The 136017-nt window shown below is 47.1% G+C and overlaps 7 protein-coding genes, 1 long non-coding RNA gene, 2 other non-coding genes and 2 pseudogenes across 13 annotated transcripts; 4 read left to right on the top strand and 8 right to left on the bottom strand.

Moving 5' to 3' along the window:
* Positions 1–30424: 30424 nt before the first annotated feature.
* On the bottom strand, positions 30425–34196 carry LOC136519657 (putative leucine-rich repeat receptor-like serine/threonine-protein kinase At2g24130). The gene is made up of 4 exons (XM_066513038.1): positions 33845–34196; positions 32200–33635; positions 31052–31839; positions 30425–30945 (listed from the first exon to the last, which is right to left on the bottom strand). Exons 1-4 carry the CDS (start codon positions 34169–34171, stop codon positions 30557–30559), a joined length of 2940 nt encoding a protein of 979 aa, XP_066369135.1. The 5' UTR covers positions 34172–34196; the 3' UTR covers positions 30425–30556.
* Positions 34197–42611: 8415 nt separating this feature from the next.
* On the top strand, positions 42612–42720 carry LOC136524933 (small nucleolar RNA R71). Its single transcript, XR_010776279.1, has one exon. It is a non-coding gene; the product is annotated as a small nucleolar RNA R71 (small nucleolar RNA).
* A 3122-nt stretch (positions 42721–45842) lies between these two features.
* Positions 45843–46532, bottom strand: LOC136519667 (uncharacterized). The gene is made up of 4 exons (XR_010775007.1): positions 46473–46532; positions 46284–46368; positions 46109–46201; positions 45843–46027 (listed from the first exon to the last, which is right to left on the bottom strand). It is a non-coding gene; the product is annotated as an uncharacterized lncRNA (long non-coding RNA).
* A 14009-nt stretch (positions 46533–60541) lies between these two features.
* On the bottom strand, positions 60542–82728 carry LOC136523270 (UDP-glycosyltransferase CGT-like; annotated as a pseudogene).
* Positions 82729–86617: 3889 nt separating this feature from the next.
* On the top strand, positions 86618–89485 carry LOC136519662 (protein MODIFYING WALL LIGNIN-1-like). The gene is made up of 3 exons (XM_066513040.1): positions 86618–87008; positions 88109–88314; positions 88849–89485. The coding sequence occupies exons 1-3, from the start codon at positions 86913–86915 to the stop codon at positions 89171–89173; spliced, it is 627 nt and encodes a 208-aa protein (XP_066369137.1). The 5' UTR covers positions 86618–86912; the 3' UTR covers positions 89174–89485.
* A 19-nt stretch (positions 89486–89504) lies between these two features.
* On the bottom strand, positions 89505–89936 carry LOC136523269 (gluconokinase-like). The gene has a single exon (XM_066517006.1). It carries the CDS (start codon positions 89934–89936, stop codon positions 89505–89507), a length of 432 nt encoding a protein of 143 aa, XP_066373103.1.
* A 1363-nt stretch (positions 89937–91299) lies between these two features.
* Positions 91300–94922, bottom strand: LOC136519666 (uncharacterized; annotated as a pseudogene).
* A 776-nt stretch (positions 94923–95698) lies between these two features.
* On the bottom strand, positions 95699–95770 carry TRNAH-GUG (transfer RNA histidin (anticodon GUG)). The gene has a single exon. It is a non-coding gene; the product is annotated as a tRNA-His (tRNA).
* Positions 95771–96322: 552 nt separating this feature from the next.
* Positions 96323–97043, top strand: LOC136519665 (uncharacterized). Of its 4 annotated transcripts, none has more exons than XM_066513043.1 (3): positions 96323–96479; positions 96582–96731; positions 96874–97043. In XM_066513043.1, exons 1-2 carry the CDS (start codon positions 96356–96358, stop codon positions 96725–96727), a joined length of 270 nt encoding a protein of 89 aa, XP_066369140.1. In that variant the 5' UTR covers positions 96323–96355; the 3' UTR covers positions 96728–96731; positions 96874–97043. The 4 variants fall into 4 exon arrangements, with proteins under 4 accessions (XP_066369140.1, XP_066369139.1, XP_066369141.1 ...); XM_066513044.1 differs by having other exon boundaries at positions 96327–96479; positions 96833–97043; XM_066513046.1 differs by having other exon boundaries at positions 96327–96479; positions 96582–96743.
* A 9017-nt stretch (positions 97044–106060) lies between these two features.
* Positions 106061–107995, bottom strand: LOC136523268 (uncharacterized). The gene is made up of 4 exons (XM_066517005.1): positions 107510–107995; positions 107007–107171; positions 106477–106592; positions 106061–106433 (listed from the first exon to the last, which is right to left on the bottom strand). Exons 1-4 carry the CDS (start codon positions 107993–107995, stop codon positions 106061–106063), a joined length of 1140 nt encoding a protein of 379 aa, XP_066373102.1.
* Positions 107996–118931: 10936 nt separating this feature from the next.
* On the top strand, positions 118932–120384 carry LOC136522622 (uncharacterized). The gene is made up of 2 exons (XM_066516435.1): positions 118932–119465; positions 119674–120384. The coding sequence occupies exons 1-2, from the start codon at positions 119374–119376 to the stop codon at positions 120110–120112; spliced, it is 531 nt and encodes a 176-aa protein (XP_066372532.1). The 5' UTR covers positions 118932–119373; the 3' UTR covers positions 120113–120384.
* Positions 120385–126211: 5827 nt separating this feature from the next.
* LOC136523267 (uncharacterized) lies at positions 126212–126667 on the bottom strand. The gene has a single exon (XM_066517004.1). The coding sequence runs from the start codon at positions 126665–126667 to the stop codon at positions 126212–126214; it is 456 nt and encodes a 151-aa protein (XP_066373101.1).
* Between the last annotated feature and the right edge of the window lie 9350 nt (positions 126668–136017).

The raw sequence follows: 136017 nt of genomic DNA, 5'->3' as shown, positions 1-136017 counted from the left end.
TCAGGGGTCCATGGCATGAGTGTAAGTGTGCCGGTAGAAACATGGACAAAACCTTTTGTAAGCATACGGATAGTTGCAGCTGATGAGTGTACTTGTATAAAGTAGTCTGCACCATATTGCGATATATTTTGTATGGGGATGTCCATCTGGAACTGTTGTTGGATTGCATCTCTTAGGTTTTGATGGCTGACTGCATCTGTGGCTGCAAATGGAACTTCTGCAACTATTGCATTGTCAAACACATTGGGACTCATGCTGTGGAGATCTGATTCGTTGATTATTGTCAGGTTTGGGTAACGGTAGTAGGCCATTTTGTTGAGTTGGTAGGTAGCTGTGGTTGTAAATGTCCTGCATTTTTTTCATTGGCAACGACGGATTAGTGTAAGTCGCTAGTTAGCCGACAAATAAATTTAATCGCTGTTAAGTGATGTCAATGAAGGCATGGACTGCAATTTGTCAACTGTTAAGTGAAAAAGAGGCGGTACTGGAAATATAAAAAAGCTGGCGAGAATAGTTTTTTGAACCTAACATTGATACTGAATATTTATCTATATTATGAACGTGTATAGGTGGCTTGCAACACTTAGTAGAGCTAGAGCAAAAAGCATTTATGCCATTTAGTCATCTAACCTTTTGCTCTAGTATTTTGTAGAGATTTTTTAGAGGCTATTCACCACCCTCTAGCCATTTAGGACCTTTTAACGACTGCTGTTTCCGACCGGCGCCGCCCCCTAGAAGAGCTGTGCTCTCCACCGGCGACGCGAGCTCGATCTCCTCCGTGCGAGGCTCTCCTCGGCAAATCTCCCCAGCGCACGGCTCTCCCCGTCGCCGGACCATCCCCAGCGGCGTGGCCTCCCCAGGTGACCGGCGCGCCATCTGCGGCGCGCGGCCTCCTCCCCGACGCGTGTCCTGCTGTGGCGAGAAGAGCCACGAAGATAATGACACGTGCACCAGTAGAGAAACGACTTTTGATCTACTTTGAAATTTGGCTTTAGTCCCGGCATTTTTTACGCCTAGGACTAGAGAAACCTTTAGTCTCGGTTGGTGTCTCCAACCGGGATTAAAGGTCCCTGCCCAACGGCTACTGCGCTCGGCACAGTGGCAGGGGACCTTTAGTCCCGGTTGGAGACACCAACTGGGACTAAAGGTGGACCTTTACTCCCGGTTGGAGCCACCAACCGGGACTAAAAGTCCTCTAAGTTTTAGTGCATTTATTGCCGTGCTTTATGAGCTGATGACCAGCACTGAACTTTTAGTCCCGGTGCTTTACTTGTACCTACTTGCATTTACGAGCTGATGACCAGCACTGAACTTTTAGTCCCGGTGCTTTACTTGTACCTGCTTGCATTTACGAGCTTTAGTTCTGGCTTGTATTTACCTGCTTGCATTTACGAGCTTTAGTCCCGGCTTGCATTTACCTGCTTGCATTTATTGCTGACACTGAAAACGAAGACATTTAGTCCCGGCTGGTATTACGAGCTGGGACTAAAGGTATAACTTTAGTCCCGGCTGGTATTATCAGCCGGGACTAAAGGTCTTTTAGTCCCGGGCGTTTATAGGAGCCTCGATGGGCCGGCCCAGTACGCAATATGCTGGAATTGCTGGCCAGTCCCACCTATTAGCACCACCTCGCTTGCTCAGAAGAGTGAAAGCTAACTTAAAAGCTCAGCTCTCGAACCAAGCAGCACAAACTTGAATAGGATTGTACCGCTGATCCTTGACTAAAGGTCCTTCGTACTATAGTTTATATAACATTATAAATGTACGTATATTCTAGCAGCGTAGAATGCGTATTCAAAAACCAAAATGAATCATCAATTAAAAATAGGAAAAAAAAGGAAAATAGAAATAAAAACAAAAAAACCTGGTAGCAGCATGAAAATAGAAAAAAAAGGAAAATAGAAATAGAAACAAAAAAAAGAAAAAAAAACCTACCAACCGGGACTAAAGGGTGCCGGCCTCGTGGCATGTCAGGAGGCACCTTTAGTCCCGGTTGGTGTTACCCACCGGGACTAAAGGTCCCCCTTTAGTCCCGGTTCCTGACCCGGGACTAAAGGACCCCTTTAGTCCCGGATGCTTGCTCCCGGGTGGGGAACCGGGACTAGAGGGGGTTCCCCACCGGGAGTAAAACCTGTCTCTGTACCAGTGGTGGGACCCGCATGTCATTCTGTGCTAGGATTAGTTTAGGTAGCCTGTTTTAGGTAGTACTGCTGGAGTTGGGAGCAAGATATATAGGTAGTATGAAAATGAGTGGCTACCCAAATAGAGAAATAGGTAGTGTATTTTAGGTAGTACCGCCGGGGATGTTCTTAGAAAACAAAAGCTTGCATGCATGCGCTTTGAGAATTGAGATGGGCTAGCCATCTCTGTAGAGGTAATTCCAGCTGTCTCTATAGAGTTTTTCTGTAGTAGTGTAATAAAGCAGCTACATTATAAAATATCTACAAGGACGGAGCGCGATAATAACCACAAGAAAAAGGAACAAGGGAAAAAGAGAAGCCACAAGGAGAGCTAAAGATATCCACCGTGCTAGAAGAGCGGCGTAAGCCATAAGGTTTTTCAAGGTAGGTCAAGTCCATGTAGACGCGTCCTCTATAATGACGTGGACTTAATTGAGACGTGAAAAGTAGAGGTGCCTGACGGCCCTGACCAGGTCCCTTGACAGGATCATTCCTTAACTGCTACAAAAGCAATTGAGTGCGATTCCATTGAGCACAACTGCACAAGCGTAGCCTCCACGGTGCGAAGGTCGTTACAGGCAGGCCCAACACTTCGATGTTGGCTGGTTGTATCATCAAACTATGTACTCCCTCCCTCTCCTTTTAACGGTCGTTTTCACTTTCAAAGAAATAACTTTGACTAAATATATATAAAAAATATTAATATTTATGGTACATAATTAATATCATTAGATAGATTGTTGAATTTATTTTCATAATAATTTTATGTAAAGATATAAATGTTGCTAATATTTTGTATAAATCTAGTCAAACTTATTAGTACGTAAATCGTAGCAACAAATATTTAGGGTCGTAGAGAGTAGGTTTGGATCACTACTGGATTCAGGTTCTTTGCCGAGTGCCCACTCGGCAAAGGCCAAATTGTACTCGGCAAAGCCTTTGCCGAGTTTGGCACTCGGCAAAAACACACGGCAAAAAATAGATCGGCAAGCCTTCTTTGCCGAGTGTCTTTTATCGGGCACACGGCAAAGGCTTTGCCGAGAGCCCCAGGGGCACTCGGCAAAGAAAAGCGACCATCACGGCGCCGGCCCCGTTGACGGTCGCTTTGCCGAGTGCCAACCCTGCAGGCACTCGGCAAAGATTTTTTATTTTTTTAAAAAAATTTTCTTTACCGAGTGTCCTTTATCCGGCCCTTGACAAAGATGTTTTTATTTTTTTTTTCTAAAAATTCTTTGCCGAGTACCCCCTGGTCGGCGCTCGGCAAAGGTTTGAATTTTTTTTTAAAAAAAATTCTTTGCCGAGTGCCCTCTGGCCGGCACTCGGTAAAGTTTGAATTTTTAAAATTTTTTTTTTTGCCGAGTACCATGGTCATGGCACTCGGCAAAACTGGAAAAAATGATTTTCTGAGCGCCTATTTTTCCAGCTTTGTCGAGTGCTGTGACCATGGCACTCGACAAAGGGGTCCTTTGCCAAGTGCAACACTCGGCAAAGTGACCCAAAACGGCAATTTTTAATTTATTTTTACATTTCATCATGACAAATAAATTCATACAATCATATATCTTATCCATCACATATATATCTCATCCATCCACACATCCATCCGCACATATCACATCCATCACAATATATATCACATATATAATAATAAGTGTTCAAGTACATCCAAATAAATCCACAAGTCCATCACAAGTATATCACAAGTTCATTACCAAGTGAATAACAAATGAAAAAAATACAACGTGCACTCATCTCGGCCACTGTGACTATGGTGAAGGCCCAGCTCCATCATTCGGAGGTGCATGAGGTGGATTATTCGAACAACAGTCAGATGAAGATTGCACAAAGGAGAAAAGATTGCATTGAGACAAGATTATTTGGATAGCTAATTTAGGAAGGTAGAGGCCATACAAGCAAAGCACAAGCGAAAGTAAAAAACGTTCATACTCATAGGAGTAGCTGCAGCTGCAGAACGCGGAGGATTATTTGGATAGCACAAGATTATTTGGATAGCTAATCACATGTGGAGATGTCCTGGTTTATAAGCATCGTACATGATAACGTGCACTAAACCTTCTCAAATTTTTATCACATCCTCCACTTACGATATCATGACATCTCGACAAGTTTCATAATTTTTAGACTTCGTTTGTATTTTATAGAATTTAAAAACAATTCGTCCGCATGTTCGTGGTCATGTTTCGTGAATAAGATGTTCGAAATTTTGGGTCTGTTCCTGGATACGGCCTCACACTACACTCAATACCATGAATATCATTTTTGAATCATTAAATTCCATTATTTGATGCACGTGCAGTTTAAATTTGCATTTTCCAAAAAAAATCAATTAAATGAAATAAATTAACTAAATATAGCAAACAGTTCGGGAAATATACCAAATTTCGATATGGAGTACCAAGTACTGTAAGAGGACTATAGAAAAAGTTTCGAGGTCAAAATACAAAAAAAAATTGGTTTGACGAGTGTTATCTTTTGACACTTGACAAACATGCTCTTTGCCGAGTGCCAGCTGCCAGGCACTCGGCAAAGTGTTCCCTTTGCCGAGTGTCCGTGGGGACACTCGGCAAAGAGCGTGCCAAATTTTTTTAAAAATATTTGTCGAGTGCCTCTCCGCCCAGCACTCGGCAAAGTGGTATTTCTTTTAAAAAAATACGATACAGTGCGGTTTAGGGTTTAGATTTTAAAAAAAGGAAAACACGTTTGCCGAGTGCCCCGATCCGGCACTCGGCAAACCGGCAGCCCTAGTCCTTTGCCGTTATTCTTTGCTGAGTGTTAGGGTCTAGCACTCGGCAAAGAAGTGGTTTGCCGAGTGCCTACCCGCTGTCACTCTGACGCCGCTTTTTGCCGAGCGCCAGGGTTTGCCGAGTGTCTGACACTCGGCAAAAAGGGCCTTTGCCAAGTGTCTGGCTTTACCGAGTGCCTGACACTCGGCAAAGCCTTCTTTGCCGAGTGCGGCACTCGGCAAAATAGCTCTTTATCGAGTGCCCGACTTTTAGCCCTTGGCAAAGAAAGTTGCACTCGGCAAAGGCGCTGAGTCTCGTAGTTGATGTTAGGTGGAGTAATCCAGAGGGACGACGACGCCAGCACCGCCTCCGGAGAAGCACGCGAGGTCAAGTTCTGGATGCCCACGCGGTGCCCCAATCGATCGGATTCGCACAGATCTAGCCACCCGATTCTGTGGCGACCTCGGCCGGTGGGAGAGGGATTGCCGGCGTACGCGCTCGACGATGAGCACGGCGGAGCCACCTTGGGCAGGAATGAGCTCGTGAGGAAGAGGAGAAAAGGAATTTGGTCTGTTATTTTCGCTGACCACCCATCCACCCTCACAGCGAGTACTTAGTTCACAATTCGTGGGCCAAACCCAATTACAACCAGGCAGCCCATAGCCGAATCACTGTCCCAAATGATAAAGAAAGGTTCAAATAGAAATGACCTAGTGGCTTATATTACATAGTATGTGACATCCCCGCCTCCTTAAGCGGCAGCACGACCTCGTGATGCAGGACCTGTCGAAGCAAACATAGCCGAAGGAAGAGAGGTAGCAGACTCCTAGGTCGCCCAATGCGGAGGGCAAGATTGACGGAGCACCAGCGCCGAAGACACAGCATGCACTACTGGATTTAGGTTCTTTGCCGAGTGCCTGAGGCACTCGACAAAGGCCAAATTGCACTCGACAAAGCCTTTGCCGAGTGCGGCACTCGTCAAAGAACACACGTCAAAAAATTAACCGGCAAAGACCTCTTTGCCGAGTGTCTTTTATCGGGCACTTGGCAAAGGCTTTGTCGAGAGCCCCGGGGGCACTTGGCAAAGAAAAGCGACCGTCACGGCGCCGGCCCCGTTGACGGTGGCTTTGCCAAGTGCCAACCCTGTAAGCACTCGGCAAAGATTTTTTTTAAAAAATCCTTTGCCGAGTGTCCCCTGGCCGGCGCTCGGCAAAGTTTGAAATTTTTTTAAAAAAATTATTTGCCGAGTGCTCTCTTGCGGCACTCGGCAAAGTTTGTATATTTTTTTAAAAAAAATCTTTGTCGAGTGCCCTCTGTCCGGCACTCGGCACAGTTTGAATTTTTTTAAATTCTTTGCCGAGTGCCATCTTGCCGGCACTCGGCAAAGTTTGAATTTTTTTTAAAAAAATTCTTTGCCGAGTGCCCTCTGGCCGGCACTCGGCAAAGTTTGATTTTTTTTAAAAAAAATTCTTTGCCGAGTGCCATGGTCATGGCACTCGGCAAAGGTGGAAAAAATGGTTTTCCGAGCGCCCATTTTTCCAGCTTTGCCGAGTGCTGTGACCATGGCACTCGGCAAAGGGGTCCTTTGCCGAGTGCAACACTCGGCAAAGTGACCCAAAATGGCAATTTTTATTTTATTTTTATATTCCATCATGACAAATAAATTCATACAATCATATATCTCATCCATCACATATATATCTCATTCATCACATATATATCTCATCCATCCACACATCCATCCGCACATATCACATCCATCACAATATATATCACATATATAATAATAAGTGCTCAAGTCCATCCAAATAAATCCACAAGTCCATCAAAGTCCACAAGTGCATCACAAGTATATCACAAGTCCATCACCAAGTGAACAACAAATGAAAAAAATACAACGTGCACTCATCTCGGCCACTGCGACTGTGGTGAAGGCCCAGCTCCATCATTCGGAGGTGCATGAGGTGGATTATTCGAACCACCGTCAGATGGAGACTGCACAAAGGAGAAAAGATTGCATGTGAGACAAGATTATTTGGATAGCTAATCTAGGAAGATAGAGGCCATACAAGCAAAGCACAAGCGAAAGTAAAAAACTTTCATACTCACAGGAGTAGCTGCAGCTGTAGGACGCGGAGGCGGAGGTGGAACCAACAGCCCAGGTGGCAGAGAGAAGCCCACACGTTGCACAAGCCCTTGTAGGAACTCTGTAATGTCCATCAGCCTCTGCGCCTGGGCCTACCGCTCGGCCCGCTCGGCCTCCAGCTGGGCCGCCATCCTCTGGTGCACGGCCTCCAACTCCTGACGTTGCCTCATTTCTTGCTCCAGCCGGGCCTGCAATATTTCACTCCAATGTTTCAGTAACGCAAAGCTAATTAAGGTGTGTAAAGATCAATGTATGACGAGTAAAACAGGAATAACCTCGAGTGCGTCGACCCGGTGCTGTGCAGTGGTCGGCCATATGCGAATGGCCGGGCTCTCGCTCGTGCTCCGTGCTCAGATCTAGGAGAGAGAGGGAGTAGAGGCCGTGTCGATGACGCCGTCGCCAAGCCAGAACCTCCCATACTTCTTGCCTTTCCCCACCCTCATGACGGCCTTTCCATCAAAGTCCTGGGTGCTCGGATCGTGGTCTGACCCATGGAGCGACCTCGCCACCTCAGTGTACTCACTGATGCGGGAGTGGACGCTCGGGTTCATGTATGCCTCCGGTGGGTCCTCCAGGTTGAAGGAGACATCGGACATCGCCTTGCCTTTGTGGGCCATACACCATGCCTGTAAGTCTGAGCAAGCCTGGCCACTATGTGACGCCGACTACGAGAAAGACAACACGATGATTAAAAATCAGGCAGAACTAAGCGTCACAATAGATAAATGAATTCGCGTACCCATGCTTGTTTGTATCCGGCGAGGCTGCGGCTACCTTGATGGTGTGCTGGACCTTGCATCTGCAAACGACGGTCCCAAGCATCCCTATGCATCTTGAGGTACTCCTCCGTGAACCACCTCTCCACCATCATCGCCCAGCACTCGGGATACGCTTGGCACCACCAGGGAATCATCTACACGTCATCAAGTATTGGACATATAAGAAGATCAAATTAAACCAACTTAATCTCAAGATGAATCAATATTGATGTTCTTCATTTACCTCAAGGTACTGCTCCCGGGTCAGCTGCATCTCTCTTGCGTCTTTCTTGGTTTTCCTCTCTCCAAGCTTCGACCCATAGTAGGTTATGATGGCCTGGATGCACACCTCGTGATGCATGTCGGTGACGAGTTTTTTACAGGCTTTGGTAGTCACCTGCTCCACCCTGGCCTCAAATCCCTCCTCGCATCTGTAATAAGTCTGCATACAAAAGCGATGTATCCATTCATTATTTTAAGAAAAGTCCAATGAATGTGACGTATTGAGCAATGTTGTGCGAGGGAGACTTACCCAAAACTCTACCTTCACCCGCGCCGCCTTGTTGGGGTACTCCGCATCGATGGCGACGGCGTAGTGGTCAAACGAGTAGGCTGGCTCCATCTTCGATGTGTACATGACAATGTCAGGGAAGTGTTGCCTGCATAGAAGACCCAGGATGCCGTTGACTAGCCGTGCGCTACCACCCGACACAACCACCCAGTTCCTGCACAAGTGATTATGAAAAATTATTAGTTTTTTTCATCATATCATATGAAGTAGTGGTGATAACATATAAAGTTACTTACTTTTGCCCTTCGGGGCGAATCACTAGGATTTGGAGAGGAAGCGTAACCTGTGGGAGGCTCGTGGGACCTCGCAAGTAGACACTCGAAGAAGAGTCGAAGGAAGCAGAACCCATGCCTACCGCCTCCAACTCGTTGTCCTCGTGTGACCCCTCCTCCTTGTCCATCTGCTAAACCAGCTCATCGTCCGACTCATCCACGGGTGCCACCTCCTCCTCCGACTCCTCCTCACGCAGCGTGGGAGGAGACGGCCCCCTCCTACGTGTGGCGGTCCTCCTCCTCCTGTCCGATCCCTCTGCCCCCCGCCTCCTCCTACAGTCGGCGTGATCTTTGGTAAATCGAGTTCACGGACCTATGATGGTCGCTCGCTATCTTTGTTCAATCACGTGCAATAAAAAAGAAAAACAAGACGCAATTAGAAATAGGTGCAAAAATGAACAAAACATAATTATAAAAAACATAGTAATACATGTATTAGAAATATTTGCAAAAATGAACAAAACATAATTACAAAAAACATAGTATTACATGTATTAGAAATAATCTTCATGATTGAGATTAGCTGGATCATAGGTCTCGTCATCACTATCAACATTGTCCAACTCATCAACACTATCCGAAGGAGGAATGTTGTCTTCATTGTCATTGCCTAAACGTAATCGCTCATGCATTTGTATGTCCTTCAGATTTCGCACCTCATCTCCAGCGTCCTCGTCATGATCCCTTTCATTGTCTACTTCCATTCCTATCTCTTTGGTTAAGTCTATGTCAAACCTCCCTTGTAGCCCCTCTTCTTGATAGAACTCTCCATCATATGTGTTTGGGTTGAAGTTGTAATCTTCATCATTTGGGACAGGTAGTTTATCGTGTGGCGATACCTTGTGCACAATAGGCCAACCCTTAAGATGCTTGGCGTCTTTGCACGCGTATGACGTATAATAATCCTGGATGGCCTGTTGAGACACAATGTAGACATCTTTTCCTGGATAGACGGAATCCTGTCAAATCTCGACTAGCCCAAGCTTAGGGGTCCGTCTCGTTACTCTAGGATGAAACCAGTGGCATTTCAATATGATAGGAGTAAGAGGTTTGGAACCATAGAATGATAGTTCATAGATTTCTTCAATTCTTCCATAATAGTTGAGTCCATCAGTGCCGGGCGTAACAACTCTGCTGTTTGTGGTTTTTCGATTGGGCCGACTCTGCTTATAGCTTGCTGTGTAAAAACGATATCCATTCACGTCAAAACCGGTAAATGACTTGACCCTAACGGCACAGCCGTTTGCAAGCTGTCTCAGCTCGTCACTTATAGGCTCATCAGTTTGGGCTTTCAATTTGAACCAACAAATGAAATCGAGACTCTCTGGTCCCGCACCCTATGAAAGAAGGGTATCATTTTCTTGCGGGGTAGGTTGTCGTGATCCATGCCAGGATTGACGAAGAAATTCCCTATACCAACGAGAAACAAGGGGGTTGGACGAAGAAACAAGGACATACGGCAAAATGAAACTAGTTCGTTCAGAACTTACCCAATGAATGGCTGCACCTCGACAAGGTTGGTCAACACATATAGCATGATACTACGCCACTCTTCATTTTTCAATTGCTTAGTGGTCGATGCACTTACGCTTCCAAGTTGCCCTTGGAAAAGGCTGAGATTCGATTCATTTTCACCAGCATTGTAACGAGGGGGTGGATTATAAACGCTAGGAAGTTTCTTAGTGTAGTATTTCTCTGTGAAGTTCGACACCTCCTCTAGAATGTATGCCTCTGCAATGGAAGCCTCAATTTTGATTTTATTTCTACATTTTTTGTGAAGAGTCTTCAGACATCTCTCGATTGGATAGCACCAACGGTTCTGTATGGGCCCCCCCCCCCATCCGTGCCTCATACGGGAGGTGCACAATCAAATGCTGCATCGGCAAGAAGATGCCGGGTGGAAAGATCTTTTCCAACTTACAGAGCAACATGGGTGCTGCTTTTTCCAAGTCATCAATGATGGTCTGAGAGAGCTCCTTGGCACAAAGCTAGCAGAATAAGTAGCTCAACTCTGCCAGCACTTTCCAGACATGCTCCGGGACATAGCCTCGAGCCATCGCCGGAAGAAGCCGCTCAATCCATATGTGGTAGTCATGACTCTTCATCCTGTTGACTCGCAGAGTGCCTAAGTTCACTCCCCTCTTTAGATTCGTTGCATACACATCAGGGAACATTAGCGTCTTGATCCATTCAAGTACTTCCCTCCTTTGGTCCTTTTTCAAGACAAAATCGGCCTTAGGCCTTCTCCAGGTCTTGCCACGACTAGGAGGCTGTATCTCTTGATTTGGTCTATCGCACAACATTGCCAGGTCCACTCTAGCCTTAGGGTTGTCCTTAGACTTTTTAGTGTCCATGAGTGTTGCCCAAAGTGCCTCGGCGACATTCTTTTCAGTGTGCATTACATCAATGTTATGTGGCAGAAGAAGGTCATCGAAATAGGGGAGACTCATCATGCCCGAGATATGAGTCCACATATGTTGCTCACCATATCCCATAAAACCACCTTCTTCATTGGGCACGAGAGCATCTATCTGAGCATGAACCTTGACACCGGTCATCATCCACAGTGCAGGGTTTGTCACTTTGACACCTTTCGTAAAGTTCTTGATGTCTTGTCTGAATGGATGGTCAAGAGGTAGGAATTGACGATGTCTGTCGAACGACGAATACTTGCCACCCTTCTGCAACCAAATGAACCTCACACCTTCCTTGCATATTGGGCATGGGAACTTCCTGTGAACACACCAGGCACAGAATATCCCATACGCCAGGAAGTCATGTAGGGAGTAGTGGTACCAAACGTGCATTTTGAAGGTTGTCTTTGTAGCTCGATTGTATGTCCATACCCCTTCGTCCCAAGCACGGACCAATTCATCAAACACGGGCTCCATGAACACACCCATATTAGTCCCTGGGTGTCCAGGAATTATCAATGACAAGAATACGTTATGTCATTGAAAGGAGACATCGAGGGGGGGGGATTAAGGGGATAACGAAGATGGGCCAACATGTGTATGGGGCAGCCATCATTCCATAAGGATTGAACCCATCTGTTCCAGCACGACACGTACATTACGAGCCTCATCTGCTTTGTCATGATGTTTGTCATTAAAGTGGATCCAAGCTTCACCATCGGATGGATGTACCATCTTGTCAGGATTGTACCGTTTGCCATTTTTGTGCCATGTCATCTGTTTCGTGGATTCCTCGGTCATGTATAGCCATTGGATCCTCGGTAGGAACGGAAGGTACCGTAGGATTTTCACGGGGATCGTAAGTTGCCTCTTCTGGCCATCATCAGAGTCTACCTCCAGGTACCTAGAGGATTTACACTTTGGATAGAACTTTGCATGCTCGTGTTCTTTCCTAAATAGGACGCACCCCTTCGGACAAGCATGTATCTGCTCATACGGCATCTTAAGTGCATGAAGGAGTTTCTGTGACTCGTACATGCTCTTTGGCAGAATGTGGCCCTCCGGAAGCAAGGTGCCAATCACGGCCAACATCGTATCGAAGCCAGGTCAACTCAAGTTTAACTCGGACTTCAACCCCATTAAGCATCCAATGGCATCCAGTTGAGACACCGTTGACCGATCGTGAAGGGGTTTCTATGCCGAGTCCATCATGTCGTAGAACGCCTGTGCGACTGCCTCCATCTCCTCCTTCTCACATCCCTCATCGAACTGTCCTTGGTGAAAGTCATCTAACATGTCGACTACCCTAGCATCAGCATCAAAAGCCTCCACCCATGGTCTCACCACCTCCTATCTCATACGATGGGCTTCACCATGGTGGACCCACCGGGTGTAGTTCGGCGTAAATCCATTCTTCACGAGATGTTTACCCATTTCCACCTTGTTTACCCTTCTCCTGTTTCCACATTTGCTGCAGGGATACAAAACTAGGCAATGTCCTTTAGCAGCCTTGCCAAATGCACTATTCAAGAAAGCATCGGTCTTGTTCATCCATTCCGTGGTGTAATCACTCTAACTTCTCCAGCCCGTGTACATCCACTGACGGTCATCCATCCTCTAACATATGTATCAGCGAGTAATGTAACCATCAATTGCATCTACATGGTGTTCCTACTGTCTAATAGGTGAGGATAGGTCCTAATCCCACCCACGGATGCGTAGATGAGGTTAGTTTCCATGCTCTACTCCTATCCGAGATAGAATTTTGGCAGCACCTTCCCGCTGTTCTCCAGATACATGTCCTGCCAAAGAAGAGTGCGTATCCAGAGAACAACAGGGAGGTGATGCCGAAACTCTGTCTCAGACCGGAGCAGACCATGGAAACTAACCCATCTACGCATCCGTGGGCTATCCAAAAAACGTGGACAATCCGAAACAGATACGGTCATAAATATGCAAAGATCTGCATACCTCCAATCGTATCTCTTTCGAACGGGAGATGCCTAACTGGGTTACGCGATCTACGACCATGATACAGAAAGAGGGGTTATACCTAGGGTGGCAACGGAGTTAGGCTAGCGGGGCCGTCGCGGGTCGATGCAGTGGCGAGGCGACGCGGTGCAGGCAGACCGGCACGATGATGGGAACTCCGACTCGGCTCCGGCGGGCTCTTCTCTACAAAAAATGGAACAAAATACTGTCATTTAAAAAAATCGGCAGAACCTCCCCTGCACGGTGAGGTTTCCAAAACCTGTAAAAAACAACGGCACGATGGCCGACAAGCACATATGTCTCAAGAGAAGCCATGTAGTTTGGATATCAATCCATGCAGAAGAATATATCCAAGTAGTACCACTACTTCTACTACTACTTCCACTATTGCTGCTACTACTACCACTAGTTCTACTACTACTACTACCACTATTGCTACAACTACTACCACTAGTTCTACTACTACTACTACCACTACTTCTACTACTACTACTACCACTACTTGTACTACTACTACCACTAATTCTATTACTACTACTACCACTAGTTGTACTACTACTACCACTACTTCTAATACTACTACTACCACTAGCACTACTAGTACAACTAGTACTACTACAACTATCACTACCACGACAACAACAAGAGAGAAGGCATACCTGACGGGCACCGGGGGTAGGGGCGGGCGGCGTCGGGGTCGGGGTCAGGGTCGGGGTCGGAGTCGTCGGAGTCGGGAACGGGGTCGGGCACGGGCGGCGTCGGGGCAGGCGGTCCATGGGGCGCGGCCGGGGGCAGGGCCCGGCGTGGCCGGGGGCAGGGCCGACCGGGCGCGGCCGGGGGTAGGGCGCGGGCGGCGCGGCCGGGGGCAGCGCAGGCCGAGCGGTGATGTCAATGAAGGCATGGACTGCAATTTGTCAACTGTTAAGTGAAAAAGAGGCGGTACTGGAAATATAAAAAAGTTGGCGAGAATAGTTTTTTGAACCTAACATTGATACTGAATATTTATCTATATTAGGAACGTGTATAGGTGGCTTGCAACACTTAGTAGAGCTAGAGCAAAAAGCATTTATGCCATTTAGTCATCTAACCTTTTGCTCTAGTATTTTGTAGAGATTTTTAGAGGCTATTCACCACCCTCTAGCTATTTAGGACCTTTTAACGACCCCTGTTCCCGACCGGCGCCGCCCCCTAGATGGCTGTGCTCTCCACCAGTGACGCGAGCTCGATCTCCTCCGTGCGAGGCTCTCCTCGGCAAATCTCCCCGACGCACGGCTCTCCCTGTCGCCGGACCATCCCCGGCGGCGTGGCCTCCCCAGGTGACCGGCGCGCCATCTGCGGCGCGCGGCCTCCTCCCCGACGCGTGTCCTGCTGTGGCGAGAAGAGCCACGAAGATAATGACACGTGGGACCCGCATGTCATTCTGTGCTAGGATTAGTTTAGGTAGCCTGTTTTAGGTAGTACTGCTGGAGTTGGGAGCAAGATATATAGGTAGTATGAAAATGAGTGGCTACCCAAATAGAGAAATAGGTAGTGTATTTTAGGTAGTACTACCGGAGATGTTCTTAGAAAACAAAAGCTTGCATGCATGCGCTTTGAGAATTGAGATGGGCTAGCCATCTCTGTAGAGGTAATTCCAGCTGTCTCTATAGAGTTTTTCTGTAGTAGTGTAATAAAGCAGCTACATTATAAAATATCTACAAGGACGGAGCGCGATAATAACCACAAGAAAAAGGAACAAGGGAAAAAGAGAAGCCACAAGGAGAGCTAAAGATATCCACCGTGCTAGAAGAGCGGCGTAAGCCATAAGGTTTTTCAAGGTAGGTCAAGTCCATGTAGACGCGTCCTCTATAATGACGTGGACTTAATTGAGACGTGAAAAGTAGAGGTGCCTGACGGCCCTGACCAGGTCCCTTGACAGGATCATTCCTTAACTGCTACAAAAGCAATTGAGTGCGATTCCACTGAGCACAACTGCACAAGCGTAGCCTCCACGGCGCGAAGGTCGTTACAGGCAGGCCCAACACTTCCATGTTGGCTGGTTGTATCATCAAACTATGTACTCCCTCCCTCTCCTTTTAACTGTCGTTTTCACTTTCAAAGAAATAACTTTGACTAAATATATATAAAAAATATTAATATTTATGGTACATAATTAATATCATTAGATAGATTGTTGAATCTATTTTCATAATAATTTTATGTAAAGATATAAATGTTGCTAATATTTTGTATAAATCTAGTCAAACTTATTAGTACGTAAATCGTAGCAACAAATATTTAGGTTCGTCGAGAGTAGGTTTGGATGTCAGGTGGAGTAATCCAGAGGGACGACGATGCCAGCGCCGCCTCCGGAGAAGCACGCGAGGTCAAGTTCCGGATGCCCACGCGGCGCCCCAATCGATCGGATTCGCACAGATCTAGCCACCCGATTCTGTGGCGACCTCGGCCGGTGGGAGAGGGATTGCCGGCGTACGCGTGCAGCGATGAGCACGGCGGAGCCGCCTCGAGCAGGAATGAGCTCGTGAGGAAGAGGAGAAAAGGAATTTGGTTTGTTATTTTCGCTGACCACCCATCCACCCTCACAACGAGTACTTAGTTCGCAATTCGTGGGCCAAGCCCAATTACAACCAGGCGGCCCATAGCCGAATCACTGACCCAAATGATAAAGAAAGGTTCAAATAGAAATGACCTAGTGGCCTATTACATAGTATGTGACATCCCCGCCTCCTTAAGCGGCAGCACGACCTCGTGATGCAGGACCTGTCGAAGCAAACATAGCCGAAGGCAGAGAGGTAGCAGACTCCGAGGTCGCCCAGTGCGGAGGGCAAGATTGACGGAGCACCAGCGCCGAAGACACAGCATGCTGCCCAACCAATTGCAGCCTGGTATTCAAAACCTGCGCTGGTGATAAACTATGAAAAAGGGTTAGTAGATTAAGCTCATTGTCATCAGATAAGGACACCTTGGGAGGCAATGCCTTCTTCAACTGGGAAACATGTATGACCGGATGAATCTGACTGGATGCTGGCAGCTGCAATTTATAGGCAACCTGACCAATCTTCTGCAGTATCAGATAGGGGCCAAAGAACTTGAAACTGAGTTTGTGATTTGCCCGCCGTTGAACGGACTGTTGCACATAGGGCTGAAGTTTGACATGCACCCAGTCGCCAACCTGAAAGGTTCTTTCTTGCCTGTGTTTGTTTGCTTGATGCTTCATACGATCTTGGGCACGTTGTAAGTTGTGTTGAATGTGATCAAGCATCATCTGACGCTCCTTCAACCACTCATCCAGGTCAGATATTGTGCAAGCATCATCCAAAGTGATTCCGAAATGTCTAGGTTTATGACCATATAAGGCTTGAAAGGGTGTAAGGCCTAAGGCTGAATGGAAGGTGGAGTTATACCAAAACTTGGTTAATGGGATCCAATGAGCCCATTTGGTGGGACAAGCTTGTACCATGCATTGAAGATAAGTTTCAAGACACTGATTGAGTCTCTCTGTTTGGCCGTCAGTTTGGGGGTGGTAGGAGGAACTCATGTTCAGCGTTGTGTCTGTGAGTTTAAATAGCTCTTGCCAAAAGGCACTGGTAAAGACCCTGTCTCTGTTAGAGATAATCACAGAGGGCATGCCATGTAACTTATAAACATTGGCTAGGAAAGTTTGGGCCACTGTGATAGCAGTGTAAGGGTGGGACAAACATAGGAAATGAGCATATTTGGTGAGTTTGTCAATGACGACCAGAATTGTATCAAAGTTTTTGGATTTAGGAAGGCCTTCTATGAAATTTAAGCTGATGGTATGCCAAGCAAACTGAGGTATGGGTAAGGGCTGTAATAAATTAGGTAATTTGCTGTGTTCGGGTTTTGCTTGAGCACATACCTCACAAGCTGCAATATAATCCTTGATATCTTGCTTCATATTCGGCCAAGCAAATAGAGATTTGATTTTCTGATAAGTTGCCGTGACTCCACTATGCCCGCCAAGACCGCTGGAATGTAAGGCCAAGAGAATAGCCTGATGAGCTTCTTTGTGGTTGCCCAACCAGATGCGGCCCTTATACCTGATGACACCATCAACCAGAGAGTAGCCCTTTTCATTAGATCCTGTGAGAGCCAATTCAGACAGTAGCTGTTTGCTATGATCATCCTGTTCGTAGCCCTCTATCACAATCTCGAGCCATTTGGGTGTTGTTGTAGATACTGCCATGAGTGTAACTTGGGATGGTTGATGAGATAGGGCATCGGCTGCCTGGTTCTCAAGGCCTTTCTTATGAATGATTTTATATTGAAGACTGAGCAACTTAATGAACGATTTTTGCTGCATACCTTCAAGTAACTTCTGATCGCCCAAGTGAACCAGACTGTGATGGTCCATTGCAACTCCGCGTATGTTGTCTCAACAGAGCAGGTCCCAAGCCCTGGTAAAGGAGGAGGGTTGTGATAGGCGTGGCGAGCCAACGTTAAATCTAGCTATTCTAATGGAGATGAAACCCGAAAGAAAACCGTTGGGACGTAACCCTCTTAGCGACGCGCCATATTGGAACCCGGGTATGGTGTTAAATGAGCAAGGGCCGGGTCGTCACCCCCGTGACGCGCCGTGTCGCGATCTAGGCACGGTGTCAAGTGAGCAAGGATCGGGCCGTCGCATCCTTAGTGGTGCGCTACATCGGCGCCCGGGTGTAGTGAAAAATGAGCAAGGGTCTTCACATCTGAGTCGACGGGTGCGAAGGGTAAGGAAGCTAGTCGAACCAACTAGGATCCGTTTAGGTAGTTGGAATGTAGGGTCGCTTACAGATAAGTTAAGAGAATTGGTTGATACCGCGACTAGGAGGCGTGTAAATATATTATGCGTTTAAGAGACTAAATGGAAGGGTCAGAAGGCGAAGGAGGTGGACAATACATGTTTCAAGCTTTGGTACACAGGGACAGTCGTGAATAGAAATGGAGTAGGAGTTTTGATTGATAAGAGCCTCAAGAATAGTGTGGTGGGAGTGAGAAGGCAAGGAGATAGGATTATCTTAGTCAAGCTTGTCATTGGTGATATGGTCTTGAGCGTAATTAGTGCGTATGCCCCCCCAAGTAGGCCTCGACGAGAGTGCTAAGAGACAGTTCTGGGAAGACTTAGATGGCCTGATTAGAGTTGTACCTAGTAGTGAGAAGCTTTTTATAGGAGGAGATCTTAATGGACATGTAGGTACTACAAGTGCAGGTTTCGAGGTAGTTCATGGAGGTTTTGGGTATGGTAGTAGGAATCAAGAGGGGGAGGAAGTTTTGGACTTCACGGTAGCTTTTGACCTGATGATAGCCATCACTTTCTTTAGAAAGAGAGAATCTCATCTAGTGACCTTCAGTAGCGGACAACACTCTAGCCAGATTGACTTTGTCCTCGCAAGAAGAAAGGACAAACGAGCATGCTTGGGTTGCAAGGTGATACTAGGGGAGTGTGTTGTTTCTTAACATAAGCTTTTGGTGGCAGACTTTTATTTTTAGGTGCGTGCCCGTAGGGATAAACAAGCTAAGATTGAAAGAACAAAGTGGTGGAAACTGAAAGAGGAGACGTTAGAGGTATTCAGGGAAAGGGTTATCAAAGAGGGCTCTTGGAAGAAAGAAGAGGACATAAACAACATGTGGGAGAAGATGGCAACCAAGATCCGGAAGGTGGCCTCAGAGGTGTGTGGAGTAACCAAAGGAAGTGGAGGCGAGGCTAAAGATACTTGGTGGTGGAACAAGAAAGTCCAAAGGGCTATTAAGGAGAAGAAAGAATGCTATAGACGCATGTGCCATGACAGGAGTGTGGACAACATAGAGAAGTACAAGGTGACAAAGAAGACTGCAAAGCGAGCTGTAAGTGTGGCAAAGGGTAAAGCGTACTAGGATCTTTACCAACATTTGGATACAAAGGAAGGAGAGAAAGACATTTATAGGATGGCTAGGGTTCGTGAGAGAAAGACAAGGGATTTCAACCAAGTTAAGTGCATTAAGGATGAAAGGGAGCATCTCTTGGTGAAGGAGGATGAGATCCGACATCGATGGGAAGAGTATTTTGACAAATTGTTCAATGGTGAGAATATGGACACAACCTTTCAGTTGGATGACTCTTTTGATGACACCAATAGGCGCTTTATGTGGAGAATCCAAGAATCTGAGGTTAGAGAGGCGTTGAAAAGGATGAAAGGAGGTAAGACGATGGGACCAGATGGTATCCCAATCGAGGTGTGGAGATGCCTCAGGGACATAGCTATAGTATGGCTAACCAAGCTGTTCAACCATATTTTTCTATCGAACAAGATGTCTGACGAGTGGAGAAGTATATTGGTACTGATCTACAAGAATAAAGGGGATATTCAAAATTGCACTAATTACCGGGGAATTAAGTTGATGAGCCATACTATGAAGCTATGGGAGAGAGTTATCGAGCATCGCTTGAGAGCAATAACGTGGGTCTCTATGAACCAATTTGGTTTCATGCCCGGTAGATCAACCATGGAAGCAATTTTCTTAATAAGACAAGTTATGGAGCGGTATAGGGAGAAGAAGAACGACCTACACATGGTTTTTATTGACTTGGAGAAGGCTTATGACAAAATACCAAGGAATGTTATGTGGTGGGCTTTGGACAAACATAAAGTCCCAACGAAGTATGTCGGGCTCATTAAGGACATGTACAACAATGTTGTGACTAGTGTTCGAACAGGTGATGGAGACACAGATGACTTCCCGATTAGGATAGGACTACATCAAGGGTCAGCTTTGAGTCCTTATATGTTTGCCTTAGTGATGGATGAGGTCACAAGGGACATACAAGGGGACATCCCTTGGTGTATGCTTTTCACGAACGATGTAGTGCTAGTTGATGAAAGTCGGACAGGAGTGAATCAGAAACTAGAGTTATGGCAAGAGACTTTGGAGTCCAAAGGTTTTAGACTCAGTAGAACTAAAACTGAGTATATGAGATGTGACTTCGGCACTACTACTCAGGAGGAGGAAGATATTAGTTTGGAAGGTCAAGTAGTGCCTAGGAAGGATACCTTTCAATATTTAGGATCAATGCTATAGAGAGACAGGGATATTGATGAAGATGTTAGCCATAGAATCAAAGCAGGGTGGATGAAGTGGCGCCAAGCATCTAGTGTCCTATGTGACAAAAGAGTACCACAGAAGCTAAAAGATAAGTTTTATAGGACAGCGATTAGACCTGCTATGTTGTATGGTGCAGAATATTGGCCTACAAAAAGATGACATGTTCAACAGATAAGTGTCGAGGAAATGTGTATGTTGCGTTGGATTTGCGGTCATACAAGAAGGGATTGAGTTCGGAACGATGATATACGTGATAGATTAGGGGTAGCACCAATTGAAGAAAAGCTTGTCCAATACCGGTTGAGATGGTTTGGACATGTCCAATGGAGACCTCCAGAGGCACCGGTGCGTAGTGGAATCCTAAGCCAGGATAGTAACGTGAAGAGAGACAGAGGAAGACCGAAGTTGACTTGGGTAGAGGCAATAAAAGGAGACTCGAAAGGATGGAATATACCCAAAGACTTAGCCTTAGATAGGAGTGCTTGAAAAATAGCTATTCACGTGCATGAACCTTGATTGCTTCTGTTGGGTTTCAACTCTAGCCTACCCCAACTTGTTTGGGACTTAAAGGCTTTGTTGTTGTTGTTGTGCTGCAAATAAGATTTCCATTTGGTAAAAGCCATAATTAGTGCCATGCACTCTTTTTCATATGTTGACATTGCCTGAGCCTTGGTCCTAGTGCTTTGCTAATGTAAGCAATAGGATGGTTGTTCTGAGATAACACAACTCCAATTCCGGTTCCCGAAGCATCTGTTTCAAGATGAAAGCCTTTTGTGAAATCTGGTAGTGCCAATACCGGGGCTGAGACTAGCACTTGTTTGAGAGTGTCAAAACTGAGTTCTAACTGAGGAGTCCACTAAAATATAGCATTCTTCTTTAAGAGATCTGTTAGAGGATGACTGATACTGCCATACCCTTGTATGAATTTCCTATAGTACCCTAAGAGCCCCTGAAAACTCTGTAATTGCTTGGCATCGGTAGGAGTTGGCCAATTGGCAATGGCTTCTATTTTCTTTGGGTCTGTGGCCACCCCGTGCTCACTGATAATATGGCCTATATATTCAAGTGATCGTTGAGCAAATGAGCACTTGGATTTCTTTAGGAATAGTTGATGCTGCTACAAAATACTGAATACTTGACTCAGATGATCTAGGTGCTCAGGTAAGGACTTGCTGTAGATCAGTATGTCATCAACAAATACAAGCACACACTTTTTGAGGAGTGGTTGGAAGATAGTGTTCATTAAAGCTTGGAAGGTAGCAGGAGCGTTGGTCAATCCAAAGGGCATCACTCAAAATTCCCAGTGCCCGTGGTGTGTTTTGAAGGCCGTCTTGGCCTCATCGTCTGGCATGACCCGAATTTGATGGTAACCAAAGCACATGTCCAGCTTGGTAAACCAAGATGCTCCATGAAGCTCATCCAACAACTCATCTACAATCGGCAACGGGTACTTGTCCTTCACAGTAATGTTGTTGAGCTGCCTGTAATCTACATAGAAACACCACAACCCATCCTTCTTCTTCACCAAAATGACTAGGGATGAGAAGGGGTTGTGGCTTGCTCGGATAATTCCATTGGCGAGCATTTCCTTTACTTGACGCTCAATCTCGTCTTTTTGTGTTGGAGAGTAACGATAGGGCTTGACATTCACCAGTTTGACTCCCGACAGCAAGGTGATCTTATGATCGAACGCTCTTGAAGGTGGCAAGGCTTCAGGTGTCTTGAATAGACCATCATTAATCTCCAGGAGTTGCTGAACCTCAGCTAGAATGACCTCTGTGTTGCTTGACTCGGTCTGAATAGGACATAGATGAACAACCTGAGCAATACCTCCACGGTGCACTAGCCCTTTTAGTTTCCTGGCTTTGAGTTTTGGGCAGCTAGATAGACAGTCTTTGATTCCCTTCAAACTAATTCTGGCACCGTTATGTGTGAAACGCAGGAGCTTCCTCTTCCAATGGATCCACATGGGACTATGGTTTTCAAGCCAATCCATGCCAAGCACTAGATCAAAACATGATATGGGTAACACCCTTGCAGCATGAGTGAATGTGTGCCCCTAAGTCCACCAAGTGAGGTTATGAACTTGTTTGTCACTTGTGATTTTCTGACTGTTTGCCATAGTCATGGACACCGGTTGAACCGCTTCCACCTGACAATTGAGAGATTTGGCTGCCTTGTCACTCAAGAAAGTGCATGAACTATCAGAGTCGACAAGTATTAGGATTCCTTATTTTTGAATCATGCCCGATAGTTTGATTGTCTTGCGGCCTTGTACACCTTCTGCAGCAAATTTTGACAGAGTGAAGATATCACCATCTTCATCATCACTAGAATCATCAGATGAATTTTCTTTGGAATGGTGAGAATAAAGTGCTTCAAGGACCTCATTGAGCACATGCAGAGCCACTTTCTCTGGACACTTATGCTGCTTGTTCAACTTCTCTCCACATCGCATGCATAAACCCTGAGCTCAGCGTTGTGCCCAAAGTGTTGCCAGCTTGTCATCCCACTTGGGTTTTGTGTCTTCAGTAAGTGGGTTGCCCAAAATGCCTGGTGTCATGGGGTCGAAACCACGGCAAGCATGTTGTTCGAGTCGGTGTTAGAGTACGGGGTCTCCGGTGGCTCGGGTGGACTCAGGAACACAAGAATCATGCAAAGAAGATGCAACAGTTTATCCTGGTTCAGGCCAATTCGATCCCTACGTCTAGCAACTGATGATTCTTATACTCAAGAGCACCCAAAATCTGGGGGGTTACAATAGAGTGTAAAGGAAGAAAGAGTTGGTAGGGGGTTAGCTCGGTGCTAATCCTAAGGTTGCCTCGCCACTGGTGGAGTCTCCCTCTCGTCGGAGAGGAAGGAGACTATGGGATGCGGTGGAGGAGAGGCTCTCGGTGCCCCTCTTCGGGTTGCCTTGCTCTCGGTGCAGAGCGGAGGTAGATCGAATGGAATGGAGTGTTTGATGATTGAACTGGGATACTCCCCCCTCTAGGTCTAACCTTATCCCTTATATAATGAGATTGGCTAGGTACAAGGTGGTTTGAGAGTTCTAGTCTATGGTTTATGTGTGCCATAGTCCAGGAGGGCCTTGCAGCGGTGCGCCATGGACCGTCGAGGTGCCTTGGAGCCAAAAAAGCCTAGTCATCGTTCGGCTACTCTGTTCTAACACTCTGCATGTCAGACAGTGTCAGCTTGGACTGGCCTCCCCTGGGTGAGACCTTCTGGAGTCTTCTTGGTGGTGAAGGAGGTTGGCTCTAGGGGCTAACGCATGGGCCTGGAAGCCCCCAAGCCCCTGAAGGCCGTGGAAAGCTTTGTCTTCTTGTGTCATGCCCCGGACGTGACCATGTCGGAGGAGCAGTCGGTAGTGGCACGCCTTGGGGGTGACGCCAGGGAGCCCCCGGGCATCAGTATCCTAGGGTTTGTCTTCTTGTGCCCAGGCCTTGGCTGGCATCGTTAGCCGGGTAGGAGCTAAGGACCGGGCTTGGTCGTGCCGTAGCTCGAGAGCCCAAGGCTCGTGGAAGCCCTCAAACCCCAGGTGAAAGCTATGATCGAGTCAGGCTTGGTCGGGTCTCTTTGCTAGAGGGTGCACGTGAGTGTGCCCGAAGGGCATAGCCCCTGAGCCCCCGGGCGACCCTGAAGGGGTCGATCAGGGGGTCTTCTTCGTTCGGGAATCATTGGACCTGAGGGTTAACATACCTATATGTTAGGATCTCGTCAGGAGCCCCTGAGCCCTTTGTGGCCTCACCTGGTGTGATGGCGACGAAGGGCTAAATTAGATCTTTTGGTGACCAAACCTTCCTTGGTGGGGATGGTTTCCGCTGGCGAGAGTGTTGTGCCCTGCTAGGGGCCTTCTTCTCTAGTGTGATGGATGGTGCTCGGCTGTCGAGGCTGAGCGAAGATGATGCTGATCCCTTCGTGAGTCTATGTCGCAGGGGTCTTTGACTTGAGCGAGAGCTCGGTGGACTCATCAGGGAGTCACTGACCGCAGCCCCGAGGGTGCCCTCCTTTCTGATCAGAGCCTACCGTGGGCTGGGTGATCAAGAGCGCTGGGCTCTAGCTCGGGGCCATCTGATCATCCAGAGCTCCACGCCCTTCTGAGGGTTGCGATAACAGGTCCCGATCCTCTCAAGCTGGCCTTCTAGGGCTAACCCTCCGTAGCCATAGATAGAGGAAGTGGGAGCGCACTAAGGCTTGGACGGAGGCCCTCGCTAGGCCCGCTACTTAGCGACTCCTGACCTAACTCCAGGGAGTTGGTTGGTTTTTTGGGGATGTGCCACCTGAGCGCCCGTTGATTAGGGGTCGAGTTGCTCTGTCTGGGGAGCTGGCGTAGCCCCCGAGGCCATTGTGACCTCGAAGTCTTCATGGGCTCTGTCGAGCCTTCAGCTCAGGGCTGATGTTCCCTCGGTGGGCTGGGCTACCACGATACTAGCCTCATTGGCCAAGATTGTTGTGCCCATGCTACTAGCGGGTAAGTCCGTGAGAACCCCAAGTTTACGGTCGTTCCATGCCTTGGTCATGTCCCCAGGGGGGAGATTCTCGGCTTCTTGACCGAGCCACTCCTATAGTTCCCGAACCTGTCTATCGGTGCTCGGGGGCTCGCTGCCTCTCTCGTTGGGTCACCATGAGCGGCACGATGCCAATACTCGGACATCACTCGTCTGACGGTCGGGATGCTTCTGAGCATCCCGGATACAACCACATGGGCTCGTCTCATGAGCATCCCTCGTACTTCAAAATCCTTCCCGGGGTGACCTTGAAGCTTGGGGGAGCCGGCCTTAAACCTCGGGTGGCGCCTGATGAGTACAGGCCCGATCTTCCGAGAGGTAGCCGGTAAGTTCGATTTTGTGGAGATCTCGACGTTGGCGATCCGGCTTCAAATCAGACACGATTCGAACCCTGCAACCGTTACACCACTGCTCCGTTGGTTATCAACCAAGCACAACTTGATTGACCTCGCCAAGAAGGCTTTTCCTGCAAGCGAATCGAAGAGCACAAGCAAGAAGGTAAAACATGCAATCTGAAATTGCAAATATGAATGACGCGAATATCAATAGAGGATTCAAGAACTCGGTTCCAAAGGACTAATCGACACAGTGGAGGAGATCAAGAACGGGGGCCCTGGATCACTGTAAAAGGATTTGTCACCACAGTTACAATGAACGATTCAGTTTCTCGATGGAAAACTAAACTCTAAACAAAACCCCATTGTGTAGCAGCGGCGGCGGCTGTGTTTATAGTCTAAGACTCGACCTAGGGTTGGGGACGGCCAGGGGTTGGGCGCCCACAACTTGGGCTTAAGGCCCGACACGATACATGGCCAAGTTGGCCCAAATAGGTGACGCAGCACCTTGCCGTGGTCACACAGAATGATCCATGGACCTTCTGGAGCTGGGACCAGATCCAAAACGACGGCGTCGTCGTCCCCTTTCCAACGCATCCAAGAACGGCCCGTTTCGATGTCATATGAGAAAGTTATGACCGAAACAGTGACGACGTGTCCGCTGAATCCGAGGGTGACGTGGCAGCTGAGTTGGGAACGAATTGCAACTTGGGGAAGACCATGGCGTCGGTGTGTCTAGCGTGGCGATGTCCTCATCAGCGCCCCCTTTTGGGGGGACGTTGCTTATGCCCCACTGAGGGGCAGGCTGCTGCCGGGGGGTTAGAGGTATGACAACTAAAAGACAAGAGGGAACGAGCTATGGATAGAATCGATGAAGGTGTTTGATGTTCCAGGCGTTGTCGTACTCGTGCCCTGACATGGTACTGATCTTATAGGCGCCCGGCCAGATCACCCATGAGACGCGGAAGGGTCCTTCCTAGGGCTGAGACAGCTTGTGGCCCTTCTTAGATGGGGTGGCTCTCCGGAGGACAAGATCACCTACAATAAAGGAACACTCGCATACCCGTCTAGTGTGATAGCGACGAAGTTCCTGTTGGTAGCCGGCAGACCGCACCACACTGGTGTTCCTCTCTTCTTTGAGCATGTCGACGTCCGCCTGGCATTGTTCCTCAACTCGCTACTCGTCGTAGAAGTGGACGCATGGAGCATCGAAATCAAGGTCAGAGGGGATGACTGCCTCAGCCCCGTAGACGAGGAAGAAGGGGGTGTACCCCATCGAGCGGTTCACGCTCGTCCATAGGCTCCAAAGCAGGGAGGGGAGTTCGTCCACCCATCATCCAGCGTGGATCTTGAGCTCGTTGTAGATGTTGGTTTTGATCCCCTGGAGGATTAGCCCATTGGCGCGCTCAACTTGCCGTTGGACTCGGGGTGATAGACCAAAGCCCAAACCACCTGGATTCGCCAGGAGTCGCAGAAGTCTAGAAACTTGCGACATGTGAACTGAGTGCCATTGTCAGTAATAATGCGATTGGGAACTCCAAACCTGTGGATGATGTCTTGGATGAATTTGGCTGCCCGCTCCAACTTGAGGTTGGCGATAGGCCAGACATCGATCCACTTGGTGAATTTGTCGATGGCAACCAGGAGGTGATCGAAGCCCCCAGGCGCCTTCTTGAACTCCCCGACCATGTCGAGGCACCAGACCACGAACGGCCAGGTGATAGGAATAGTCTGGAGCACCTGGACCGGCAAGTGACTCTGCTTGGCATAGTACTAGCACCCCTTGCACGTCTTGACAAGGTCTCGAGCGTCGACAAGGGTAGTCAGCCAGTAGAAGCCCTGTCTGAAAGCCTTCCCCACGAGGGCGCGTGGCCCAGCGTGGTGGGCATAGATGCTGTCGTGGATGTCGAGGAGTAATTCGCTCCCCTCCTCTGGTGTCGAGGAGTAATTCCCTCCCCTCCTCCGGTGTGACACACCACACGAGCACCTCAGAGGCGCTCTGGCGATAGAGCTGTCCGTAGAGGACCCAGTAGCTCTTGGCTCGCTGGACCATCCTATAGGCATTTGCGACATCATTAGGGAGGACCCCCCGCTCGAGGAAGTCGAGGAAGGGTGCCCTCCACTCTTCTGGTGTCTCAGGGGGCCGGTTGGAAGCTTCGCTCGATGCCTCCCTGAGGTCTTGGTGGACTGACTCTGTGTCCGTAGGAGGGGCATCGGTGTCCTGCCCCAGGATTGCCTCGTGGGCCTCAATAGGCGGACTATCGTCTGCCCTGAGGGGGGCAGCTGGCCCTTGTCTTCTACGCTTCATGGGGAGTGCTGGTGGGTCAGGAATGGCATCAGCCTGCGGCTCGACACCACGTCGGCTACACGTGGTGACCGTGAGCATGCACTCCTCGGGAGACGGTGCTCCTCCGATGGCGTAGGTCGAGGTTGAGGTGGCACCTGCCAGGGCTGGCACCTTGCCCTCCCTGAGGCGGATCGAGGGGGCATCGAGGACGTTGAGGAAGACTCCGGATGGTGGGGGCTTCTGGGAGGCTGCCAGCCTTGCTAAGGAGTTAGCCTCCTCATTGTCCCGTCGAAGGATGTGATGGAGCTCGATGCCGTCGAACTTGTCCTCTAGCTTCCGGACCTCTGCGCAGTAGGCCTCCATCTTCATGTCGCGGCAAGTCGACTCCTTCATGACTTGGTTGATAACCAGTTCGGAGTCTCCTTGTACGAAGAGGCACCGAGCACCGAGCTCGACGGCCGCCCGGATACCGTGGAGGAGCACCTCATACTCTACAACATTGTTAGTGGCCCAGAAGTGGAGTTGAAGGGCGTACCTTAGTTTGTCGCCGTTGGGGGATATGAGGAGAACCCCCGCGCCTGCCCCCTCAAGGGTGAGGGATCCGTCGAAGTACATAGTCCAGTACTCTGCCTTGACGGGGGCGGTTGAGGCCTGTTCCTCGGTCCATTCCGCGACGAAGTCGGCGAGGACTTGGGACTTGATCACGGTGCGGGGGGCGTAGGTGATGTCGAGGCCCATGAGCTCGAGTCCCCACTTGGTGATGCGGCCGGTGGACTCCCGGTTGCTGATGACATCCCCCAAGCCACTGGAAGACACGACCACCACAGGGTGGGTGTCAAAGTAGTGCCGGAGCTTGCGTTTGGCGATGAGCACGGCGTAGAGGACTTTTGGATCCTTGGGTACTGGGCCTTTGAGTCAGAGAGGACCTCGCTGACGAATATTTGCTAGTCACCTAAACAATTCCTGAGCCAAATATTTATCTCACTTTTTAAGACAAGTACGTAGTATGTAACTGATAAGTGGATGTTGCAGATGTTAAACACGTATGTTGCAAGTGTTTCATCTAGAGGTTGCATATGTTTTGCAATGGCTTTTCAGGTGTTTTTGCAAGTGTTTCAGACGCATGTTTCAAGTGTTTCATCTGTCTTCATATGTATGTTGCAAATGTTTCATCTGGATGTTTCAAAAGTAGATCAGGTGTTGCACAAGTTGCAATAGCGATGGTGGCTAGCGGACAATGGCCTACCATAGGGCTTCAGCTCCTACCTCACACGGTGCGCTTCGTCCTCTCCTCTCCTCTCCCTTTCCTCCCTTCCTTTCCCACCATCTTGCCACGGCAATTGGAGCTCAACCTGGACGCGGAGTTCGACAACATGCTAGAGCGGGATGGGACGCGGGGTGGGGGCATGGTGCGATACGGGCAGAAGTGCTATGTCCGGGACGTGGGACGCTGGCGCGGGATGGACGTGGGCGGGACTCATTTCCGTATTTCAGTCGAGGCGTGGGAGGTGCGTCCGGACACGCCGTCCATCCAGATGTCCAAGCGCTAGCCCTTCAGTTAGTTGAAACGACACACTGATTCCGGTGAATATTCCCCACAAGTAACTAACAACTCGATTTGTCCCTCTCTTATAAACATATATATTCTCACTCTTTTTCTATCTATCGCTCGCCTGTTCAGGTGATGAATCAAACGGAGTTTTATCCATTGAAGCCCAGATCCAGTAACATCAAACGACACTGCATGCTCATCTCTTTGTCCTCTTGAGATTTGTTAAAATTGACGTTGTTGCAAATACACGTCAATTTTTTATTTTTTGTCCTTGTCAGAATATATAAACCACCGTAATTTGTTAATTGTCTTTGTGCCAACTCAAATCATATTTTTATTCTTGTCTGATGTTTGACTATAGAAACAATTATAATTTGTTAATTGTTTTCGTACAAACTGGCCCAAGACCCAAGAAAGATGAAGGGGCAATGCTACGGTACAAATTTTACCTACAGGGAGGTAAGATCTCAAATCAATCTGAGCCATTGATTTTTCAAATTTTATGAATTACTTAATAAATTAAGAAATCCAGGAAAACAAGCTAGAAAAAGAGAAGAAAATTCTCTGGATCTCGTAATCTTGGGATAACATGGAAGCGGGCTGGCCTTCCTTCGTATACATGCATGATGATTCAAAAAATATGTTACGCACATGAGAAAGATTAGCAACCAACGGGAGTTCAAAATAAACACGCATGTGAAATAAAAAAAAGTTGTCATCTAAGTCTAACACGCTAGCTAACACAGGTAACACATGAGGTATACGTACATGCATTCAAAAATCGATCAATTACGTTTAAAGTTTGTAAACTAACACAGGAGGTAACCTAGTACATGCATAAAAAAATCAATTACATTCAAAGTTTGTAAACCAACAGGTGGAACACGTACATGCATCAAAAAAAATTTGCTAACACGACACTAGCTAACATAAAGGCGTTACATGCAAAAAAAAAAACTAACATGCTAGTTAAATATACATCACGTCCAAAGTTTTGCGAACTAAAAAGATTCACTATATCCTATAAATCATGCATGCATCAATCAATTAGATCTAAAAAGAAAAATTATATCTAGAACTTTCTTAATTTATCATACTTTACAAAACAAAAAATAAATCGTAGCCATCCGATCTATTTAAATGAATGATTCATAGTTATTTGAGGGTACCACACCAAAGTCCAAGATGAAGACATTTACTAGTAATCCGATGGCTATCCTGTGTCGTCCCAGAAGAGAGATTTCAGAGGCCTGTTAAATAGCAATTCCCATATTCTTTTGCTTTTCATAATGTGTCCTTGCGCAATCATTAATGTCATCTCTGCACATCCAAAGTACTTTCGTATGCAGCCAACGATAAGCATCAGAAGTGGACCATCATCACGACTCTCGCGTCACATGTAGACTCTGTGCATCCCCAATGTCCAATTTCCATCCCCACTATGATATTGCTAGGCTGTTCCAAATTAGGTATTACTCCAACACATAGGCAACTTTCTTTCATGCATAAAAAAAACATAATCACTTTGGTGTACATTTACGGTTTGAAAATAAAATCATACCTTCCGTGCCTCCTGGAGGAACGAGAGTGCTATAGTATTTGATGTACATGTAGGCATCACAAATCGTACTGGTGAATAATATAATCGATGTTTACTAGATCGTGCATGGGATAGTGGTGGACGATCCTTAATTTCTTTTTGGAGAGGGTGGAGGATAAATTAGCGACGATGCGGAAGTACGTGGCCGTGTGGTGTGTTGCCACCTAGGTACTGCTTGAGCCGGTTCAGGTCGTTGGCGGCATCCATCATGGTCGGCCGTGCGGACGGTTGCTCCTGGGTGCAGACGATGCCGAGCTCCAGCAGCTCGGCGATGGCCACATTCGACGCCCTCCTCTCCTCAGGCGTCTGATCCCAAACCATACGCTCCAGCTCTGGGTCAACCACTGTGTCAGCGTGGCTGTGGTAGTGGATCTTAACCCACTTGCTCAGGCTCAGCCCAGGCTCGAACATGTCATCGGTCGTCTTCTTTCTCGTCACCATTTCCAGCACCAGCACACCAAAGCTGTACACGTCGCCCTTCGTTGTCGGGTTCGAGCTGTAGCCATACTCTTGGGGTCCATGCATCAAGAACCACTCAGGATTCAGGAGGTATATAGAATAGAAGGAAGGAAGGAAGGTGCAATTGGATGCCGCATTTTATACTAGTATAGGTACCTGGAGGGATGTATCCAATGGAACCGCGCAACATGTTCGTGGTGGAGGCGCCGGAGTCGTCGTCGGTGCTCGTGATGAGCCGGGAGATGCCGAAGTCGGAGACGAGCGCAGTCATGTCGTCGTTGAGGAGAACGTTGCTCGGCTTGAGGTCGCAGTGGATGATCTTGACCGGTGAGTGCTCGTGCAGGTACGCCATCCCCTCGGCGATGTCGCTGCAGATGCTGAGCCGCTGCACAAGGCTTAGCTCCATCGGCGGCACCGCGTAGAGGCACCGCTCAAGGCTGCCGTTCGCCATGAACGGCTTCACCAGCGCCTTGAAGTCTGGCTGGCTGCACACCGTGATGATCCGCATGAGGTTTCGGTGCCGGATGCGACTCAGGACCTGGCACTCGCGGTTGAAGGTCTTGATCGAGTTGCCCGTCTGGAGATGCTGCAGCACCTTCACGGCGACCACGGTACTGTTGCGCAATGTGCCGCGGTACACCCTCCCGTAGCTTCCTGTCCCTATGAGCCGGTCCACGCTGAACTCCTCGGTGGCCTCAACTAGCTCCCGATACGTGATGCGAGGGTACTTGTGTTCAATCCATGCCGATGAGTCACCAACGCTGCGGCGGCCCCTTAATCTATCCTGGCAGATCTTGCGGATGCCGGCCGCACAGAGCATCATCAGAGCCGCTGCGCAGATGCACACAACAACTAAGAACTTGCAGGATTGGTACCACGAGTGGTGGCGCCTTCTGCAGTGCTTGAACAATGGACCAGAGAGCCGAGGGTTGCCAAGGTAGGAGCAAGGTTTTCATTATCGGAAATAAAAATTTATCGGAGGTCATGGATAAACAGGATAAGCAAGATATATCGGAAATATCGGACCAAATTCAAAAAAAAATTCAAATTGTTTTAAAAAAATTTCATAGAATTTGACTTGAAACTATTCCTAAGCTATTAAACATCACTTGTTCACCGATAAAAACAAGAATAAAACATTATAGTGTGGGACCGTCACACGGCTGAATTTGAGTTGTCTGTGTGAGAGCAGGAAAGAAGGGAAAAATTTGGCCGATGTCAAATTTTATCGGACCCTGTGGATAGAAAGGAAATTTCGAAAATTTCGGTGAATATCGGCCGATAAAAAAAACCTTGGGTAGGAGAGGCAGCTGAAATTCTCAAAAGGGCCGGTGCTGGGCACGATGCCGGTGAAGTCGTTGTATGACAGGTTCAGATATTTCAGCCTGTCGCAACTGGTCAGGCTAATGGGGATCTCGCCGCTCAGGTAGTTGTTGGAGACATCGAGGCTCTCTAGGTTCTTCAGGCGTCTAAGGGATGAAGGGAGAACACCGACAAGCGAGTTGTGTGAGAGGTCGAGCACTGTCACAGCAACACAGTCCCCTAGGCCGACCAAGATCTCACCAGTGAAGTTGTTCCAGGAAAGGTCGATCTTCTGTGCTTGCTCCAAGCTACTAAGGCCAGTCGGCAAGTTGCCTCCGAGCTGATTGTGCGACAGGTTAAGTGTTATCTTAGCAGTGCTAGCGATCTCATTAGGCACCACGCCGCTCAAGCTATTGCTTGAGAGGTCGATGACCAACAGGTTGCCATATCGGCCGATGCTCGGAGGTATCGACCCATACAACCTGTTTCTCTGCAGAAAGAGATAGGAGAGCTCGGTGAGGCTCCCGATGTTACTCGGGATGGTCCCTGACAGTGCGTTGCCCGACAGATCTAGCTCCCCGAGGCGTGTGGCATTATCGATGCACGCCGGGATTTCGCCCGTCAAGACGTTGTTGGATAGCACAAGCTGTTCTAGTCTTGGCATCCTGCAGAGAGATGTTGGGATCGTCCCGTTCAGCATGTTGCTTGACAGATTCAGTAACGTCAAGCTAATCATGTCCCCAAGAGATGCCGGGATCGGGCCCGATATGGAGTTCATCTCCAGGTTGAGGTATGACATGTTGCGTGTAAGCATCGAGCCAAGCCGGCTGGGTAGCCGCCCGTGCATTCCCATGGCTTCTGCGTCGACCTCCTCTAGAGATGAGCAATTTGACATCGCGGCGAAGAACGACTCTAGGTTGCTGTTGCCATTGTGGCTCCAAAACTGGTTGTAGGACAAATGCAAGTACTTGAGGTTCTTTTTCCCTGAGATGATGCTCGTAGGCAGCTCGTCTGCGAGCAAGTTGTTTTCCACATCTAGCTGCACAAGTGAACTGCAGTTAGCCAGCCAATGTGGTAGTGTCCCAATTAGATTGTTGGAGTAGAGGTTGAGTGAGGCAAGCGAGTTGAAGAGGGTGCTCGAGGCTATGCGGGGAATCTTGCCAGAAAGATTGTTTCCCCCGACCTCGACATAGACTAAAGTGCAGTTGATGAATATAGCTGTTGGGATGACGCCGGACAAGTTGTTATGCGCAAGGCCCAACAACGTCATTTGTCTCAGCATGGCAAGAGACGACGGTATAACGCCATGCAACTGGTTACAGGAGAGGTCAATGGCGAAAATGATGTTGTTAAGGTTGGAGAGCTCGACTGGAACCTGTCCCGTGATGAGGTTACTGGACATGTCAAGGGTGTCGAGGCTCGTCAGGTTTGCAATGGCCTGAGGGATGGCACCAGAGATGAGGTTGTTATCCATGAAGAGGTGCCGAAGGCTCGTGAGGTTGCCGATTGCTGGAGGGATGGCACCAGAGATAAGGTTTTGAGGTACTCAAGGCGGGTGAGGTTGCCATACAACGATGATGGTAGGGCACCAGAAATGCTATTTCCGGACATGTCGAGGCTCTGGAGGTGTGTGAGCTCACCAATGACCGGTGGAAGAGCGCCAGAGATACCCAAGTTGGCGAGAGCAAGCCCCACGACATGCTCCCGCCGTTTGTTGCACGTGACGCCGGTGAAGCTGCAGACATGGGCATTGGACTCGTTCCAATCGGCCAGGGCTGGATGCGACGACAGGTTGAGCCCGCGCTTCAGGGCCAACAGGGTGGCCTTCTCCCGCAACAGGACATGCTGCCGGCGCCGCCGGATGGCCGTGCTTGGCTCGGCTGATGTGGACGTGGTGAGTAAGGTGGCAATTTGGAGGAGGACGAAGAGGAGCATATCTGTGCGCTTCAAGTCCATGCTGGGTAGTACCCTCATCGTTCCCTGGACTTAGTGGCTATGGCTGGACCACCACCACTTAGCGTAGGAGCAGGCGAGCAGCAGAAAACAGAAGTGGAGATGGGTGTGGTACGTGGAATAGCTTATGGTCATATATAGCTGGGAAATGCCTTGGTGGACGGGTTGGAGAGCACAGCGGACGACGAGACTGACCGAAAAAGGGCGGTGGACTTGACATGTGCCAACGCACGCACTCGCTCGCTCGTCGTCTCCTAGCTCACTTGGTCAAGTTTGGTTGGAGGCGCGTGCAGGCTGCTCTATGCGCTGGTTCGTTCAGGTTTTATGGTGGGCTAGTCATAGTAGTAGACTAAAGACCTGCCAAAGAGTGTCGAGACTTTAGACCTACCAATCATCAAATTAAAGCATTTCCATTTGTAAAGGCCCGTCGGTGTTTGGACAGGCTTTGATGAGAGCAAATGCCTTTGCATTGCTGCTTTGGCCGATATAAGACCAGTCTTGGCGAGAGTATTATGGGAGTCACACAATTTCAGTAGCAATGCATGAACTGCCTTTCACATAACTTCTTTGCATGCTACTGACGTTGGATTTCACCAAGACAACGTATATTCTTTACCAAAACGTTCATAGAAAAACTTTGCCAAGCAAGATTTATTCAGGACTTAGATGAATCATGCGAAGCAAGATAAGAAAGCATGAGGTTGAGAAAACAGATATCGATATGCAAGAGAAACAGAGACGAGGGACGACCTTCTTCTGGAAAAAAATAGACATCGTCTTTGTCCCGTCTGTCTCCTCAAGTGTGATTGCAGCCTGCTTGCATGTTTCAGTAGATTGGACCTAGGAAAATCGTGGTGTGGGTTTGTTCAGGTTTACTGTGGTCCAGTCGTAGGAAACGACTACATAGAAAGTATGTCAATTTAGGCTTTATTAATTACTAGCAAATATGCTCTTGCGTTGCAAGTTATTGTGTAGTCACCTAAACAATTCCTGAGCCAAATAGTATACAGGCCGTTGGACCTTAAGGACGTGGCCCTCCACCTCGCGTTCCACCACCAGAGCTGCACTGACAGTGTGCGGCATGGCGACGGCGTAGAGGAGCAGAGTCTCCCCCACTAAAGGGGAGGTCAGGACCGGTGGTGCAGTGAGGAAGTCCTTCAGCCTTGTGAGCGCTTCCTGAGCCTCCTACGTCCACTCGAAATGATCAGATTCCCCAAGGCGGGATATGAAGCTGCTGAGCATGGACAGACATCCGGTGAGCCTCTGGCCCCGTTCAGGTTCTTGACCGGCTCCATGTCCATGATCGTAGAGATCTTCTCGGGGTTGGCCTCGATGCCTCTCTCGGAGACAATGAAGCCGAGGAGTTTCCCAGCGGGGACCTCAAACACGCACTTCTCTGGGTTGAGCTTGATGTGGTTGGCGCGAAGGTTGGAGAAAGTTTCCTCCAGGTCGCCAATCAGCTGTGCAGCTGCTCGAGACTTGATGACGATGTCATCGACGTAGACCTCCAGGATGCGGCCGATCTGCTCCCTGAAACATTTCTGCATGTACCGCTGGAAGGTGGCTCCGGCGTTCCAAAGGCCGAACGGCATGGAAGTGTAGCAGAAAGCGCCAAAAGGGGGTGATGAAGGACGTGGCTGGCTGATCGGAGGGGTCCATTGCGATTTGGTGGTACCTAGAGTACGCGTCCAGAAACCAAAGGGCCTCACAGCCAGCGGTAGAGTCGACGACCTGGTCAATCCAAGGAAGGGGGAACGGGTCTTTGGGGCAGGCCTTGTTGAGGCCGGTGTAGTCGACGCATATTTTCCATTTCCCATTCTTCTTCTTGACCAGGATGGGGTTGACCAGCCAGTCGGGGTGCTAGACCTCTCTGATGAAGCCGGCGTCCAGGAGCCTGGCGAGCTCCTCACCAATTGCCTTGTGCTTCTCCTCGTCGAAGCGGTGGAGGCGCTGCTACACTGGCTTGGCATCGGCCTTGATGTTGAGGCGGTGCTCGGCAATCTCGCGGGGGATGCCAGGCATGTCGGAGGGCTTCCACACAAAGACGTCGGCGTTGTCGCGCAGGAACTCTGTGAGGGCCGCTTCCATGTCCGGGGACATTCTAGCGCCGATACAGAGTCGCTTCTCGGGATCTTGGGGGCAAATCCGGATCTTGTTGGTGTCGTCGGCCAGGCGGAAGGCCACTGCCGCATTCCCCTTCGAGCCATTCGAGGGCTCATCACTTGGCTGGCGCCGGATCCAGGCGAAGTCGGCGACGGCGACGTCGGCCACGGCGAGGGCCATGCCTTCCTGCTCGCAACGATATGCCTCGGCCACGGAGGTGGCCACAACGATGACCCCGCGGGCCAGAAATCCTGATCTTCAAGCACCCGTAGTGCGGGACGGCCATGAAGTTCGCGTAGCATGTGTTGGTATTTATTAACTTGTCACTTGTTTTAGTAGCCACCTATTAGTTATCTACATCTCCTAACATTACTTTACTAGGTTGTCATCCCTAGTGATGGTGCAGAGATGCTTGTTGGTACTGCCTAGCATCACTACTAGAATAATAATAAGTAGTTCTTTATCATCTTATATGACTAGAAAGAATATAAAGATATATGAATGAAAAGGAATCTACAAGCGCACAGATAATTATACCATTGTAGCACTTCACCCGAGAGTATTCCAGGTATCTTTATTTATATTTTTATCACAGGGGAGGTCTAGCATGGACATGTATTGATAACTTATACTATTGATGGAGAAGTAAACCGTAGCCAATATTTTACTCATAACAGAGGTAAGTCATAGGATAAGAGATATGAAAAGTATTGATCAATGATGATGATAAATCACTCAGAGTAGTCCTTTCTATGGTATTAGCATGGTCAGGTAGAATATTAGGAATAATTCCTAAGTCATTCTTAATTACAAGTCAAAACATACATTGATTAGTGCAATTACACCTAGTAATCATGGCTAAGATCATCTTTATATCTGCACATAAAGGATATTACTAAGGAAGATTAAGAACAGAGCTTGTCTTCCTTCGTAACTAGATCCTACTTGTATATCTATATTCGGGGAGTGGACTACAAAGGACTCAACGGGAGTGTCACATCCACGATCTACCACATGGCCTAGAATATACGGTGTATCCGCAGGTAAATTACATATAAGCACCATGCTTACACAATGTCGACCACCCACCCCGTGTACTTTGGAGCGAGCGCTTTGCGAACTTATACATAAATATAATGATAAACTAGTTATACTAAGTATATAATCAAAGTAAACGATGAACATTATAAGGAAGAACATGAATAAGATGAATACTAATATTATCGTAACAATTGTAGCAAGCATATAAAAATAATAGAGATACAAAAGAGAGGGGGTATAAGGATTATATCAAACCATGCTCTTGACACGATCAGGAATCCAAGCAAAGCCTGCTTGCCTCCCTCTAGACCTAACCTAACTAGCTATGCCCTAGAATTGATGGAGCTCTAAGGATGATTAGGGTTTCTATCTTCTCAAATGACTTGATGTCTCAGGAGGGTGGTAGGGGCTGGTATATATAGCCCAGAGCATCAAACGTGAGCCCTTAGATCAAACTGACTTATGGAACGGCATAGATGCAACCTAGGAGGAGGTGGAGAACCGACATTGGAACGCGGAGACCGATAGGTGGGCCTAGGGGCCGAGTGGTGCCTCTCTGCCTCGGCGTGGTTTCCTCCGGTGTCCTCTAGAACATTCTAGTGTCCGTTTCACGGCAGATAAGCGTAATTAAATCTAACACGTAGGTCCACCTTGACGGTTTTCTGGTAAAAACCTACAAAAAATACAGATTCACCAAAACTCATGGAATTTATTAGTTTAAACCCCTAGACCTTTGTTGGTGATCATATTTATGCCCTTATGCATGTTATATTGACGGTTTATAATGGTTGTTAACTACCGTCAACAAGCTCCCCAAGCTTAACCTTTGCTAGTCCCTTAGCAAAATTAAACTTAGCAAAAATTGGATCATGAGTTTTGAAAACATCGAAGCAACTCTTTAAAAGTACACATGCGTTCAAGCAAGAATTCTCCTCCGGATTAGTGAACTGATCTGACTTTCAAACTTACCCATATTACCTTCAACCATGGGGCTTCTTAGCCTTCACTTTGGTCTTGAGCAATTAAAAGACAAAACGATCAAGTCAAGCACTATGTCTCAAGTTCTTTGTTCAACCAGTATTCTAGAGTTTTTTATAAGTTTTCAAAATAAAACTTAAAGCTTCCATTGTAAAATACTCTCAAGTTTCTCAATATATGTGGTATTTGTGGATCCTTACCAAAGGCAATTATGATGTTATGCCTTTCTCTTCCTACAACTAAAGCTTATATGGAGCTCATAGGAGTGGAAAAGCATGAAAGAGCATACTTGCAATACATATATTATAAAGTCAAACCCCGGATCCAAAGAGAGTTCAGTCATACAATCAAATCAAGATGTGCATATGTGTGAATATATGGTATATATATGGTGGCTAACCTAATTCTACTATGCTCCTTGAAAATATATCTCTCTTTTAGAAATTGGAAATAACTTTGTAAGAAAACATGAGCTATCTTATTCATCTCTTTCTTTTTTCTTCTTTTAGGCGGGCATTTGAGTACCCATTGTTTTACATATCTCGGACACTTGTCCATTTTTTTAATACTCTTTCTTTTTTTTATGAATAACTTTTACATAGCCCAATGCTTCTTTTTCTGTAACAAAACTTTTGAGAGATAGCAACAAGAACTTTGGAGCATTTATTTGGGGATATCCTATAGGGTATATTTTTTGTGTTCACTCTCAGTGTAGGAGTAAAACATTTTTAAGTGAATCTAAATGGAATGGCATATTTTTGCGCCTACCCCCAGAGTAGGAGTAGTGCATATGTGGGTGGTCTGTACGTGATCTTGATTTTAAGAGCATGACAACCCTCTCATAAGATCAACAAAGCTTGACTAAACTCAATGCAAAAGCAAGCAGCATATATGAGTAGAAATTTTCCTAGTCTAAATGTCATTTATGGCTTTGGTAGGAATTCAAGCTTCGTCATACAAGAAACTTATCATGAAGCATTTTTATATTTTTCAAAAGATAAATCTCTAAAACTCTAGTATCACTTGGAATAAGATAAACAGCAGCTTAGACCTTCTTATATCATATCCGTCAATTACCTAGACTTAGATTAAGCATGTATTACCCACGAGTTTCAAGTTCAGAGTAAATTCTGATATCAAAACAATCTTATCCAAAACTCGGGAGAATTCAAAGTTGAAAACTAGGTACTTGAAAGAAATTACGATAAAGCAACTATTCATCATTTCCATTGTAAGAGATTATCTTCAGAGTCCTTTTATTTATTTAGCTCTTTTCTCTTTTTTTCTAAGAAACATCAAACTAGAAAAAAAATTAAACACACTTTTTATTTTGTTTTCAAGTTTTAAGATCACACCTTAATATATATATATATATATATATATATATATATATATATATATATATAATTGGCTAAGATAAATTTTTATTTTGTTATGCATCTTTTTATTTCTTTAGCTAATATAAAGCAAACTTACTAATAGTAAAACTAAAGGAAGGAAATGCTCAGCTAGATACAAGGGGGATGCTGCTCCCCCAAGCTGGATGTTGTCGTGGTTGATTGTTGGATGTTGATTGATTTTTCTCAGAGCGGGATAGTCGGCGTATGTCCTTCTTATCCACGAGTGGAGTGAGATGAAGACAACCGAGTGAACTTGCTCTTGATCGTGTGAATCATCCTACAAAATACTCCAACAAGAACAAACTCGTGGCTCGATTAAGATAAGGGGTTAGCGGCCAGCCATTCAGAGATTTATTCTTGTGGGTTTAGATAGATTTTCTAATGGCAAAATTTTAACAGGATTTCTGCCTAATATTTTTGGATTTTTCATTTTTTTATATGCAAGAAAGAAAATATGTAGGTATATATATATATATATATATATATATATATATATATATATATATATATATATATATATATATATATATATATTATTTTTATGCCACCACGGTGAATATTCCTTGAGCTTGTTACACCATGAAAATTATTCACATAGGGCTTAAGGATGCAGTAATATTTTTATTTTCTTTCCTTATGCGATGATGATCTGCAATAATAAAACTTTTTATTTTTCTTTATATGCAGAAAATGAAATATAACTAGATGTATGCATATATTTTTAACCAATGCAATGTTAATGTAGAAAAGTACATATGCTAAAGTAAGAACAATTCATGCAATACTGAAAATAAATATGAATAACTACCAATATTACCTCACGGCGAGGGTTCGGAGTTTTAAGTCCTCCGGAAAGGACTTTGGTCCAGTCTTATTCATTCTTTGGGTGCATCATCTGGTCTCAGTGATGGAGACCCTGATAGTTGCACCTCTTGTGATTCTGATGATGTCACCTTCTCCTTCCACACCTGCTTGGTCGGTGAGCTTGGCTTAAGCGGTGTAGGTTCCTTTTTCACAAATTCTTTAGGTTGTTCATCTTCCTCCCATTCATTCCGCAAGGGTTGGTTCCCGTGACGTCGAGATGATCGACGTCTCCTCCTGGAGCGGTTCTTCTTCAGCTGCTCATAAGTAGTATAACTATTGAAATAACAACATACCTTTTCTCTAGGGAATTAGAAGTGGATTTGTCCAGATCCGACATAGATGATCGTGTTGGTGGTGTTGAGGAACAGTCTCCCCAGGATGATGGGTGTATAGTCTTCTTCTTCTCCCATGTCCAAAACCATGAAGTCAGCAAGGGCAAAGTGGTCATGTATTCTTACCATAACATCCTTTGCTATTCCTTCTGGGAATTGGATTGATTGGTCCACCGTTTATAACTGCATATATGTAGGGTACAAGGGTTTGTTACCAAATAGATATTTATATGTTACCTTGGGCATTATGTTGACACCCGATCCAATGTCACATAAAGTTTTGTGGAAAATTCTTTGTCCAATGGTACACTCGATCGTCGGTACACCAGTATCATCCTTCTTGGCAAGGAATGGTGAAGCAAGGAGGTGGTCGTACTCTGATCTGAGTGTGTTAATCATGTTAACTGATTCTTCTTGTGGCTACCTAACCTTGTTCTTCCTTCTTCTGTTGTTCTTCTTCTTAGTCACTGTTGTCTCTTTGGCCGGGTACTACGTCTATGGATGTCCAGGAGATTGTAGGATATGATTCTTGAAAGAAAACTTCTCTTTCTTATCCTTGATTGTGAAGCAAATTTTTGCACTGTCCGCGTAGATGATGGCCTTTGCGGTGCTTAGGAAAGGTCGGTCCAAGATGATGGGTGCCCTTTCATCTCCACCTGTTTCCAAAACCACAAAGTCTATGGGAACATATGATTGTCCCACTCGAATAATGGCATCTTCAAGAACTCCCTTGGGGTAGCAGAGTGACTGATCTACAAGCTGCAAATGCATATTTGTGTACAACAAAGGATCTCCTAAGATTTTCTCATAGATTGCCTTTGGCATGATGTTGACCCTTGCTCTGAAGTCATAGACAGTTTCTTGGAAGATGTGAGGTCCAATGGCGATGTGGATGATAGGTCTCCCTAGATCACCCTTCTTTTCCAGCAAGGTATAATCTATCCACCTTCCCATCGATGGCTCCGTGTAGTAGTAAGCTGCATTGTGAATATCAACAAGATTTGCAGTTTCTAGATCTTCCGGTTGCCCCGGAATCTTACCTTTGTCGGACGAAGGAACAGCAGCCGCCAGCTGAGTTATTTGTGATTCTATCATTTTGTTAAAGCTATGCTGGTTCTTAATGGCAGAAGTAAAGCTATCCATTCTATTACTTATATTTTCTAGAATTTTATCATTGGTAGCTACCTTCTTAGATAATCCTTCCATGAGTCTAGATTGGCTAGCAATTAATTCTCTCAAGGGTGGTTGATTGAAGTTATTATAATTGTTACCTTGAGGGTTACCTTGGTAGTTACTTTGGTAGTTCGGCCTCTGTTGCTGGTTCCATCCTTGATTTTGTTGAGGACGATAGTAATTGTTGTTGATGAAGTTCACATCCTCATGAATTTTAGGGCAGTTGTTCCCTGAATGCCCAGTGTTTCACACTCTTCACATGTCATGCGGGAATCATGAATGTGCATGACTTCTTTCTTCTAATTAGCTCGGTCTTTGAGCTTCTTCATCAGCAGGTCCATCTTGGCAGACAACATGTCTACCTCCTTGAGTTGATGCATACCTCCACCCATCTTGTGGGTCTGAACTCGTTCTTTATTTCAACCTTGGTTGGAGGCCATCTTCTCTACAAGAGCTGTTGCAGTTGGAAGCGTGAGTGACAGAAATGCACCTCCGGCAGCATCATCCATAGTCTCATGGGTACTGTTGGTTAACCCATGGTAGAAGGTCTGCATGAGTAGCCAATTTTCCATCCCATGATGAGGACATTCTGCAATGTAGTCTTAAAAGCGTTCCTATGCCTCAGGGATAGATCCGTCATGTTGTTGCTGAAAACTTGAAATTCTCCCATGCAGAGCATTGGTCTTGCCTGTGGGAAAGAACTTGGCTAGGAAGGCTGTGGAGCAGTTATCCCATGTAGTATTTCTATCTTTGTTGGCGTAGAACCACTGCTTCGCCTTCCCCAAGAGTGAGAATAGGAAGAGGCGAAGTAGTATGGCATCCTTGGTTACTCCTTTTATGGTGAAAGTGCTACAGATCTGCAGGAAGTGTTGGAGATGTGCACTCGCATCTTCATGTGCCTTTCCACAAAACTGGCTAGCTTGCACCATGTTGATGAGAGCTGGCTTGAGCTTGAATCCATTGTCTCCAACATTGACATTAGGTCCAGTACGGATGTTGGCAGTGGTTGAAGTAGAGAATTCACGAAGAGTCTTGTTAGCCATGGCTTCAAATTTAGGTGTTAAACTTTGCCATATCCGGTTGTCTTCCAATTCTGAAGCTGGGACTTTCTTGAGTTTGACTCTAGTTCTCTTGATTAATGCTTCGGGGTCTTCAACGTAGTTTGTCAGAAGGTTAAAACCGATCATACATTACCCTGCATAAGATACACAAGTAGACAGGACAAGGGTAATCCTGCTTGAGCAGGGGTCAGTGGTTTATCTCTATCACATCAATAAGCATAAGTTTATCAATACTTCCTTTGTCTAACTACCTTCCCTGACAGCGACGCCAGAAACGCTTGTTGGTATTTATTAACTTGTCAATTATTTTAGTAGCCATCTATTAATTACCTACATCTTCTAACGTTACTTTACTAGGTTGTCATCCCTAGTGATGGTGCCAGAGATGCTTGTTGGTACTGCTTAGCATCACTACTAGAATAATACTAAGTAGTTCTTTATCATCTTATGTGACTAGAAAGAATATAAAGATATATGAATGAAAAAGAATCTGCAAGCGCACAGATAATTATACCATTACAGCACTTCACCCGAGAGTATTTCAGGTATCGTTATTTATATTTTTACCATAGGGAAGGTCTAGCATGGACATGTGTTGATAACTTATACTATTGATAGAGAAGTAAACCATAGCCAATATTCTACTCATAACAGGGGTAAGTCATAGGATAAGAGATATGAAAAGTATTGATCAATGATGATGATAAATCACTCTGAGTACTCCTTTCTATGGCATTAGCATGGTCGGGTAGAATATTAGAGGAATAATTCATAAGTCATTCATAATTATAAGTCAAAGCATACATTGATTATTGTAATTACACCTAGTAATCATGGCTAAGATCATCTTTATATCTACACATAAGGGATATTACTAAGAAAAATTAAGAATAGAGCATGTCTTTCTTCGTAACTAGATCCTACTTATATACCTATATTCGGGGAGTCGACTACCCTCATCGTTCCCTGGACTTAGTGGCTACGGCTGGACCACCACCACTTAGCGTAGGAGCAGGCGAGCAGCAGAAAACAGAAGTGGAGATGGGTGTGGTACGTGGAATAGCTTATGGTCATATATAGCTGGGAAATGCCTTGGTGGATGGGTTGGAGAGCACAGCGGACGACGAGACTGACCGAAAAAGGGCGGTGGACTTGACATGTGCCAACGCACGCACTCGCTCGCTCGTCGTCTCCTAGCTCACTTGGTCAAGTTTGGTTGGAGGCGCGTGCAGGCTGCTCTATGCGCTGGTTCGTTCAGATTTTATGGTGGGCTAGTCGTAGTAGTAGACTAAAGACCTGCCAAAGAATGTCGAGACTTTAGACCTACCAATCATCAAATTAAAGCATTTCCATTTGTAAAGGCCCGTCGGTGTTTGGACATGCTTTGATGAGAGCAAATGCCTTTGCATTGCTGCTTTGGCCGATATAAGACCAGTCTTGGCGAGAGTATTATGGGAGTCACACAATTTCAGTAGCAATGCATGAACTGCCTTTCACATAACTTCTTTGCATGCTACTGACGTTGGATTTCACCAAGACAACGTATATTCTTTACCAAAACGTTCATAGAAAAACTTTGCCAAGCAAGATTTATTCAGGACTTAGATGAATCATGCGAAGCAAGATAAGAAAGCATGAGGTTGAGAAAACAGATATCGATATGCAAGAGAAACAGAGACGAGGGACGACCTTCTTCTGGAAAAAAATAGACATCGTCTTTGTCCCGTCTGTCTCCTCAAGTGTGATTGCAGCCTGCTTGCATGTTTCAGAAGATTGGACCTAGGAAAATCGTGGTGTGGGTTTGTTCAGGTTTACTGTGGTCCAGTCGTAGGAAACGACTACATAGAAAGTATGTCAATTTAGGCTTTATTAATTACTAGCAAATATGCTCTTGCGTTGCAAGTTATTATGTAGTCACCTAAACAATTCCTGAGCCAAATAGTATACAGGCCGTTGGACCTTAAGGACATGGCCCTCCACCTCGCGTTCCACCACCAGAGCTGCACTGACAGTGTGCGGCATGGCGACGGCGTAGAGGAGCAGAGTCTCCCCCACTAAAGGGGAGGTCAGGACCGGTGGTGCAGTGAGGAAGTCCTTCAGCCTTGTGAGCGCTTCCTGACACTACTACAAAAAGCATTTTTAGGGGCGGCTGGTAACCCTTTGTAGGGGCGGTTTGGCCAGCCGCCCCTACCGAACCGTCTCTACAAATCATGCATTTGTAGGGGCGGTTCCCAGGCCGCCCCTACAAATCGATTTATAGGGGCGGTTGGTGATTGAGCCGCCCCTACAAATCGATTTATAGGGGCGGCTGGTATTACGAACCGCCCCTACAAATCTATTTGTAGGGGCGGCTCAAGAACCAACCGCCCCTACAAATCTATTTGTAGGGACGACTGTAGTGCCAGCCGCCTCTATAATACCTGTTTGTAGGGGCGGTTCAATCTAGAACCGCCCCTACAGTACGTTTTCCCGCCAAAAAAAATTCAAATTTACAATTCAAATTCGACCAAAACTGTTTGTTTCTGCGTATTCCATCCAGCATCCGCGTTGCCGAACGCCCCGCGACCAACGTTCCGAACCGCGTTCGCGTTGCCGAACGCCACGCGACCAACGTTCCGAACGCGACTACAAGCACAATAGTATTATATAAAGTACAATTACAAGTCCAATTCGTAATGATATATATACAATCCATTATTAAATATACAAATTTCATACACATTGTTATCAACGTCCTAGAGCTAGCCTTTCAGTCTCACGAAGGTGTTGGTACTGAGGATTTGTACCTAAGTCAGACTCTCGATCATGGTAGGCGCCTCTGACGTGTACAATCTGGTCCAATATGAAGTTGCAAAGGTCGCCGACGAGCTCTAAGAGTTGGTCATCCTTGTATGGGTCTCTTTTCATTCCTTTCTCTTCTCTCCACTACAAGAAAACAAGTTTCAGTTTAGTATTTCATACCATTTATGAAGTTTTTATACTACGGGTGAAGAGGTTCAAACTTACCCTTAAGGGGTGTCTCCTGTAGGCACCGGTGTTACTCATCATAGAACATATATAGTATCCACAATGTACACTCCCAGGCCTCTGCTTGGGGCACTGTGTGTTTTGCATATGAAAATATTAGGTAATGCTTTTGACAGCCATGTAACGGAGTACTGAAGAAGTAAGTTACACTTACCGCACATAGTGTTTTTATAGCCAGCTTTTCCTTCCTCGCTGGATCATGCCTTCCGTGATGATGAGAGACATAGAACCTAAATGCCCTGTTCGAATTATTTTAGCAAATACAACTTGTTAGTATGCATAAGTGAACGTTACAAGTATGTATACAGACATATAAGCTAATGAGAATTCTCAATATGTATACGTCTTGAGAATCGATATGAAGTCTTTGTATGTCGCCGGGTCCTTATCTATTGAATCAAAGTCTTTGTAAGAGGAGGAGTAGGAGTAGTAAGAGGATTAGTAGTAGGAGTAGTGGTAGGAGTAGTAGTAGCAGTAGCAGCAGCAGCAGCCACTACACACCAGCAGTATATAAGCAAAAAAATAGAGGAGTGGTAGTAGTAGAGTAAGAGCAACAGCCACTTAGGAGTAGCAAGTAGTAGTAGTAAGTAGAAAGTAGTAGAGTAGAGTAAGTGTAGCAGTAGAGTGGTAGTAGTAGAGTAAGAGAAGCAGCCACTTAGGAGTAGTAGTAGGAGCATCAATGAAAGAAGAGCAGCAGTAGGAGTAGTAAGAGGAGGAGGAGTAGGAGCAGGAGGAGTACTAGTAGGAGTAGTGGTAGGAGTAGTAGTAGTTAAGTAGTAGTAGTAGCAACAGCCACTACACACTAGCATAAGCAAAAAAAATAGAGAAGGAGTGGTAGTAGTAAGAGGAGGAGGAGTAGGAGGAGTAAGAGGAGTAGGAGGAGGAGGAGGAGTAGTAGTAGTAGTAGTAGTAGTAGTAGTAGTAGTAGTAGTAGTAGTAGTAGTAGTAGTAGTAGCAGCAGCAGCAGCAGCAGCCACTACACACCAGCAATATATAAGTAAAAAAAACAGAGGAGTGGTAGTAGTAGAGTAAGAGCAGCAGCCACTTAGGAGTAGCAAGTAGTAGTAGTAAGTAGAAAGTAGTAGAGTAGAGTAAGTGTAGCAGTAGAGTGGTAGTAGTAGAGTAAGAGCAGCAGCCACTTAGGAGTAGCGAGTAGTAAGAGGAGTAGTAGGAGTAGTAAGAGGAGGAGTAGTAAGAGGAGTAGTAGTAGGAGTAGTAAGAGGAGTAGTAGGAGGAGGACGAGGAGGAGTAGTAGTAGTGGTAGGAGTAGTAGTAGTAGTAGTAGTAATAGTAGTAACAGCAGCAGCCACTACACACCAGCAGTATATAAGCAAAAAAATAGAGAAGGAGTGGTAGTAGTAGAGTAAGAGCAGCAGCCACTTAGGAGTAGCGAGTAGTAAGAGGAGTAGTAGGAGTAGTAAGAGGAGGAGTAGTAGGAGTAATAAGAGGAGTAGGAGGAGGAGTAGTAGTAGTAGTAGTGGTAGGAGTAGTAGTAGTAGTAGTAGTAGCAGCAGCAGCAGCCACTACACACCAGCAGTATATAAGCAAAAAAATAGAGAAGGAGTGGTAGTAGTAGAGTAAGAGCAGCAGCCACTTAGGGGTAGCAAGTAGCAGCAGCCACATGGTCGAATTATACAAAATCTCAGAACTGTACAACACACCAGCAAAGATAGGATAAAATCATGAAATTTTTAGGACAACAAAGATACTTAAATTATCTACAACTTTTATATTATCTAGGTTCACATAAAAGGTCATTTAAAGCATGAAAACATTTTTCTAACCAAAACTATACCAGCAGGAATTTTTTAAGCACACAAATCAAATGTTCTTTTATGCATTTCAGTACTCTTAAAGACAGGTCATTTAAACTGATGAAGCAATAGTTTAAAGGGTGGGGGCTCAATCTTCAGGGGGAACTTAGAAAGCTTAGGAAAGAACTTCAAGAAGAATTGATTACTCTTGAAAATTTAGAGGAAACAAACTCTCTTTCTACAGACCAGTGGCAAAGGAAAACCTGGATTATCAGTGAAAATCTTAGACTTCTTAAACAAGAAGAGCTATATTGGTATAACAGATCCCATGAAACATGGTTGTTGAATGGTGACCTAAACACCAAATATTTTCATAGAGTTGCTAGTGGAAGAAAAAGGAAAAACATGGTTGTTGAATGGTGACCTAAACACCAAATGATCATTCAGACCATCAACTACTAGGTACCACCAGCAGAAATGAGCCAATAGCAGCAGCTAGCTCATAGTTACAAGGACAGATTCAACTTTCATTGAACAACAGACATTTTAAGATAGTGGATAGCTGCAGTTTAGGTAACTAAAAATGTTGGCATGCAACATCCCAAGCAATAAAACAATCAATGTTGCCATAACAGCGACAAGTAGTTCTTTGAAAAAAAAACAGTTCCTAGCTAGATGTCAGTAGCAAATGTCCTAATAATATCATGGTTTAGTTTTGTGTATTGAGGAAGAGAAACCTTTAATAGATACATATCTAGCATACACAGCGGCAGAAATTTCTAGCACAACAATAACCCCTTGGAACCTTAACCCTTTTACCAGAACAGAAAGAGTGCAGGTTAAATCATGATGTACAGCATAAAGAGTTAACAACTGGCACAAAATGGAGGAAATGCTCAACAGATGTATGGCAACCTCAAGAACAAGCCAGCCTACTTCAGAATGACATCTAGCAGGTAAAATTACTAAGAACAGATCATGCAAGATCAAATAGCTTCATGGTTTTCATGAATCATTTTCACCATAGCCTTGAGTGAAGTTGCATCAAACCAGATCTAACAGCTTGATGACCGAGCAGTTCTACTAGATTAACACACAAGCTATTGAGCAGACTCGCAAGGCAAAGCTAGCAAGAATCACCAGGCGGAGGCAGGGGCGGAGATCACCTGCGCGGCTTGTGGTAGGCGGGGTTGAGCTCGCCCGTGCGGCGCGTGGGGCCCAAGGGCGGTGCGGGAGGCGGGCGCCGGAGCCGGCGTCGTCGGCGTGCGGGGGCCGGGCGCGGGGCGCCGAGAGCCTACGTCGTCGGTGTGCGGGGGCAGGACGTCGGGGGCCGGGCGCGGGGCGCCGAGAGCCTGCGTCGTCGGCGCGCGGGGGCGGGACGCCAAGCGCCGAGGGCTGGTGTGGGCGGGCGTGGGACCGGCGGCGGGGCCGGCAGCGTGGGCAGCGGTGGAAACCCTAGGCAGCCTGACGGCGTCGGAGGAAGAAGACAGCGCCCAGACGATGACTCCCGTGCGCTACCCTCCAATTTATACTAGGTATCATTTGTAGGGGCGGTTCCTGATCCAGCCGCCCCTACAAATACATTTTTAGGGGCGGTTCCTGATCCAACCGCCCCTACAAATATTTTTTTTAAATTATAAATTCTATATTTTTTATATCATAAAAACACAATTATAAATTCTACATTTTGTTCAAACTTTCTCAAATGAAAAAATGGACTATATAAGTATTGTAGATCTTGATGAGATAACCTTGTTATTCAAAGTTTTTTCATCTGAGGTCATTTAGTGTCTCATTTGAGCAAGTTTGACCAAGTCAAATTTGGTCAAATGAAAAAACAATACTTTGACTCTAGTATTATGAACTCTAAATAACTTCAAATTGAAAAGTTTTGAATACCAAGTTTGATCATCTCAGCAAGATCTACAATTGTTATTTTGGTCAACTTTCCATTTGAGAAAGTTTGGACGGTTCAAATTTGTGATTTTTAAATTTTGACGCCTACAAACTAGTTTTCGGAACCCTAGGTTATCTCAAATTGAAAAGTTTTGAATACCAAGTTTGTTCATCTCATCAAGATCTACAATCCTTATATAGTCCATTTTTTCATTTGAGAAAGTTTAAACAAAATGTAGATCAAATTTCACAAGTGTGTGACATAGTTTCAGAAAGTCTATATGAGATTCAAGAATTTGTGACTAGTGTTTGATAAAACTTTCTTAAATTAGAAAATAAGCTATGTAAGGATTGTAGATCTTGATGAGATGAACAACCTTGTTATTCAGAGTTTTTTCATCTGAGGTCATTTAGTGTCTCATTTGAGCAAGTTTGACCAAGTCAAATTTGGTCAAATGAAAAAACAACACTTTGACTCTAGTATTATGAACTCTAAATAACTTCAAATTGAAAAGTTTTGAATACCAAGTTTGATCATCTCAGCAATATCTACAATTGTTGTTTTGGTCAACTTTCCATTTGAGAAAGTTTGGATGGTTCAAATTTGTGATTTTTAAATTTCGACACCTACAAACTAGTTTTCGAAACCCTAGGTTATCTCAAATTGAAAAGTTTTGAATACCAAGTTTGTTCATCTCATCAAGATCTACAATCCTTATATAGTCCATTTTTTCATTTGAGAAAGTTTGAACAAAATTTAGATCAAATTTCACAAGTGTGTGACATAGTTTCAGAAAGTCTATATGAAATTCAAGAATTTGTGACTAGTGTTTGATAAAACTTTCTCAAATGGGAAAATAAGCTATGTAAGGATTGTAGATCTTGATGAGATGAACAACCTTGTTATTCAGAGTTTTTTCATCTGAGGTCATTTAGTGTCTCATTTGAGCAAGTTTGACCAAGTCAAATTTGGTCAAATGAAAAAACAACACTTTAACTCTAGTATTATGAACTCTAAATAACTTCAAATTGAAAAGTTTTGAATACTAAGTTTGATCATCTCAGCAAGATCTACAATTGTTGTTTTGGTCAACTTTCCATTTGAGAAAGTTTGGACGGTTCAAATTTGTGATTTTTAAATTTCGACGCCTACAAACTAGTTTTCGGAACCCTAGGTTATCTCAAATTGAAAAGTTTTGAATACCAAGTTTGTTCATCTCATCAAGATCTACAATCCTTATATAGTCCATTTTTTCATTTAAGAAAGTTTGAACAAAATGTAGATCAAATTTTACAAGTGTGTGACATAGTTTCAGAAAGTCTATATGAGATTCAAGAATTTGTGACTAGTGTTTGATAAAACTTTCTCAAATGGAAAAATAAGCTATGTAAGGATTGTAGATATTGATGAGATGAATAACCTTGTTATTCAGAGTTTTTTCATCTGAGGTCATTTAGTGTCTCATTTGAGCAAGTTTGACCAAGTCAAATTTGGTCAAATTAGTGTCTCATTATGAAACCTGCCTTGAACCTTAACGAACCATACATCCAAGAGTTCCTGTACTCCATCTTTTATAACAACAACAAAATAAACATTAAAGGACTACTTATTCAAATATATATAAAAATTAATCAAAGTAATAATTATTTGAGAATAATTGTATATACCTCAGATATATATGAATATAAATCTAATATAATTACATGAAGCATACAAACACACCATGGTAGAGGAAAATTAATTAATGGCCCATTTATCCATAAATAATTAAAATACATATTTATTGATTACAATAAACAATTTCAAAGACAACAATTAGCAATAATTATACTTTACACAATATCTTTCGTACAAACCCTAGTCCAATTTTATCAAACATAAATTTACAAAAACGAAATTAATAAAAAAACCAAACCCTAGATCTAGATCACATGCACATGAAACATCCATAAAACTAACTAATGGTTCACTAAAATCAAGAAACATGGACCAAATAAGGGTATGATCTTGTTCCCCTCCCTAATTTACCCTAGTACATTTAAAAGTTGGGTCTAATTTGCTCATAAATAGCTCAAGCACCATAGAAGAGAGAGAAAAACAAAACTCTAATTATTCACTAATCAACCATTAAAACTTCAAAAAAAAGTGTGGAATAGCATTTTCTTACCTTCTACAACCTCTCCACCAAAGGATTTGAGACCAAAACCTTCCCCCTTAGTAGAGCAATTTTTGGGAGGTGCCCAAGCCCTCCCCAACTTTCTTTCACGGGTTGGAGTGAATGACCCGAGGAGGAAGAAGGTGCTGCTTCAGTTTTATATGGGGGTCATTTGTAGGGGCGGTTGGTGATTGAGCCGCCCCTACAAATAGAAGCTATAAATACGGGCCATTTTTAGGGGCGGCTCAATCACCAGCCGCCTCTACAAATACCATTTCTAGAGGCGGCTGGTGATTGAGCCGCCCCTAAAAATCATACTCCATTTGTAGGGGCGGCTCGTATCACCAGCCATCCCTGCTGTTCCATTTGTAGGGGCGGCTGGTGTCTGGGCACCCGAGCACGCCACTATAGGGGCGGCTCCATCACCAGCCGCCCCTACAAAAAAATTGAACCGTTGCTACAAATCGTTTTCTACGTAGTGTGAGCTTCCTACGTCCACTTGAAATGATCAGATTCCCCAATGCGGGATATGAAGCGGCTAAGCGTGGCCAGACATCCGGTGAGCCTCTGGGCCCCCTTCAGGTTCTTGATTGGCTCCACGTCCATGATCGCGGAGATCTTCTCAGGGTTGGCCTCGATGCCACTCTCAGAGACAATGAAGTCGAGGAGTTTCCCGGCGGGGACCTCGAACACACACTTCTCTGGGTTGAGCTTGATGTGGTTGGCATGAAGGTTGGAGAAAGTTTCCTCCAGGTCTCCAATCAGCTGTGCAGCTGCTCGAGACTTGATGATGATGTCATCGATGTAGACCTCCAGGTTGCGGCCGATCTGCTCCCTGAAACATTTCTGCATGCACCGCTGGAAGGTGGCTTCGACATTCCAAAGGCCAAACGGCATGGAAGTGTAGCAGAAAGCGCCAAAGGGGGTGCTGAAGGACATGGCCGGCTGATCGGAGGGGTCCATAGCGATCTGGTGGTACCTGGAGTACGCGTCCAGAAACCAAAGAGCCTCACAGCCGGTGGTGGAGTCGACGACCTGGTCAATCCGAGGAAGGGGGAACGGGTCTTTGGGGCAGGCCTTGTTGAGGCCGATGTAGTCGACGCACATTCTCCATTTCCCATTCTTCTTCTTGACTAGGATGGGGTTGACCAGCTAGTCGGGGTGCTAGATCTTTCTGATGAAACCAGCGTTAGGAGCCTGGCGAGCTCCTCACCAATTGCCTTGCGCTTCTCCTCGTTGAAGCGGCGGATGCACTGCTACACTAGCTTGGCATCGGCCTTGATGTTGAGGCGGTGCTCGGCAATCTCGCGGGGGATGACGGGCATGTCGGAGGGCTTCAACACAAAGACATCGGCGTTGTCACGCAGAAACTCTGTGAGGGCCACTTCCATGTCCGGGGACATTTCAGCGTCGATATAAAGTCGCTTCTCGGGATCTTGGGGGCAGATTCGAATCTTCTTGGTGTCATCGGCCGGGCGAAAGGCCGCTGCCGCATTCCCATTCGAGCCATTCGGGGGCCCATCACCCGGCTGGTGCCGGATCCGGCTGAAGTCGGCGGCGGTGACGTCGGCCACGGCGAGGGCCATACCTTCCTGCTCGCAATGATACGCCTCGGCCACGGAGGTGGCCACAACGATGACCCCCTGCGGGCCAGGAATCCTGAGCTTTAGGCACCCATAGTGCGGGACGGCCATGAACTTCCTGTAGCATGTGTTGGTATTTATTAACTCGTCACTTGTTTTAGTAGCCACCTATTAATTATCTACATCTCCTAATATTACTTTACTAGGTTGTCATCCCTAGTGATGGTGCCAGAGATGCTTGTTGGTACTGCCTAGCATCACTACTAGAATAATAATAAGTAGTTCTTTATCATCTTATGTGACTAGAAAGAATATAAAGATATATGAATGAAAAGGAATCTGCAAGTGCACAGATAATTATACCATTGTAGCACTTCACCCAAGAGTATTCCAGGTATCGTTATTTATATTTTTACCACAGGGAAGGTCTAGCATGGACATGTATTGATAACTTATACTATTGATGGAGAAGTAAACCGTAGCCAATATTTTACTCATAACAGAGGTAAGTCATAGGATAAGAGATATGAAAAGTATTGATCAATGATGATGATAAATTACTCAGAGTAGTCCTTTCTATGGTATTAGCATGGTCAGGTAGAATATTAGGAATAATTCCTAAGTCATTCTTAATTACAAGTCAAAACATACATTGATTAGTGCAATTACACCTAGTAATCATGGCTAAGATCATCTTTATATCTGCACATAAGAGATATTACTAAGGAAGATTAAGAATAGAGCTTGTCTTCCTTCGTAACTAGATCCTACTTGTATACCTATATTCAGGGAGTGGACTACAAAGGACTCAATGGGAGTGTCACATCCGTGATCTACCACATAGCCTGGAATATAGGGTGTATCCGCAGGTAAATAACGTATAAGCACCATGCTTACACAATGTCGACCACTCACCCCGTGTACTTTGGAGCGAGCGCTTTGCGAACTTATACATAAACATAATGATAAACTAGTTATACTAAGTATATAATCAAAGTAGACGATGAACATTATAACGAAGAACATGAATGAGATGAATACTAATATTGTCATAACAATTGTAGCAATCATATAAAAATAATAGAGATACAAAAGAGAGGGGGTACAAGGATTATACCAATCTATGCTCTTGACACGATCAGGAATCCAAGCGAAGCCTGCTTGCCTCCCTCTAGACCTAACCTAACTAGCTATGCCCTAGAATTGATGGAGCTCTGAGGATGATTAGGGTTTCTATCTTCTCAAATGACTTGATGCCTCAGGGGGGTGGCAGGGGCTGGTATATATAGCCTAGAGCATCAAACGTGAGCCCTTGGATCAAACTGACTTAAGGAACGGCATAGATGCAACCTAGGAGGCGGTGGATAACCAACATTGGAACGCGGTGACCGATAGGTGGGCCCATGGGCCGAGCAGCCTATAGGTGGGGCTAATTGACCCCACCTGGCAGCCTCTGCATATCTGCCTTGGCGTGGTGTCCTCTAGAACCTTCTAGTGTCCATTTTATGGTGGATAAGCACAATTAAATCTAACATGTAGGTCCACCTTGATGGTTTTCTAGTTAAACCCTATAGAAAATACAGATTCACGAAAACTCATGGAATTTATTAGTTTAAACCCCTAGACCTTTGTTGGTGATCATATTTATGCCCTTATACATGTTATATTGATGGTTTATAATGGTTGTTAACTACTATCAATAGCATAGCCGCCCCCACAGAGTGTGGTAAGGACTGGTGAAATCCACCACCTCGAAGTCGAGGTACTCCTTCTAGAAGTTAGCAGGATCCCCAAATGTGATAGGGGGCCAGATGCTTCCGAGAGGAGTGGCTTGGGCTCTAGGGATGATCCCGAAGAAGGGCGCCCTGCCAGGGCAGAGGTCCTTCCTCTAGATCCCCATACGGTCGAGTGTGTCGGCGTAGAGAACGTTGATACCACTCCCTCCATCCATCAGCACCTTCATGAGCCACGCCCATCAGATGATGGGGTAGACAACGAGTGGGAAATGGCCCAGACTGGGGACATGTCATGGGTAGTCCAAGCAGCTGAAGGTGATGGGGACCAACAACCAGCGAAGGCATCATAGCTATGCCCTGCTCGCCATGTTGACCCCCCACAGCGGGTCCCTAGGGAGTCATGGGGGACACAGAGTTGGTCCTCCCCCGCAAACCATGGAGCCAAGCTATGTCGTGTTGAGGGCGAGCTCTCCTCTGGCCTGCCTTCCTACAGGTGAGGGGAGCACCCAATGGCGGGGCCTTGATGACGTCGTAGATCTCCCCGGCTGACAAGCGATGGATGCCTGGCAGACTAGGTACCGCCTGCCTCGGTGAGCCGGTGGAGGGAGAAAAGGCATTCCTTGTGCCGCGGAAAAGCCATGCCCGAGGGCGAGGGCTGCCCCCACCGCTCCTAGGTTACAGTGAGTCCACAGCGGATTTGGCGGGCCAGAACCTTGAGATCTGCCCTTGAGGGCCTTGGTGGAGGAGGCGGTGACGGGGGCGCGTTGCCCGTCGGTGTAGGCCCATAGAGTGGACGAAGCTTGCCATAGTAGTCGGCGATGTAGGCCAGGGTCCCAAAGTTGAGGGCCTGGCCTGGAGCAAAGGCGCCGGCTGCGATGAAGAGCTCGCCAGGGAAGCGAACACCGCCGTCTATGGTGGTGCCGCTAGCTCCAATGACAAGGCGGGTGGCTCCGGCCACCGTAGAGCCAGAATCGCACTTGACGCTGCCCCTACCTAGCATGCTAGCTACGCAGGGCCGAAACTATGGCAAGTATGTTGTTCAAGTCGGTGTCAGAGTACGGGGTCTCCGGTGGCTCGGGTGGGCTCAGGAACACAAGAATCATGCAGAGAAGACGCAACAGTTTATCCTGGTTCAGGCCAATTCGGTCCCTAGGTCTAGTAGCTGATGATCCTTATACTCAAGAGCACCCAAAATCTAGGGGGTTACAATAGAGTGTAAAGGAAGAAAGAGTTGGTAGGGGGTTAGCTCGGTGCTAATCCTAAGGTTGCCTCACCGCTGGTGGAGTCACCCGCTCGTCGGAGAGGAAGGAGATGGCGGGATGCGATGGAGGAGAGGCTCTTGGTGCCCCTCTCCGAGTTGCCTTGCTGTCAGTGTAGAGCAGAGGCCGATGGAATGGAATGGAGTATTTGGTGATCGAACAGGGATCATCCCCCCCTCTAGGTTCGACCTTATCCCTTATATAACGAGATAAGCCAGGTACAAGGTAGCTTGATGGTTCTAGTCTGTGGTCTATGTGTGTCGGAGTCCAAGAGGGCCTTGCAGTGGTGCGCCGTAGACCGTCGAGGTGTCTTGGAGCCAAAGAAGCCTAGATGTCGTTCGGCTGCTCTGTTCGGACACTCTGTGTGTCAGACGGTGTCGGCTTGGACTAGCCTCCCCCGGGTGAGACCTTCTGGAGTCTTCTTGGTGGTAAAGGAGGTCGGCTCCAAGGGCTGACGCGTGGGCCTGGAAGCCCCCGAGCCCTCAGAGGCTATGTGAAGCTTTGTCTTCTTGTGTCATGCCCCGAACGTGAACCTATCAGAGGAGCAGTTGGCAGGGGCACACCTTGGGGCGCGACGCCAGGGAGGCCCCAGGCATCGGTAGCTTGGGGCTTATCGTCTTGTGCTCGGGCCTTGGCTGGCATCGTTAACCGGGCAGGAGCCAAGGACCGGGCTTGGTCGTGCCGTAGATCAGGAGCCCAAGGCTCGTGGAAGCCCTCGAGCCCTAGGCAGAAGCTGCAGTCGAGTCAGGCTCGGCCGAGTCTCTTTGCCAGAGGGTGCGCGCGAGCATGCTCGATGGACATAGCCCCTGGGCCCCCAAGCGACCCTGAAGGGGTCGATCGTGGGGTCTTCTTCGTTCGGGAATCATTGAATCCGAGGCTTAACATACCTGTATGTTAGGATCTCATCACCTGGCTGCTACAGAACATTGGGTCTCCCTTGGTTTCTATTGAAGTCTCGGCCCGGCTTCTTATAGAATTGCTTGGGCTGACTCTCAAGGACAGTGACCTACATGAGAGCAAGTGATAACGCAGCATCAACTGTTCTTGGTTTATGCAGGATGATAGCCGAGCAAATGTTAGGATTGAGTCCTTGTAGAAATTTGCTAACAAAGAAAACATCATCGAGAGATTTGTTGTGAACTAACACCTTATGCATAGCATTTTGAAATCTATCATAATACTCTTGCACATCAATTGTTTGTTTAATTTGCAAAAGGTCATGCATGGCATTGTGGTATAAATCCTTGCCAAACTTGGACTCAACCACAATGCACAATTCAGCCCAACTAATATCTGAATCAGAATGTTGTGCTTCATATGTCTGTAACCAAAGTTCAGCACTACCCTTGTGTAGGGTAGCAAACTGAGACCAGAGATGCATAGGGATGTGATACATGTTAAAGTACTTTTCAGACTTCTCACGCCAGACCTTAGGATTGGATCCATCAAACTTAGGGAACACAACTTTGGGCAACCTAATCTCCTTCTGATAATGGTAAGGCGTGTGTGTGTGATGGAACAATGTAGAATCACCCATGTCAATAGGTTGAGAGGGGGATCCAGTATACTGACCATTGGCCAGGGGTGGCTGGAGAACAAGTGTCCCTTTATCCAACCCCTGTGTAGTCGATTTGACGCTGAAGGCCTTGGCCCGCCCCTTTTCCTCGCGCTGCGGGGTCAGAGGTGGAGCGGAAGGAGATTGCGCTTCCAATGCCTCGATGGGTGATGTGAGATGCTTCATGCCCTTGGAGAACTTGGTGGAGAAGTGGTCGACCTCTAGGCGCCACTGGTTGAAGGTCTCCATGAGCAGCAACATCGAAATCATTTGCGCCGTGAGTGCGTCCAATTTCTCCTCTACCGTCGACATGCGGGCTGTTAGGGTTGGGGGTTTGGGTTTGCATGCCAGCGAGCGATGGGGTTGAGGCAGCGGCGGTGATGGCGGTGATAGCGGTGGTGGTGGTGGTGGATTTGGTGATGGAGTAGGTGGTGGTGGAGGTGGAGGTGGAGGTGGGCTATCTGAAGCGATGGCGAAACAGATCGGTAGGATGGGTACTCGAGTTGCAACAGGGAGAAGGTAACTGGCTTTGGTACCAAATGTGGCAACCTTGGCTGGTGGGAGAGGGATTGCCGGCATACGCGCACGGCGATGAGCACGGCAGAGCCACCTCGAGCAGGAATGAGCTCGTGAGGAAGAGGAGAAAAGGAATTTGGTTTGTTATTTTCGCTGACCACCCATCCACCCCCACAATGAGTACTTAGTTCACAATTCGTGGGCCAAGCCCAATTACAACCAGACGGCCCATAGCCGAATCGCTGGCCCGAGTGATAAAGAAAGGTTCAAATAGAAATGACCTAGTGGCCTATTACATAGTATGTGACAGCTTTCCACGGCCCGAAGCCCCCAAGAGGCCAATACCCGACCCAGGAGTCGCCCGCAGCTACCGGCGACTAGAGCAGATCACTAGATCAGAGACCCAGATGCCTTGGAAGGGGACGAACCAGCGGAAACCAACAAGAGCAGGGGTCTGGAGCAGTCCCTACCTATAGGGGGGCGGGGCGCGGGTGGGGACGAGGGGCTTCGGCGAGCGGCGGCGCATGGAGGGAGGTGCCGAAGGAATGGGGGAAGAAGCGAGGAGATGCAGGGGCGTCAAATGGGCTTTGTGGCGATGACCTGGTGGGGGCGCCGGTCTATGGGAGCGCACACTGACACGTGGGGTTGCCTTGCGCCGTGGCTTCCGGACGGGCCACGTGGGCCCTTGGTAAGGGATTGCTTCTAGCCCATGAGGCCCAAAATGATCGGTTGTTTTAGGCCCAAATGAATAGGTTGTTTTTTAAAAAAAAAAACTCAAATGAATAGGTTGTTTATTATTGAAAAAAAGTCCATCTAACCTCACTCAACTATTCTGAAAACCCATCAACTATTTTGAAAATCCAATTTGCCTGTCACAATGGGAAAACTAGTTTTTTAGACTTCTTCAACTTTTGAAACTGTCACATTTACCTCGCCGAGCGAATCACGTAGCACCACGTTAGCCACGAGGGACATACATTAAACTTTCACCATAGCTCAATTTGAGGGCCTCCCTACTTAAATGGCATGAATACGAATCCTTATAGAACAAGGATTTTTAGTTAGACCTATAAATATTAGTTTAGGAGCTTGTTTAGAGGTCTTATTACTGGAGTTGCTCTTAATTAAGAAGTTGGTACCACAGTGGCTGTTGAAATGATGCCATCGAGGAGTATGCGTGATTATTGAAAAAGGAAGAGGTATGGTAAGGGCATCTCCAAGAGTTTTCAAACCCCACTGCCAATCTTGAATTCTTTGGCAAGATTAAAAGAAAACGCTCTCCAATAACTCTCAATCTTTCCGCATTTGGGATAATGGACCAATCGCACGGAAATAAACGCTCATATCAATCAGCCAATCTTGAGATGGAAGGGGTGGGGAAGAATATAAGGAGTAAGGACAGAGTTTCGAATACAAATATGCAAGAAACAAAGAAAGTATAAAATTGGTTGGGGGTGGTTTGAAAATAACATGGAATTCCTGATGCAAAATGTCTTTTATATCTAGGAATGAGATTTTGGAAACGGTTGGAGGAACCTGACAAATATACTCCCAATTTTTTTAAGCCACTTCAAAAATCCATTGATTTATCAATTATTTTTTAGAACTATTGGAGATGCTCGAAGGCAGAGCGTAAATGGTTGGTAAAAAAAGAATGATACAATATTATATTACTACATCACACACTTTTGAAAACATACAACATCACGCACTTATTCTTGATGCTAGAGGTGTGCCATTGCACAGGCTATCCAACGTACGGCATACGAGTAAGCACAAAACTGTTTTGGTTGCCTCCAAACCCAACGCCACTGGACAACGACGACATCACAAGAGAAGAGCCCCGTCAGCGGTAGGACGCACAAAGGAAATAAACGGACATCACACACGAGCGAGCCCCACCAAGGCAAGGACAGACAGAAGAATCAATGCAAGGGCTGGATCGGATCGGAGTGTCCTAGGTTACTTTGAGGTTGGAAATAAACTGCTGCATGCTCCGGTAGCTGCTGCCACCCTCGGCGACGGCCATAGCCGCTTCCTCGCCGGTCGTCGTCGCCCTTGCCCCGACCACCGCATCGGACATGACCTCCTTTACTTTCTTCCCGATCTCCTCCGCGGTCACCAGCCAGTCCTCCCCGTCCCAGCTCCAGTGCTCCATCCACACCCTGACCCCGCCGCTCACCACTACCATGGCTTTGACGCGGTGGTCACTGCCGCGGGGCCACGTCAGCAGCGGCACGCGGGCGGCGGCCGCCTCCATCACCGAGTTCCACCCGCTCTGGCTTAGGAAGAGCTCCACGGACGGGTGCTTCAGCAGGGCCTCCGGGCTCCTGCTCCACCCACGCCTTGGTCACCAGGCCGTGCTGCCCCTGCTGCAGTCACTCCAGGAACCCCTCGCCAGTGCCGGCCCTAGGGGTACGGTACTAGGTGCGACGGCCGAGGGCCAGAGGAAGGGTCCAAGCCCAGGTATATAAACCCCTAGGTCCTATAATCCATTAGATATTGACAAACTAATGAGAAAAGAGACATAAAACTGGCCAAAAGGTCCAAAAAGACAACATCAGCATTTCTTTCCTAGTTTTCTTTCTCCACGGCCCTCGGGTAGAGAGGAGGCGAGGAGTCACGCTGCACACAGCACACTCTAATCGTGAGTTCGCGATGTACGCCTTACACACGCGGAGCTGGCGAGCCGCGCCGCCGCGAAGAGCTAGACTACCGGAGACATGGACACGACGCACGAGGACGGCGACTAGGTAGGGCTCCACGACGACGACATCTTGATTCTTGGCTTCTTATGAATTGCGATCACCGATCAGTTGTTTAGACCCATGGTATTTTTTTCTTTTTATTTTTAATTCAAATTAATTATTTGTATATTATTTCAAACTTCTAGTACTTTGTACCTATATAGTCATATTTTTCTTCTAATTTAGGTGTTAGAATTTTAGAATATTACCTAAGAAACATATGTCATGGGTGAGAAAAGAAAACGAATATATTGCTTTTTTAATCTACATTGTTCCTCGATAATTATCATACATCTACAAATATATTGCTTAATCTACATTATTCCTCGATAATTATCAGACATGTTAAATTAAAAATATGTTATTAAATTTGCTTTCGTTTTGTAAGTAAAATTAGTGCCTATATATTATAAGATTTTATATATGGTCAAGAGGAGCCGTTGCGACGAGATCGCCAGAGGGCCCTTAAAATCCTAGGACCGGCACTGCCCCTCGCTGAGCACGTCTGTCAGCTCTGCACTGTCGTCCCTGTCCACCTTTGTGGTCTTGAGCACCCAAAGGAACCGGCAGCCGCTCGCCTCCAGCCCGGCGGCGATCTCCCTGATCTGTGCATGGCTCACGGCGTTGCGGTTGCCGAACGCGACGCACACCACTGACCGCGCTGGCTGCTCGTCGAGCCATGCGACGGGGGAGGAGTCGTCTTCCTTCTCAACCTCATCAGCAGCTGAGTTGCTGTGCTGCGACTGCGATCTGAGCGGGCCGATGGCGTACAACGGTGGGAACCCGACGACGACCTTGCCGTCTCTCCGGGCAGCGAGCGCCGCTGGCTCCAAGGCGTCGAACGTGTTGACCAGAAAGCCGTCGGCGTTGATGATCTCGCAGCCGTTGTCGATGAACTGCTTGGTCAAGAGCTTGTTGAGGTCGAGCAGCTGCTGTGGGAGACAAGACTGCGGGATGCGACGCACGCCGGGGATATTGACGTCGCCGACGCCGCCAGCGCCAGGCCGCTGCTCGTGCTGCTCGGCCTTCTTCTTCTTGTCGAGGTGTAGTCATGGTTTCCAATATCGGCCGAAATCTCCTGATATTTCCGATATATCATCTTTATCCGTAGGTGCCGATAAGGAAATATCTATCTTTTTCGTAAAAAAATTGTTTAAATTTATTTAAATTCAAATTAAATTTTATTTGAATTTGGTCCGATATTTCCGATATATCCTGTTTATTCTCTTTATCTGTGATCCCCGATAAATTTTAATTTCCGAAAATGAAAACCTTAGTGTAGAGGGGTGTAGGCAATGAGCGAGAGCATGGTGGTGCAGGAGATGAAGAGGACGTGGCACTGGATGCCGAGCTCCTTGGCGATAGGGATGACGTGGGAGGTCAGGGTCATGTCTGTAATGACAGCCGACACACGCGGGGCGGCGCTGCCGATGAGCGGGCCGAGGAGGTGCGTCGAGCGGTGCAGGGCCTCCCATCGGACAAAGAACCGTTAAAATTACAGGATCATTAGATGTAGATCTAGGGGTGCTGACTTAACTAGAATAGTATAAACATTCCCTAGAACATGGACTACGAGATCCAAGAGGGAGGGGGGACCAGAGGTACCGACCATCGGAGGGCTTTGGTAGAGAGGACGGTGAAGAGGTGGCGCTCCAGTGGTAGTGTAGCAGTGAAGTGGTCCAACGGTGACGGTGTCCCGGTATGGTGCTTCCCGTCGCTGACTGCGGCCCTCACTAGATCGGGTTAGGTTTTGTCAGTGGGTGTGGCGGCTCATGGTGAACCTCATACTGAGAGCCGTCGGCCCCAACCTCTCTTTATAGCGCAGTGCGACAGGGGCCCACCAACCATGTATGGTTAGGTGCCCCCGAACAGGGAGCGAGGTCAAGGCCCAACTCGACCGTTGGGCTGAGCTAGAGAGATCAACACTAACAATCTCCTCTTTGATCTCATCTTATTACTTAAACCTAACTTACTTTATCTTTTTCCCATTCCATCACAGATCAGTGCATAGAGTGTGCCTCATCGTCACGGTCACTGCTATTAGATTAACAGCTACAATGCACCTCTCTATTTTGAAATAGATTCTCAACTAGGCCCTTATTGTCCAGGAATCATAAGCTTTCCCTTAAACCCATGCCAGCTAAGTGTTCTCTGAACACGTTGGGTGGTAAGCCTTTTGTAAGCGGATCCGCGAGCATCTTTTCTGTACTTATATGCTCAAGACTAATTATATGATCCCGCACTTTGTCTTTCACAACATAATACTTTATGTCAATGTGTTTGGCAGCACCACTTAACTTATTATTGTGAGCATAACATACTGCTTGATTATTATTGCAGTATAACTTGAGTGACTTTTGTATGTCGTCTACCACTTTCAACCTGGGCATGAACTTCTTCAGACAATTTACCTACCCTGTGGCCTCATAACACGCTACAAACTTGGCATACATCATAGACAATGTAGTGACGGTTTGCTTGGAGCTTTTCCATAATATAGCTCCTCTTGCGAGAGTAAATATATATCCTAATATGGACTTTCTATCATCTCCTATATAATCTGAATCTAAATACCCCTCTATGTGTAGGGAATCAGATCTTCTGTATGTTAGCATAAGGCCTTTTGTGTCTTACAAGTAACGCAAAACTTTTTTTACTAGTCTCCAGTGTTCTATTCCTAGATTACTCTGATATCTGCCAAGTAACCCGGTAACAAACGCTAAGTCAGGGCGTGTACACACTTGAGCATACTGTAAACTTTCAACAGCTAAAGCATATGGAACCGCTTTCATTTGATTGATTCATATTGGTTCCTGGGACATTGGAATTCCCCAAATCTAGCGCCCTTGACTATGGAAGCAGGTGAATGCTTACAATTTTGCATAATGTATTTCTTTAGAACCTTTTCTAAGTATGCCTTTTGTGATAATCCTAAAACCCCCTTTCTTCTATCTCGGTGAATCTCTATTCCTAGAACCAACGAAGCTTCACCGAGATCCTTCATATCAAAACTCGAGGACAAGAACTTCTTTGTTTCTAGTAGTAGATTAACATCACTACTAGCGAGTAAGATGTCATCCACATACAAGATTAAGAAAATGTATTTTCCATTCTTGAACTTTGCATAAACACAATTGTCCTCTATATTTTCTTAAAACCCAAACTTCCTTATCGTACTATCAAATTTTAAATACCACTGTCTTGATGCTTGTTTTAATCCATAAATGGATTTCTTCAGGCGGCATCCCATACGTTCTTTTTCTTCCATAATAAAACCTTTTGGTTGTGCCATGTAAATATTTTCCTCCAAATCCCCATTTAGGAACGCCGTCTTTACATCCATCTGATGTAATTCTAAATTATAATATGCTACAAGCGCCATTATAATTCTAAAAGAATCCTTACATGAGACTAGAGAAAATGTCTCATTGTAATATATGCCTTCTCTTTATGTGAAGCCTTTCATCACAAGTCGCGCTTTAAATCTTTCTACATTCCCCTTGGAGTCATATTTAGTTTTGTAGACCCATTTACAGCCTACTGTCTTTGCTCTTTTAAGAATTGTTTCTAAGTCCCAAACACCATTGGTATTCATTGATCTCATTTCATTTTGTATGGCTTCAAGCCACTTTGATGAGTGAGCGCTTTTCATGGCTTCTTCAAATGAGATGGGATCATCCTCCATTTGAAATTCTTCACATTCATAGACTTTGTAGTCATCAGGAATGGCTAGTTTCCTAACTCTTTGAGACCTTCTAGGGGCCTCGTTAGTTGACGCTTGTTCTACATGAGGCTATTGTTGCTCTTCCCCATGTGTGACAATGGGTTCTATAGGATCCTGAAGGATAGGTTCCTCATGTTCATTCATTGTCGCCACGAGAGAACAAACAACAAGTGTTTTTACTACAGTGTCTTGCACTGTTGGTGCATCAACAACAGGTAGTGTGAAGAATGGCTCCTGAACCATCGGAGCGGGCACATGTACCCGCTTCTCCTCTAGGTTAATTTCTTGTGCTACCATGCTCCCCCTGATCAGCTCTTCCTCCAAGAACACAGCATGTCTTGTTTCTACAAACTTTGTATGTCTGTCGGGACAATAGAAGCGATAACCTTTTGACTTTTCTAGATAGCCAATAAAATGGCAACTGACTGTCTTAGAATCTAGCTCCCTATGTTTGGGTTAAAGACTTTAGCCTTAGCTGGACAACCCCACACATGTAAATAGGTAAGTGAGGATTCCTTTCCTGTCCCCAACTCATATGGTGTTTTGAGCACCGACTTGCTTGGCACTCGATTAAGAATATGAATGGCTGTTTTTAATGCCTCTATCCATAAACTTATCGGTAGAGTAGAGTAACTTATTATACTTCTCACCATATCATTAAGGTACGGTTGCGTCTTTCAGCTACTCTATTCTGCTGAGGCTCATTCGGTGTAGAGTACTGGCAACTATGCCATTTTCCTGTAAGAATCTTGCAAAAGGTCTAGGAACTTGGCCATATGGGGTGTGTCGACCGTAGTACTCCTCCCCACGGTCGGATCTTACTATCTTAATCTTTAAATTGTGCTGATTTTCTACTTCAGCCTTAAATATCTTAAATTTATCCAATGCTTCTGATCTTTCCTTAATTAGATAAATATAGCCATAACGAGAATAATCATCTGTGAATGTTATAAATGAATCATAACCATCCACACTCTTCATAGGAAAAGGACCACAAATGTCTGTGTGAATTATTTTTAAAATTCATGCGCTTCGTTTGGCATCTTTCTTTATTTTCTTAACATACTTTCCTTTTATACAATCAATGCATTGTTCTAAATCTGAAAATTCTAATGGCGGAAGAATTGATTTCTTAATCAATCGCTCTATTCTCCCCCTAGAAATATGGCCTAAACGACAGTGCCACAATTTTGATGATATATCATGAACTCTCTTCCGCTTATTTCTTGCATTCATAGATGAGGAGGCATTCTCATTCTCAGTGCTCACAACATTCACATTCTCAGAAAAGTAATAACAAATAAAGCTTGTCTTGTCGAAAGGCAAGACCAACACACTTATTATTAAATATAATCTGACATTTGCCATTACCAAAATGGCAATCATATCCATCATCGTCTAGATGTGAAATACTTATCAAATTTCTACGCAAAGAGGGTACACAAAGAACATCTAAAAGCTAAAGTACAAAACCATCATCTAATTCTAGAGAGAGATCTCCAATGGCTTCAACTTCATCTTCAACTCCATTTGCTACTTTAATTCTTCTTTCTCCTCTTTGCAGGGTCCTTCTCGTATGGAATCCCAGTAATGAATTTGCAACATAAATAGTGTACCTAAGTTAATCCACCAAGTAGATTTTGAATAACTTAAATACAAGGACTTATCTATGAATGTAATAATGTCCTCACCTCTCTTCAAAAGGCTCTTCAGGAAATCTGGACAGTCCTTTTGGTAATGTCCATGCTTCTTGCACTATTTGCATTGATCCTTGTCAACTTGGATATTGTTGTTCTTCTGATGGTGATCATTCTGAGGGGCTTCCCCTTGAGGTTTGGTATTTTTGTTAAAGTTCTTTTTATAGTCCTTCACATGGTTAGCAGAGTCACCATGTGAGCTTTTAAGCCTCTCCTCTTCTTGCACACACATGGCAATGAGCTTCCCAATGTCCCATTTATCGGGCTGTATGTTGTAATTAACAAAAAAAGTTTCATACTCTTTAAGCAAAGAAGCAAAAACCAAATGAATTAGGAACTCATCTTTGAGCCCCAAATCCATTGTCTTGAGCTTGGATGCTATGTTACTCATCTTCAATATGTGCTCTCTTATCCCTCCACCAGAGTATTTCTCATTGAATAACTTCTTGATCAGGGTGCTTGCATAAACCTTTGAAGAGCCAATAAACTGACTCTCCACTTTCTTGAGATACTCGGTGGCGGTGTCACAATCTGGGATTGATCCCCTTATTGCATCTGAAATAGTAGACTTAGCCACCATCAAGCACTTGTGGTTCGAAATGTCCAACTTCTTACGATCAAGATTGTATTTCATTCTCACTTCTGCATGATCTCGCTACCGAGCAGTGAAATCAGCATCAGTTTCATTCTCTGCCCTCACTGGGTCCACTGGCTCAGTAGGACACGGAGAGGTAAGTGCTAGGTCATTCTCGGACAGCGCAAGTGACAACTCATACTTCTCTCGCCATACGCGATAGTTGCCCCTTCAAGAAGCGGAATGTGCGAGATGAATGCCATAGGGTTGAGTCCTGAAAACATCATCAGAGAAAGTGAGAAAACAGGACATAATAATTGCATGGCTTAATTTAACGTTAGTCAAAATTAAAACATACAATGTGATTCTACGTTAACTCTACATCACCGTTGGGCAGAAATAGAACTAATGCATAGAACTCATAAATAAACTTATAATATTGTTATCATCAACGTTAATTAGAAAATAACAATACCATAATTTGACTTAAACAAATATGACTACTCCTCTAATTATTTTTTTTCTGTTGGTTCTAATTTAATTAGAGGATAAAACATTAACATAGCAGCAAAAACATGAAAATACTCTATTTTTCTAGAAGCATTTTTGAGTACTTATCTACTCTCTAAAATTGAACACGTTGGTGCAAATTTATAGAGATAAAAACTAGATTAAAACATATTATCAAAATGCTACTAAAAATAGAAAAAACTTAAAACTGTCATCAACTATTCATTTGGGCCAGCTTGGAAAGTGAGGCTCGCGGCCCATTAGGCGCTCGCACGCGCCTTTACTCTCCATCCCCAGGGCGCAACCTGGGAATGGGCTGGGAAAGCTATTCCCCGCCTGGGCCAAAAGCCGACTCGACCGCTCGGAGCTGTCCATCTAGATCGGACAGCTCCCCGGAGTCCTCGCCCGATCAAAACCACGGCTGGCTTCCTCCCCCAAAACCCTAGGTCTTATTTCTTCTCCTCCCCTTTTCTCTCAGCGCAACGACGCAGCAGTGGCGATGACCCGAGGCTGCCGGAGAAGAGAAGACAGGTGCCACCATAGGCCCCCTCATCGGCGCGCATGTTCGTCTGAGGGTGAACGCGCCGCCGTCGAGCGGGCTTGTAGTGGCGCCCTCAGCCGGGGCTCGCGCACACGGCTGAAAGGATCAAGATGCCCAAGAGGGGGGGTGAATTGGGCTAATTCTAAATTTTCTTGCAATAATCAAATCCTACAGTTAGCCCAATTAACCCCTTGTGCCTAGAAAAGTGATTCTATTAATCTAACGCACAACGGACTTGCAACCTATGTTCCAAACTTACTCTAGCAAGGCAATTCTATGAATGTAAGAACAAGTATTAAATTGCTCAAAGTAAATGCTCAAAGTAAATGCTCAAAGTGAATAGAGAGAGAGAAACACGGCGATGTTTTGCCGAGGTATCGGAGAGTCGCCACTCTCCACTAGTCCTCGTTGGAGCACCCACGCAAGGGTGTAGCTCCCCCTTGATCCGCGCAAGGATCAAGTGCTCTCTACGGGTTGATTCTTCGACACTCCGTCGCGGCGAATCACCCAAAGCCGCTCACAACTTGAGTTGGGTCACCCACAAGCTCCGCCGGGTGATCACCAAGCTCTCAATCACCACCAAGCGATCTAGGTGATGGCGATCACCAAGAGTAACAAGCACGAACTCTCACTTGACCACGCGAAGCCTAATGAGAAGATGGATGCACACTTGGCTACTCTTGATTCACTAATGAGGCTACTCTCTTGGATTCTCAAATCTCAATCACCTCACTAGGACCTTGCTCTTCTTGGCACTCACAAACGTGTTTCTCAGCTGTTGGAATGAGAAAAAGTGACTCCACACACGAGTGGAGCTTCTATTTATAAGGCAGCCTGAAAAACGAACCGTTATGAGCTTCTGCGGGGTGACCGGACGCTCCGGTCAGTTCAACCCGCGAACCAGTGAAAATGTGTTGACCGGACGCTGGTAGGGTCCGATCACCACTGACCGGACGCGTCCGGTCGCATTAAACCCTTACTGGAACCTTACTGGACTCGACCGGACGCTGAACCCCCAGGGTTCGGTCAGTACTGACCGGATGCGTCCGGTCGCAGATTCCCTTCTCTGGAACCTTACTGGAGTTGACCGGACGTTGCCTTTCAGCGTCCGGTCACTTGACCTTTCTAGTGTCCGGTCGCACCGAACGCAGACTGCTGATCAAATGAACTGACCGGACCTTGCGGCCAGCGTCCGGTCGCACTGGGGCCAGTGTCTGGTCAGCATTTGACCCTCCATTCACTTCCAACTCTCGATCATATGTGAATGAAGTTTGCTCCAAAGGATCTTAGGCATTCATAGGAGCTACCTAGAGCTAGTTTTAACAAGTGTGCACCACACCTAACTCACTAGACTCACCTAGGTCAAGCTACTCGTCCATACCCCCCTTAATAGTATAGCCAAAGGAAAAACAAAGTCCTAAACTACTCTAAGTGTCACTTCAACTTCAATCGACACTTAGAACTAGTCATCCTTAACCTTGTCGTCCATCCTTTGAAAACCGAAACGATTTCCATCGTAGGGGCATGACAACCTTGATTGCCCAATTGATCTCCATTACCATGACCTAACTTACTTGTCTCTACAAAACATACGTTAGTCATAGTAATCTTGTATTGTCATTAATCACCGAAACCCAACTAGGGGCCTAGATGCTTTCAATCTCCCCCTTTTTGGTGATTGATGACAATACCACCTCGAGTATGTGAAAGAGTGAGGTTTTTGACGGGCTTGGTTCATATAAGCTTTTGTCGATAAGAACAAAAGTGTTAGGCAAGCTTATATGACCCAAGCCAACACAATGTACTCAAGGGATATGAATTAAGCAAGAGTACAAGTAAAGATCATTTGCATCGGAGTATAAACGCGGAAGCAAGGGCAAATGAGCATAACACAAGTGATATGACATATAAATAATACAAAGTAGAGAGCACACATGTCATATATCACAATCACATAGATATCACTATCACATAGATATAATAATATGCATGAAAGTAACACACGAATGCATAAAAGTAATAGTGTATCACACAGATAAAACTCCAAATGTATATAATAAGCTAATACTAGATAACTAGCTCCCCCTAAATGTCGCTCCCCCTGAGTCTACATACTCGAACCCTCTCCCCCTTTGGCGTCAAACACCAAAACCTAAGGGTCGGTCGGTGGGGCTGCAGCGGATGAGCCGAGCGCTGAGGTACGAGGAGCAAGCTGGAACTGGGCGCCATCATCATCTGACCCTAAACTCTGTACTGACTGACCCTCTGTGGCTAGCAATGTCTCTAAAGCAGTCTGGGTCTGAGCTGGGGCAGGTGCTGCCTGTGATGCTGCTGGGACGTCTATCGTAGGATCTGACGGGGCGATAGATGAGGGGAGCCTCTGAGTAGTCACAGCAACTGGGGCTGCTATAGAAGGACCGTCGGTATGCATATGAGGCGGTGTAGGCATGCCAGTCAACTCACTGAAAGATGCTCCAAGACTCCTGGAGACTGATGTGTCAGGCACAAATAGCGAGGGTGACTGCTCCGGTGAGAAGCCCGTGTGATATGGAGTGAACTGCGGGGCTACCACTGGTGAGGACAACCATTGGGACACCTGAACTATAGGTGAAGCAAACTAAGCTAGAGGCTGTCCCTGACTCTGAAGCCCACTAGGCTATACAGCTAGAGTCATCAAAGTGGTGGCAGGCTGAGCAAGCTGGGGTGAAGGCTGTGGCTGTGGGGCCCCAAGTGCTGTCACTACATGCTGCATAAATCCCATAAGCTACTGCTGCATGAGTAACTGCTGCTGATGCATCTGCTGCTGCTGCTGCTGGAGGAGCTGCTGCTACCGCTGGAACTTGTCCTGACGAGCCTGAAACTGTGCGAAGTTGGCAGCGGTCTCCTGTGCCTGTCATGCCTGATCTTGCTGCATCTGCTCAAGAATAGTAATCAAGGTGGGGTCCGTCTGCGGTGCAGGAGGAGCTGAGTTGGAACTGCCAACCTCTACATCATGTCTGCGTGGAGGCATATGAGGAATCGGCTGATAGTCATCATCCGAACTGTCATTGGACTCGGTCATCTCCTATTGTACCTCAAGCTGCTCCTCCTCAGTAGCGGGCTATGCCTCTGATGATCTCATCCTGCTAAGCTGCTGACTCTAGAACATCTGGACGATGACTAGGCTGAGCAGGTGACTGTGGAGTGCTGTGCCTGATCCTCTGTGCCATGTTATAAGCTGGAAACTCTATGGTGGCACCTCTGTACTCGGCAACCATCTCTGGGGTCCTAACATGCATAGACTAGAGCATCAAGAAAGTAATCCAATGTGCATATGGAAGCTATCTGCGACCCTTGAAGTCCTCAGCAATAGTATCCTCCATCTCTGATAGAAGGAGGTCCCAAATGTCGAACACGGTCTGCTGCATCAAGGCATTAAGGAGCCAGAGCTGTAGGCGAGTCAGACCCTCTCTGTATCCCAACCTAGGAAGTAGTGTCCTCCTGATAATGGCCTCTAGCACATGAGCTATAGGAGTCAGGTCACTAGGGTTCCTCCTCGACCCCTCACCAAAGGGCTCCTTGAAGCAATGGCGCACAAGATCTGTAGGGGGCACCAACCCTCCATGAGGGCGCCTGGGAGGCTCCTGCTGTCCATAGCATACCTCATGCAATCTGATAGGCTGATCCTGTAGCCTCAGTATCTCCTGGGCCCTGAAACTCATCACCCTATAGTCTCTGCCGTTGAATGCAAAGTGTATGAAGTTGTGATGCGGATCAACGTAGAGTGAAGCATAAAACTGCCAAACCCAAGATGGTACATATACTCCTATCCGGCCAATTAGATCTATGTGCCCTGGCAAATATGACAAGTAGGGGCGGATATGCTCTCCGGCTACTGCCATAATAGACTCTATACTGTAGACTCTCTGAGATCTGAACACTACCCCACTATTGAGATAAGCATTATAGAAGTCCTCCTGGAGCGGTGTATAGAAGCCCTCTGCTGCTCTCTCATCCCTCCTCGGAGGGAACCACACGTCAAACTCAACAAACCTCAACTGGCGAACCTATCTAGCTGTGGCAGCCCTCAAGTCAAGGTGTACCACTAGAGGCAGACCCTGTGGTTTGGGCGGTGGGTGTGAACCCCTACACTATGTAGCTAGCCTCGCTGGACTATAGCACTGGTATGACCAGAGCGGCGTAGCTAGGGTGCCGGCTCGGTCTCCTCGGTCTACTGGCCCTCCTGGGTCTCCTAAGCTGGCTGAGGCTCTGCTAGTGGGGGCTACTACTGTGGCTCCTGCTGGGGCTCCCCCTGAGGTCGAGGCTCTACAAGAGCCAGTCGATGTCCTGCCATCATGACAGTCCCAGGTGGACCACCATGACGACGCTCAGCCTCCTCAACTGCTGCCCTCTATGCCGGTGTAAGCTACGGATCTACAATGACCATGCCACTGCAAGCACCTCCTCTCTCGGCACGCTCTGCAGCCTCAGTGACTGCTGCCGCTCTCGTTGTCTCTACGTTGGGGTACTTGCACTTCTTGGATGTCACCTGCTTCGTTGCCTTGCCTTTCGATCCTATAGGCTGGCGAGGCGGGGGCCTTTGATCGTCGTCTCCTGGACCACCACCAACATTCTTCGTGTGAGCCATCTACCCTGACAAGAGGATGAACTGCCACTAACGAAGATCAACTGTCAAACTAACACTCTCAAGGCTTGGCCTTGATCCGTACTCGCGATCTTGGCTCCGAGTTGTCTGACAACTGTCACAAGAACCTCAACGGTACTGACTCGCTGCACAATGGAATAGATGGATATACAAGTAAATACAATATATCTAATAGATGCGAAAACCCTAGGAAGCAAGCAGTGTAGGTATGAAATTGAAGCGACGGGCATGCTACCTGACGATCAGCGATCCGGGAAAAGAAGAGACGTCATGCGGGGAAACACTGAACTAGCTAGGGTTAGGGTTCTCGAAGCTCTACGAAGAATCGGCCGGGGATCAGCGACAATGATGAAGTTAGGGTTGCTGCGCTGATGCTAGGTAATCTAATGAATCGGTAGTAGGGCCTTACCAACGCGGAGGCAGGGCTAGGGCATGGAAAATCGGCGCGGTGGAGCTGCTCGCTAGCTGGAGGCACCGGGCGCATGGGTTCGGCTTTGACGGCGCTGCAGGCGCGGAAGGCACGCGGCTACGGTGGCACGGAGCAGGGGCGAGCGCAGGCAGCCGGCGGTGGCGCGCGGTGGTGGAGCAGGAGCAAAGGCGAGCGCGGGCAGTACTCTGGCGATAAGGAAGCTCAGCGGCGTGGTGGAGCTATGGTGGCGCGGTAGCTGGGGCACGAGCTTGGTCACAGCGAGATGCGGGGCAAAGAGGTACGGCGGTTGTGGTTAAATAGATCCCCCAACGTGACAAGAAAGGAAATAGAAGAAGAGTCCTGATGCCACGCGAGATCAACTGACCGGACGCTACCACCCAGCATCCGGTCGATTCCAGAGAGGTCCAATTCTTTTGGAATCACGATCAGACGCATCTGGTGGTCCATGATCGGACGCAGGCAGGGTTCGGTCAGTACAGCCTGTTCCTTCTTCAAACGATCGGACGCTGGATCCCTTCCTGACCGGACGCACAAACGCAGCGTCCGGTCACTCCTTCAGCAGCAGTTCACCTCCTGTGAACTGACCGGACGCTGGACAGAAGCATCCGGTGTAGTGTCCGGTGGTCCTTTTCCAGCAAATCTTCAATGTTCCTTCACGCTGCCTGTTCCCAATCAAGTCCCAACTTGAATAAGATCCAAATAAACACCAATTGGGACTGATGTGAGTGACCTCTCTCAAACCCTCATATTTTTCAAAATATTTTGCCTTAGGCTATAATTTTTTAAAGAAAATAGGCAATAAAAGGGCAAATGGAACAAAATGACAAAACAACATCCATGCATATGGAATACTTTGTAAGTAAATCTAGTTGCTTGTCAAGTTTGATCCAAGGTTAAGCTTCTTCACATGCTTTTCGGCGGTTATCTTAACCATGTTAGATAAGCCCTATATGCATTGCCAAAAATTAAACATGCTGTATATTACAATGAATGCAATGGACAACACAAGCTCAATTTTTAGTGAAGTTACTAAAATCAAGTACATTGAGCTCATTCCGCAATCTACAAAATGTAGCCTCATCTAGTGGTTTAGTGAAGATATCCGCTAATTGATCTTCGGTTCTTACACCTTCTAGTGATATATCATTTTAGCAACATGATGTCTTAGAAAGTGATGGCGGATATCTATGTGCTTGGTGCGAGAGTGTTGAACCGGATTATTTGCAAGTTTTACGGCACTTTCATTGTCGCACAAAAGAGGTACTTTTTCTAGAACTACACCATAGTCTAGCAAAGTTTGTTTCATGTATAATATTTGTGCACAACAAGCACCCGCGGCAATGTATTCTGCTTTGGTGGTGGACAAAGCCACACTATTTTGTTTCTTGGAGGACCAAGACATAAGTGATCTACCAAGCAAATGGCACCCTTCGGATGTGCTCTTTCTATCCACTTTGCATCTGGCATAATCTGAATTGGAATAGCCAACTAATTCAAATATAGCTCCTTTGGGATACCAAAGGTCAATGCTTGGTGTGTGTTTAAGATACCTAAGGATTCTTTTTATGGCAATTAAATATGTTTCCTTAGGACTAGCTTGAAATCTAGCACACATACACACACTAAACATGATGTCGGGACTAGATGCGGTTAAATATAACAAGCTACCAATCATAGAACGGTAGAGTTTGATCAACCGGGTTACCTCCCTTATCTAGGTCGAGATGTCCATTGGTAGGCATTGGTGTCTTGATTGGCTTACATTTATCCATCTTGAATCTCTTGAGAAGATCTTTTGTGTATTTCTCTTGAGAGATGAAGATGCCTTCTTTCATTTGCTTGACTTGAAAACCAAGAAAGAATGTAAGCTCACCAATCATGGACATCTCGAACTCCTTCGACATCAATTCACCAAATTCTTTGCATGAGTCTTCATTTGATAATCCAAAGATGATATCATCAACATATACTTGACAAATGAAGATATACCCATCAAGCTTCTTGGTGAATAGTGTGGTGTCGACCTTCCCAATGGTAAAGCCCTTCTTAATAAGGAAGTCCCGAAGGCGCTCATACCAAGCTCTTGGGGCTTGCTTAAGCCCATATAGTGCCTTGGACAACCTATAAACATGATTAGGATATCTAGGGTCTTCAAACCCGGGAGGTTGATCAACATAGACTAGTTCATTAATAAAGCCATTTAAAAATGCACTTTTCACATCCATTTGATATAGTTTCATTTCATGATGTGATGCATATGCAAGTAGGATACGGATGGCTTCTAATCTTGCAACCGGTGCAAAGGTCTCTCCAAAATCCAAACCTTCAACTTGAGAGAACCCCTTTGTAACTAGTCTTGCCTTGTTCCTCACAACAACACCTTGATCATCTTGCTTGTTGCGGAACACCAACTTCGTTCCAATAACTCTTGCACCTTTTGGTCGCTCTTCAAGAGTCCAAACTTCATTGCGAGTGAAGTTGTTCAACTCTTCATGCATGGCATTGATTCAATCCGGATCTTTAAGAGCTTCTTCTACCTTGGTAGGCTCATAGCAAGAGACAAAAGAGTGATGAGCAATAAATGAAGTAAGTTTTTGAGATCGAGTCATTACTCCCTTTGATGGACTCCCTATGATGAGATCTTATAGGAGAGGTGTATTTCTTCTATTGACCACTTGGGGAGGAGGTTGTGGAGCATCAACATCTTGTGCTTATACCACCATTTGCTCATGGGAGATATGAGTATCTTCATTTTCTACTCTCCCATCTTTTTCACCATCTTGTGGCACACTTGATGAAAAAAGTTGGTTAATGACTTGTACATCATCTTCATCATCTTTTGGCTTGATGTCTCCCACCGGAATATTCTTCATAGCCTCCCTCAATGGTTCATCACCTATATCATCAAGATTCTCATGTGCTCCTTGGGAGCCGTTAGATTCATCAAATTCCACATCATATGTTTCTTCAACCAAGCCGGTGGCATGATTAAATACTCTATATGCTTTGGACTGCGATGAGTAGCCAACAAGAAAACCAATATCACAACATCTTTGGAACTTTCCTAGGTGTTGCCGCTTCTTGTAGATGTAGCATTTGCAACCAAACACCCTAAAGAAGGAGACGTCCGGCTTCTTCCCATTGAGCAACTCATAAGGTGTCTTACCAAGGAATAGGCGGTTGGATGCATAGCATGCGGTGTTGATTGCTTCCGCCCATAGAGCTTTGGAGGTGTTGTACTCATCTAGCATTGTCCTTGCAAGAGTGATCAAGGTCCGGTTCTTCCTCTCAACTACACCATTTTGTTAAGGAGTATAAGTTGCGGAGACTTCATGCTTGATCCCAACTTCATCACAATAGGCTTCAATGTTTGTGTTGTCAAATTCTTTGCCATTGTCACTTCTTATCTTCTTGAGCTTCACTTCAAATTCATTTTGGGCTCTCTTGGCAAACTTCTTAAAGCAAGATGCAACTTCGGATTTGTCATGAAGGAAGAATACCCATGTATACCTTGAGTAGTCATCAACAATCACAAGACAATAGAGATTCCCTCCCAAACTCTTGTATGTTGTTGGTCCAAATAAATCCATGTGTAGGAGTTCTAGCACTCTTGTGGTTGACATGAAAGCTTTGGTTGGATGAGTATTTGCAACTTGCTTGCCGGCTTACATGCACTACAAAGCTTGTCCTTCTCAAACTTCACATCCTTCAACCCTCTCACCAAATCATTCTTCATAAGCTTCTTGAGTGAGCTCATCCCAACATGAGCAAGTCTTTTATGCCATGGCCACCCAAGTGTTGTTTTGGTGAATAGGCAAGTCTTCAAATTTGTATCTTCGGAGGTGAAGTCCACTAGATATAAGTTGTATCTAAATCCATTGAATATCACTTGATTGTCATCTACCTTGGATATAACAACCTCCTTCTCAGTGAACAAGCATTGAAAGCCAAGATCACACAATTGTCCAACGGATAGCAAGTTGAAGCTCAATGACGCAACATAGAGCACATTGGAGATGGAATGATCATTTGATATTGCCACTTTGCCCAATCCTTTAACCTTACCCTTTGAGTTATCTCCAAATATTATTTTCTCTTGTCCATCTACCTCTTCATCTAGTGAGGTGAACATACGAGGATCACCGGTCATATGTTGAGTGCAACCACTATCAATAACCCAATGACTTCCACCGATCTTGTAGTTCACCTACACACAAGAGATTCAAGCTTTAGAAATCCAAACTTGTTGAGGGCTCTTCACCTTCTCAACAAGTGACTTAGCCACCCAAATCTTCTTAGGCCTATTCTTGTTAGGGGGACCTAAGAACATGACTTTCATCTTTCCACTAGAGTCCTTTCTAAGCATGTAGTGAGCATTGAAGGCAAAGGGTCTAGCATGCTTGGGCAAGGGTTGTGGCGGTGGAGTTTGACACTCATGAGCAAAGTGGCCTTCTTGTCCACACTCAAAACATCTCTTTGGCTTTGGCTTTGGCTTTGATTGTTGTTGTTGAACTTGAGCATTCTTCTTCTCTATACTTGCCACATATCCAATGCCACTTCTATCCATCTTCATGACGGTGTTCATGAGTAGCTCACTTTGGAGATGCTTGCCTCTAGCAAACTTGCTCAATCCAATCTTGAGATGCTCTTTCTCTAACTTGAGCTTCTTATTTTCTTCCTTTAGAGCATCATCTTTCTTTTCTTCCTTGAGCTTCTTGTTTTCTTCTTTGAGCTTCTCATTCTCAAGAATCAACTCTTTGTCATGATCAAGAGTTTCTAGCACAATGGTGCTATGGCTTTTCATTTCTTCAAGATCTTTCATGAGCTTCTCATTTGTGTTCTTGAGCTTGACATATTCATCATAGTCATTGCACTCAACCACTTGCTTGCCTTTGCCACTAGATCCTTGCTCAATGCTTTCATCAATCAAATCATCACATGATGTAGCTATATCAATCTTAACAACATGGTTAGTAGCATCATGTGGCTCATTTGGTAGGAATTCTTGAGCAATGACAAGAGTATCATGATTGATCTTAAGAGTTGTATACTCATCTTTTAGTTTGTTGTGACTAGTGATGAGCTCATTGTGCACCCACTCAAGTTTATCATATTTATCTTTAAGCTCTTTCTTAGAAGATTTGAGCTCCTTGAGTTTAGATGATATAGCATCATTAGTTTCTCTAAGCTCATCATTAGCCTTTTCCAATGTATCACACTTAGCTAAGAGTGAATCATTTTTAGCATCAAGCTTTTCATTTGTAGCTCTACTCTTTCTAATGATCTTAGTGTATTTTCTTAGTATTTTGACAAGATCATCATATGTAGGTGAATCATCATCATCGCTATCGCTATCATCATCACTAGCATGCTCATCATCACTACTATCATCATTCTTAGTTACCTTGTGTTCACCCTTGGCCATAAGGCATAGGTGTGTAGAGGATGATGGCGATGGTGGCGGTGAAGATGCAAGATCAATAGCAATGGTGGCCACCTTCTCATTGTCACCATCATCATCGGATGATCCACTTGATGAATCAATGTTCGTGAGCCAATCACCGACAATATAGGCCTTTCCACTCTTCTTCTTGTAGAAGTCCTTCTTTTTGCCATCTCCCTTCTTGTATGGCTTGTTCTTTTTCTTCTCATCTTCATCTTCATTGCTTGAGTCATCTTTCTTGCCTTTGTTCTTATTCTTGAACTTGTCTTTCTTGGGCTTTGTGCATTGATGAGCTAGATGGACAAGTTCGCCACAATTGTAGCGATCCATCTTGGAGATTGGCTTTCTTCTTGAGCTAGTGAAGAACTTCTTCTTCTTACCATCAAACTTGATGCCACTCTTGTTTAGCTTCTTTAGCATCTTGGCGGTCTTCTTCACCATGAGAGCAAGACTTTCTTCATCATCTTCATCACTTGAGCTCTCATACTCAAGTCTTGCTTTGCCCTTATCTTGGCTAGCTTTGAATGCTAAGTCCTTCTCTTTCTTCTTTGTAGAGGATGAGCCATCTTATGGCGTGATGTGCATGTACATCTCATGAGCATTGATCTTTCCCAAGATTTGTGTTAGTGTAGCGGCGGAAAGATCACCTTGATGTAGCATGGTTATAATGTGCCCATATTTGTCAATGCGGAGGACACTCAAGATCTTTCTCACAACGTCGGATGGTGACATTTGAGTAAGTCCAAGCCTATTGACTTCCTCTACAAGAACATTTAAACGTGAATACATCTCATTAGCACTTTCTTTAGGAAGCATCTCAAAGGAATTTAGCTTTTTGATTACAAGATGATAGCGTTCCTCATGCTCACTCTTGGTTCCCTCATGGAGCGCACAAACGTCTGATCATAGTGCATGGACGTCTTTGTGGTTCCTTACGCGGTTGAACACATCTTTGCAAAGGCCTCTAAAGATGGTGTTTCGAGCCTTTGTATTCCATTTTTCATAATTAACCTCATCGCCTTGTAAATTAGTTGCATCCCGAGGTTTTGGGAAGCCTTGAGAGGTGGCTCTAAGAATACCAACGTCTAGAGCTTCTAAGTACGCCTCCATGTGGATTTTCCAATATGAAAAGTCATATCCCTCAAAGATAGGAGGAGGTCCGTCCCCGTGAGATATCTTGCTCTAAGCGGTTAAGCTTAAAACGTGAGCACGAGGCTCTGATACCAATTGAAAGGATCAAGATGCCCAAAAGGGGGGTGAATTGGGCTAATTCTAAATTTTTTTGCAATAATCAAATCCTACGGTTAGCCCAATTAACCCCTTGTGCCTAGAAAAGTGATTCTATTAATCTAACGCACAACGGACTTGCAACCTATGTTCCAAACTTACTCTAGCAAGGCAATTCTATGAATGTCAGAACAAGTATTGAATTGCTCAAAGTAAATGCTCAAAGTAAATAGAGAGAGAGAAACGCAGCGATGTTTTGCCGAGGTATCGGAGAGTCGCCACTCCCCACTAGTCCTCGTTGGAGCACCCGCGCAAGGGTGTAGCTCCCCCTTGATCCGCGCAAGGATCAAGTGCTCTCTACTGGTTGATTCTTCGACACTCCGTCGCGGCGAATCACCCAAAGCCGCTCACAACTTGAGTTGGGTCACCCACAAGCTCCGCCGGGTGATCACCAAGCTCCCAATCACCACTAAGCCATCTAGGTGATGGCGATCACCAAGAGTAACAAGCACAAACTCTCACTTGACCACGCGAAGCCTAATGAGAAGATGGATGCACACTTGGCTACTCTTGATTCACTAATGAGGCTACTCTCTTGGATTCTCAAATCTCAATCACCTCACTAGGACCTTGCTCTTCTTGGCACTCACAAACGTGTTTCTCAGCTATTGGAATGAGAAAAAGTGACTCCACACACGAGTGGAGCTTCTATTTATAAGGCAGCCTGAAAAACGAACCATTATGAGCTTCTGCAGGGTGACCGGACGCTCCGGTCGTATTGACCGGACGCTCCGATCAGTTCAACCCGCGAACCAGTGAAAATGTGTTGACCGGACGCTGGCAGGGTCCGGTCACCACTGACCGGATGCGTCCGGTCGTATTAAACCCTTACTGGAACCTTACTGGACTCGACCGGACGCTGAACCCCCAGGGTCCGGTCAGTACTGACCGGACGCGTCCGGTCGCAGATTCCCTTCTCTGGAACCTTACTGGAGTCGACCGGACGCTGCCTTTCAGTGTCTGGTCACTTGACCTTTCCAACATCCGGTCGCACCGGACGCAGACTGCTGATCAAATGAATTGACCGGACCCTGCGGCCAGCGTCCGGTCGCACCGGGGCCAGCATCCGGTCAGCATTTGACCCTCTATTCACTTTCAACTCTCGATTATATGTGAATGAAGTTTGCTCCAAAGGATCTTAGGCATTCATAGGAGCTACCTAGAGCTAGTTTTAACAAGTGTGCACCACACCTAACTCACTAGACTCACCTAGGTCAAGCTACTCGTCCATACCCCCCTTAATAGTATGGCCAAAGGAAAAACAAAGTCCTAAACTACTCTAAGTGTCACTTCAACTTCAATCGACACTTAGAACTAGTCATCCTTAACCTTGTCATCCATCCTTTGAAAACCGAAACGATTTCCATCGTAGGGGCATGCCAACCTTGATTGCCCAATTGATCTCCATTACCATGACCTAACTTACTTGTCTCTGTAAAACACACGTTAGTCATAGTAATCTTGTATTGTCATTAATCACTGAAACCCAACTAGGGGCCTAGATGCTTTCAACGGCGATGACTGTGGCTCGACTGTCTTCCCGCGTGCTGGCGAGGCGACGGCGGGTCGTTCTTCGCACGTGCGGCGGTGTCGATGGTGGTGAAGAAACCAGGTAGGTCCTCTTCTTCTCTGTCTGTTCCCCTTCTAGGGTTAGGGTTAGGGTTAGGATGATTCAACTCGATTCGTTTCTTTCGATTCATCTCCTTTTAGTTTCTCTTGGATTTGTATCCCAAAATCTAGATCTACACGCTAGGGTTGGCGACTGATACCATTGTTAAAATTACAAGATCATTAGATGTAGATCTAGGGGTGCTGACTTGACTAGAATAGGATAAACATGCCCTAGAACATGGATTACGAGATCCAAGAGGGAGAGGGGAGCAGAGGTACTGACCATCGGAGGGCTTGGTGGAGCTGGAACCGTCCATCGCGTCGGTAGAGAGGGCGGTGAGGAGGTGGCGCTCCAGTGGCGGTGTAGCAGTGAAGTGGTCCAATGGCGATGGCGTCCCGGTGATGGTGCTTCCCGTCGCTAGTTGCGCCCCTCACTAGATCAGGTTAGGTTTTATCGGTGGGTGTGGTGGCTCACAGTGAACCTCGTACTGAGAGTTGCCGGCCCCAACCTCTCTTTATAGCTCAGTGCGACAGGGCCCACCGACCATGTATGGTTGGGCGCCCCCGATCAGGGCGCGAGGTCAAGGCCCAACTCGGCCGTTAGGCCGAGCTGGAGAGATCAACACTAACAAGAACGGGTCACGGTCGTGGCTTAGGAACTCAGACGCGTCCAATGGCAGGAGGTGGAGGTTGACGCGGTGGACGCGGGGGAGGGCAGCGAAGAGGCTGCTGAAGTGGTCGGCCTCGGCGGCAGAGACGGTGGGAAGAACGGTCGCCACGAAGAAGTCGACATCGTCGTCGTGCCCCGCGAGAAACGCGATGAAGCGGAAGAACGGGAGGAGGTGGCCCATGCCGGCTCTCGGGATGAACATGACATGCGGGCGTGATGCACCGCCGTCGAGCTCTCTCAAGCTCTTCGTTGCCGACGTGGCCATGGCAGAAAGCTTGGTTGATGCGGGGTGAAGTGGCGATGGAGAGTTGGTAGTCTTGTTTGAAATCTGGACTTCCCACGTGACTTAACAGATGATGTTGCTGTGACCTGTGAGTACCCTACATTATTGGTAGGACGTGCCACGTGTTGTTGGCAATGGAGAAGAAGAGCCGGAGCATGTACATCTTGCCGGGCTTCACCTTCAGCTTGAACGTGTCTGCTGTATATATGCAACATAATTGGTTTTTGTCGATTGTTTAGTTAGATTGCCTTGATCTGTAGTGATCCTCTAATATAAGTAGAGGTGCAACCTTATCCCATTAAGAAACATTTCTCAAACATAATCTACAAGCTTTCCACGATATTGGACGACTTTTCATCGAGTTAAACTCAATTCGGGCTCGGACCAGAAAAAAACGGCTTAGCTGGTTTTCAAAACCTGCTAAGCGGTTTTTGCGCGAGGCAAAAACCAAAGCCGTAATTTCTTTACCCCAACTTCAAATTGGACGATCTTTATACATTTTTTGATCAACTCAACGAAAGGAATGCAGTGATCCAGTCCATTCTTCAATTCGGAGAAGTATACAAATCCGTCTTAGCTGGTTTTGAAAACTGCTGAATCTATCAACACCCCAAAATCATGTTTTCTTACGTTGACTCCAAACTAGACGATCTATATATGTTTCTCTAATTATCTTGATAAGAGGAACACAATAGTGAAGTCCGTCCACTGTGCATTTGACAAAGTCCCAAAACCAATTTAGGCCCCGTTCGCTGGTCTGAAACTTGGCTGAAACTGGCTGAAAAACACTGTTCCGGCTGAATTGTTGTGAGAGAAAAATATTATTCCAGCTGAAAAAAGAAACCGAACAAGCCGAATATGGGGTAAGCCGAACAGGGCCTTAGCCGGTTTAGGAAACCGCTGGGATCAATATGTTTTGTCCATATTTTGTTGTCAACAATCCTTTAGAACCCTATGTATCATTTCTCTTTTGGCACGTTGTGCCATTTCTCTTTTTTTTTATTTTTGAGAATTACACAGTACAACACAGACGTCTACAACACGTATGCACACTCACCCCTATGAACATATGTATCTAAACTCTACCCTATGAGCACCTCCGAAGGACTGAGCCGGCAGATCTTGAGATTCACAAAGTCACTATTGATACCTCGCTGTCGACGGGGAGGTTGCCTTTCTCTTTTGACTTGCAAATCACTTAGTGAAACCAGATTTCTCTTCTTTATTCTAATTAGTAATAAATCCACCACTACATACATAGAAAAAAAAATGCACCCGATATTATATATGATGATGGAGAGAGTTAACTTCAGCCGCTGCATAAGCCACGCACTGAACTATCCACTATTAGCCTTAGCAACAGAGGTAACAAATAACAAGATCTAAACAAATATAAAAAAAAGAGTAAAATGCACCCTAGGTCCTTAAACTTTTACGGCATTCACATCTGGGTCCTCAAACTAAAAAAACGACTATTTAGGTCCCTCAACTATTGCCGCCGTGCACCAGAGGTCCAAAACCAGCCACGCAAGCACCAACATCCGACGTGGCACGTTCTCTGGCGTGCCACGTCGCCCAGTTGTGGCACGGGCCCAGTGTTCAGCTACCACCGTGGCGTGCCACGTCGGATGTTGGTGCTTGCGTGGCTGGTTTTGGACCTTTGGTGCACGGCGGCAATAGATGAGGGACCTAGATAGTCGCTTTTTTAGTTTGAGGACCCAGATGGGAATGCCCTAAAAATTTAAGGACCCAGGGTGCATTTTACTCTAAAAAAAACTGATTAGCGTGAATCTTTTTACCAATTTCCATGGCCAGTGCGAAAGAGCTTCTTCCAGGAAAAAAAAAGACTTCAAATAATGGAAAAGGCGACTTTTGTGGCTGTGCTATGAATTTTCTCTTGCGTGTGTTTTGTCCGTAGTAGTACTGGTGTAACCTTGATTCCTTACTGTTCCTTGGAAGTTTTGTCTGGTTGTCTCTTTCAAGGGTTCACGTCGACGACTGACTGTCGCCTTGTTCGTTTCGGTTTGTTTGGCTAATAAGTTATGATTAAAAGTACTGTTGATTAATTTAGTGAGAAAGAAAAATATTGTTCATTAGTTGAAAAAGTATGGCTTATAAATCAAAGACAAACGGGGCGCTGTATCGCCGCGCCGATAGCCAGCCGGGTGTAAAAGTAAAAATATTCGTCGGACACTCTGGTCTCTGCATTTTGTCTTGCATGAACTAGTGGTCCTATTTCAACGTTAATACTTTATTATGAGTGCTACTGCTTGAAGCATTCGGCTGATAGTGATCTTTGTGGCTTTTTGCGTACAGTGGCAATGGTTTAATTTACGACACTGCTCCCAACTTTAACCAATAATTTATAGTTAGCCCTTTGATTATTATTATTATTATACAAATTTTATCCGGTTAGATTTATGATTAAATATATATCCAACTATTGTATATTTGTAAACATAAACAATATAATATAAAATAAATAAAAATTAAAGTCTATTTTAAAAGACTGTGTCATGTCAAGCTAGTTTTAGAGTAAGGTTAATAATACAACCTTCTATAGGCTACAAGCTATCAACCCATTATATAATAGTTAGCTCAACTATAATCTCACTTTTTTTCTCACAAAGTTTCTTTGTTGTGCATGAGCTGACCGTAAACTTACAAGTTACGGATCACCTCTCTTCTCTTTCCTCTCACCCTCTCACTCTCTTCCACTTCCACCTAAGCATTTAGCCTACTAACAGCCCCTTACTATACTTGCTTTTATAAAAGAAAATAGAGGTACTAATCGGTAGTTAAAATCTATTAGCTCTTGTTAACCTATTATCACAACATGGGCTGATTTTTAACGTGTAATTTAAATAGGACCTAAACAATGAATTTATATTCCATAATAACCTAGTAATGCATGATGCTTGTTTGATCAAACTAAGAACAGTTTGACCTATGAGCAGGACAATTTCAGAATCAAACAATTGGTGTTTTGTCTCTGGTTGGTCGGTCTACTTTGGAAGTAAGGAAGAAAAAAAAAGGCACCTGGACAACTCAAAATCACAGCTCGCCCACCATCCACCTACCGACCTAGTACGTACTTTGGTACTCGTACCAAATTTCCACCCCTTTCTTTTTCATTCGTTCACGTAGGGCGTGATTGATTGTAGAGCAAGTCTTAAGTCAGGATGGTCAGGCCGTGTAGAGCTGAAGAAGTCAGATTGAGATCAGTGCATGTGGTTCGTATTTGGTTGTCTTTGCTATTGATTTAGTATAAGATGGGATTAGTGTTTGGTTGCATATATGCATTAGCTTTTTTAGGTGTCCGACGGATGGGTCCTGCATCCTGGGTGATCAAGTCATCCTACACCTGGGGGAAGAAAAAATCTAGAAGACGAAATCGTGAAAAAGGGCAGATGAATAAAAGGATGAGCGGAACAACCAAACAAACGGTTCAACCGACCAATCACGCCCATAGAAATTCCCGTCCCGCAAGCAAAGCAAAAAAGAAAAAAAAAACGAAAAAACAAAAGGCAAAAAGAACACACGCACAACTGCCTACACACGCAAAAGCAGAAACCCGTGCACCGCGTCCACCGCGCACCGCCCGAGGACCGGCCGTCCTCAGGTCGGCCCCACCTCCCCCTTCCCCCGCGCGCTCCTGCACGTCCACCGTGGACCGTCCGCACACTCACGCCCCTCTGCGCGCCTCGAACGGGACGACGTGGCGGTGCAGCTGCTGCTGCTGGCGCGTGGGCCCCACATAACCCGTGGCCCCCACGAGCAGCGGGCGAAGCGACGCGAAAGACCGCGGGATAAACGCGACCGCCGAGAAAAATAATTCGGTGGAAGGAAATTCCAGTTGCTGGCTCTCCTTCCCCGGTCCCGTTCCGTCGGCGGCCGGACAAAACCGCCAGATTGTTCGCTGGTTGGTTAAGTCCGGCTGATGTTGATTTGGTGGGCTGAAACCAACGAGCCAACAGGCTGTTTCTCGTCCCCGTGTGTCTTCTCCTCCCCCTGTTGCTTTTGCTTGCTTGCGGTTGCAGGCAGCCGCTGTACCTGGAGCGACCTGTAGTAGGGGGGGACGGGGGAGGGACTAGGGAGCGAAAGGAGAGGAGAGAGGTTTGGTGGTTGTTTGGTAGAGGAGAGTAGTTGGTTGGCTCAGGGGGGAGATGGAGCGCAAGGTGGTGGCGGTGTGCGCGGTGGTCGGCTTCCTCGGCGTCCTCTCGGCGGCGCTCGGCTTCGCGGCCGAAGCCACCCGCGTCAAGGTGCGTCTCGCCGCCTCCCCCTTCTTCTGCGCCAGCGCGGCGGCCGGTTATGCGCTGGCGCCGTTGCTGCCCCGTTCTTCTTGAGTACAGTACGGCGATGGTCTTGCCTCCGCCGACTCCGAGTGGTAGATCTTGGTCGCTCCTGAGCGCTGGAGTTCTCGGCGGAGGAGCGGTCGGCGATTGGGCGCATCCTTCGGCCGGGGAGCCGAGTCGGCTGCGGTACTCTAGTAATTAGTACTGCTATTAGAGAGAAAGATTATTATGCTTGTTTGGAGTTATAAATAGGCGATCTTTACGCTTGCGCGTCGCGGGGGTGAACGGTAATGATCCTGAGTGTACCTAGCCGGTATGACCTATGATGCAACAAGGAATCGAATAAAACTTCCTTTCTTTTAGGTGTATGGTGAGAGGTGAACGAAATCTGTGAGCCAATGGCCTTGTCATAGAAATGGTTGGCTGCCATCGTGTGAGGTTCAGTGCTTCATTGGTTTCGTCTGGGTTGCAACTGATCCATCCCAAGTGGTTCAAATCAATCAGGATCTTCTGTGTTTTTTATTTCCTTTTTATTGCCATTCTTCATCTTTGGCCTTTGCCCTTTGCCCTTTGGGGTCACGACGCCACATTGCCTTAGGATTTGATGCCTATTTGTTTAGCTACATATGCCTCGATAGAACAATGGTTCCAAGGTTTTCTTATTGCACTTTTGGTGAGATAGTAGCTAAAATCATAGGTGGTGTGGTGCTTCACTACCTTGAGGTGGGATTCGCAATTGCTGCACGTCACCCCTGCATACAAATTCTAAGGCACATATGCTTGTCACAGGGTTTTTTTCCCCTTCATTGAGGAAGGCACGTGCTAGTCTTCTACATTAAAATACATTCGTTGTCACGTCTAATGGACACATTCATGTATGTTTATGCCAATTTGATTTATTTTTCAACCTAACTTACCATTTTGGAACTGGCAAATTTATTAACAATTGACTGTTTCACATTATGTGCTATAAAGAGAGGTTCTGGAAATGGTAGTCATTCTTTTGTTAATAAATTGTACATATATTTGTGCTCATGTCCAGATGTAACTTGCTGTGAATCGTGCAGGTATCGGATGTTCAAACAAGCGGTACTCCTGGTGAATGCATATACCCAAGAACCCCAGCCTTAGCGCTTGGTTTAATATCTGCCGTCTCTCTTATGCTCGCCCAATCTATCATAAACACGGTCGCTGGTTGCATCTGTTGTAAGAGGCATCCTGTTCCCTCAGACACTAACTGGAGTGTAGCTCTGATCTCATTCATCATATCTTGGTAACATTCTGGTCTACAAGTTTATGATCGCTTTTGTTCTTCTCTCATATTTTGTAAACTTTACTTAGCCTTTTTGTGAATGGGTTTACCCCAATAATGGATGCTGAGTGTTGCTATGTCACGTTGAACGTCAAACTACACCTGAGTTCTTGACTGCATTTGACTCGTTTCGTTATTTTTATTTTGCATTAGTGAAGCAACCATTATAAAGAAATAGCGTAGCATTGACATATAAAGAGTCACATCATTTTCTTAAATACATTCTTTGATCTAGTAGCTGGCACACTGTTAATTGACTGATGTTTATTATATTCCTTGGAAGCCACAAATATGAGTAGTCCACATGCTGGATCCATATAATAGCTTTTGCATAGATCCCAAGCTTATAGTACCTGCAGTGAAATTCTACGTCTTCCTAGACAAGGCTCTCATTAACTTGTTGGATTTAGTAACCGGTGATATATGTGTTTCTACTAGTTTTCTGAATACCAGATTTCGCTAATGTGCTAACCTAAGTATTGCTAAATTCCGCAGGTGCACTTTCATTATCGCATTCCTTCTCCTGCTGACTGGAGCTGCCCTGAATGACCAGAGAGGCGAGGAGAACATGTACTTTGGTAGCTTCTGCTATGTCGTGAAGCCAGGGGTCTTCTCCGGGGGAGCGGTGCTAGCCCTCGCCAGCGTGGCGCTAGCGATAGTCTACTATGTCGCCCTGTCATCGTCAAAGGGTCCTCCGCCGACATTTGCAACCCCGCAGAACCATGGCATCGCGATGGGCCAGCCTGTGATCCCGCAGCAGAGCAGCGAACCGGTGTTTGTCCACGAGGACACTTACAATCGGCGGCAACAGGTCCCGTGACCACACAATCTGTGGTTGGTTCAACAGGTCTCCCTGACCAGGATACCTCATGCAGCTGTGCTTGGTCTGTATAGGTTGCAGGTTAGAACAATAGCAATCACCATTGCTGTTAGCTAGATTTGTTTTTTTTTTTCTTTCTTTCCACCCTCTTGTCTATCGAGCATGCCTGTTTCATCGCTATGGATGTTTGATTCTGAATGAACTGGGTAATGTTGAAGAGAGCCTGCTTCATGTTCAGAGTTTGTCTGTAAACGTGGAGGTTCTTTATGATGGGATGAATGAATACTGAATCATGGATGAAATTGCATCGCATTTCGCATTCAGAAACAAGTCAAGAAGGGACTGTCGACGCCAGCTCCTCCCTGAACAGATCAACGGCGTCACGGACGATGTCGCCGGGGCGCGCCGTCGTGGCGTCGAACTCCGTGACCCCCTCCGTGCCGTCGATCTGCAGCAGGTCGAGCTGGCTCCGCAGCAGGCTCGCCGGCATGAAGTGCTTCCCTTCCGTCGACCGCCGCAGCATCCGCTCGGCGATCACCTCCGCCGACGCCCGCAGGCACACGAACCTCACCCTGCAGGCGGCGTACTCCCCCGGCTCGTAGCCGCGGTCGGCGGCCCGGAGCACGTCCCGGTACCTGAGCTGCAGCGCCGAGCAGCTCACGGCCACGTCCTCGCCGCCGTCCAGCCGGTCCCGGATGGCGTCCCGCAGCGACTCCAGCCACGGCGCGCGGTCCGCGTCGGAGAGCGGGATGCCCTCGCTCATCTTGGCTGGGTTCGTGCACAAGTTGAGAGCAGAGGCCTTTCAGTTCAGCAGAAGTTCAGAGAAGGCAAAAGTGGCAGAACGCCAGAGGTTTCAGAAATGTGATGTGAATTGCGTGGCGGTGTACCTTTGTTTGCCTGGGAATGGTAGTCGTCTGCTTCGATGAATCTGCAGCCCAGGGCTTCAGCGAGCATTGCCGCGACAGGTTCTGCGAGTTCGCAGGCAAGAAAAGAAAAAGAGAGATTTAGATAGCGTTTGGTTCGGGTAAATGTCACTGGCAGAACGCCGAATGAATCTTTGCCGATTTGTGCTATCTTTAAGCAATTTTGACCGAATTCTTGAAGCATGAGCGTAGAACAGAGTCGGGATGATGAAGGATCTTACGATTTGCCGCAGCCGCTGACTCCCATGACCACGATCGCTAGCCCTGCAACCCAAATTTTCCCAAAGGGAAGATCAGTTAGCATGAGCAGCCACCAATCTCAACATATCCGGCTCTTGGCTGTTCATCGCAGCAGGTACTGTCAGCTCAGGATTCAGATCGCGAGCTTGCCTAGTACGTACGCACGAACAGCCGCTACGCGAGCAACGAGCAAATTCCAGACTGAATCTTGGTTGCTATTTTTACTTAGGTTATGGAGCACGCATGGAGGATGCAGCCTGCCGGCTCTGTAAGGAGCAGGCGTGGAGGCTGGTGCTGTGCTACTGACCTCGATGCGCGAGGGGATCGGAGCCGGCCATGGCGGGCGCTCCACCTCCTCCTCCTGTGGATTCTCGAGTGGAGGACTAGGGAATGACCAGGCGAAGAAGCCGACGATGGCAACAACATTTTCGTCAGGTTGAACGGGTCCATATTCTCATTTCCAGGTCGCTGACGGCAGCTAGAATGCAAACATTTTAAGACGGAGGAAGGCGTACAAATCCACCAGCATGCAGTATTATTTTCTTTTCTTTGAAAAAGATCACAAACTTTTTGTAGTTTGGTTTGACGGACATTGTTTATTTTGTTTTCTTTGAAAAAGATCACAAACTTTCTGTAGACGGAGGAAGACCTTTACCTTTGTAATTTGGTTTAATGATACGACTAGCAGAGAAGCATGAGCCGTACACGAAACTGAATACTGGCGATTGCCATCTGCTGTCGCTGACTCGGAGCTTATCACACACAGCTTGTCCAACAACTAATCTGGTGCTAACAAAACCTACAGAGGTATCTCAAAGTCAATTATAAACAGAACATACGGCGCCCTACCAAGAAACATATCAACGTTGCAAGAGAGAGCAGGTCCATCTGATCTAATCACCATTCTTTGGTTTAATTTTTCCAATCCAGCCAAGCCAAAGCGGGCGCATACCAACAAGTAGCTGCCAGACTACGGCTACTTCCTAAACAACCCAGAGCTCTGGATCGCTTTGCAGTACTCCGAGATGACAGGGGACTTCTTCACCATGTCCCAGATCTTCGCTGAGCTTCTCAGCCAGTCGCGCTCCGAGAGGTTCTTCAAGAATGACCTCGCCGGCCATGACAGGATCTGTAGCCACACGAGTGTTCACGTCAGACTGACTCGACCAGGCCTCGAAGAAATGTGCCAAGCAGATATTACAAAGAGCTTAATGTTCAGCAACAAATATCTTTATTCGAAATGAGTTCCAATTGATTGGATTTTTAATGTAACCTTAGCTTCTCAGAATGAACGAAACCAGTCCAGTTAAAAGCAACAAGCCAAGTAATGCTTCTCATGATTTGCTAGAGTACAGGTGTCAAGGATGATTAGATGAAACTCTAGGGTTTAGGAAGGAATGGCTTGCCCAGACTTATTTACATAAGAAAATGTTGTGTTAGATTTTAATAGAATCTTAATCAGTCCCATGTAACTGACACATCTGCGAATCACAAGCTAGGGTTTGTAAGTCTATTGAATATTCCCTTCCTATTATGCAAACTCCTCAGTGTAGCAACCATACCTGATCACGAAGCATCCCTAGCATGCACGAGTACTGTTCCATACTCAAACTTTGTCGAGTTATCATGTCCTCTCAGGGGAAGGAGAAATATGTCCTGCCGACCGGAGGTTAAATCTTCAACTTTCGTGCTTGAAGAAACCAGCGAATCAGAAGGTTGACCTGTTGCATTAGAGCTCCCGATTCTAAAAGAGGATGAGTTGAAGTGCTTCTCGAGAGTTTTCCTTAGAAGCATGAGCTTTGAAGGAGAAAAATCTTGTCCCCTGCAACCTGTTCAATTAGAAAGGCACAACAATGTAAGGTTCTTAGATTATTTAGAGCAAAAGAGTACAGGGCCTGATTTAGGTGTGGAAGTATTACATTCTTGTAACACAGCAAAATAAGTTCTATTTTTAAAAGGAAATAGTAAATGCTTTTACCAAGATAGAAAATGCCATACATCTCTTTGTTCAGCAACATAGAAATGAGCATATAATTTCCCTTAAGTAACAAAACAATGATCATGTCAATGGCTAATTCTCACCTAGCATGCACAAAACAGAGATCAGAAATATAGTCTTCACTGCCCAATTGGTCTTCATTTTTTTTTCCTTGTCTTGAGATGCTGATGATGTTAACACGGATGGATAAGGTATGTTGTGCTTCAATAAATCAACCTGTGAAAATGTATTGGAACATCCATTCAGCCTTCTGCATTACTACCAGGTCCCAAAAGCCAAGTTATTGTAAACTATTTGGGATACGGAAGAAAAAAATGTGATGGGAGAAACAGGTGTGATGGGATAGAATCATTAGAACGCTAGAACAACAGCTCAATTTTCTTGGAAATTAGGTGAAAACTCGGATCCTGAACCTACAGATATAACTTCCTCTGTCTTCCAGACGGGCTAATGAAAGAATGACGGAAGGTACAAATTATAGAAGAGATAACGTACTGTAAGCATTAGCTCCCACATGGACAAATCATTCATCCCTTCTGACACGACCAACACTATATTACAAACAGATGCCAAGAAAACACCAAGCTACAGCAATTCCTTGCAGAATAACAGAAAATACCAATTCAATTTTTAGGTATTTCCAACGAACCAGCAGTAGCACAAGTGAGTTTAATAATTGTAAATACAGTCTTTACCTGGATTCCCATTAGTTCATGAGCTAAGTCTGCTGATAAGGGTTCACCATTAAGGACAGGAATTGTGGATGAACCATCTGGCCTCAATCATATCGATTAGAACAGAGGGACTATACACTGGCTGCAGGGCAAAAGAGGTTTCCTTTCACAAATTGGTAAGCAAGACACTGATAACCGGTTCTAGCATTGTGATTGCAAAAAACAGAAGAAAATTAATGTCATCTCACCTGAGCGTCAAGGAGTATAACTCGCTCATTAGATATCCTGATGTCAATACCAGTAGTACAGTGTTTCCCCATCAATCTTGTTTCCTCAGTTTAGTGTAGGAAAAGGAGGAAGAATTCCTACACAGACTGTTCAAAGGAAATGAGTTTTTAGCAATCTAAGATTTTGGTATCGAACAAAATTTGAACCAAAATAGGAGTGCTCTTTGTTTAACTTCTAAGCAGCATTCGTGACACTAAAGAGGCTTTATAATGTGCATACTGTGGTAGATAAAATCTGAGGACAGCTAGATATTGCATGGTGGAAACATTAAGAACAATGTCCATGTGATCGATCGCAAAGTGCATCAACAGAATAATCATTAGAAGTGCTTCTCAGTATAAGAACCAATGAATCTAAGTGATGGAACGACGCCTAAAAGAGCATAACAAAAGTGAAGTTGTGTCGTACCAGGTGAGCTTGCATCATATCCGTAAAGCTCGTTCATGATGGTTGACTTGCCTACACCTGGGTGGGCCAATTATCCCAATCACCATAAAATCATTGTTCTCCGTCAAATACTGCAAAAACATGGCTGGGGTTAGTAAGGTTCGAGGAATAATATCTATATCTATTCATTAAAAAAAAAAACTGATCACTAACTTTGTCACTATTTAAACCCCATATGTTCTTAACTGTATCAGCCCCGTGTTGCTCAATGGATCACAATTCGCAATTTCACATTACATATGCATATATAAGTATGATCAGTAGAAGCCAAATAACATCTCAGTCTTCATATGCCAAGGAAGGGCATCTACGGAACGATGAAGCACTAACAAATTAGAAACAACCCAGCGCCCAGAGGAGGCTTACTAAAACCAACAAATGCAACATTCAGGGGGGGGGGGGGGGGGGGGGGGGGGGGGGGGGATGGAACTACCCACAAAAATGGATTAAGCTAACAGATACACTGACCAACGCTGACACAGCAACGAAAACGCTAAGCGAAGAAATATCCGAGACCTAAAGCTAGCTACAGCCCACACGGATCAGCAAATCATTTCTTTCCATCGATCAGTGCACCCTAGCAACCGCCTGGCATCGAGATTGTGAGCAATCGCGCGGGAGCGGCACGCACGCACACACCGGGAGGATCTTGTCGGTGTGGGCCTCCCACGCGTCGGAGACGAGGCTGAGCGACCCCGGCTGCGTCGCCTGGCGCGCGCGGCCCCCCGCGCCCCCGCCGCCGCCGCCGTCGTCGGCGCCCGCGGAGGCGGCGTGTGGCAGCGGCGGCTTGGCGAGGAGGATCTTGGGCGGCGGTGGGGGAGGCGGGTGCTGGTGGTGGGAGGCGGCGGCGGAGGAGCCCCGGTCGCCGGCGAGCGGCGAAGGTCCGGCGGCCATCGCGTCTCGGGCGTGGGCGTGGGGCGCTGCTCTGCTCTCCAGTAGCACTAGCACGCGTCGCCTCCGAGCTCCTTGCCTGCCCGAGATTTGAGCTGCTGCTACTGCCTGCCTCCTTGCATTTCGTGGTTCCTATCCCTTAAGATCTGAAGAAGACGAACCCACAGTTTTAGCATTGTCTTGCGTCTAGTGACCTGCATTCGTAGTAGTGCTTCGCCGCAAGTAGATTTTTATTTATTTTTCCCATTTAGTTAGTGCATCTGGAGGTTGGCGCAAGTGGAGATGGGGTGGGGTGTGTGTGTGTGCTCTGTGCTGACGCAATGTTCATAGAGTAGCTTGTGTTCACCTGCCTGTGATTAGTCTAGGAGTGCACAGAAAGGTGCTAGCTCGTAACTCGAAAGTTAGGAACTCACATTTGCCACAACTCTGAATCTGTAGTGCCTACACGAGCCAAACCCATTGGATTTATTAAAGATCATGCATGGACACTGGCATGCAGTGGCATTAATTTGACCTGTTGGCTTGGCTGTTGACAGTGGCCAAATTGCAATTGTCTCGAGTGTTACCCAACTGGCCTCAGAAATTTGCTGGGCTTCAGTTTACCTGTTCCTTATAAACAATCTATCTTTTACAAGTGAGTTCAGCAGAACGTATATTCAGCGCCAAATTTGATAAGTCTGCGTATTGTTGAATGCATGTAATGTGATATAGCCTTGACTATTTTAATTGGGGCCTTAGAGTACAACCCACGAGTTACTTGATATCAAGATGGACATAACCACAATTTCATCCAAGCTGTACCTCCCATTTTGATGCAGTACACTTTTTTTTATCAAAACTGCCAGCTTGTATTGATAGAGATGATATGGAAAGTTTTTTTTCTTCTTCAAAACTGCCGGTAGGAAAACTGAAGTTATAAAAGATATCTAAATAGTTAAGAAGACAAAATAAATAAAATTATTTTTTTTCCGAAACTGCCAGCTTGTATTGATAGAGATGATATGGAAAAGTTTTAGGACAAAATAAACAAGATGATATGGAAAAATTCAAAATAAAAGGGAAGTGTGGCTGCTGGGATTCGAGCCCAGGTCTCCACGGCCACAACGTGGAATTCTCACCACTAAACTACAGCCACTTTATGTTAAGCTCTCTGATGATTACAATTTTAATTGAATGCTAGCTACGGCACACTTGGAGCAACCTTCTTAATGTTGCATGATTAGTTTTAATGGGGTCCTTAGACAGTTAGAAACTACTTAGAATCCATTATTGACAACAGTTATTATCATGGATGCTCGTATACCGCCATGGACGAAACCACAGGCGTATCCAAATTCCCTGCCCATTTCCACACAGTACACTGGTAGTGTAAAGGATGACTTGGGGTTGGGGGGCATGCTTGCTGCTGATTGCATTTTCAGTTGGATCGTGTACTTCGTGGAAGCTGGTGAATGTAAAACAAGGTTTACTAGCCCTTTGCAAATGGTAAATATGTCTCGATGTTCCGTTATTTTATTTGTAAACCATGCCTCATATGTGGTACTTGCCTCTTTTTTCCTGTCTTGCATTGTGCATATTGGGATAAATACACTTGTTATTCAAGCATCTAGTAGTTTGAGCAACCTTTCTTCCATGTATGTGGTACTTCCCTTCCCTGAATCAGCAACCTTTCTTCCATGTATGTGGTACTTCCCTTCCCTGAATCAGCAACCTTTCTTCCATGTATGTACGAAACTATGCAGTTTCAGCAATGTCTGCCAAGTACATCATCGCTGGTCTAGCTGCTTCCTTCGCGATCGCGTATGCTTCCGATGTCCTAGTGGCACAAAAGAAGATTTTTGGAGGTAAGGGTCATCTGATGACCTCAAGTTATCACCGCAAAGCACCTCAATGTCCTCAATCCTCACGTACGTTAACATTATCCGTGTTACTTACATGGTGAGCAGGTACGACGCCAAGGACGGTGGCGGACAAGGAGTGGTGGCAGGCGACGGACAAGAAATTCCAGGCGTGGCCTCACACCGCAGGCCCACCAGTGGTCATGAACCCCATCAGCCGCCAGAACTTCATCGTCAAGGATCTCAAGCCCTGAGGAGGTAGGGCGTATGGTATGGTGTTCATCAAAGCTTCAAACGCGTGCGCAGCGTTGCCGTTCTGTTGTCACAATAGCTGCTGGTTGGTTCAATCATGGTTTCAGCTTGGCCTTGAAGCTTCTGACTCTGAAGTCTCCGTTGGCAGGCTCATGCTCCGACTTATGGACCAGACTGAACGTGGCGTTGGTTGCAGTTGTAATCCTGTAGGCTTGTAGCTGCAATTAGCTTACTGTACGCATGAAGCACTATGATGTACCCCAACTCCTGAACCACTGCCTGTTCTGAATAAAACAGTGCCAAGTCTGGTTTAATTTCCCCCTGTGTGAAGGAAAAAAGAAAGAACCGGAAGCAGCATATTTGCTTGAGACAGTGTTGTCCTGGAACCGGGATGATAACGGTAGCCTGAACTTTTTGCCAGTGCTCACTTTGTCTCTGGTGTCCAGTGATCTGTGTCATGAGAGGAATATGTGCCGTGTCTACTGACGCAAAAGATTTCGGGGCACCTCTTTCAAGACCAGGCTTCCAGATGCCCTTTCTCCATGTGAAGAACACTGCGATTTTCTCGATGCGCTTTTCAGTGATATACTCACGCATGTCTGCGTGTCATCATTCAGAAACGCACGCTGCTTTCTCGAACTCAAGATTCGATGATCTGCTAGAGGTGAGGTGAGGATGGGATGACACGGCTGTAAAATCTTGGTAACTTTTGTAGCCCCAATACCTGCTCACTGCCTGGTCTGAGTAAAACAGTCCTTCGTAGCATATTTGCTGGTATGAAACTGGCTGAAAAACACTGTTCCGACTGAATTGTTGTGAGAGAAAAACACTGTTCCGGCTGAAAAAAGAAACCGAACAAGCTATTTTTAAGACAAGCGAACCGGGCAGTGTCATCGAACGGTACCCTGAATAGAACTTTGCTGTGTAGCCTGAACATCGAACGGTACCCTGAATAGAACTTTGCTGTGTAGCCTGAACTTTTTGAGATGCCCGTGCTCACTCGCGCCGAATGGGTGAAATATATGTTTTGTTATTTAGTCCCATCCACTGACCAATTCAACTCAAATGTTTAAGTTGACGGAAACCAACCAACTCAACTTAAATGTTTAAGTTGATGGAAAGGACAGACAATTTACTTTATATTTCAACTGGTTCCACTAATCAGCGAATGCCGCCAGTTTCGATCCCACACCTCCACGACTTTTCTTTTTAGAAAAAAATATATTTCTACAACTTTCTTTTTTAAAAAAAATACAAATGTGCTGGTACCTGCGGTCGATCCCACAACCCCGTAATTATTCTTTTTATAAAAAAGCATTTTTATAACTTTCTTTATTTGGAAAGTTATAAAGTTATACATTTAACTTTGTATAAAATAACTTATGAACTTATCACCACAGTTTATCATGGCTTTTTTACTTTTGTTTTTTCTTGGAAACTTATTTTTGAAAGGGTACAAAGTTATACTCATAACTTTTTTACATGACAAGTTATCACTATAATTTCTCATCATAATTTTTTTTCTTTTCTTTTTTTTTGAAAAAAAATGTTACAAAATTATACTCATAACTTTTATGCATATCCTTTTATGGAACAACACTTATCACCACGACTTCTCAACATAACTTTTTTGGAAAAAAATTATTTTCGTAACTCTTCTTTTTTGGAAAGTTACAAAGCTACACTGACAATTTATGTGCATAACTTTTTATGTGATAATTTGTCACCACAACTTTTCAATCTAAAAATGAGAAAAAGGGTTAGATTAATACGAAAACATGAAAAAGCAAAGAAAAAAGAAAAACAAGAAATGAGAAAAAGAAAAGAAAGGATAAAATAAAATAAAAAAAGTTATACACTACATGGGCGACGTCCCGACATTCCTTAGTAGCCTCTACAAAAGAAGTGGACGACACATCATGGCTGAAAAGATAGAGAAAGATAAGTAGGCCCTACAAGAATCGCCGCATGCGGAGGCATGTTCACCTTGAGCAATGTCCTCTAATCAAGATTTGGGAGTCGCGTGGGCGGTAAGCCCACCGCATTCGGACAGCCAAATCGTTCGTTTCGAGCGAAGGAACGCGAAACTAGAATCGGGTATTTCAACTATTCCTCTCTACCCATTTTATGCATTCTGCACGTGCAATTTCTTTATTTCCTGCTAGAAAACCCACAATTTGAATTATTATTTCCTTTATTTACACCCGTTTATTAGTTAAATCAATGACTTTTTTCATTGCTTTTTGAATGAAACTCTAGTTTTTAATTGGAAAGCTATATATTCCAAAAAATATTAGATTGTCTATAAAGTTATAGAATTACAGCAACTCTAACAGCTTGGCTAAAATTAGTAGCCAAATTTCATAGTTTATCCATTTTATAAAATAGAAAACTTCTAAAAAAAGAAGAGGTTTAACTACCTTGCTATTTATCATCTTCAGACAGCGAGCGCTCGTGGTTGGCTTTATTTGGCCACCGAAAAATCAAAGGATAGCCAGCTTCCTATTTTACAAAGCTAGATAGAACGTCCCGTTGGAGCCTAATTTTTGCTATATAATTCTAAAATAGCCTCAAAAAGAAGAATTGTCGAGTTGTTAGAGTTGTCTTTAACTTTCTTTTAGAGATGAGGCTCCCTCGGACTTTAGACACATGGATAGGATATGAGCGAATAATAATAATAATTTAATCTTATTTATTTCGGTAGCGCTAGCGCCAGGACGTTCAGACGGACGTCCGTGTCCGGACACTCGCGATTGCTCTCCATTTCTCGCTCCTACTCCGTGCCGTGCGGCCTGCCCGCTCGGTTTTCATGCTGCCCGGATGACTCACCCCACCCACGCCGCCCGTTCGCATGCGAGGCCGTCCGCGCCCCTCCGAGCTTGAACTGTTGGGGCGAGATTTAGGGAAGGGAAGGGAGGGGAGGGGACGGTAGGGGAGGGAGAGGGAGAGGAGAGAAGAGGGTGAGGCGCGCCACGTGAGGAAGGCGCGAGGTAGGAGCCGAAGCCCAGCGGCAGGCTGTTGTCCATCAGCCACCGACGCCCTTGCAATATGTGCAATATCCGATCTATTTTTGAAACATCTGGATGAAACATTTGCAACATGTCTGAAGATAGATGAAACACTTAAAACATACGTCTAAAACACTTGCAAAAACACTTGAAAAGCCATTGTAAAACATATAGAACATTCAGATAAAACACTTGCAACACATATACGAAAGCATATGCAACATTCAAATAAACACATTTGCAACATACATCTGAAAAAAAACAAATGAAACATTTGAAATAAACTCTTGCAACATAGGTGTATAGCCATTGCAATATATATGCAACACCCTGATCTACTTTTGCAACATCTATACGAAACACTTGCAACATACCGCTTTAACATCTGAAACACTTGAAACATACGCTTGCAACATGCGTTTTTCACCATTCTTCTTCCGCACGACACAAAGCAGAGCGGAGAACAGCCGGTTCTGGCCAGCCGGCGGCTAAGGATGGTGGCACGGCCAGCTGTGCCTGCGCCTCGCCTGGGCCCGACGACGACATCTCTCATGGTCGCCTTGCCACACGCAGCGGCCAATGCCCGCGCGGCTGGTGTTGGGTTGGCTCGGCCAGCTAGCGGCACCGGCGAGCCACCAGACCCCGGCGGCAGTGAGAAGGCTTGCCGGCTTGTCAGAGGTGGTCGTGGCGAGCGGGCGGCACGGTGGAGGTGCCCGCAGCGGGCGGATGCCGTGGTGGAACACGGTGTGGGGAAGGTAGGCGGCGTGGTGGAGGCGAAGCGCAGTAGAGAGATTATTTTTTTGGAAGGGGCGCGGATGGGAGCACGATGCGGTAGCCAATGCAGGATCTTGGTCCGTTCCGTCCTGACGTCCTCACCGAGAGTATTACCGTATTTAATTATGCTAGTCTCAAAGCCATGGTAGAGTAGCTAGGGTTCACAACAGCCTCCTCCATCCCACATCCTCCATCGCCCCATCAGATTGATCCCACAGCGACCGTCCCGTGTCCTACCTTGGCGTGCCACCACCTCGCCTCATCTCGTCTGCGCGCCGCTGGCCTTGCTCGCCTCCACGCCCCATGGCTCGATCTCCTCCCTCCGTGCCTCGCCGCCTCTTCACCTCGCACCCCCGCAGAAGCTTCACCGCCTCGATCGCCAGAACCCTAGGCAACGAGGCCACCATCGGCTCCATCTTCAACGAAGCCGCTCCTTCTCAAGCTTTGCTCCTCCTCGATGTCTGTGGGGGTATTAACCCCTATACCCTTACGACTAGGCTTGGGTCGGCCCGGACCAGGGGGTCCGGCCCACTAGAAGACGACGCGTGGCCCGGCCAATCTGCTCAGAGTCCCGCGCAAGGAATCAAGGTAGACTTGGAGATCAAGCAAGATCCTGGTCGGTTAGAATAGGAATCCTTATCCGGCCACCTATGGCAATTGTAACTGGTTAGGATTAGTTTCCAGGTCTGTAACCCTGCCCCCCAGACTATATAAGGCAGGCAGGGGACCCCTCTCAAAAACATCTCTCATTGACATACATCAATACAATCAGACGCAGGACGTAGGTATTACGCCTTCACGGCGGCCGAACCTAGATAAAACCTCGTGTCTGTCTTGCGTCACCATCTTGTTTATAACTTGCGCATCTGTCTGCCGATAATCTACTACCTTGGGCATACCCCTAGGTAGACCGCCGACCATATTTTGTCGACAGTGGCGCGCCAGGTAGGGGGTGTGCGTAATGCTCCCCGGAAGAACAAGATGGTCATCATCCCCGGTTCCATGGCTACGCCGAACGGCCTCACGTTCACCATCGGCCAGAACACCTGGACCACTGGCTCTGACAACTTCATCACCATGACCACGGAGGAGGCGTGGATCCAATCTGCGTTGACCACTGCTTCACCGGCATCGGCTACGGCTCCGACCACGTTGGACCTGGCTCCGGCTACACCAGCATCGTCTTCAGCCATGCCGACAACCCGTCGTACGCTTCCTCGCTATAAAGGGAGGCAGATCGACAACACCGACCTGCTCGACTCCATCGATCGGGTCGGCACCAAGCTTGCTGAAACCCTAGCTCTGGTAGATTCGATTCAAAATCAACCTACCGAGCAGGTAACCACTACCCACAACAGATCTACCCGACCAGCTCGGGCCAGTCGTCCTGCACGACTCGGTATGGATCTCGTGGTCACGTCTACTCCTGAAGGGCGCTCCGTTCGTCGCTGATCAGCCCCCGCAACGGGTCTCCGGCTCTCCGAGTGCGAAGCCTTGATGGAGAATTACCAGGCTCAGCCCTACGGCCCGCGCAACTTCGTTAACATGGTTCGGATTGAGGAGTATCAAGAAGGATCGGTCCACACAGTTCAAGAGGGCTGCTCAAGCTCCCCGTCCGGCATCGCATCTATTGGCTCCGTCCACACTGAGCTCCAGCATCGTGACAATGAAGAAGTTGAATACGATCTGGATATCCCAGACCACTCCCCAGGGTTCCCACGATTTCCATCCTTCCCACCAAGGCGAGGAGGCTTGATCAATGTCGTCAATAATGACGAACCACCGGCAGTTGGCGAAACAGAACAAGAAAGGCTAGCACGCGAAGCACGCAATATTGACCGGTTTAATCGCAGACAAGCCGAAACCGAGGCAGAAGAGGAGGCACGACGCATAAGGTTCCAGCCACGTGACCTCAACAATGCCTTTGATAGGGTAGGGGAAAAGCAGGTCTTCAGGACTCCAAGCGCCAACGTAGCTGTTGCTATGGCAATAATGCAACGACTACCCAATACCCCGGAAACCTAGGCAATTCGTGATGATGTACAAGCCTACCTGACGGCTGCTATGGCCCAGACCGCAGAGATTGCAAACCAAGCCCGGGCTCCGTCCGTCTCAGTCGAATCAAGCTGCAGTCGCCAGTACTCAAGTCGCCCACAGTCACCCAACCAACGTGGCTCGCGCAACAACGACCCATCAGACAACCGTCAAGGCAGAAACGGTGGTCATGATGGTGGTCGGGATGACAACCGCCGCAACAACCGGGACGATAATCGATGAGACAACCGCGACAATCGCCGTGGTAACCACGGTCGCAGGGTCCACCAGGATGGCAATCGGGATCGCCGTGATGGCAATAACGATCTCCGCCATTCCCTTGGAGAACGCGATCTGCGCGATCGCATTAACCAAAGAGCCAACGATCGTGCATCCCACGAAAGCTATCGCCGTATGGAATATGATACTACCCACGGCCCTCCGGGTTTGAAGCAGTTTACTCCTCACCTTCGCCAAGTCATATGGCCCAAGAACTTCAAGCTCGAAAAACTCCAGAAGTACGACGGGAAGGAGAACCCCGAGTTATGGGTCATGCTCTACGAAACCGTGTGCAGATCAACCATGGCTGATGAGCACGTCATGTCTAATTACTTCCCAGTCGCCGTCGGCCATGCGGGCCACCAATGGTTGGTCAGCTTGCCGGCGAACTACTTTGATTCTTGGCAAGAGCTCAAGCAAGCATTCATCGACAACTTCATTGCTACTTGCGAACAACCCGGCAACAAATATGATCTGCAGCGGATTCGAGATCGCAAAGATGAGCCACTGCGCGAGTACGTCCGACGCTTCTCGGAGATGCGCATCAAGGTCCCGTCAATCCCCGACAACAAGGCAATCGAAGCTTTCATCACTGGTCTCCGCTTCCACGATGCCCTAAGGGACAAGCTCCTCCGCAAAAGACCTGAATCGGTCACAACGCTCCTAGCCACTGCTAAAAAATATGCGGATGCCGATGATGCTAAAAAGATAATCATCGAAGAAGCAGCAAGGGTTCCACGCTCCGACCACCCCCACACCGCGACGACTACCGCGACAACCGTGGTCGGAACGACAATTTTGATCGCCGCAACCAGCGCAACGATTCCCGCGACCACCGCGACCAGCGTAATCAGCGGCGTAATCGCCGTGACGATTACAGGGGCAAGCGTGCTCGGGAAGATGACGGCGAAGTCAACACCGTTAAAAAAGGTGGCGGACGTCACAACTACGAAGAAGACTACGCCAAAGCATTGAAAGGACCCTGCCAGCTCCATCCCAAGTCAAACCATATCATGGAGAGTTGTCGTGTTCTCAAATCTATCTACACGCGTCAACAGGCTCCGGATACATCCGACAAGCCTAACGACGCAGGGGAGAAGCGTAACGAGGATAACGATGATGAAGACGCAGATCCCCGTCACAAGTACGTCAAGCCAACCGACCGCGTCCACACCATCATTGGGGGCAGAGTGTCCATCGAGACCAAGCGAGAGCGCAACCGACCGACCGCGTCCACACCATCACCGTGGAGGTCCGACTACTACGATCCGGACATCGGCTCCCCCTTCCCCTTTGCACCGGACGTCGTCCCCGTGCCTGTCGTGCCTGCTTCCCACGTTGATCGCACGCCCCTATGCTGGACCAAGATGTTACCAAGCAAGAGGGGTGCTTATGACACCACACAATTCTCGAACAAGAACAAAAGAAGCTGCAATTGTGACTTGCATGGGAACAACCAAGGAATTTGGAGCCAGCTGAGCGAATAAGTTGCATCGAATCTATCAAGAAGTGTTGCCTTATTACTTGTTTTCACGACCAACAATGGACGCAGAATACTAATGGAACAATTGTGTGGCATAGCAGAACGCCGGAGCTAGCGATGACACGAGGTTCGTGACATCAGGAGGCTTGGTTAAGGGTTTACCTTCGGAAACCAAGATCGAAGTACACTGTGAAGGAAACGCTGTCGCCGTGGGACATCTGGAAGAACATGATTCTCAGTGTGAGCTCGCTGTTGTCGAAGTGAAATCCTCCCTTGATGTTTGTTGTGTACGTCTCGATCATGGGATGGAATTCATGCCCCACGAGAAGGAGGAGAGGATAGCTTCTGTAGCACGTGATTTCTCTGGGAATTTAGTGGTAACAACCGGGTTACTTTCATATGGCGGAGATAAAGATCGGCTTGTGTTCTCCGATGCTGGCAAATGCTCCGAGAAGTGGTCAGGGGCAGTGTTTTTCGATCTCGATGGGAACTTTGTTGGTATGAACCACTGGATTCATTTGCCACCGATAATAGTTCTCGAACGATCGACATCCACGCAGAGGAGGGCGTTTCGCTACGTTGGCATGAACGGCTGGTTTGAGACTGTAAGTGGTGGGGAGCATCGGTTCCATCCCAAGGCATATGATTGTGTTGATGACAAGGAACAGTTTTAGGATCTGTACTCTTTGGGTTATCCCATTCCAACAAGGACTATGGTCAATAGTGGCTGGGTTTTGGCTAATACCTAGTATGAAGATACTTTTGGCCATGTCTATCCTAAAGGTGTTTGGAGCTATTTCGGCAAAAGAGCTTCTTCTGAAATATCTCGAAGTGTTGTGGCACTTGCTTCTTTCAAAGGCGAGACAAGGTTTTTTGCATGCACAGGAGTTTTCGTTGACTTCGATGATAATTGTTTGACTATTTTGACTTCAGCGTGCTTGGTTACGGCTCCTTTTCTTCACAATAAGATTGTTGAAGGCTTGAGGATTGAAGTGTTCCCCCCCAAACAAACGGCGTGTGGATGGGACATTGCTGCATTACAGTTTACATTACAATGTTGCTCTAGTCAGTGTGAAGAATTGCTGCGCTCGTTATCCTGTGAACCTTAAACAAACAATTCCTTTGGAACTTGAGGATGAGATTATAGATACAAAGGTATTTGCTGTTGGGCGGATCTTTGAATCAGCCGCGTTAATGGCTACGAGTGTGAAAATAACTGTCGACACTGACAGTCTTGACTGTAGTGTTCTTTGGTACTCCACATGTCAAGTCACTACGACAGCTGGTAATGGTGGGCCCCTTGTTGATGTCAATGGTAACTATATTGGCATGAACTTCCGTGGATTGAATAAGGAAATTGGGACTGTTGGAGCTAGACCTGTTGCACAAGGGGTAGGAATGGGAGATGGGTGGCCGTTGCTTGAATGCCCGGCGGCGAGGAGGCGGCATCGTGCTCGGCACCAGAGTAGATGCTAGGGCGAATGCACGAGAACGGAGAACGACTAGAACGCCAGGGAGCGAGAGAGATTAATCTCAATCTCTGGTTAACTTCATTAAGTGAATAATGTTCCACATTTATACAAATAATCCTAACAAACTCTTGCTAACTCAATGGAATAATAAATCCAGCAAATCAAATAGATAATGTTCCTAGATGCTAGGATCCTGCTAACCGACTGGGCGTCTGCTACCAGCGTCTAGGTTAATCGTGCCCCCGTGGTGACCGCGCACCGGCGCGCCTTGGCGAGGGCCACCGTTCAGCCATGGCTGGCACGTCTGCACTGGTAGACGTTCCCGGTCATAACATCTCTCCCTCCCTCGACGAATAGCTCGTCCTCGAGCTGAAAGGAGGGAAAGAGGGCCTTGAACTCCTCAACAGGCTCCCGGGTGGCGTCGGCTTTCGGCATGGACTCCCACTGAATGAGGACGTTCCAGACGCCACGGTGAAGTTGGCCGCGTAAAGCACGTTCAGGGCGGTGCAGAACACGGCCGTGGTGTAGGGGTGGCAGCGCCGGTGTCGTAGCCGGAGGGGTGCCACGGAACGGCTTGAGCACCCCGACGTGGAAGACATGATTGATCCGAGCGCCGTCGGGAAGGCGTAGACGGTATGCGACAGGGCCAACGCGCCACCTGAAAGGGACCAGCAAAACGTGGACTGAGCTTGCCACAGAACCCCGGCACCAATGACTGAGCTGGCTGGTGAAGGATCCGCAGCAAAACCCAATCGTCGACGGCGAACTCCAGCAGCCGGTGGCGGGCGTCGTAGTTCTTCTTGGCGTACTCCTGGGCCTGCAGCAAATGGTCATGAACGTCTGACAGGAAAGCGTCCCGGTCACGAAGGAGGCCATCGACGGTGTCAGTGCGGGCTATCCCTGCAGTGTACGGCAGCAAGGCAGGCGGAGGCCGGCCATACACAACCTCGAATGGCGTCGTCCGGAGGGCGAAGTGGTACGAGGTGTTGTAGCAGTACTAGGCCCATGGGAGCCAGTCGAGACAAGAGCGGGGCCTATCGCCGGTGATGCACTGCAAGTACATGGCGATCGTCTGATTGACCACCTCGGACTGAGCATCAGTCTGCGGGTGAAACACGGTACTCATCCTTAGCTTGACGCTGGCGAGCTTGAAGAGGTCACGCCAGACGTTCCCTATGAACACCGGGTCTCAATCACTGGCAATCGAGGTGGGAAACCCGTGAAGGCGCACAATGCCGTCGAAGAAGGCCTTGGCCACCGTGGCTGCAGTGTATGGGTGGCTCAATGCAAGGAAGTGCGCCTGCTTGGAGAACTGAACGACCACCGTCAGGATCACACTCTTGCTGTTGACGCGTGGAAGGCCTTCGATGAAGTCGAGCGTAATGTCTGACCACACCTGGGATGGAACATCTAGGGGTTGCAGCAGGCCGGCGAGATTAAGGTGCTCCGTCTTGTTACGTTGATAGGTGATGCACGAGCTCACAAAATCGCACACCAGCCGGTGGTCGTGGTTGATAAAGAAGTCTTGGTGGAGGCGATGTAGGGTCTTCTACGTCCCTTCATGGCTGACGGAGTATGCCAGCTGGAGAACAACGGGTAGGGCCACAAATGAAGCCGGCACGTACACCCGCGAGCCGCGCAGGATCAGGCCATCCACCACATGCCAGGGCGTGCCACGGTCCATGACCACTGAGTCACGGAGGGCGCGAAGCTCCGTAGTGTCCTGCAGCTCACTCTGAAGGTCGTCGAATAGCTTGAAGGAGGGCCCAAGATCGCACTGATGGAGGCATCGACATCCTCACGGCGAGATAGAGCGTCAGCGACGGTGTTGAGGATGCCCAGCCGACACTCAATGGCAAAATCATAGCCAAACAGCTTGCTCACCCACTGATGCTGCGGAACAGTGCACAAGCGCTGGTCGAGCATGAACTTGAGAGCATAATGGTCGGTGCGAACGATGAAGTGGCGACCCCATAGATATGGCCTCCAATGGCGAATGGCTTGCACCAAGCCGATCAATTCCCATCCGTACGCGGCGAGTTTGAGATGCCGGGCCACAAATGGTCTGCTGAAGAAGGCAAGGGCGCCCGCACCTTGGTGAAGGACTGCCCCAAAGCCCGACCCCGACGCGTCACAGTCCACTGTGAATGGCTTGTCAAAGTCAGGAAGCTGAAGGTACGGTGCGGTGGACAGGGCGTGCTTGAGTGCGTCAAAGGCCATGGTGGCCTCCGAGGTGCATGCAAACACGTCCTTCTTGAGCAACACAGTGAGGGGAGTAGCAATGGTGCCATAGTCATTGATGAAGCGGCGGTAGTAACTCGTGAGCCTGAGGAAGCCACGAAGACCGCGCACCGAGCATGGCTACGGCTAGCTTGTCATAGTAGCCACTTTCTCCTAGTCCATGGGGACGCCATTGGCCGATATGACATGGCCCAAGTATGCCACGGACGACGTCGCGAAGGCGCATTTGGAACGCTTGAGGCGGAGCTGATGGGCGCGGAGGGCGAATAGGACCGCATTGACATGTTGGAGATACGACGACCAGGACAGGTTGTAGATGAGGATGTCATAAAAACACCAGTACAAACTTACGAAGGAATGGCCGAAGGACAGAGTTTATGAGGCTCTGGAACATCGCCGGCGCGTTGGTGAGGCCAAAAGGCATCACCAAAAACTCAAAGTGACCCTCATGGGTGTGGAATGTCATTTTTTCGATGTCATCGGCGTCCATCCACACCTGATGATACCCCAAATGGAGGTCTAATTTGGTGAAGAAGCGCCCCCTTGAGCTCGTCCAGCAGCTCCTCAACAACTAGGATAGGGAATTTGTCCTTGACAATTTGCTGGTTCAACACGCGGTAATCCATGCAAAAGCGCCAAGAGCCATCATGCTTCTTAATGAGGAGTACCGGCGTGGAGAACGCCGAGGTACTAGGCCGGATGACGCCTTGTCAAAGCATGTCGGCGTGCTAAGCCTCCAATTCATCCTTTTAAAGCTGGGGATAGCGATAGGGGTGCACCGCCACCGGCGCTGTGTTCGGGAATAGATGGATCTGATGATCACATGGATGTGGTGGCGGTAGCCCTTGCGGTGTGGCAAAGACATCGTCGAATGACTGGAGAAGCTTGTCGAGCAGGGCTGATTCGGTGCTGCGGATGGCATTGAGGCGGCGCGTGGATTGGACATCATGGCGGGTGGAGCCAATGCCCCGCCAGAACACCCGACAGCCTTTGCACTAGAAGGACATGCAAAGATCATCAAAGTCCCACAGAATAGGCCCCAGCGTGCGGAGGAACATGACGTCGAGGACCATATCATAGGTGTCCAGTGGGATAGAGTAGCAATCGATGGAGAAAACCTCATCGGTGATGAGGATGCTGACGTCACGGGCAAGGCCACGACAAGCGACGCGATCACCATTAGCAACGATGACACCAGCACCCGGGCATGGAGTGAATTGGAGGCCGATGCATTGGGCGACGTCCCCATGTACGAAATTATGAGTGGAGCCTGAGTCGAGCAAGGCGACAAACTGCTTGTTGCTGACCGTGACATAGAGCCGCATGGTATCCTCCACGCGAGTGCCGGTAATGGCCACAAGGGAGATCATGGGGGTCTCTAGCTCGGACACCGCTGGGGCAGCTAGAGCATCATCTGCCCGGGTCCTTGGGCTCCTTGACGATGTAGTCAGAGGCCTAGAGGTAGAAGAGGTGGCCGCACTTATGGCCCTGGACATATGGCTCATCACAATTGTAGCACAATCCTTTCTTGCGGTGTTCCACCATCTCTGCCGGTGAAAGCCACTTGAAGGGCCGAGGAGGGGCAGTGCTGTCAATGAGGATGAAGAGGCTAGCGCCTCCGAAGATGGCGGCAGCGTAGCCAAACCATTGTTGGGGCGACGAGGAGTCTGAGCCGGCGGCGCTGGAAGGGTGAGCACCGGCGTAGGATTGCGGTGTTCATAAGCTCGTGCCAAGCTCATGGCATGCTGCAAGTCCTGGGGGTCATGAAGCTCGACGTCGAAGCGAATGTGATCCAAGAGGCCGCCTGTGAACAGCTACGCCTACTGGTACGGCGACAGGCGGCCCACGTGCATCATGTGCGCCTAGAACATGTTCAAGTAGGCGTCGACGTTGGAAGTGAATGGTAAGCGCCCAAGATCCGCCAGGTGGTTGGTGGTCAGTGGCGGCTTGAAGCATTGATGGCACAGTTGCTTGAACTCCACCCAAGATGGCACGCCGGCGCCGCGCTCGAGTACATAGTACCATTGATGAGCGGTGCTAGTGAGATGGAAGGATGCTAGCCAAACTTTATCGGCCTCGTAGGTAAGCTAAGCGTGGAAGAAGCGCTCGCAGCGGTTGATCCACCCTAAGGGGTCCTCCTTGCCCTCATAGGTCAGGAATGATAGCTTGTGACAACGAGGAATGTAGCACCCGGTTTTAAGAACAAAACCAGATACACACCATATGTGAGTCTAGGAAGTCAAATCTCACATATAGCTACAAATAAGGGTAATATCGAAAGACAATGCTCAATATATAACGTACTTAGTATAAAGGATATAACCTTAGACAGCAAATAGCGGAAAGACAACTCTGGTCTTCGAGTGAAGACTCTAATTTTACAGGGACAACTGACTGGTTGATCACAAGCCTAATTCCCCTAAACTCTAGCAACCTGGTACCCATCCGGAATTTTTCTAAAGATTTAAAAAGTAAAGCAAGCATAAGTACATGTCGTACTCAACAAATATAACATGGGGTTCATGAGGCTCAAAATGTTGACACTGGTTTAACTGCGATTAACTTTTAATGAGTCATGTTTTAGCAATTGGGTGGCAACAAGTTTATTCACAAGCCCATATAAACACATGATCAGGTAAACATGAATAATAAATAGCATAAACAGTAATAATTAGTGTGCATCATCATCATCATCGGTATTATCAGTGTTCTTCATCTATTCCATAAGGGTCCAAGGCCGCTCATGACCGTGAGCATGGCCGATATACTAGTTTTACACTCTGCAGAGGTTGTACACTTTCACTATGAGTCGTGATTTACCCTTTCGCTCGAGGCGGCCAACCTCTTGACCCACTACCAAGAAAGGTCGATAGGGTTTACTATGAAGCATTTCAAAGGTTCGTCTAACAAGTTAGGGTCGCTAAGGTTTCCCCATCAATAAGCATGAACCCCCCCTCCAAGGAGTGACTAACAAAATACCAAGAAAATAAAGTACACCCTCTTGGCAGGCCGAGATCATACCTATCGGAGCCCCTCTTACGCCATAAAGGTAACCACTAACAAGCTAGAAAAGGTCCTCATACTTGACTAATGCTAGAGCCATGTAGCCCTCACAGTTGTACTATAAGTCCTGGATGATCGCTTACGGACAAGTCCTTAGGGAGAGAAATCTAGGACACCATAAAAACAGCCCAATGCTCTAGGCCCCTCATTCCATGTTGCTAAAAAGCATCTTTTAGTATTTATTGTATATTCCATTAATCAAGTTACAAGATCATGGCTTTAGTTGAGCACTAGCATCATACTACCCAATACAATAACCCATAGGAATCAAGGAATCCAGGATACCAAATAGCTAGGAAAATTACTACGGTTGCCAAGGTAGACACATGCATATGATTAAAATGATATTAAGGTGAATAGGACAACAAGGAAGATCCCATGCTATACTTGCCTTAAAACTCTGATCTTCTTCTAGTCCAAATCTTCAAAGATCTACTTCTTGATTCACCACGTATAGCTCACCGACTGGACATGATTATAGCACCACACAAGCATCCATGCAATCATACACGAAGCAAACAATAGAACTAAATTAGAACAGTACACCAAACATAATAAACAACAAGTAAAAATGTTTTAGAGATGTTTTACATGTTACTACAAACACACAGACGCGAAAAACACTCTAATCGAAGCCATAACGAAGAAGTTATGAATTAAACAAGATTTCCTTTAATAAAATAATAAATTAAATCTAACCTCGAATTCCAAAAGTTGAAAACATGTTTAACAGTAGCTTGAACATGTAGATTACGCAATTATGAATATAACACAACTTGAACGGGTCAAATCGGTGTTAAAATGATGAAGATATGGCTTAATGAAGATAGTGGCAATTTTGTAAATAGATGGAACTTTGATTTTCAAATTTAAAAAAAATAAAATCCAATTTTAAACCGGCCAAGGACTGCGGGTTGATTTAAGGAAAACAGAGGGTCTCTTGTGCAAAAGTGGCGAGCTGACTCTGTTGACCGGTATTGACCCGGGTCAACATTGGATCTAGACCGTTGATTCAGATCTGGACGGTGCAGAACAGAAAGGAGGGAGATGGGGATCGACCGGATAGAATAGAGCGGTCGGCGCGGTGATCAGCCATGACCGACGGCGAGGAGCTCGCCGACGCAGGGCTTACGGGGGCTAGGGACCATGTTACGACACGGGAATAGCACAGAGAGGGAGAGGGGAACACGGCGGATCCATCTAGGGTATCGATTGAAACCAAGGCGGCGAGAGTGGGCGCTGTGGCTCGATTTAGCGACCGACGTTGATTCGGCGGCGATGCAAAGCTAGCAGAGAGCAAGAGGGGGGCATAGCGCGGTACCGTCCGCTTTCTTACCTCCACGCAAAGACCGGAGAGCGGCTCGAGACAACGACGAGTCACGGCAGCGACGAGATGCGCTCGGCGGCGGCGGCGGCGACGGGCTAGGGTTCGATGGCGCGGCGCGTGGCTAGGGTTTGAGCGAGGGCGGCTAGAGGCTCTAGGGTTCGAAAGCGGCAGCGCATGCTCGGTATTTAAGGGACAGAGGCCGTGGGGCGCACGCCATCGGAAGGAGCCGTGACGGGGGCAGAGATGAACACAACGTGGAGTCCGAGCTCAACACGACGGAGGTAGGGGAAGGGACTGACAAGGCGGGTCCACCGGTAGAGAGGGAAAGGAGTGGGGCCAGCAGTCAGGGAGAGAGGGAAGAAAGGGAAGCAGGCTGCTGCCATCGGCTTCGGCTGGGCCAACGCATCGGGCTTGGGTCGAGGGAGATAGCTGGGCCGGGATTGAGAATGAAGGGAAGGGTGAGGGCCAGTGCGGCTAGACCGAAGGGAAAAAACATGAAGCGTGCTGAGCTGAGAGAGAGAGGCCGGGGTGGGCCGGAACGAGAGAGAGGAGAGATGAAGCAGGCCTTTGGGCCAGATTGAGAGAGGGGGAGGATTTTCAATTTTCAATTTTCTTTTTCTGAATTCTATTTTCAAACTTAGTTTGAAATAATTTGAACTTTGGTCAAATCCACACAATACAATAAAACATATGGGCCAGCATGAATGCACAAAAATGTTGCTAAGCCCTACGATAAATTTTAATTTAATGAAAATTATTATTTTCTAGGTTTTTATGAGCACAAAAATACCAAATTAAATCTTTTTAACCCTATTTCAAAAAGAGCAGTTTTTAGGGTGTTACAAGGAACGCCGGCGGCCTCGGCTTCGGGTGGAACATGGGAACGGGGTGGTGGCTCATGCATTGCATCTGATGATGGTGGGTGGGGGATGTTAACGATGGAGGAGAATGATGGAATGGGTGATGGTGAGTGGGAAAGTTGATTTGGGTGATTGGAACGGGGAGGGTTGGCGGGATTGGTGGACCGGACGCAGCGGCAGAGGGTGGAACGGAATGCGTAGTCGCCGGCAGGGTTGGAAACACCGGCTGGGAGGTGAGCGGCTTGGAGATGACGGGCCCGGAGGCCGGCAGCGGTGGGATGCCACCAAACCCGGGGAAGCCGAGGGACGGCAGTGGCGGTGCAGAGCCAGACGGCCTGCTCTCGACGTTGGCCACGCGCGTGGCGAGATCGCCCATCTGGCGCTGCAGCCCATAGATGGTCGCGGTGAGTGCATTGAGGGCATCTGTGGGCACCGCGGTGAACGGGGGTTGCGACACTACCGGCGGCGCAGTGGCGATAGCGGATGTGGTGAGCGTGGGAGCGGATGGAAAGACCGGCGGCACGGCGGAGGTGGTGGCGGATGTTGGGACTGCGGCAGCGGTGGAAGCTCCGGCACCTGACATTGATACCAGATTGTTGGAGCTAGACCTGTTGCGCAAGGGGTAGGAATGGGAGATGGGTGGCCGTGGCTTGAATGCCCGGCGGCGAGGAGGCGGCGCCATGCTCGGCGCCGAGTAGATGCTAGGGCGAATGCACGAGAATGGAGAACGACTAGAACGCCAGGGAGCGAGAGAGATTAATCTCAATCTCTGGCAAACTTTATTAAGTGAATAATGTTCCACACTTATACCAATAATCCTAACAAACTCTTGCTAACTCAATGGAATAATAAATCCAGCAAATCAAATAGATAGTGTTCCTAGATGCTAGGATCCTGCTAACCGACTGGGCGCCTGCTACCAGCGTCCAGGTTCATCGTGCCCCCGTGGTGACCGCGCACCGGCGTGCCTTGGCGAGGGCCACCATTCAGCCACGGCTGGCACGTCTGCACTGGTAGACGTTCCAGTCATAACAGGGACTGCATACCTGTACCGTGACGATCTCTGCGGAATCCTGGAATACTTCAAAACAAAAAAGACTACGTATTTAAGGGCATATGGTTTGGAGGCCGTTGTTACTGAAGATGGACAGAGACCAAGAAACAAATGGCCAGTTACTGAACCATATTGGTGTGATCCAAGTGAGCTGGAGAAGGATCATATTATGGATAATGATAAACGTGAAGACGAAACCAACGGCCTCCAAACTCGTCGCCTTCAAACTCGATACATAAATGGATTCAAAGTCGTGCTCAAGTAGTAGTTGCCCATTTCGATGTGGTGCATGCAATGGTAGTGTAAAGGATGACTTGGGGGGGGGGGGGGGGGGTGCATCAGGGCATGCTTGCTGCTGATTATTGCATTTACAGCTGAATCGTGTACTTGGTGGAAGCTTATATATGCATAAGTGTATGAAACGAGGTTTAGTAGTAGCCCTTTCCAAACGACAAATATACATGCCTCGATGTTTCCTTGTAATTTATTTATAAACCATGCCTCATATGTGATATTTGCCTTTTTGTTTCCTGTGTCTTGCATTGCTTGCGCATATTGGATGAAGACACTTGTTATTTTTGTAAGTGTATATGTAGTTCTGAGCACTTTCCTTCCCAGAACCAGCAACCTTTCTTCCCTGTACGGAATTGTGCGATTTCATTTGAGCAAAGTTTACCTATGAATTAGGGTATGGTATTCATCAAGGTTTTAAAGCTCTTGCACAGCATGACGACTCTCAAGTCTCCGTTTCAAGGCTCATCCTCTCTTTGATGGACCAGACTGAACGTAGCGTTGGTTGCAGTTGTAGTCCCGTAGGCTTTGTAGCTGCAAGCTATATTTTTTTACCTATGAATGAATTATGATGCACCCTTTCATCAAAAAACTTATGATGCACCCCTAGCCAACTCCTGTCCGCTTCGATTGTCTAGTGCAAGTCTGGTTTAATCCCCCCTGTCTGAAAGGAAGAACCGGAAGCAGAGCATATATTTGCTTCAGAGTTCAGACAGTGTCATCCTGGAACTTGTGCTGTGTAGCCTGAACTTTTTGAGATGCCCGTGCTGCTCACTCTGTCTCTGGTGTCCAGTGATATGTGTCGCGCTGAATGACGGGAACATGTGCCTTGTCTACTGAAGGAAAAAGTCTGGGGACACCTCTTTCAAACTCAAGCTTCCAGAACACTGCGTTTTCTCGATGCGCTTCTTCAGTGACGCTCACGCATGTCAGCGTGGTCATTCAGAAAACGCACGATTCGGTGATCCTGGTGACACGGCTGTAAGATTTGTGGGACTTGCAGGCGCCCGGATTTCCGATCCGGGCGTTAGCGTCGGACGGTACCGCTTAGTTAGCGGAGCGAGCACCCCAGTGCGTCGGCTCCGTGGGCAAGCGCCCCCGCAGTGGGCCCGCGCCGCCAGTCGCTTCCCACGCGCATCCCATATGCAACCCCTAATCTACTTTTGAAACATCTGGATGAAACAGTTGCAACATGCAAAGAAAACAAATGAAACACTTGAAACATGCGTTTGAAAAACTTACAAAAACACCTGAAACACTTGATAATCATTGCAAACATTTAGATGAAACACTTGCAACAAATGTATGAAACACCTGAAACCAATTGAAAAATACGCTTACAACATGCATGTATATGCAACATCTGGATCTACTTTTGCAACATCCAAATGAAAATACTTACAGCATACATCTGATACTGATGAAACATTTGGAACATACACTTAAAATATATGTGTATGCCCATTGCAATATGTGCAACATCCCGATCTACTTTTATAACATCACGATCTACTTGTGCAACATTGATATGAAGCAGTTACAACATATGTCTGAAACATCTGAAATACCTGAAACATATGTTTGCAACATGCGTTTTTTCGTCCTTCTTCCGTGTGACGCAGAGCAGAGCGGGAAACGATCGGGTCCAGTCAGCTGGTGGCAGAGGATGGTGGCGCGGCTTGGCAGCGGCTAGCTTCGCTTGGGTCCGACCAACGACGACCTTCTCTCTTGGCCGCTTGGCGATGGGGCACGGCATGGCGCGACGGGGACAGAGGCGTCACGGGGGATGGGAGCGCCGCAGGGGATGGCGGCGGCAACGCGCCGGAGTGGGGCGCGGCACGGGATGAAGGTGCCACGAGGGATGGTGGTGGCAGCGCGACGGACTATGTTGCGTGCTCAGTAGACAGATCGGTAGAGCATAGAGGGGAGCAGGTCAGTTGCGTCTTGGACCAGACCCAGAAAACGCGGCGTCCGAACGGCCTGTCGTGAGCATTACCAAAAAAATCATCTGATATTCGTCGTATCCAGAAGGAAATTACTACTTCCCCAACAAAAAAACAATGCTAGATGGGACAAGTCAAACTTTCTTAAACTTAGCAGCAGTAGGCCAGTAAATCAAAGTTTATTAAGTTTAGACAAGTTTATAAAAGAGCAAAATTCACCGTCGGTTTCTAAACTTGGTCGGCGGTATCATCTAGGTCCCTGAACTTCTAAAGTGATGTATGTGGGTCTCTAAATTTGGTAGACGGTGTCATTCAGGTCCCTAAACTTTTAAGGTGATCATCGCAGGTCCCTAAACTTGACTGGCGGTGTCATATCGGTTCCTAAATTTTTAGGGTGATCCTCATAGGTCCCTAAACTTGGCAAGCGGTGTCATCCCTGTCCAAATGTAATATTATTAAAAGTTACCCATAGTATTAAAAGTTTTCTCTGTTATTGATACTATAATATTATTATTAAAACTTTTAATACTATAATACTATTATTAAAAGTTCTAATACTATAATAGTACTATTAAAATTAATTGTATTATAGTATTAATAATAGAGAAAAGTTACTTCTATAATACTACTATTAAAACTTTTAAAATAATACTAAAATTAGAATTAACTTTTAATAGAGAAAACTTTTAATACTATAAAAATTTTAATATTATTTTAATTCTATTAATGATACATAAATACTAAATTAATTTTAGTATTTTTCTATTTTAGTTTAAACCTAATATATTTGTTGTTGTAAATTATTTTAATACTTTAATTTATTTTTTGCTGATGTAAATTATTTTATATAATTTATATTTTCATGATAAATATTATATAAATAATGATTGATTAATTGACATATGCCAAGTTTAGGGACCTGCGGTGATCACCTTGAAAGTTTAGAGACCGGGATTACACCGCTAACCAAGTTTAGGGACCTGCGGTGATCACTTTGAAAGTTTAGGGACCTAAATGATATCGTCTGCCAAGTTCAGGGACCCACATATATCAATTTAGAAGTACAGGGACCTGGATGACACCATCGGCCAATTTCAGGGACTGGCGGTGGATTTTCCTCTTTATAAAAAACAATCTTTTTGTGTCCAATATGTATTTACTGCTCATTCCAGTGATATGTGTCGCGCTGAATGACCGGAATATGTGCCTTGTCTACTAAAGCAAATTAGTCTGGGCCCGTCTCTTTGAAACTCAAGCTTCCAGATGCCGTTCTATGGTAAGTAGAGAGAGTACGCGTTACGTGAAGAAGCTACTGAGTGTTTCAGTAGGCAGTAGCCACCTCTTTTGCGAACACTGCGTTTTCTTGATGCGCTTCTTCAGTGACGCGCACGCATGTCAGCGTGTCATCGAGTCATTCATGAACGCATGCTGCTTTCTCGAACTCAAGATTCGGTGATCTGCTACTAGGTGACGAGGGGGGTCACACGGCTGTAAAATTGTTGTCAGGCAGGAGGCTTGCGTGACTGGAAAATCATCTGATATTCGCCGCATCCTAGAAAGAATTTACTCCCAAAAAGAAAAAAAATACAATGCTAGGTTAAGACAAGTCAAAATTTCTTAAACTTAGCAGCAATGAATCAAATATTCAAATTTTATTAGGTTTAGACAAGTTTATACCAAAATATCAATATTATGTCTTCCACATATTTACTACTACTCATTGCACTCAAAATAAATACTCATCTTGCTTATCTTGCTTTCCGAATAATCTATCTAGAATATGTAGAAAATAGTATCAATCTCTAAATAAGTTTATTATAAAACTATATTCACCACTCTAGTGCTTGGACATCCGGACAAACACTCGCGTCCGGACGCCCGCGGGTCGCTTTCTCCTCCGTTTCGCGCGGCCACGTGTTGGCCCGCGTAGCCCGGACTTTGCTCGACCGTGCTTGTGTCACCGGAGCCCACGTGCCGGGACTGGTGGCGCCCCCTCTCGCTTCCCACGCGCATCACATGTGCAACACCCGATTTACTTTTAAAATATCCATATACAACACTTGCAACATAAAAAAAAAGATAAATGAAACACTTCAAACATGCATCTGAAACACTTGTAAAAACAATTAAAATATAATTGCAAACATCCAGATAAAATACTTACAACATATGTGTAAAACATATGTAACATCTAAATAAACACACTTATAATATATATAAAAAAATAGATAAAATATTATATATATATATATATATATATATATATATATATATATATATATATATAATATTTTATCTATTATACTCGCAACGTACGTATATAACCATTGCATTACATGCAACCGGAGGAAGCCCTCGGGTAGAGAGATATAAAGCAGCGCAGATTCGCTGACTTGATTTGCAGAGAGCGGGTGGGCGGTGGGCGGTGGCACGCAGCCAGCGGCGCCGCGTGGGCGTCGCCTAGGCAGCCGTAGCCGGCCTCCTTCCCTCGCCCCTCTCTGTTTCTTGCACCGACCGAGCAGAGCAGCACACGCCTGCGCGGCTGCGCCGCCGCCGCCCGGGCCGCGCCCTATAAAACTGCCGCGCCCGGGCCCTGGTTCCCCACCGTGTTGCCACGCCATTGCCCACCACCCGCTGCAGTCTGCACACGTCGCCACCCGCACGCAGCATCGAGAGCAGAAACAAAACAAAGGATCCATCGAGAGCAGAGCAGGATTGAAAGTTAAAAGGACTGTACGGACAGCTCTTCCGTGCTCCCCGGTCCGTTCCTCTGCCGATCAAAAGTCTGTGTTCCGTGCGTACACAGCAGCTGCTTGTCCATGGCCACGAGAGCTCTCGTCGCCGCTGTCGCCGGCCGCCGTGTGGCCGCGCATGCTGGGCTCGCCGTTCTCTCCTCCGGCTCCTGCTGCAGGTAATTAACAGCCACCTCTGCTCCGCGGATCTATTCAGGTTGGCGGATCCATGGAGGGAGGCATTTCGATTAGCACACAGGCTGCCGCTCTTTCTTTTGTTTTCGGCCCGGATCTTGCATCTTCGCAATCGCAACCTTGCCAGTGGCAGGCAAGGCAGCACTGCATGCATACGACCCTGACCGACATGCCGGCGTCGATTTTTTGCAGGCGCGGAGGAGCAGTGCAGAGCTTTTCCCACAGCACTGCCGAGCGGGAGCGGGAGGGCCACGCCGACGCCGATGCCGACGCGACGGCCGCCACCGCGGCGCAGGTGGAGGCGGCGCTGAACCGCAAGAACGTGGAGGTGGTCCAGGGGGGCCGCTCCGCGACGCTGGTCACGGCCGACGCGGCCGAAGCGCTGGGCGGCGTGGGCGACGGCGCCGCCAGCGCCGACGACGCGTGGGTGCCCGACCAAGAGACGGGCGTCTTCGTCCCTGCTGACGAGGCGTCCGGCGACGGGAACGGCAACGGCAACAGGCATACCGGGTCCACGTCTCCGTCGGTGCTGGACCAGGCGGTGTTCGTCCGCGAGGAGGACATGGAGGACGTCGAGAGGCCCGACATGGGCACCGTGGACGTGGCCGACGCCGGCACCGGCGCCAAGTGATGAGCGCGGTGGTCGTGTGGCTTCGCCGTGTCCTCGGCCCGCTGCTGCTACTGGCAGAGTGGCAGGCAGCAGAGTAGCTGTAGGCTGTAGCAAACAAGGTTTTCTAGCTTCCTGTTGGATGGAATAAGTCAAATTTCAAGTCTCCTCTTTGTGCATGGTTGTTCAAGGTAGCAATATAGAGCTCCATGAATTTGCATCACAACGCCCAGGCCATGGGCGACGATGACGTCGTCTGCCTTCGTGATTTGCAAGGGGACGATTATAACGAGATAACTATATTATTTTTGAAGTGTTTTTTTAAATGATATAATAATTTATTTATTATAGTTTCCTGATTGTTTGTGATCTGATTTAAACTGAGCTTAACGTGCAGAGTGAAAGTCCAAAGTCATTCAAAATGAACTCATTTATATTTTAATTAAAAGAAAAACAAGTTCAACGAGCCAAGTTAACGGTTTTTTGTCCAGCCTTGCCCATGGAGACGTGCACCCATCTCCATCCACGATACTCTGCATATACATGAGGCACATAGACATGTGCACAGTGCACTATATATCTCCCCTACATCAGAGACAGTGTGTCACCAGGGCGTAGACCCTAAGAGCAAGTACAACAATTTGACCTATAACCGAGCTAATTAATATTTTTGCTGATGTGGAAGAGATAAGAAATGAGAGAGAAGATAGCTTGGCTCTCATATAAGCAACAAACTAGACACATAACCATAGGCAGTAGTGAGTCCTAGTAGAGATGTATGTGAGGAGGAATAGGAAAGAGAATGAAGACATATAATAATAAAGAAATTTTGTAGATAAATAGAAAGCTAACTATTGTATAGTTTAACTTTTATAACTTGGCTTATAGCAAAGTACTTGGCTCTATTATTGACCTTGCTCTAAAGAGCACCGTACTAACTCCAATGCTTAGAGAACTGAGCATTGAAATTAATTGTTTAGCTGCAGACCAATTAATTCTCCTTAATTCAAAATGATGTAGCATGTCGATCACTAGGACAACACCTTGTGCAGTTCCTCCCTACATAGCTTAAAACTTGTGAACAGATTAGTTTAGAATGAGACATGTCCACTAGCTGTCCTGGACCTAACACGAGTACTCACAATTTTATGGAACTCAACATTTTACACAAATAGCACATGTCCATATGGGTGTACATGTGTATAAGCATCATATTGAAAAATATGATGATGATTGCTACATTCTTATAAGCACCTCTATACCATACAATCATGCACTTAATGTTTTTCTTGTATTTTGTTCACAACCAATCAAGTGTTGTTAGTAATAGAAGAGTATACTAATACTTAATTGATCAAGTTTATATGCAAATTTCCATCTTGAGCTCAATAGCCAAAGTCATAGTTTGGTAGGGTTAACAACAAGTGTAATTCATTTCAGGCCTGGAATGGTTGCCTAAGCTGGTCTAAAGCTACATTAAGAAATAATAATTGGCCTCATTTTTTTCAAGATAGTAAGTTGTCTTTGGATCTCAACACTAAATTCAAAGGCATGTGGAGTGACCACATGAGAAATAGTGGAGAGTAAGCTTTTTCCTAGTACAGTAGCCCATGTGTGCGCGTGCACGCATGTGTGTATGTGCGTGTGCATGTGCATGTGTGTTGTGTGTGCACGCGGGGGCGTATGCGTTGTGTGTGTGTGAATGCTACATTAAAAATAATAACTGGCCTTTTTTTCAAGATAATAAGTTGTCTTAGGATCTCTAACACTAAGTTCAAAGGCATGTGGAGCAACCACATGAGAAATAGTCAAGAGTAAGCTTTTTCCTAGGACAGTAACCCGTTTGTGCGCGTGCATGTGCGTGTTTTTTAAAACCTCTCAGGTACAGTTGTAGTATCCGTTCATACAAGGACACACGTCCACACTACACACGCACACCCCACACACACCACACGTGTGCAAACTAGACCTGCAACTACACACAGATCAGAAGATCGCATCCATCTAGAGATCACCGTGACCATCCATGGCTCCGTATAGATCACCGGGACCACCCATGGCTCCATAGGCGACGGGCGCGTCGCAATCTCTTTGTGGCTCCACGCGAGAGAGGCTGCAGATTATTAACGGGAATAAATCCCGGTGAGAGATGGTGTCGCAGGGTCAGAACTGTGGCAAGCATGTTGTTCGAGTCGGTGTTAGAGTACGGGTCTTCGGTGGCTCGGGTGGACTCAAGAACACAAGAATCACAGAGAGGACGCAATGGTTTATCCTGGTTCGGGCCAATCGGTGCCCAACGTCCAGCAACTGATGATCCTTATACTCAAAAGCACCCAAAATCGAGGGGTTACAACAGGGTCGTAGAGAGATTTGGCAGGGGGTTAGCTCGGTGCTAATCCTAAGGTTGCCTCACCGCGGGTGGAGCCTTTCCCTCGTCAGAAAGGAGGAAGACGAGGGGATGCGGTGGAGGAGCACTCAGTGCCCCTCTGCGGGTTGCCTTGCTCTCGGTGCTGAGTAGAGGCCAAGGAATGGAACAGAATGATCTGAGTTCTGGTGATCGTCCCCCCATCGAGGTCCGACCTTATCCCTTATATAACGAGATAGGTCGGGTAAATGGCGGTTTGGGGTAACTAGTCTATGGTCTACATGCGCCAGAGTCTAGAAAGGCCTTACAGCGATGCGCTGTGGACCGTGGCAGTGTCGTGGAGCCGAAGAAGCCTTGGGCGTCGTCCGGCTGCTCTATTTTGACACTCTGTGTGTTAGGCTATGTCGGTTTGGACCGGCTTGCCCCAGGTGGACCCTCTGGAGGTCACTGGGAAGCTTTGTCTTCTTGTGTCACGCCCCATGCGTGACCTTGTTAGGAAAGTGGCTAGCAATGCCATGCCCAAGGGGCAGCACTGGGGAGCCCCCGAGCCTCGGTAGCTCGGGGCTTGTCTTCTTGTGCCTGGACCTTGGCTAGCGTCGTTTGCCGGGCAGGAGCCAAGGGGCGGACCGGAGTTTAGGCGTAGATCAGGAGTCCGGGGGCCGAGCCCCAAGCGGAGGTCGCGGCGAAGTCAGGTTCAACTATGTTTCCCCTCAGAGGGTGCGTGCGAGCGTACCCGATGGGTATAGCTCCTGAGCCCCCAGGCGATCCTGGAGGGGTCGGTCGGGAGGTCTTTTTTGTTTGGTAACCATTGGACCCGAGGCTTAACATACCCATATGTTAGGATCTCGTCAGGAGCCCCGGGCCCTTCGTGGCCTCACCTCGCGTGATGGTGACGAAGGGCTGAATTCGATCTTCTGGTGATCGAACCCTCCTTGGTAGGGATGGCTTCTGCTGACAAGGGTGTTGTGCCCTGCTTGGGGCCTTCTTCTCCCATGTGATGGGTGTTGCTCGGCTATCGAGGCCGGGTGATGATGGTGCTGACCCCTTTGTGAGTCTATGTCGCACAGGTCTTCGACTGGAGTGAGGGCTCAGTGAAATCATCTGGGAGTTACCATCCTTAGGCCTAGGGGCACCCTCCTTTAGGATCGAGGCCTACTGTGGGTTGGGTGATCAAGAGCATCTGGGCTCTGGCTCGGGGCCAACTAATCATCTGGAGTGCCACGCCCTTCTGAGGGCTGCGGTAGCAGGCCCTAATCCTCTTGAGCCGGCCTTCTAGGGCCGACCTACTACGGCCATAGATCGGGGTGAGGGGAGCACGCCGAGCCTTGGACAGAGGCCCTCGTTGGGCCCACTGCTCAGCGGCTTCCGACCCAACTCTAGGGAGTTGGTTGGTTTTGGGGATGATCCACCCGAGCGCCTGTCGTTCGAGGGGGGGGGGGTCAGGTTGCTCTGTCTGGAGAGCTAGCGCAGCCCCCGAGGCCATTGTGGGGCCTCCCTACTAGCGGAAGGCTTCTGGGCACATCCTTTTCGCTGATGTCTTGCGTAGGCGGTTGATGGCGTCTGGGCCGTCGTGCCTGGTGGAGGAGTTAAGGCATGCACCCTCGTGCCATCCCACTTCATCTGGGAGATAGGACGTCGGGGCCACGTGGAGCTGATCTAGCAGAGGGGGAGCCACAGCACTTCGAGCACGTGGATCCAGGACATCGATGGTAGTCGGTGGGCCCGAGGGAGTCAGATTCTCTAAAGTCCCGCGAGGAGGCATGCATGGAGTGGGCAGCACGCGTGGTGGAAAGTGGAGTAGGGACTTGACTCGTTGTCAACGGTTCCCTAACTCCGACTTTACTGCATGGCCGTCATTACGCAACCGCCTAGGGGCATGCTGCGGGGATCGAGGAGACGCCCGGCGGGTTCCCCAAGGCCCCTTCAGGCCATTGATGGCTAATCAGAGGGCTCAGAGCCACTCATAGCGCATCGTCTAGGCTATAAAGGGGAGCCCTTGAGGACACAACATCTTCAATCCCTTCCTCTAGCCCCTTCTCTTCTTCTCACATCCAACTTCTTCGGTGGCGATGGCGATGATAAAGTGCGACGCTTCCCTCCGAGTGAGCCTATCTTGGTCCACCAGGCGATTGCTTATTTGAGGGTGGAAGGACTCTAGTGAGGTGACCACCACAACTACATGAGGTGGCGGGAGATACTTCACAGCGCTGCGCGAATCCCGCTTCATGTAGTGTGGGTGGCCGCCGATTTTCTTTGATCTTCATCTACGACGAGGCCAACCAAACCCCCGGGGGTCCTTGGCCTAGGACCCTAGTGGTGTGGGCCCGGTGGAGGGGGTTAGGGTGGGGTCTCGCTGCCTTGTCCTTTGCGGGCCTCCCCGCGCTTGCACCTGAAGAAGTTCTAGGGAGATCGGCCCTTCCCGGCTCGACAGTCTGGCCTTTGCTACAGGGGCTCTCCTCCCCCTCTGAGGAGGAGAGGAGATCATCGCGGGGTTGTGGTGCTGACCCCGTGCTAGGTTAAAGCGGGTCTTGCCGTCGTATATTGTAATCGGGTCGTTCCCAATTAATGAAATGAAATTACTTTCGTTTGTAATCCCATTTGCTCTTGTGTCGTACTCAGAGGCTTGGTCCCTCATTGGGATGGGCTATTACGACAATGTCCTCGGTGGCCAAGATCGTTGTGCCCATGCTGCTAGCGGGTAAGTCCATGAGAATCCTAGGTTTACGGTTGTTCTGTGCCCCGGTCATGTCCCCCAGAGGGGAGATCCTCGGCTTCCTGACCGAGCCACTCGTATAGTTCCTGAGCCTGTCTATCGGTGTTTGGGGGCTCGCTATCTCCCTTGTTGGGTCACCACGAGCAGCTCTTAGTCAGTACTTGGACATCGTTTGTCCAGACGGTTGGGACGCTCCTGGGCGCCCTGGCTACAGCCACGTGGGCTCATCTCCCAAACTTTCCTCACACTTTAGGTGCTTCGGGCAGCCTTGAAGCCCAGTGGGCTAGCCTTAGAACCCTCGATGATGCCCCTTATGGGGGGCCCCGCGGACCGTCATGCGGTGGACTGGCCCAATCCGATGAAGGATCGGGAGATAGGTAGGTACCTGCAAAGAAAACAAAATGGACACAAGAGAAGGGAAAGATGACATAGCTAGTAATACGGTGGTCGAGGCCAATCCATTAGCGCCTTGCCAATCCCTCGCTCGGTCCTCTCGCTCCATACATCCTGTTCCTGCCTCACTCGGGGGCCTTCTGCGGTAGTTCTCCTTCAGAAAGGTCACCAGATGGTTAGCTCAGTCGATCCTCTGGTGCAGTCGAGCTATCGCTAGGGTAGCTCAGGATAAAGGAGACAATTATAGAGATAAGAGAAGCAAGAGGGTCGAAAGGACAAGACTTATCTTGGTTTTTGTTGTTGGAGAGGTAGGCCAGCGAAGGAGGTCGGTAGGCGGGCCATGGCTCGGAAGACGGCGCTTCTGGGCGGATGGCTCGGCATGGGCCTTCCCTTATGGGGAAAGGTCAGAACTCACCTCAATCAGGTCAACCCCTTCTGGGGGGCTAAGCGCCTGGATGGAGGAGCCAGCCGGGCCACCACTGCCGCCTATGCCCTTGTCCGCCTTGCTGATGCTCGGTCGATCGAGCACCGCTACTGCCTTGGCTGCTTCCTCCACCGACACCCTTCCTACATCGTGGCCAGAGCCGTCGGGATCACAGGGGTCGATGAGTGCAGTGGCTTGGGCGTCATAGTCTTGCTTGCAGTAGTAGGCTTACTCGAAACTACCCTCGATGGTGATGATCCCCTTCAGGCCAGGCATCTTGAGCTTTAGGTAGGTGTAGTTGGGGACGGCCATGAACTTGGTGAAGCACGGTCGATCGAGGAGGGCGTGGTAAACGTCGAGGAAGTCAGCCACCTCGAAGGTGAGTGGCTTCTTGTGGAAGTTGTTTGGTTGGCCGAAGGTGACGTTGAGCCGAATGCATCTGAGGGACATGGCTTCCTTCGCTGGCACGATCCCGTAGAACGGTGGCCTGCTAGGGCACAGGTTGCTACGGGAGATGCCCATCTTGTTGAGGGTGCTGGCGTAGAGTATGTTGAGGCTGCTGCCCCCGTCCATCAGCATCTTGGTGAGGCGTGTGGTGCCCATGATCATGCTGACCACGAGCGGGTAGCGTCTCAGATGAGGGACACTATTGGGGTGGTCTTCCTGGTCGAAGGTGATGGCCATCAGGGACCATTGGAGCCGCATTAGAGCGATGAGGGTGTAGATGGCGTTCACCTCCTGCTCGGTGATGTGGCGCTGCTAGCGAGATTCGTAGGCCTAGGAGCCCCCAAAGATCATGAGGCAGCGCTCGGCCTCTAGGAACTCGTTGTCTTCCTCTTAGGCACCTCCCGCTGGGTCACCGGTCTTTAGAGTAGGCTTCTAGGCCTTGCCCTATTGGCCAAGGGTACTATGGATGTAGCCCTTCATGGTGGCGTAGTCTTTGGGGAGGTGCTTTGCTTGCCCCTAGTGGAACGGGCAGGGGGCCTCGAGTGCCTTCTTGAAGTATTTTGGGCGTGCGCCTCACCCGTGGGGCTAAGGTATGGTAGCACAGTTGGCTGCGGCCACCATCTCCTCCCCGTGGCGCTTCTAGTCCTTGTTCCTCCTATAGCAGCATTGCTAGGACGAGGCGAGGTCATCACCGCCATCGCCTCCACTGAGATGACCAGTGGCCTTGGCCTTGCCGCTGAAGTTGGCCTAGACCGCCTCCTCGCCGGTGGCGTACTAGGTGGCGACGTCCAGGAGCTCCCACATCATGCGTAGGGTCTCGTGGTTGAGTGCGTGGACGAGCGCCTCAGAGGTCATGCCATAGGTGAAGGTGTTGATGATGTCGGCGTCAGTGATGTTGGGTAGCTCATTGCGCTTCTTGGAGAAACACTGAATGTACTCCCGTGGGTCTCGTCTTGCCTCTATGGCGAAGTCATCGTCTGATGCCTCAGCCTCCATGGTGAGGCGGTAGTCCTCTAGCCAGTGATCTGGGTTGGTCTTGCTATCATACTTGGAGATGTGCATCGGTGGCTAGAAACACCTGGGGTAGGGAGCTGCCCAGATCGCCTCCCCGAATGGTGGGGGGTCAAAGTGATCTAGGGTGGTGCCCCCGCCTCGCCGCTCAGGGGTATAGGACTATGCCTGAGCATGGCGCCTAGCCTCGATGGTGTCACGGATGTCGCGGTCATTGTCGATCTGGTGGTGCATGGGGGGAGGCCAAGGAGAAAGGTCGTGCCTTTGCTCTTGCTAGGGCTTGGCGCCCCAAGTTCATGGCTGGTCAGAGCTGTTGCTGGAGGTGTCGCCACTGCTTCCCCCTACCTGTGGGGCTCGAGCATCGGAGCGGTCCCCATTGGGAGTAGCCATCATCTGGGATGGCTGGGAGAGCATAGCACGACGCCGGGATGCCGAGCTCTTGGCCTATAGCTCGAGGGCGACGCGGAGGATCTACTTCGCCTCATTCAGCCGCTCGTTGGTCTTTGGGTCCGGTGTGTCAGAGATGTCTTCCAGGCGATAGGCGGCGGCCACGATGTTGTACGTTGCGTGGGGGAAGCAAAGGCCACTAGGAACCCCCGTGCGGGCGTTGTCATCATCAATGAGAGGTTGTGTGGTTTGCTGCCATGCAAAGTCCTACCTTTGGCGCTCGAGCTCTGCCTCGGCATCCTCCAAGTCCACCTGTCGAGCTCGCAAGTGGTTCGCCTTCTCCTGAAGGTAGGCCACGTGGCTGTGGGGACTCTGGTCCGGCGGTGTGAGCTTGGGCGCCTCCTCAAGCAGAACCTCGCCATCAATGTGGTAGCACATGTGCAGAGGGGCATGGTAGTCCATGTCATCGGAGTCATACTCTGAGTTATTCTCTGAAAGGATCTTGAGGAAGGCACATAGCGATGGGACATCGGTGCCCGCTGCGCCGAAGAGGATGGTGCTTCATGACACCTCGTGACTGATGAGGTGCTCTAGCTCCATCTAGAAGGATACCGCTGTGTTCTGGATCCCAAAAGGCAAGTCTAGGAGGTAGTACCAGAAGCGATCAGATGGTGGGAGCACCTCACTGGTGGCGATGTGGTGGTGGATGTTGGCCAGCATGTAGAATATCTGGCGACGGTCTGACACGGTGGGGTTCGGGCTCAAACCATGCCGGATCAGTCGAGCTAAGATCTCAAGATCTGCTCCTGGAAGTCCTAGCAGAGTGGGCGACATTGGGGCTCGGTGCCTGCTGGTGCAGCCCCGTGGAGTGGACGAAGCGCATCATAGAAGTCGACGACGTAGGCCAAGCTCCTAAAGTTGAGAACCTGGCCTAGAGCAAAGGCGCCAGCCATGACGGAGAAATCACTGGGGAAGCGGACATCGCCATCTGGGGCGGTGCCGCTTGCTCCGGTGACGAGGCGGGTGGCTCCAGCCACCGAAGAGCCAGAATCACACTTGACGCTACCCCCTACCTGGTGCACCAGCTGTCACAGGGTCGGAACCGCGGCAAGCATGCTATTCGAGTCAGTGTCAGAGTATGGGTCTCCGGTGGCTCAGGTGGACTCAAGAACACAAGAATCACAGAGAGGATGCAATGGTTTATCCTAGTTTGGGCCAATCAGTGCCCTACGTAAAACAACTGATGATCTTTATACTCAAAAGCACCCAAAATCAGGGGGTTACAATAGGGTTGTAGAGAGATTTAGTCAGGGTTTGGCTCGGTGCTAATCCTAAGGATGCATCACCACCAGTGGAGCCTTCCCCTCGTCGAAGAGGAGGAAGACGACGAGATGCGGTGGAGGAACTCTCGATGCCCCTCTCGGGTTGCCTTGCTCTCAGTGCTGAACAGAGGCCAAGGAATGGAATGGAATGATCTGAGTTCTGGTGATCATCCCCCTTCCATGGTCCAACCTTATCCCTTATATAACGAGATAGGTCAGGTATATGGCGGTTTGGGGGAGCTAGTCTATGGTCTACATGCACCGGAGTCTAGGAAGGCCTTGCAGCGACACGCTGTGGACTGTGGCGGTGTCATGGAGCCGAAGAAGCCTTGGGCGTCGTCTAGCTGCTCTGTTCTAACACTCTGTGTGTCAGGCTATGTCGGCTTGGACCGACCTTCCCTGGGTGGACCTTCTAGAGTCTTCTTGGCGGTGAAGGAGGTTGGCTCCAGGGGCTGACGCGCGGGCCCAAGAGCCCCTGAGCCTCTTGAGGCTGCTGGGAAGGTTTGTCTTCTTGTGTCATGCCCCATTCGTGACCTTGTCAGGAAAGTGGCCGGGAATGCCATGCCTGAGGGGCAGTGCCGAGGAGCCACCGAGCCTCGATAGCTCGGGGCTTGTCTTCTTATGCTTAGGCCTTGGCTGACATCGTTTGCCGGGCAGGAGCCAAGGGCCGGACCGGAGTGTAGGCATAGATTGGGAGTCTAGGGGCTTGAGCAAGCCCCAAGCCTAAGGCGGAGGTCGCGGTGGAGTTAGGCTCGGCTAGGTTTCCCCTCAGAGGGTGCGCGTGAGCGTGCCTAATGGGTATAGCCCCCGAGCCTCCGGGCGATCCTTGAGGGGTCAGTCAGGGGGTCTTCTTCATTCAGAAACCATTGGACTCGAGGCTTAACATACCCATATGTTAGGATCTCATCAAATGGAAGTTCGATTCAAGGAATTGCAATGAGCTCACAACAAAAAAAAGAACACAACAGAGAAGGGACTACGATAGGGACCATAGGTAACAAAAAACCAAATCATTGATAGTGTGGCACAAAGAACCAGTGAGCCTCACCAGACAACAGAGGCAAGTGGGAGCTATGAGGAAAAGAGAATGATATATAGAATAGTGGAGATAAAAAAACTCACGATAAAAGGAAAGGTGGAAGACCAAGAATACCGTGAACCACATGTCCTACAACAGCAAAATGCAAAAAGAGAAATCACCGAAAGACATCGGCTATGGTAGCACGACAGCGACCTACCACCTCCGTACGAATGCCAACCACCTCAAAAAAAGAAAATCGAAGACGAGGAAACAAAAACAATCTATATTGATTCATTTGACAAACAGGCAACACATATGACCGAGAGTAAGCTTTTTCCTTGTATAGTTGCCCATTTGTGCGAGTGCACGCAAGTGTGTGTATGCGCGTGTGCATGTGCGTGTGTGTGCGTGTGCGTTTTGTGTGTGTGTGTGAAGAAATCTAGCAAACAAGACAAGTTTATCTTTGTAAACTGCCAGCCATGTGCTGCCATACTTATACCCACCAAAACCAACATTCACCCATATAGGTAGTTCTTCGACAATGATGCCAAGTTGTTGTGCATCCTAGTGCACCCCGTAGAGTCACTCACCAATACCCATGCCTATGATTTGGCCTTTGAATGTCACAATCTGTTTAATGGGTAGTTACTGATGGTATGACGTGTAGATGCGCTTTTGCCAAGCATCACTTTCAATTCACCAAACAAATAGGCCATAAATGATGCTGACAAAGAGGCATGCATTGAGTGATACATTGCAGCAGTGATGATGAAGTAAATTTAATCATTGTAATAACCATACCGGCTAGCCATGGAAAATAAGGATGGACAAAGTGGAGGCAAAATGCTGGCGCCAGTGAACACATCGACAATAGTGATGCTACTAGTGTCGATAGAGGCAAAGATGGCATGGCCATAAGAAAACCCTACAAATTCCATGTTCATATGCTCGGGGGATTTGGCGATGAAATCTGATGGTTGGATTGACTGGGTCCATCAATTGCCATGTGTGATGAACTTGGCCATTATATTACTACTTAAATGAGCACAACTTTGAAGGATGAGAGGTGGGAAGGCTTCAATAAGGTGGGTTTAGCTATCAAGAAGGTTGCACGCCAACTGGGGCGGGTGGCTATGAAGGCAAGAAGGTCACGGGTGCAACTCAGGAGCATAATAATTGACCGGAGTAACACAGTTGGGAGCTCAGCCCAACCTTGTGGTACAGCCACACAGAATATCATGGACATAGTGGTGGCAGGGTTCATGCATCTGCTTTCCGTGGTGAGATTCTTATAATCCAACATTAGGGTCCAACAACACTAATGACTCTTATACGTAGGACCACTTAGGATATAACGACTACATAAGTAAACAATCATCACAAAGGATCAAAGAACCACAACAAAAACTACCACAAGAACAATGACCCTAATATAGAAAACTAATATTCCATGGAGGCACATAAAACAAACCACACATATCACATTAGAGCAAAACCCTATTAAAACAATGTCTTCTGAATATACATCTTAGCAAACTCTAAGAAGGGAAACTATGACCATAGCTAAAATGGTCACCTAACAATGGATAGATGTTATAGGCAACAACACTCTACAACTATGCACATGCACTCACTCTGAAATAACTATGTCCTTTAAACATAAAAAGGGCAACCAAAACAAAAAAATAAATTAGCATGAGAGGGGTGAAAAATAATACTGCTACCATTCCATGATTTATCAAACCCAAGACGGAGCCGAAGACAAAACGAGCAAAAAGGGAAAGGGTTCCTATCCAGTAGCAATGCCGACACACCAGTACATTACATGGATATCATGGAATTGCAATCAGCTCGCAACTGTAAGAAGAACACAACAGAGAAGCGACTACGATAGGGACCGTAGGTAATAAAAAACCAAATCATTGATAGCATGGCACAAAGAACCAGTGAGCCTCACCAGACAATAGAGGCAAGTGGGAGCTATGAGGAAAAGAGAATGATATATAGAATAGTGGAGATAAAAAAACTCGCAATAAAAGGAAAGGTGGAAGACCGAGAATACCATGAACCACATGTCCTACAATAGCAAAATGCAAAAAGAGAAATCACTGAAAGACACCGGCTATGGTAGCATGACAGCGACCTACCACCACCGTATGAACGCCAACTACCTCAAAAAAAGAAAATCAAAGATGAGGAAACAAAAACAATCTATATTGATTCATTCGACAAACAGGCAACACATATGGCCGAGAGTAAGCTTTTTCCTTGTATAGTTGACCGTTTGTGTGAGTGCACGCATGTGTGTGTATGCGCGTGTGCATGTGCATGTGTGTTGTGTGCATGCGTGTGCGTTTTGTGTGTGTGTGTATGTGTGTGAAGAAATCTAGCAAACAAGACAAGTTTGTCTTTGTAAACTGCCAGCCATGTGCTGCCATACTTATACCCACCAAAACCAACATTCACCCGTATAGGTAGTTCTTCGACAATGATGCCAAGTTGTTGTGCATCCTAGTGTACCCCGTAGAGTCTCTCACCAATACCCATGCCTATGGTTTGGCCTTTGAATGTCACAATCTGTTTAATGGGTAGTTGTTGATGATATGATGTGTAGATGCGCTTTTGCCAAGCATCACTTTCAATTCACCAAACAAATAGGCCATAAAAGATGCTGACAAAGAGGCATGCATTGGGTGATACATTGCAGCGGTGACGACGAAGTAAATTTAATCATTGTAATAACCATACCGGCTAGCCATGGAAAACAACGATTGACATAGTGGAGGCGAAACGCTGGCGCCAGTGAACACATCCACAATAGTGATGCTACTAGTGTCGATAGAGGCAAAGATGGCATGGCCATAAGAAAACCCTACAAATTCCATGTTCATATGCTCGAGGGATTTGGCGATGAAATCTAATGGTTGGATTGACTGGGTCCATCAATTGCCATGTGTGATGAACTTGGCCATTATATTACTACTTAAATGAGCACAACTTTGAAGGATGAGAGGTGGGAAGGCTTCAATAAGGTGGGTTTAGCTATCAAGAAGGTTGCACGCCAACTGGGGCGGGTGGCTATGAAGGCAAGAAGGTCACGGGTGCAACTCAGGAGCATAATAATTGACCGGAGTAACACAGTTGGGAGCTCAGTCCAACCTTGTGGTACAGCCACACAGAATAACATGGACATAGTGGTGGTAGGGTTCATGCATCTGCTTTCCGTGGTGAGATTCCTATAATCCAACATTAGGGTCCAACAACACTAATGACTCTTATACGTAGGACCACTTAGGATATAACGACTACATAAGTAAACAATCATCACAAAGGATCAAAGAACCACAACAAAAACTACCACAAGAACAATGACCCTAATATAGAAAACTAATATTCCATGGAGGCACATAAAACAAACCACACATATCACATTAGAGCAAAACCCTATTAAAACAATGTCTTCTGAATATACATCTTAGCAAACTCTAAGAAGGGAAACTATGACCATAGCTAAAATGGTCACCTAACAATGGATAGATGTTATAGGCAACAACACTCTACAACTATGCACATGCACTCACTCTGAAATAACTATGTCCTTTAAACATAAAAAGGGCAACCAAAACAAAAAAATAAATTAGCATGAGAGGGGTGAAAAATAATACTGCTACCATTCCATGATTTATCAAACCCAAGACGGAGCCGAAGACAAAACGAGCAAAAAGGGAAAGGGTTCCTATCCAGTAGCAATGCCGACACACCAGTACATTACATGGATATCATGGAATTGCAATCAGCTCACAACAGAAAAAATAACACAACAAAAGAGAGAAGGGACTACGATAGGGACCGTAGGTAACCAAAAAACCTAATCATTGATAGCGTGGCACAAAGAACCGGTGAGCCTCACCAAACAACAGAGGCAAGTGGGAGCTACGAAGATAACAGAATGATATATAGAATGGCGGAGATAAAAAAACTCACGATAAAAGGAAAGGTGGAAGACGAGAATGCCGTGAACCACATGTCCTAAAACAGCAAAATGCAAAAAGAGAAATCACTGAAAGACATCGGCTATGGTAGCATGACAGCGACCTACCACCACCGTATGAACGCCAACCACCTCAAAAAAAGAAAATCAAAGATGAGGAAACAAAAACAATCTATATTGATTCATTCGACAAACAGGCAACACATATGGCCGAGAGTAAGCTTTTTCCTTGTATAGTTGCCCGTTTGTGCGAGTGCACGCATGTGTGTGTATGCGCGTGTGCATGTGCGTGTGTGTTGTGTGCATGCGTGTGCGTTTTGTGTGTGTGTGTGTGAAGAAATCTAGCAAACAAGACAAGTTTATCTTTGTAAACTGCCAGCCATGTGCTGCCATACTTATACCCACCAAAACCAACATTCACCCATATAGGTAGTTCTTCGACAATGATGCCAAGTTGTTGTGCATCCTAGTGTACCCCGTAGAGTCTCTCACCAATACCCATGCCTATGGTTTGGCCTTTGAATGTCACAATCTGTTTAATGGGTAGTTGTTGATGATATGATGTGTAGATGCGCTTTTGCCAAGCATCACTTTCAATTCACCAAACAAATAGGCCATAAAAGATGCTGACAAAGAGGCATGCATTGGGTGATACATTGCAGCGGTGACGACGAAGTAAATTTAATCATTGTAATAACCATACCGGCTAGCCATGGAAAACAACGATTGACATAGTGGAGGCGAAACGCTGGCGCCAGTGAACACATCCACAATAGTGATGCTACTAGTGTCGATAGAGGCAAAGATGGCATGGCCATAAGAAAACCCTACAAATTCCATGTTCATATGCTCGAGGGATTTGGCGATGAAATCTAATGGTTGGATTGACTGGGTCCATCAATTGCCATGTGTGATGAACTTGGCCATTATATTACTACTTAAATGAGCACAACTTTGAAGGATGAGAGGTGGGAAGGCTTCAATAAGGTGGGTTTAGCTATCAAGAAGGTTGCACGCCAACTGGGGCGGGTGGCTATGAAGGCAAGAAGGTCACGGGTGCAACTCAGGAGCATAATAATTGACCGGAGTAACACAGTTGGGAGCTCAGCCCAACCTTGTGGTACAGCCACACAGAATAACATGGACATAGTGGTGGCAGGGTTCATGCATCTGCTTTCCGTGGTGAGATTCCTATAATCCAACATTAGGGTCCAACAACACTAATGACTCTTATACGTAGGACCACTTAGGATATAACGACTACATAAGTAAACAATCATCACAAAGGATCAAAGAACCACAACAAAAACTACCACAAGAACAATGACCCTAATATAGAAAACTAATATTCCATGGAGGCACATAAAACAAACCACACATATCACATTAGAGCAAAACCCTATTAAAACAATGTCTTCTGAATATACATCTTAGCAAACTCTAAGAAGGGAAACTATGACCATAGCTAAAATGGTCACCTAACAATGGATAGATGTTATAGGCAACAACACTCTACAACTATGCACATGCACTCACTCTGAAACAACTATGTCCTTTAAACATAAAAAGGGCAACCAAAACAAAAAAATAAATTAGCATGAGAGGGGTGAAAAATAATACTGCTACCATTCCATGATTTATCAAACCCAAGACAGAGCCGAAGACAAAACGAGCAAAAAGGGAAAGGGTTCCTATCCAGTAGCAATGCCGACACACCAGTACATTACATGGATATCATGGAATTGCAATCAGCTCACAACAGAAAAAATAACACAACAAAAGAGAGAAGGGACTACGATAGGGACCGTAGGTAACCAAAAAACCTAATCATTGATAGCGTGGCACAAAGAACCGG

Source organism: Miscanthus floridulus, chromosome 18, assembly GCF_019320115.1.
Source record: "Miscanthus floridulus cultivar M001 chromosome 18, ASM1932011v1, whole genome shotgun sequence".
Lineage (NCBI taxonomy): Eukaryota > Viridiplantae > Streptophyta > Magnoliopsida > Poales > Poaceae > Miscanthus > Miscanthus floridulus.
The sequence above is the reverse complement of the archived record's forward strand: the minus strand, read 5'-3'. Positions and strand labels throughout refer to the sequence as shown.

What these genes read in the sequence shown, in the direction of transcription:
- LOC136519657 (XM_066513038.1), bottom strand. Translation starts at nt 34,171, where the DNA reads ATGAGGGTACTACCCAGCATGGACTTGAAGCGCACAGATATGCTCCTC. An exon ending in TTTGAGAATTTCAGCTGCCT is followed by an intron (nt 31,840 to 32,199) that starts CTCCTACCCAAG and finishes ATGAAAACCTTG; the next exon opens with CTCCTACCTTGGCAACCCTC. An exon ending in CATTGGATACATCCCTCCAG is followed by an intron (nt 30,946 to 31,051) that starts GTACCTATACTA and finishes ATGGACCCCAAG; the next exon opens with AGTATGGCTACAGCTCGAAC.
- LOC136519662 (XM_066513040.1), top strand. Translation starts at nt 86,913, where the DNA reads ATGGAGCGCAAGGTGGTGGCGGTGTGCGCGGTGGTCGGCTTCCTCGGC. An exon ending in CCGAAGCCACCCGCGTCAAG is followed by an intron (nt 87,009 to 88,108) that starts GTGCGTCTCGCC and finishes TGAATCGTGCAG; the next exon opens with GTATCGGATGTTCAAACAAG. An exon ending in ATCTCATTCATCATATCTTG is followed by an intron (nt 88,315 to 88,848) that starts GTAACATTCTGG and finishes TAAATTCCGCAG; the next exon opens with GTGCACTTTCATTATCGCAT.
- LOC136523269 (XM_066517006.1), bottom strand. Translation starts at nt 89,936, where the DNA reads ATGAGCGAGGGCATCCCGCTCTCCGACGCGGACCGCGCGCCGTGGCTG.
- LOC136519665 (XM_066513043.1), top strand. Translation starts at nt 96,356, where the DNA reads ATGTATGTACGAAACTATGCAGTTTCAGCAATGTCTGCCAAGTACATC. An exon ending in ACAAAAGAAGATTTTTGGAG is followed by an intron (nt 96,480 to 96,581) that starts GTAAGGGTCATC and finishes CATGGTGAGCAG; the next exon opens with GTACGACGCCAAGGACGGTG.
- LOC136523268 (XM_066517005.1), bottom strand. Translation starts at nt 107,995, where the DNA reads ATGGCCTTTGACGCACTCAAGCACGCCCTGTCCACCGCACCGTACCTT. An exon ending in GCTATTCGACGACCTTCAGA is followed by an intron (nt 107,172 to 107,509) that starts GTGAGCTGCAGG and finishes GTTCCATCCCAG; the next exon opens with GTGTGGTCAGACATTACGCT. An exon ending in AGGCCTTCTTCGACGGCATT is followed by an intron (nt 106,593 to 107,006) that starts GTGCGCCTTCAC and finishes CATTTGCTGCAG; the next exon opens with GCCCAGGAGTACGCCAAGAA.
- LOC136522622 (XM_066516435.1), top strand. Translation starts at nt 119,374, where the DNA reads ATGGCCACGAGAGCTCTCGTCGCCGCTGTCGCCGGCCGCCGTGTGGCC. An exon ending in TCCTCCGGCTCCTGCTGCAG is followed by an intron (nt 119,466 to 119,673) that starts GTAATTAACAGC and finishes GATTTTTTGCAG; the next exon opens with GCGCGGAGGAGCAGTGCAGA.
- LOC136523267 (XM_066517004.1), bottom strand. Translation starts at nt 126,667, where the DNA reads ATGGCCATCACCTTCGACCAGGAAGACCACCCCAATAGTGTCCCTCAT.